This window comes from Labrus bergylta, chromosome 3 (assembly GCF_963930695.1).
Source record: "Labrus bergylta chromosome 3, fLabBer1.1, whole genome shotgun sequence".
Lineage (NCBI taxonomy): Eukaryota > Metazoa > Chordata > Actinopteri > Labriformes > Labridae > Labrus > Labrus bergylta.
Window position 1 is genome coordinate 11,590,379 of NC_089197.1, and position 144,179 is coordinate 11,734,557.

Genomic DNA, 144,179 nt, shown 5'->3' on the forward strand with positions numbered 1-144,179 from the left:
TATGAATGGGATTTAGTTACTTCTGATGGTCTCACTACATAACAACCTCTACCATCAGTGAGTGAATGTGTAGGTGTGACCTGTGGTGTAAAATCACTTTGAGTAGTCAGAAGACTAGAAAAGCACAATACAAGCTCAAGTCCATTCACCACTGACCATATTTCAGTGTTTTATCCAGCTTTTGTACCTCCAACTGGTTCTTGAGAACATTATTTGTGTGTTTTTATTCATTCAGATTCTATATATTTTACATTAAGATTTAGAGGTTATCATAGCATGATATGATGTAGCTTACAAATATTGGATGTGGAGGATGGTGTACGGTGTATGAGCATTGATAGACTTGCACTCTGTATCAGTGGCGAGCTCTCAATTTGAACTATGTCAAAGTGCATGGTCCCTATCAAATATAATAGAAACTGACGTACATTTAAAAGGCCTTGTTATAATACATTACACAGACACATCACACATGCTCTGTGATGCTCAGGGTGTTGTGTATATTAAACACAGGAAAGTTAAGTTGAGGGTTATTTCCAGGGAAAGACTCATCATCACTTCGAGGTTAATCGTTCAGCAGCAAGTCATCCTGTTCTGTTTTCATCTCTATTACTCATACAAGTAATTCATCTTAAGCAGTGGACCCACAACATATAAACCAGGCCTTTTTTTCAAAGTAAAGGTTATAGCTTTTTCCATTTGACAGTGTTGTTGGTGAACATTTTTATAAAGATGAGATTTTATTTTATAGAAAAGCACTGTGTGACCTTTCACCTGTCCGAGAAAGGCCTGACTGCTGGTAATAACGTTCCCTTTGCACACACGTTAAACCTCAGACACAGCTGATGTTGACTTTGACAAGTGACACTCTGTCCAGATGTTAAAGGATTTCTCTGTCTTTTATTGTTATTTTTTCATTATTGTCATTTCCTGTTTTATTGTGTAACTTACCCTCGTCTCTGTCTTCCACATCCTGCTCCTCATGTTTCCCAAGTTACGGACAGAGACACAAAAGGGGGACAAAGTTAAATTAAGAAAACCCTATAAATTTGCATTAAAAGGGAACTATCGTTGAGACAAATCTGGGGTCCGTAGTTTTACTTGTCAAGGTAAATCACATTGACATCCTATAGAATCTGCTTCCATGTCTTTCATTTTAGATAAGTGATTGAACTAACTGAACTGAAGAGAGACAGGAAATGTTGGGAGAGAGAGTGGGGGACAACATGCAGCAAAATGCAGAGGGCAGATTCGAACCCCAACAGCCGCTGCGAAGAGGGCTATAGCCTCTGCACATGGGGCGCGTAACATAGCCGCTAGGCTATCAGCGCTCCAGGAACATTGTGATTTAAAGTGCATTAAGTGAACAAACAATAGTGAAATTGCGAGTCTTTTTGATTTATATACTGAGTTTTTTTTACTCAGCACTGAACAATTGAAATGTGCATTTGCTGACTTATTTTATTTCATTTTTTACTTTTGACTAGTAGTACGATTTTTCATTTTTAACGTAGACCTATCCTGTTCAAATTTGCAAAAAGGTAAAAGTCTACAATTTAAGCCAAACAAAGATCATATCAGCACCATGGGACAAATTCTAGGCTAGTAAGAACCAACTGACAACGTGTGATGTAAATAGAATAGAAATTGAATGAAATGCACTGATGGGAGCGATCTGAATGACAATGGCACAACACTCAAAAAGTGTCCTCATTAAAAATCATTTAAGACTGATTTGAGTTTTTGGAGTTGTGAAGAAGTGAACTCGACCACCATCGTAATCAAAGCGCTCTTCCAGGCATCGTCCTTTACAAATTCACATCTTCAGTAGAACTTCAGAGCCTTCAACATCAAGGGCCACGTGTGCTTTTCCAGGAGCTCTTTGTCAGCCAACACCTTTCTAAGACATTTCAAGTGTTTATTTTGGTACTCATCTGTAGGAACAGGCCGGTAACTTCAGCCGGCTGAGCAGCATGCTGAGGAAGAGTGTGCACGGTGGCTTTGCGTTAGGAGCTGTCCATGGTACCAAAGCGTCAGTGAAGAAAAGCCTGGAGAGAGTTTAGATCAGACTTCAAATGGAGGTTACAGAAGTAAAACTGTAATGCATTAGCAAAGCAACATATAGTTACCAACTACGCAACTGATTCTGAAAGAAAACTTTAGAGTAAAGGCAACAGAGACTTTTTGTTAAATGGCAGTTGTAAATGGTTGACCCCACAGGCCCACTACATTCCTATGAAACCGAGCTTGAGAGGAATGACATAAAAGTCCCTTGTGGATACAGCCTTGCAACACATAATGCATGCTCTACGTTTGCCAGTGAATTTATGTAACCTCCGGGCAAAACATAAAAAGGAAGTGGTGGAGGAAATACACTTTTGTGTGTTCTCTGTTACTGTATGAAAAAAAAAACCCTCAGTGGGTGCTGGATCCAAAAAACACAAATAAGTAAGAAAAGCAAAACAAGATCCACCCACATGTTTGAAGGATTTATGAAGTGACGTTTTCAAGCCAACATGCTCCTCCTCAGGCTTGAAGGTGTATTTTGTGAGCCGCCATCTTAAATACACAAACACATGACCTTACACACTACTTGGCGTGCGGATCTTGTTTTGCTTTCTTCCTTTACCGTGTAAGCTTCAACCCCAAAGATAAAGACCAATGTAAGAAGGTCTGACATTTTGTAGCTACTGTGTTTCTTCATCGATCAGCAATAACATCATGATCACTGACAACACTGATTATCTCTTTACAATGGTACGTCTCAGTGGGCGAGATATGTTCATTTTGTCCTTGAAGTTGACGTGTTGTAGGCAGGGAATATGGGCGATGGATGCGAGCCGCTGCGTCAAGGGCCACACTGTGATGGCTGAACAACTGGGTCAGAGCGTCTCAAAAACTGCTGCTCTAGTGGGGTGTCCCTGATCTGCATTGGTCAGCACCAACCAAAAGTGGTCCAATGAAGGAAAAACTAGTGAACCAGTTACTCTACAGGGTCATGGGCAGTCAAAGCTCAATGATACTGGTGGGGAGGGCGAAGGCTGGTTCTGTGTGGTCAGATCCAACAGGAGAGCTGCTGGAACTTCAACTGCTGAAAAGGTGAATGCACGTTCAAATCAAAAGGTGTCAGAACACCCAGTGCATCTCTGCTGAAAGGGCACACAAATGGGTACACAATGAGCATCAGAACTGGACCCTGAGGAAAGGGAAGAAAGTCACCTGGACGAACAAAACAACTTGACTCTGGCCTCCAAATTCTCAGGACCACAATCCAGCTGAGCATCTTCAGGATGTTAAATCCATGGCGGCCCCAACTACACAATTTAGCAGACTTAAAAGATGTGCTGCTGACGCCTTGGTGCCGGATCCCACGGCACACCTTGAGAGGTCTAGTGGAGTCCATGTCAAGTGAAGTTAGGGCTGTTTTGGCCCTGACCCGACGAGAGGTGAGCCTGCACAGTATCAGGCAGGATGTCATAATGTTATGGCTGATCACTACAGATACCTATGATGACACAAAACTATTGTGTGTACAAATAGACACTCTTGTATAGCATATGTTAATCTGAAAGATAAAAAAAACTAAATGTAGAAATCAAAAAATGTTCAACCTAACATGCTTCTAACATCAATTGCCCCTTTTATGTATTACAATGTTTTATCGGTATTTTATTCCTCTTGATATCTAATTATTATATTCAAAATGTCTTGCAATATCTCGAAAAAATTACCTGTGTTTTAATTACCTAATTTAACGTCAGGTCCAGTACACATTTGCGGCAGTCGCTGTTTTGCAGTGCACTATGCATCAGAGCCAGTCTCATTCATACAAGCCGATGTTTTGTGCAGTGTGTTGATATCTTCATGCACTCTGAGTCCCTGTGACTTTAAAAATAGTCATCTCCTTTCATGCCGACGTAGGATACTCACTATTATTATGTAATATCCTGCTGCAACATCCATTCAGTGTTTCTATATTCGGCCGCGGTGAGCCAAATATATCTGTCACACACTGTGAGGTGCAATAACAAATTTCAACATGGAAATGGGCATTAAAAGTTTTGTTTCCGGAACAAATGAAAACACAACAAACTTGTTCCCATGTTTCTCCACCCATCGTGACTTCACAGGGTCTACTCGCCTGCACATTTGACTATTTGACACAAATCGATGGTTGCAAAATAAATCTCACACACCGAGAGTATTGCATGTACATGTATTGTTGAACTAGTAAAACACTCATTAACAGTATTAGCAGTAGCAGATGTATGTCAATATCTATATTTTCTGCAAAAGGATCAGGTGATTCAACTGCACAGGTGAAAAGCATGAATAATACAAGATATAATAAATGTGGATATAGCTTGTTTAATAAGAAAAATAATGTTTCTTCAATCAATATTAAACATATTGGAGAATATTAAAATGATTATTAGATATTAAAAACATGATTTAAATGTATAAAAGGTGTGTGTAAAGGAGCATCTACCTCATGTAATCGAACATTTAACTGAAACATGCATATAAATGTGCATCAAATAATGTGAACTTATAGCTATTGCAAAAAAACGTATTTACTTATAGATGCACATACATGCATTAAATAAAGTGCATTACTTCCACATATAAAAGGGGCATGTGCGTTTGTGTCTAGCTAATGCAATAACAACATTAGCTGTGTCAGCTGCAGCAGACTTAACAAAGGACTCCCATTGAGTATACTATCACTCTGAAAACACTCAATGGGAACAGCATCACACACACACACACACACACACACACACACACACACACACACACACACACACACACACACACACACACACACACACACACACACACACACACACACGCGCGCGCACACACACACCCATTCAATGCAGAGTCTCTGTGGTGTGCCAACTCACATGCCTATTACATAACAGGGCTCCTACTCCCAGGCCTAACGCCCCTGACAAATCCATGCACGCTTTGCTGCACATGAGCTATTTATACACTGCACCCAAGACAGGGCTGCTCAAAAATACCATTCCAGTCAATTATTCATTGAGAAACATTCCAAAACAGAGCAGGGAGCGGGTTCAGCTGCACAGGAATAGACCACGGGGCCAACAATAAATAATGTCTGTTAGCTTTGCAGCAGCCTGTTTGTCCTCAGTGGTTCAGAATCTGCAGGAACAGGACGGGAAATGTGCAGCAGCAGATTTGCCCTCTCGTGTTGTGCTTGTATTTATAGGAGTCTGTGCATACACTTCAGCTCCTCTGCAACCATCTTGCTCCTTTACAGAATTCTAAAAATAGCAGCAGGCTCGGTGCTTGTGCCATTTTTAGTTCTTGCAATTTAAAGGGGAAAAAAAAGCAGCAGGGGAAAAAAGTGCTGCTCCGCAGGATACTATGTGGAAGCACTTTTTTTTTGGGATGTGAATGGACACAATGTTCCGTCTTTGTTCCAAGATGCCCCATGCTGCATCTGCAACACCGTAGCCAAATATACTGCTTTGAACAAACTGCAAGACTTTAATATATCCCTCCTGTATTTATATTTTTAGACCTAAGTGGCTTAATAAATATATGTTGATGTTAGTATTTATTAAACGTGTTTCCTATAGCACAATGTGATGTAATAGGTTGTAATATGTGTTTAAATAATACAGATGCTTACTTTGTTTTCACATATTCAAAATACATTTTGTCTGAACTAAATATAAGTATAACGTGTGGAGGTTGAGAATGATTATATGAACTGTTGGTCTAATGTTCTGATGGACAGAAAACAGACTAGAAACATTGTAAACTTCACCTTGTGATTGCATTTCTGCGGTTTAAAAATCTTGTCACTGCAGCTAAATGCAAATTTATAGGGTTTTCTTAATTTAACTTTGTCCCCCTTTTGTGTCTCTGTCCGTAACTTGGTAAACATGAGGAGCAGGATGTGGAAGACAGAGACGAGGGTAAGTTACACAATAAAACAGGAAATGACAATAATGAAAATATAGTGACACAAATGTCATGCACTTTTACCAAAATGGTTGGCCATTGGTACACACCAATACATCCGATCAGCTGGTGAAGTCACATATTTGACTCTTATTGTGACTTTACAGATGCAGTATTTCGTCCTACCTGGTGTGAGTTGAGGCCCGTTTTCCAGAAGGATATTTCACATCTTGAAGTCAATGGCTCCAGCTCTCCAAAATCAAGTACACATTAGGCCAGGGAGAAGATTTTAATTGACGTTGTTGAAATCTGTACATTTGTCTTTCAACTGATATGTCAAAACTCAGATTGACCTGTTTTTTGTTCTTTTTTTGTTGTGTCAATAATTTGACATTTTACAATTATCCCATTAGACAGGCTAAACATTTTCACCCCCTCTGTACAAAAAATCCCTTGGTCAAATAATGGGGATTTATCCCGTGGAAGAAAAATGCTCATTTAATTAATTCCTCGTTGTCATTGTTGCTTTACAGAAAATAAATGAATTTTGGATCTTTTATTGGTTTTGTTTTGCCGAGTTTTGTCTGAGTGCGGTTTTTCCATGTAAGCACTTTCTGTTTCTAACTCACCTACACTCATGCTTCTATATTTCCTCTATACACCATGTGTTTTTATATCATTGTGTGAAATATCTTCATCATTGTTTTAAATGGTCTTCTTACACCACGATGTACTGATACTCTTAAGATATTTTTGTTAAGGATAAACAACCACAATAGCTGGTTTGCTTTTAGAATGAGCCCTCGCTGCATTTAAGATTTAAATCACTGCTGTTACAAATACAACCTGCAGTTGATGTAGTTCTAATATACATTGAAACAAACTGATACATGTCTTTAATACTATGTGTATCGCTTGCTGTGCAGTGGAGGACACAAAGCTTTTATTTACTGTCTGAAGGTTAGTTTACTACGACTGCTTCTACTTCAGTATATTCAGTTTTTATGTCGAGGGTATCTGTTGCAGGGGTTAAAAATGTTCATTAATCTGTGACTGGATCTGCAAAGGGCTGAGTTCTGTGAAACTGTAAGAGCACAAATTAAACTGATCCAGTCAGCTGAAATAAAGTTGAGCTCGATTTCAATTTGCAACCAAGAAAGTGATCTGACAACTCTCTATTTGACATCGACATGAAGGTGAAGTGTGTGAGACACATGGGCAGGTGTAATTAAATACATTTATCCTTGTTAAATGGTCAATATTATATACTCTCATGCCCTTAAATGTAGAATCACATAAATAACACACTGACATAAAATTTTGTTTTTTAGTTTGAGCCTGAGATTGTCATTTCATTCTTCTATTCCCATCAAGGAGAGGGTTTAATATAAGAGAGATCGTGGCATGTTTCCATGTCAGATATCCTAAACTGTGAGGGTTCATAACTATTTCTTCAACATGAAATCATCTTTGAAGTTAAAATGAATGCACCATTATAATAATGAAACATTGTAGGAGTTGATGAAACAAGAGTGTGGCTAAAAAAGGTTGGACAGTGCCACCATCAGGCCAGTTATAACATGTCAAGTAGAAAAAGGCTGCATTCATGTTTTTGGTGTCGGTTTTCAAACGATTAGTGTACTGAGGCTCTAAACACTTTATATATATTTTCTGTTTTTCTTTTCAATTTTTTTTATTAGGCATAAAAAGCAGTGATAAGACGGTGGACAGTCAGAAACCAGGGAGAGGGAGGAATGGCATGCAGGAAGGGAAGCCACAGGTGGGATTAGAACCCATGCTGCACGCTCGAGGACCACAGCCTCTGTACATTAGTGCCCGCACTAACCTTTAGGCTACCTGCGCCCCCTGAGGCTGTAAATAGTTGATGATCAAATGCTAAAACGTCTACACTTTTATTTAAGATTCAAGAAGTTCAACACTGTTTTTAATTCCCAAAGAGAAGAATTGACGCAGAGAAAGAAACAGATGAAATCCACACACTGCCTTTAATACTGTACATTTAATACAGATTTCACTTTTTAGAGTTTTTATTTTTTATAGATGGTCACTGGCAAATCCTGTTTCTGCCTTATGATTTCCATAAGTTAAGAAGCAAATATAGTAGCATATTTGAGTTTCTCTCTTTTGTTTTGAAATGACCTCAAACAGTTTGTAGGTCCCATTTAAATAGGAATGATAAAGAAATTAAAAGTGCAAAAAAAAACAAACGGAGATTTGTCATTCATCAGAAGTAGTGAGGGTGTAGATTGTTCTATTAAAACTCCTTTAACCTCCGAGTTTAGAGGCAGATCCCGGACCACCTCTGCTGCTAAAGATTTAAACAAATAATGAGTCCAAGCCTCTCATTTTACATTTCCAATTAAGTCACAGTGAAACAAGGTGCCGTCCTCAGGCTTGAGTGTGCGATTTTTCCAAGGAGTTCAACAAAAATGACAAATTTAAAAAAAATGTAATGAATGTAATCTCTTCCTCAAATGAAGCCCACATTAAATTGAAATACAGCAGAAAACTAAAACGACTCATTTGAGGATCTTACTCAATTTTGACCCACCTCCATTTATTGCAAGTGAAGCTAACATAATAAGAACTGAGTTGGGCCTTTTATAACGTCTTGATCTTTAGATAACAAGAGGTCCTGCATTTGAAAGATGAGATTATGGGTAAAATTATCTACAGTTGTATTTTAAAAGCTAAACCTTTGGGGAGTTGGATCTTAAAAAGAGAAAGAATCCACATTCTCCTGTATAGGAATCTTGATAACTAATCGAGAAACACACTTACGTTTCTCGCACTGCTTTTGTGCGAGTTGTTTGTGGTTTTTAGATGAAGTGTATGTGTCTGTGTGAATGTTCTTTATCTGCTGTGTGCGCATGACTGCTGAGTACTTTAAGGATTAAGTTAGTCGGGTTTAGGGCTGACGGCGTTCCCTCTTGGTGAGCAGGTAACACTGAATGGTTCTTAGTCGATCTTTGGCAGGGGCGAACTCTGGCTGCAGCTTCAAAGTGGACTCGTACCAGCGCATGGCTTTCTCAAACTCCTCCTGTGGAAGAGACGCAACAAACACATCAACATGTGTCCTGCATCGCTGCTGTATTAATGCACCTCCTTTCTATATCAGCAGCTGTTATTTATGTCCCTACAAGGAAACAAACAATGTAAAAAGATCTACAAAGATGTGACAGCAGCCCTTACCATTGCTATGTAGACGTTGGCGAGGGTAAAGTGGTTCACCACAAAGTGTGGGGCGATTTCTACTGCCATACGAGCGACTGTGAGAGCATCCTCCCATAGCCGCGCGTTCTGGAAGATGTTGGCCAGGCTGATAAGAGGCACATCCTGCGTTACGATCCCGGAGGAAAAAACAATTATTAATCTTTTGGATCCCGTTTAAAACCTATATAAAGGGTTATTTCATTCAACAACAGTATAAGGTTGCGAAGCAGTATGTAGTGTGTGTAACTTGCCTTCATCTGATGAGGGGCGTAGTTGAGGGCCTGACGTAGGCAGTCAATGGCTCTCTTGCCTTGACCTTTGACCCTCCAGTAGAGTGCAGCCATGCTGGATAGAACCCAGGATGTCTGATTCTGCAGTTTGAATAAACAGTAAGATTCTCACTGAGTGTAATGTAAAGGTGTTACAATAGATGGGTGTTACTGCTAAGTAATTATGCACAGAGATGGCACTTTCTTACAAGTAATTATTTTCCAGACAGACATGCAATTTGATTTGCATTACTACAATTTACAGCGAGTAAGAACCCTGAACACCCTTATCTTTAGATGTTTTCTAGGAATCACGTTTTACTACAAACTCTGACAGACCAAGATTGAACTAGGTAATAGTAGATTTAATGGCACTCTGCTGGAATCCTCTGCTAGAAAACCCTCTGATAAACCTGTGATCAATAGGTTAGTGTTTGAGTAACTAAGAGAGTACGAGAGTCCTCACCTTCTCCAGGACTTTAGCGATGCGTGTTCCCACCTGCTCAAAGGACTGAGGGGGGAACTTGTCTTTGCCGAGGTTTTGCAGGACCTGAGGGTTTGGAAAGAAAGGGGACACGTGACCATGAACTATAAAGTGAGGCAGTGAGCATGCATTACACCTGTTGCATTTTTTTCCAAGCCGTTATCTCTTGGTGGGTAAATGTTTGCTGATTGTGTTTGCTGTAGAACTTTTAGAGGTACCACCGCAACTTCTTACACCTTGAGAATGTTTCACAGTAACTACATGAAGATTCATATGGCACAAGTTTAATTGAAGTGCATTCACGTAAAAAGGTGAATCCTGTGAGGCTGGAACATTCGATGTTTTTACTTCTCTCTTGACCAATAACCAACTTGTCAGTCCAGACGTTCAGGTATGAGACAGAGCAACACATATGTTCACTCTTGTAATCTTCAGTACGTCTCTTTTTTTTTAAAAATCAGCCTACCTCACGCAGTTGGCTCTCTCCGGTGTAGTGGATGGCGGCTCGATTGGCGACTCCAGACAGGTGGTCCAGGGTGTGCATACTGGCGGCTAGGTTAGCGTTGCATAAAGGCTCAGCGGCTGGCTCCTGGAGCGGAGTGGCAAAGTCTATGTGCTCTGTGATGCTGAAATGAGACAAATAATGAATTTAAATATGAATAATTGTGTTTCTTTTTTAATTTATTTGAACTTTCACAATGTTTTTTTAAATTTTTTTTTTACTGAAAACACTAAACAGTAAAAACGAACACAGCATATATTTCTTGGTTAGTAGTTGGGTCCAGAACCTCAATTCCGTGACCTTTGTCTCGTTAAGATGTTTTGATGATTGATTTGACCTCTATGGACCTAGAAAAAAAAATCAGCCCCCAGGTCCCTCCCAAAAATATCAGGATTTTTCTCCAGAGGGCCAAATCCAAGGAGATAGATCTTCCATGTTTTAGAACGTACATTTTCTAAAATAAGTTGCTCCAGTTTCTCCCACTTAAATCAAAATCCTCAGTGTTTTAGTACCAAATTCATTTACCTGATTTACCATCCGTGAATCATTGTTCTCATACTTTTTGAAGTTAATTTTTAGAATATAGCATTAAAAAAAGGATGCGACCCAGATTAGGACAGTGAGGGACTTACTCAATGTTCTTGGCAGAAACAGCCAGCCAGGTGCTAGCTACAGTGGTGAGGTCTACTCTTCGTGTCCGCTGGCACTCCTCTGGTCCAGGCCAGCCAAGACTTGTGTAATCCCTCCAGCGACCTGTCCCAAAAAACAACAAACACCGATGACACTTCTCTCACTGCTTTGTTCTGTGTTTGTGCTGGTGGGGAAATGCAGGTGAATGCTACCTGAAGGGCCAGGTGATGGGATAGTTGGCCCGCTTATCTCTAAGACGGAGTGTCCTCCAGGCAGTGACTCCATGATCTGACCGTCATCAGAGCCGCTAACACTCTCTGTCCCATCAACCTTCGCCTTTCTGACCCGCTTTACCTGGAAGGTGATCTGATGAACAGAAGGCAACCACACTTCAGGTTCAACCATATCAACTGCAGTCCCATCCAGGACTCTTAACAGTTTGGTGATTATAAAGCGGGATCTGCATGTACAGTATGCTTACCCATTCAGCTCCTTCGTCATCCTCACAGTTTCCAAAACAAGGCCCACCACCCGCACGGGCACCCATGACGCGGTCATTCTTGAGCACGCGGATGCCTCTAAGGTCCCCGCGTTTGCCTCCAACATCCAGCGCTCCCTCAAAAGCTCCCATCAGGTCCTCCTTCAGCTGCCACTCCTCCTCCCCTTCTACTGCTCCACTCCCAAATGGGGAGGCCATTTTAGCTGATGCTGAGGGAGAGGGAGAAGACTGCTGCTGTCCAGCTGCCTCACCCGACCCATTACTGTCCAAGATAACCTCTGAAGAGTGGAGGGGTTACAGGTATGAACACAGGGAGAGGAGAAGTGAATGAGAACGATGCTGGGCTAAAGTAAGACTTCACAAACTGATCATCACAGAGACAACCTTTAGAGTTTAATAAAAAAAAAATTCAGGGAAGTGAATTCAGCCAACTTGCATGTCTTCGTCATATTTCAAGACAATGCATTTCTATTCGAGCATAAAGGACATAAATGATAAAGTAAAATACATTCAACTCAAGGATAACTGCTGCTAATGTTTAAAAAAAAAAAACAGCAACAAGTTGAACTGTGTGCAGTATGTAATAAAGTGATTCTTTAAAGGTATAATTACATAGAATTTGTAAACTAGAACATCTAAATTTATTTAAAATGTACTCAACCTAATTTATTTATTTTTTTGGATGTTGAGTACTTACATCAACTCAAATATTTCCAACAGTTATCAAAGCCAGAAAAATATATAATGTATGGGACGTGTCGCCATGACAGGCATGACATGTTTATCATTGCCATGGAAACAGCTGATGTTACGTCATGGGCCACTGCATAAGGAAGCAGGAGCTGCTACTTACAGCTGCCGTACTGTCGCTGTATGTGCTGCTGTGATACAAATGTCATAAAGTATAAAGTATACTTGGACACATGGTCGGTAAACATATTCTCTTCCTCGGGTCTGTTTCGCTCGTTCGTCTGCACTACCGTCAACGCGGAGTCCATTTTCATCGGGGGTTTGGGTAGAGCAGCAGAGAGAATTTCCCGCCCGCCTTGACGTCATCTTTTTGTTATTGTCCTGATTGACAGCCCCTTGGTGGCGTAATTTACATACTGTGCGTTTAAAATCTGTGTTAACATTGCAGCAGTATGAAGTTTTGCCACACGTGGAGCCGCACAGAACTGAGTCACCTGGTCATGTCTTTAGACCTAGTGCTCCTTAATACAGCACACTGTAAAACAAAATTCTCATTAAAATGCAAGTCGTCTTTGAATCACATTCTTACTTTCAAAGAGCAACGATTCCTCCATGGCAGAAATGGATGGTACATCCTGCTTCTCCTCGCTACCCTCCCATTCCTCCAGCTGTATACCAATGTCCTCTTCGCTCATGCAGGCAGCACCATCTGCATCCAGAAAAGTTATGTTTACATTATAACCCAAATCTTACCATGATCAGAGACTTAAAAAAAGAGACTTGTTAGGTCTTGTAACAAATGCATTCATAATGTGACAAAATAGAAATGTTCAATTCATTTTTTCAAACAGTTTCTGTAAGTTGTAGATATCTTGGTAATATTTCAAATATTCTACAATTGTGCTCAACCTAAGTGGGAGGTTGTGTAATCATTATTTCAAAGAAGGGGTTACTAATGCACCCTTTGAATTAAAGCTATAACCTTGAACTGTTTCTCTATTAACATGGTTCCTCCGTCAGTGAGCTTTACATAGGTTGAAACCAAAGACAGATCATGAAAGCTTTTGCACGAGCTCTTCCCTATTCTCTCCTCGACAGAAAGTGATGCATTTCAAAATTTTCGCAACACAGCAACTGTGTTTGTTTTCTGTGGAAAAAACAAATCAGTGCTTTAAGATGATATCTCTCTGCAGTGTAGAGAGGTGAATGGATTCAGCAGAGTGTGGAGTCCACACAGAATCCATTTACCTTCCTCAATTCACCCGAGAGACCTCAGGAACCCTCACCATGACGTGAAGACATTTGAACTTCTTCCTATGTTACTTGAAGTTTAAATCTTATAGGAATCATGAGAGACACAAAAGACACGATGAAAGGACGGGTTACCACATGTATTCTCATTCTGCAACATTGAACCCTGGTGGATTTGTTTTTTAGGCTGAAGGCTGACTCACCAAGAAATTAAGAAGATGAGGATGTTAAGATGGTAATAATAAACACATGATCTGCTGTGGATTATACCGCCTGACACCACAGTGTTGCATGGATACTGTTACTGCTGCAGTCATACAAGGCGGTTTGTTTGGTTGACATGTTTTATTTTGTTTTTTTAGCTACTGAAGAGGGATCCTGAATATCTTAATGTGGCTTTGGAGCTATTCCATATGTGTGTCTATAAGCTTCAAAATAAGATTCTGAATATATGAATTCTAGGTTGTTTTTTAACAAGCACTCAAAATACAACAAACTTCTAACGATATGTTTTGACTCGAACGAACACAAAGATGTGGGAGTGACGTCAACCCCGATGAAATTTAACGAGAAAAGTTTGGGTATTTTGTTTTTCTGTCATTTGAGCGCTCTGTGACCTGACATAAGGTGGGTGTGTTTTTAAAAGTGCCTCTGTGACCTTTTGTACTTAGTGTGCTTTATGGGAGCAATATTTAGCTTTGGAGAGTAAAATATAGACCCTTCTAAATTTGGCTTCAGCTATTTTCTGCAGCCTAAATTATTGAGTAGCCAAATTTCTCCACTTGAAAGCACTTTTCTCTCCACTCCCACTGATATGAATAAAGAAGGTGCAGTCTTTATTCGTATCCACAGCACAACATACTACTTGTTTTTCCAAGGTACTCTGGCGCTTCAAGGGAAGACTTGAGCGGTTCCTAGGTTTTAGTTAAAAAAAAAAAAAAAAAAGGTTCAGAACCCGTCTGTGCAGAATGAATTTTAGTGCAATGACTAATATACAATGCACGCAGCAAGAACTGGGGAAAAAAAACCAAAAACTTTTTTGTCTGCCTCACTGAAAAGTGTTTCTTTCTGTATGAATATGAAAATAAAAAACAAGATTTACAAAACATTTCCAAAACTTCACAAAGTATTATAAACTTTCTGTCGTGTTCTAAACAAATTGAAACTAAAATAATAAGCTAGGCAGATCCCTCTATCACTATGTTGCCCTTCATTTGAAATGAAAGTATGGACGGGTTTTACTTCACCGTCTCTCTGCTACAGTATGACTATGATGCAGCTCCGACTATGAAAAAAACAAACAAACAGAAAATTGGGTCAAAACAAGGCTTGGAAATAAGCATCGGCCAGCCGCCAAATACGGGTGTTTTTTTGTTGTTGCAGTGACTGGGGAATTAGCTCAACCTACCAGTCAGTATATAAAAGTATTGTAATAAAGTGGTTTGTGACCACAAACGATGCTAATTGAATCCTGTTCTTCTGCTTGTTCCGGTCTGACTTGATCAGCAGTCAGCCAGTTTTAATTCAGGCCCACAGGGCTTACAATGACTGGCTATGAGACTGAGAACCTACACAGTGATAGGCTGTGTGCTCAAATTGCTTTACTTCTTCTTTAATCGAGCAGGAAAATGTTAATTTCCATCCCTGGTCAAAATATTTGGTTCTTACATGTTTATTAAATATAGCAAGTTAAGCAACAAAGAGATTTGTATTGAGAAACTAACAAAAGCTCTAACAGTCCAATGATGCAATGTTGAGCCCTTTACACAAACAGCTGCAATTCCTTTTGCAACAGTTCAAAAAACTTTACCCGAGAAAAATGGTTTTCAGATCTCAACAGTGATTAGGTTAAATCCCTGCTATAACAAATGCAGGGCGTGTTCCATTGTGAGCAGAGACAGAGTGAAATAAGTCTGTGTGTGTTTTCAACCACTAACCTGAACAGGGTGGTTTGTGGGAAAGATTGTAAAGGAAGGGGTAAAACTGCAGACAACGCAGCAGAGGCAGGCTGCTGCGACACTGCTCACAGCCAGCCAGGGAGGAAAAGGAAGAGGAGGAGGAAAGAGCCGTCACCAGGATGTGGCGGAACAAGGCCAGAGCACCTGTCACATTGCCCTGGGCCAACTGCAAGCTCACCAGGCTGAGCTGGGTGTGGGGCTGAGGGAGGAATGCAAAGTAAAACCCAACAGGGGGAACATTAGCTACAGGGAAGCATATGTGAAACTCACACTACATCAAAACAATGGACTGGATTTTTTCCTGACTTCTGTCGTTTTTATTTAACTGAGTGAAGTGAGTCTTGTATGTTCATTTTGCAATCCCCGACATTACTTTTACACCATCAGTTCTTACATTTATTCTACCTTTGTACAAACACTGTATGACTCACTTCTGGTAATTCTGTTTAATACACACCTCCTTATTCTTACAAACCCATGCCTTCTCAGGGTTTGGCTTAACAAGATGTTGGAATATGTTCCCTATCGATTTCACTCTGTACTGATTCAATAGTAACTTGCTTATGTTGCACATTTTTTTTGGCCACTTAAATGACCCAGAGGTCTTCTTTTGGGTTGAAATGCAGAGGGGTTTATAGGCCACTGGAGAGTACTGAATTCAAATGTTCCTGGAATAACTTTGAGATGATGAGTGCTTTGTTGCATGGTTTTTTATACTGCTGCATGTCTAATTGTGAAAAGGTAAAAAATGTGTGGACACTGAAAGTAATTTTAAGGCAGAACATGGCATTCAAATGTTGCTTGACGGGTATAAAAGGCGTGTCTTTTGTGCCAGCTGTGTAGAACTCAAAACTGGTTCTGGGTCTAGTCTCAGAATCAAAAGCATTTATACTCAGTCTTGTCTCGGTCTCAAGACTCTGAGTTTTTTCATTACCTACAATACCTGAAAAAGTGACTAAATATGTCAATGTCTCAGCATTAGTAAGAAAGTAAAACCAAACAATTGTGCTTTTACCTCTGAAGCATTAAGAACCAGTGCTTGCTCCAGCAGAGTTTCTGCGTGGGTGGTCAAGCCATGGTGTAGCAGGAGGTTAGCAGCGTTGGTGAGGGACAAATGGCGGTGGGAGGGCGGAGCTGAGCTCAACACTTGGCGCAGACACTGCAGGGCACGGCTGCCGTTGCCTTTGGCCCGCCAGAATAGAGCTGCCTCATTGTGGATCTGCCAGCGAGGTACAGCGGCCTGAACATGCAAACAAGAATGAAGTATCTGTAAATCTGACGACCTTATTTGGATTCAGAATGCTAAACACAAGGAGTGAATTATCACTAAATTATCAAAACTGAGATGTAAGCATTGCATCACTCATAGGTAGAGCTGTCCTTCAGTTATGACCTTCAGTGTCAGGCTGAAATTTGCATATTTTAACTGACTGAAAGGCTTGAATATGACTCATACTGTCCATTTTTATCTTTAAAATAAAGTAATTGTGTACTTAGTGTTAACATTTTGAACAAGTGTTTTTTTGCTAAATCAGGTATTTCAGAGATAACAAATCTTAAATGACTCTTATTGTAGACCAAAAACTCCATCAGGACATTCTAGGATACAAATAAGAACATATTATGTGCCAGATTTAAACTCTAACACAGTATACATGAGGTGGTTAGAGAGATACTGTATGTTACTGTCTTCTGTGGACAGAGGAGTGAGGGACATTCTTACTTGTTTTACAGCTTGAGCTATTCTGGAGCCGATCTGCTCCAGTGTCCATCCTCCACTGCGTGACTGCAGTATCTGTAACACAGAGTCATATTAATGATTGTTTATGGTTCATTGTAGTTTCATTAAAGGGAGATCACTCAAAGATAAGAAATCAGAGTGATTCTGTAAACTCACTGAAGATGTTCGTGATCTATCGCCATTATTTTCATATTCAAATCACACCATCATATTGAAATAAACACATCGACAGATACCTGGGAGGCATGGGGATCTGGCAGCTCCTTTTCTTCCAGAGGATAGTCTAGTGAGGCAGGCAGGAGGGTTGGATATGGTTGGGGTACGGGACCACAGTTTGGCACTTCTACTGTCTGAGGAGGACTGCTGCTCCCGTAGAGGACTGTTGCAACAGGGCTGTATGAACACAATTGGGCAGATTTCACTCAGAGGTCATACGTAAATGGAAAGTTTTGATATGTAAATCTTAAACCACAAGCTCACTCTTTTACAGACTAGATTCAAATCAGTTTTCTTGGATGCCTACTGCAGTTTTTAAAGACCATTCGGAGGAACTTCAAGCTCAAGTGTAAAGTCGTTATTCAGCAATTCGTACTCACAAAATACCCAAAAGTCAGGATTATGTACTGACCTGAGGCCCTGAGTTTCAGGTGGAAGGTAGAAGGTTGGCAGCAGGTGGGAAGGGGGAACATTTGGGTACTCATGGGCACAGTGACTCCTCTGAGGCCACAACATCCTCTGTATATCCTAAAGCCAAAACATGCACACACTCAGGTTACAAGATTGATATTAGGATGTATTTCTTCCAATAGAGAATTACAAAAAATTGTTCGAAAAAGAATAAAAACATAAAAAATATAGTCGACAACAATGCAACAGCAGAAAGACCACCTCTAAGTGTGTGGAAAGTGAGGCTGATGCAGCAGCTCATTACACCCAACATTTGTGGGAACAATCACCACCAATTTAATGTTAAAAATAACTTCAAAGTTAACACTACTCCTATATTACTAATGCTGACATGCCATTTGTACATCAACTATCAAGAGTGTACAGTGAGCCACATAAATGATGCAGCCTGTCAGTCAATTCCTTCAGGAGTTATGTAAAATAATAGGATCACAATGACTTCTCTAAATAGAGTATGTTCATGACCAAGGTTTGTTTTTTCTTGATACATTTTTGGCTCTCCTTAAATTCATACACAAGAAATGATGTAACAGTCTTTTACTGAAGCAACACTTTGACAAAAGCTTTACAGAGGTCATCATTTGTTCGCTTACTTTCCATTTGATGGTGTACTATGCAGTTGTTCGGATAATCTCAAATAACCCGACCAAAACATTCGACCCCAAACAAAAACAATGAAATTTTAGTTCTCAGTCTTGCCTGTGTGTAATCCTGTTGATTGCCCCACAGGGCCGCAGCAGGGTCCTGGTCTCCGGACACAGAGGGATGGAGATGGGGGCTGGTTGCCGTCTGGTTTGAGTTGCGCTCTGACACAAGTGCCACACTAGATGCAACGGACACCTCCTCACCAAACTATGATCAAAGAGAGAAAAAAAAAAGATATTTGTTCTATATACTTACTCCCACTTATTAATGTGCACTGACATCTGCACAACAGAAGACAGTTTCCTTTTAAAGATGGAATACATTTTAAAATATTGACTTCCATTATGTTTTATAATGCAGGGAAAAAATGAAATTCAGAGGGTCGTTGTCGTCTCTCAAAACACTTACTTGGACGTAGTGAACATGTTCAAACAGATCACCACGATGATAGCGCACAGGCAGGTCAAAGGGACAGTAGAGGTTGCGCTGCTGCTGACCCAGGCGACACATCTGATGATTTCCTAGACCACATAATGACACACAATACTGAGCGCCGCTCTGCACAGGCTCGTCAAGAAATGTGTATGGAGCGTTGTGCACAACAATCATAGCTAGATTAATGTGACGACAAATATTATCATTGCAAAATAGCTCATGTATAATAGCTTTTACTATTCCAAGCAAATGGTAAAGTAGAGTATCAACGTTTTCTTTTGATCATGTAAAGCATTCCCTCCTGAATTAAATGTTGGACATAAAATCCAAAAAGTACAAGAATACTTCAGGTCTGTTCAAACTCTTCTTCTCTCTATGTGCACTGTGTATCATACCGAGCTGGGCTTCCTTGGCCATCTGGGTCTCATGGATAATGTTGCGCAGGATCTGCTCTTCCTGCAGCAGCTTGTGTTTGTCCAGAGCCTCCTGCTGACGAAGGTAGTGGTCATGCTGCTTCTGGTACTCCTTTAGCTCGTTCAGAGTCCGCTGCAGGGATCTACAAATATATTGGGAGAGGGAAGGGAAGTACAGGACTGTAAATGCAAAGTAGGAAAACAGAGAATGTAACATTAGCATTGTGCAACTACATGTCCAATGTTAAAGGCTTAGTATAGAGGGGGTATAGAGTATACTGTGCATCAATCTACACGGTATACTGATTGATACTAATATCCCAAGCCATCCAACAGGATGTAAAATGAAACCTTAGAACATTCAGTCCATGATTATGAAGAAATGTGGTCTTCCTTACTGCTTACAGGTAGGGATACTTGAGATATTAGAACGCCTATTCCAGCAGCCTGACTCAGGATCAGGCTTGTTTTATACTGGTAAGATGTCCTTATATCATAGTTAATACCTGTAATCATTTGACGTTGTTTACAGTATGTAGTAATCCTGTTGAAACAGTCTGAAGGGTGTGTATGTGTACAAGTGCTTGCCTACCTGTGCTGGGCTTCCAGGCGCTGCTCCAGCTTCTGCTGACAGAGCACAGCATGTTTCCTCCTCAGGGCCTGCTCGAAGCCTGGCTGGGCCTGCAGTGCCTGCTCGTAACACAGCACTGAGTGGTTGTATTCCCCAAGCATCTGGTGAGACAGTGATAGAAGAGGAGACAAACAAATATAGATAGAGTACACCGATTTGTTTCATGTCGAAATCAGGCCGTGACAAAAATAAAAGAAGCTGAACAGACTAAAAAAAGTTCCTGCTTTATCGAAGTTCCTGCCTGGTTTTAACACGGCAATATCCTGTCCCTTTTGATTCACAACAGTATCTTAACTTTCAAGATAAGAAATTGATGACAGCTGAAAACTCCCAATTTGTGTAATCTGGGAAACATGAAACTTAACTGCAGACGGTGAGATAACAGAAAAACCCTTATCAAGAACTTTGCAAACACTTTAGGTACACTTTAACCACCCGCCAAACACAGGCGTGTTTATTTTGCAGTGACGAGGGATTTTGCTCAACTTACCAGTCTCAGTGGCTGGTAAATAAAAGTAACAACAAATTGATCATCTTGCCTCTCAGTCGAGGTTCATTTGCAGGTAAATCAGTTAAATGAGTTAGCCTTTGAGGACATGGCTTGAATACAAAACTCTTACCAGCCTCAAAATAATAAACTGAAATAAACTTTTTTTCTGTTCATGAGCGAGACAAAGAACATGTCTGTATTTTCTGTCATAGTTGGAACATTTCCCTTCATAAAATAACCTACTACTTGAATACAGTAAGTTTGATTTGATATTATACATCCTTACATAATGCTGCCAGTAAAAAAAAGTAGCAGGTAAAAAAAAAAAAGAAGAAAAAAAAGTGACTCGTAAATTTTTGAATCCAACAGTCATAGTGGCAGGTAGGCGAGAAAGTTCATTTCCAATACTGAGAAATATTAGCACAGAAATAACTGGACTTACTGGAGCTTAGTTGGCAAGGTTTTAATCAGAAATGTATTTCTTACAAAAACAAATACCTGCTTTGCACTGGAAGTCGAGGACATTGCTCTATATTAAATCAATACTAGAGTTCACTGGATAAATGTACGTTAAAATAGTTTCCTAGGTGAACAACAATGGTCTTGTTTTCTAATATTTTTTCTTTTAAGACACACGTTTAATAGCACACCTCAATAAGAAGTGCATGCAAAAGAGTTGAAGGTGTAAATAGTGCAGTGGAATGCTTTCTGTTTGACTTACAGCGTAAATGTTGCCTAAGGTGTAGTGGCTGGTGAACAGATCTGAGGTAAGGTCCAGGGCAGCATGGGCGAGAATAGCAGCATCTGCTGAGAAGTGGGCACGGTGCAGGATGTTGGCCATGTTGACCAGGGCTACATCCTTGTGCTGCCTACATGTACAACACAAACATGCACGCAGTATGAGAACGTGCACACCTGTGAGCAGTCTCTCAACACAAACAGTGTAGAGCATTGCGGTTTGATCAGCGTGACGGTACCTTGGGGAGAAGTGCAGAGCACGCACCACACAGTCCACTGCCCTCTGAGGCTCATTCTTCATACGCCAGTAAAATGCCGCCATGTTGTACAGCACCCAGGATGATGAGTTCTGAAACACACGATCATGAAGACACACACTTCTTTAAAAACTCTTTAGAAGTTACAATCATTTGTTTGCCTAGACTTTTCATTTGGCTGTCCTGCTTAGACCCTGAATGTGTCTGTGCTGGTACTGACACTGATCTTGGTGTCATTAATCCATCTGCACTACACTGACTTTCAGAAGCGGACAGAAAGAAAGACAGATCAATACACATTTATGAAATCATACATTTTACGTCTGCTCCTCATAAGCAGATTTGCATTTTCCATTCCTACACTAGAAATTGAATACAATAGTGTTTTTACTAAAACACATTTTGTGTCTTCTGTGTAAAATCTGCAGGGAGGGAAACAACAGTCTTAAATATTCAATGAGACAAAGTTGCACAGGCAGGCCTTACCCTGAGTAACTCTTGATGGATGCGATGGCCCACTTCATCAACACTGCGGCCAAGCTTATGAGACAATGAACTAAAAATGGGATCCTCCTTAGAAAGCAGTGGGGAGGTCAAGTTTGCTCTCTCCTGCACACCCTGCAAGAGACAGCAAGGAAGAGTCACTTACTAGATTTTGTTTCTCATAGTCCACTGCACAGCACCCACATTGCACCTTTTGTACATTGTGTTATTTTTTTATAATTTATATTTTTAAATTATATCTTATATATTGTAATAGCTTCTTATACTGTATTATTTAAGTTGTTGCTAGTTCTGCTTTATGTCCCTGTTAATTGTTAAGCACCAATACACCAAGTCAAATTCCTTGTATGTGTAAATGAACTTGGCGATAAACCCCGATTCTGATTCTGACTAGATATTTCAGCTTGCATTGAGTCAGACACAAAAGCTTACAATAAGAGCAGTGTACAGTGTGTTTTATGTGTACCACGTAAAATGCATACCAACCCTCAGAGTAAACATTACGATTGTTTCTGTGACTCTATAAAAATAACTTTGATGTGCTGGTTCACTTGAGTGGCAGAGCGATTGAGGTTTCTACACTCCGACAGTAAACAGAACAGAAACTTTATGAAATGTTGCTTTACCATAAAACTACCCCTGCCCTTTAGTCTGTAGCCAAGGTTAAGACTGAAGATAAGAAAATAAAAAAATGTCTGACTGCAACGCAAACTCAAGATTATATGAAGTTGTTCTTAACATGTTGGATTTCTCCACAGCAACATATTACAGTTCTGAAAAGAGTAACAGAACAAAAAGGCCTTCATATTTTAATATCATACAAAAACCTTATTGATAAACTGAGATAAACATACAATTGATTTTATTGTTAAAGTTTATTGCTGGGCGTTTTGCCTTTCTTTTAAAAATAGGACAGTGGATAGAGTCAGATATCAGGAAGAGAGAGAGAGAGAGTGGAGAACGACGTGCAGGAAAGGAGCCACAGGTCGCATTCGAACCCACGCCGCCTGCTTGGAGGACTACAGCCTCTGTACATGGGGCATGCACACTAACCACTACTCTACTGGCTCCCCTAAAAGCAAACAATTTTAAACTGAAATAAAATCAGATTCTCTCTCAGCTGAACGTTTGCATACTGAAGGTACACCCGAATTGGATAAGGTGCTCTGCTGTCTCTGGATGCTCAACTAGTTGCTATCACTGAAGTTGGCTATACCAATCTGGAACCGGATGGTGTTTACATAATTTTATGGGTCTCATCCTGCTCGGCTGCAGTCCAAGGCGTAGTATGCATTGGGACTGAATAAAAGAATATGACTGTCAAATTCAGTTATTTTCACTTTCACTTTCTCTGACTGTTTGGAATGAGGCGTTTTCTCAAGTCAGACAGATGATGATGAAATAAAGGGAAATAACACAGGACTTCCCAGCTGAGAAGAATAAACGTGAGCTATATGGCATTATTAAACAGTGGAAAATCCCATTTTTTTTGCAGTTGCTTTCAACAAAAACATAAATTATTATCACATGAAGTTGTTTATTTAGAATAGTCCTACTTAATCTGCATCATTTGATGGACAGAAAAAAATACTGTTGTTTCTAAAGAGCTGAGTTAGAATTTTAAAAAGGACCAACTAGGCCCAAAGTTTAGCAGAATAGAGCAAGTAACTCCTACAAGATAGAAGTTATATCGACAATCTTCCAGTGTCGTTGGCTAGACTCTTGTGAATTTGAATCAGAAACAGAAGTCGTGAACTCTGGGCAGGATTCCCCAAATTACATCGAAACCAGCCACATTACTCCATGTCATTACTTAATCACGCATGTCTGGAAAAGGTTAAATACATTCAAACAGGATGTAAGAAGTATGTTAAAATCTAATTCAGAAATATCCGTTTCCTTGTTTTTTTCCTGAAGTGCCTACAGTTTCAAAGTTACATACAATTGGGAATAAAAGCCTCACTACATAATATACATCATATAACTACATTTCATAAGAACTCCAATTCTTTACAAAACGTCGGACAGTTTGGCCTTCACTCACCCTGAGATGCTGGAAAGCATGGATACTATAAGGTAGTTCAAATATTTTTGCACAGTCAGGTTTTTCGAGATCTGGGGGCAGAGCTGTTCGGAAATCCATATATTCTTCAGGGCTACAAGAGAAGAGAATACAAACATGTTTAGACAGAAACTCTGTCATTGTGTGTAAGAACACTAGACACGATCATTCAAGTTTTTTATTTTTTATTTATCAAACAACATCTCCAGAGTTTGGCTTTGGTGCCTTAACCAATTAAAGAAAAAAACACAGTATGGACGACATTTTACTGAAGAGAGCTCACCTGATATCTTTGCTTTCCAAAGAAATATAAGTCCCATCATAAAGGTCAAGGTCTCCCAGGGGTACCTTGGCCATAACGCAGTCTGCATCTTCTTTGTAGTGTCTCTGCTCCAGCCCTGTGTCTCTGTCCTCATTCTCCTCGATGTGAATCTTCTGCGCCACTAGCTGTTTCTATTCAACAATAAACAAGAGGATATTAAAAAAAAAAATCAGTAACAAGCAAAAAAAAAAAAGAACAAAGAAACACCAGCTGACAATAAATACATTAGGCAATCTATCTAATGTATATCTTTACAAAGATTAACGACATTGAGGACCCAAGGTGAAGCACATTTTCGGCACACATGACACAATGATTACTACACACCTCAAGCTTCTTGAGGTAGTTCACACGAGTCTCTTGCCTCATGAATATCACAACATCGTGAGGATGCTTCAGATTCAATGGTGAGTCAACCTGAAAAAAAAAAAACAACAACAGTGTGACACAAACAAAAACAGTCAAGAGATTTAATCTAAACTTGGGACAGGACTGCTGCTGCTGCTGCTGCAGTACGTTGGTGGTGGAGAAACGCTGTCCATGCAAATCTCATATCAGACGTGCAAACTCAGCCTAACACAGTAACACAGCCTTTTCTCTTTAAAACACAAGAAGCAGTGTTGGTGGTAACCCGCACATCATTTCGTTAACAATTCGGCAACAATTTAAGACGCAGTTGCCAACGCGACTGTTGTCATGGGACTGAAACACTTTTGGTCGTGTTGACCTCGAACACCTACAGACAGCGTCAGTTCACAGGTAGCTCGTACAAGCTAACACACTGAAGACAAACAAAGCGAATATCTCCCGTTGTCTTGTCGCTTTATTCGACGTTACAAAAGCTGGCAAACTGCTCGTGTTAGGTTCAAATACATGAACCACGTTCGTAAGTGTCACCGTGTAATGCTGAATAAAAAGCTTTTTTTTTTTACGCGCTTAGCACCCTGACGTTAGCGTTAGCAGGTCGATGAGCTAAACGTTGACTTGTCATACTTGTTGTTGAATCTTTCCGTCCTCCGTGACAACCCAGTGGGTCGTGGCTCCGCCGGAGTCCACTATCAGCACACAGAGAAGGATGAAGAGCTTCCCCTGAAATGACGTTTTGCGCGAATAGTTGACACGACAGGGCAAAAACTCAGGACAGATTTTCCTGAGGTCCGCCATTTTTTTTTCCCTGTCTCAATTTTTTTTTTGCTCTGTGTGTGGTGGTGACTCGTTACCAGCAGCACTCCGGCCCGGCAGGGGGCGCGCACGTCCGGGAGAGGAGGAGGAGGAGGGGGGGCGCGCACGTCCGGCAGGGGGCGCTCACGTCCCGCCGCACCGAGCAACACTCAAACAGGAACATGATGGATGACGTTTGTAAAGTAAAACAGGAAATTATCTGGAGACGTTTTGAAAGCGAAGGCAAGTGTTACATAAAAAGAAAGAAAAGGTACCCGCTTTCTCAGCTGTAATCAGTATTTTAATATCGGTGTTGCCGACGAAGAGGCTTGTTGTCTTACTCGCTGTTTTGGTCAGTATCTTCCTTTTAAGTCCTTTTATTTTCTCTCTGTTGCATAGTCAGGGTTGCAAAGTTGCAGTTCCGCATCAGGTAGCATGACTTCTTCATCAAGAAACACCATTGTCAACCCTGTTTATTGTACTTGCAGGCAAGCTTTAAATTGTATTTTATTATATTGTTGCTCAGTGTTGGCAAAGGTAGCACTTGGTTTGCGAGGACCTTAGTCTTCTAAGCCATGTAAACTAATGGTTGAGAAGTTAGTTCCGACTCCTCAGTTGAACTGAGATATGAGTTATAGATGTGGTTACTCGTTATAAGCTGTGTAATGAATGTAGCCGCACTGTTAACTGTTTTATATAGTTGAATAAGTGTGTTTATTTTTTTAAAGGACCTACCAGAAGGACTCTTAAAAAAAAAAGTATGTCAAACTAAGTGCAAGCGTATGGGAGTGGTCTTAATGGACTTTATATCAAGGTCAAACAAAACCGACACAGAAGCTTTATTTTCCCACTGATCCCATCAAACAAAGAGATCAATTGGCATTCTGCAGGATAACTAGTACATGTGACATTTCTTCTGAAGCTGAAAATGAAGCTATTTTGACCGCCAACTAAGCATTTAAGACACAAAAAAAGGTGTCTGCATTTATTTGTTGTATGTGACAGTAAAAGACAGACAGAGGGGGGACAGCAATTTGAAGACATCACCTTGGCATTAGGATTTTTGTGATCGCAATTTTGACACTTCTGAAAATATTTAAATAGCAAGTGTGTAATCAATTACCCGAGATAATGATTATTCAGTAACCATGAAAACTATTGCCCTTAAGGTATTGCTGTTTGCGCCAACTGTAATGTGTACTCTTGTGTATTGCTGGTGTTTTAGGATAAGTGCTTTTTTTTTGTAGGCTTCTCTTTATGTCTTTTTAAAAGGAGGTAGGAAGTTGACAACATTGTTAGCTGAAGGGAGGAAGTTATAGACTCGATTGGGTGAAATGAGTCCTGTAGATACCTGTGTTTTTTTAATTCCACTTACCAACATGATATTATCACTTTTTTTATACCAACCCAAGACATGGCAAACTTTTTTAGATTTCTTATAGAAAGCACTTGGCTGAGATTTCTTCAGTGTTGACCAACTGCTTTAAGAGAGGGAAAGTATCTCTAATACAGATGCACCGATCCGATTTCTTTCAGTTCCGATCCGATTCTTATACATGTATTATGTGCCGATGTGAATGTCTCTTGATGTTGATGATGATTTTTGGTCACGTCTTACAGTTCAGTCTGAATGCCTTCAAAGCGAGTCCGCAATTTGAGAATGTTTTGAGCACCCAACAATCTTTTCTCAATCAGTGACATGGATTGCCGCCGTCGGCCTGATCTCCGATCCGTAAATGGCGTCAATATCGGACCACGATACCGATATAAGATGGGATCGGTCCCATCTCTAATTGCTAACGACAAATTTGGGGAAATGAATGATTGTTCACCAAACACTTTGTTTTTGCTATAATTGTTTTTGCGACTCTAATCCTTTGAATGCCTGCCGTTATCCCGCCCTGCACAGATGGCTTGCTTTGACAGTAATAAGGGAAGTTTGGAGGAGGTCAGCTATGACGGAGCTGTTGGTGGAGAGGTGTCCAGCTGCGCGTTGGCAATGATGGAAAAAGAACGCGAGTCCCTTCTCAGCCCTTCGGAGAGCCCGGGCACATTTATCAGCAGCAACTCCACCAGTCTTCAGGGTGCTGACCCCGTCCAGGGCTACGACGTGGAGTTTGACCCGCCCCTAGAGAGTAAATATGAGTGCCCTATCTGCCTCATGGCTTTGAGGAATGCCATTCAAACACCCTGTGGTCATCGATTCTGCAAGAACTGCATTGAGAAGTCCATTCGGTAAGCTATCATGCGTTTGCTTGCACCAGTTTCATGGTAGATTCTCATAGGGGTTGTTTGTCCTTCATGCCTAAAGTGCAATCTGTCAAATGACTGAGTAGTAATGGAATCATAAACAAGTATGTTTTGTATCTAAATGATGCAATGTTTACATAGAGCCCCATGCAGAACCTGATAGTCCTAATGCTCAGCCTAAAAGATTGTACTTCCTCTTGTTTTACAGCGATACCGGACAGAGGTGCCCTGTTGACAACGAAGCGTTGTCAGAAGAACAGCTCTTTCCTGATAACTTTGCCAAACGGGAGATCCTATCGCTAACTGTGCGCTGTCCCAACTCTGGCTGTGCTGACAAAATGGAGCTCAGACATTTAGAGGTAAGAATTTTAGAGTGATGGACATCTTTTAATTTTGAATATAGAACAATCAAGATCACGAATACAGGACAGTAATGTTGCTCATTAAGAATTTAGAACGATCTTGGGAAGCGGGACATCTGAATAGTATTTGCAGGAGTGTCATTCCTTAGGCATATTTGTATTGACCTGAAATGTATATGAACATGTAGCTGTGATTATTTGTTGTAAATCAATCACAGCAGAGCATCAAAATCTGAAAATAAGCAAAGAGGTCTGCTATAGCTTAGTGCATATTGAGATTCCTGCAGCAGTTTGTGCTTCATGTTTTTTTTTGTATTAGTTCTGTTTTTACCTAACAATAAAAATAACAGCCTCAGGATAAAGATACTGACAAGTAAAACCTTCCCTGTCTACCTCACCGTACACAGCACAGACTCTTCCTGCTTGCTGTTCCGACATGTCCTCGTACTGTTTGCTGTTGTTATGGATAATGAAGTTGTTACATTTGAACCCATGCTGTCCTACAGAGTGAACTAACTGCACTGACTGGATATATTGTTTTACCCCCAGAATCATTTGGTGCATTGTCAGTTTGCCACCGAGCCGTGCCCACAGTGCCAGCAGTCTGTGAGAAAGAGCCACCTAGAGGAGCACAAAACTGTCGAGTGCCAAAGGAGACCTGTGTCCTGTCCAGATTGTGTTGCAAGCTTTGTTTACGAGGAGAGAGAGGTAATGTTGTCTCAATAATGGAACTGATTCTGCTGCCTTTTTTTCCCCAGAAGACTTGCAGTCATAGAAAACTCCAGCAGCTGCATTGTTTGTAACAATGGGGTTTTGTCTCATTATTTTCTGGTTTTGGTTGCTCCTTCAGCTTCATGAACACCAGTGTCCCTTTGCCATTGTGAAGTGTCAGTACTGTGGGATGGATCTGATCAGAGACCAGGTGAGTGAAGTGATGTCTGCCTCTAGGAAATACATACATTTTTCTCACTGAAAATGGTTTAAGCTAACTTCTGTCAACATGAACTTCTCCTTTAGTTATTAAAAAAAAAAGGGAACAGATTCAAACTGTGCGTGTCACAGTGTGTGTCTGCACAGACCATTTATCCAACAGCGAGTGTTGTATATGTGTCGAATGAGACAGGAAGTTAATTGTGGGAAAACAAGTGAGTTGTTTCCCTGGTTTTGCCAGTCCACAAGTATAACAGTCAAGTCAACTTTATGTCTACAGCACAAGAGAGCTAAGCAAAGTGATTCTGCAGCCATAAACAAAAGGAAACCCAATGGGCTATTTTAAAACTCATGCATGATTTTAAAGAAGTTACAGTAGTCAATGTTGATGTTAATAACAGCATGCATTACTTTGTGGGAATCTTGGGGTGATAAGAAAGGGTTCACACAGTTGGAAAAGCAGCATCTTAGCATGGAGTTTATCTGTCAATCAAATTGAAATGTAGAATCAAAAAACATCCCTTCTTTCTTTTAAATATATGTTTTGATAAAGGATGACAGAACTCTCCAAACAGCGGGCTGCAAAAGAGAAGAAAGCCAAAAAGAAAGGCTTTAAAGATCAAAGCCTGACATCACCCTGCACCGGGGGGAAAAAAAAAGGTGGAAGGCGATGTCAGGCTCCCTAATGTCAGGACCAAGAGCCAGTGGGAGCAGATACAGAGAGAAGAGAATTGGCACAAACGAAGCCCCAGTGCAGCACCAGCAAAACTGACCTGTTGAAATGGTTGTTGATATTCTTTGATTGGACAAAGAAGCGAAGCTGATGTTGTTTGTGTTTTATAGATGGAATCTCATTGTGACACAGATTGTCCCAAAGCACCCATCGCCTGTAACTTCAGCGCCTTTGGATGTAAGGAGCGGGTAGGTGATAAAACGCAAAACTTTTTTTTATAAACACAGGAGAACAATCCTTGAAAACTTGTCTTGTTTCACGATTATGTGTCCCATCAGCTCCGCAGACCGAATGTCACTTAGAATTTTTTTGTTTTTGTTTTTGCCTCCGTAGATGCAGCGCCACAACCTGGCCCAGCACATGCAGGAGTTCACACAGATGCATATGCGCTTCATGGCCGACTTCCTCCGAGGCGTCACCCTCAATGGTACCTCTCCTAAATCCCTGTGGTCGCTAGGACCTTCCGTGTCCCCCGAGGATCAAGGAGCTGCAGCGTCAGTATCGGCCTGTAGTGGTCCAAGAGGAGCCGCGAGCTGCAGCAGCAACAACAGCGCCCCAAGTCAGCCTAGCGAGGAGATGCAGAGGATCAGGGACATGGACGGACGACTGGTGAAGCAGGACCACCAGCTGCGTGAGCTCATCATCTTAAAAGAAACACAGGTAAAGGATGTCTTTGAGCTTCAAAGTATGAGTACTTTAAAGAACGTACAGTATGTGATCATTCTTTTCTCCTTTATAATACATCTCACTACACACCTTTGATGTCTATCATATTTATCAGCCAAAGCAGAAATGTAAGTTTTCATTTTCTACTCACTCGGCACTTCAACGGATTGCATGCAGCAGTTTGTTGCTTTAAAAGGCAAACCAAATAAGCATGCCCAAGGGAATACCTCTATATTTTCTGTCTTTTGTTTGTTAGACCCTGAACAAGATGTAAAATTTGCTCTGTTGAAAAATATAGCTGAAGTACAACCATTCCTCCATCTGATGATAGAGCGACTTTTTGTTCCGCTTAATAGGTCTCAATTTCTTTGCCCAATTCTTCAATGCAGATACCTCAACCTGTTTGAGCACAGGTATTGAACTTTTGCTCTTCAGTTGTGTCAATTTGAGAGGCATCGCAGAAGTGTTTTACAATGGTCTGTTTATCTTCCTTCTGACAAACAGATCCACTTCTATTTTATAGTAACAATAATACATTTTATTTAAAGACGCCTTTCAAAACACTGAAGGTCACCTTACGAAGTAGAGACACTGCTATCTACTCAGACCCTACAGCTCATGTTATACCTGCACTATTCTCTTGATAATACTCCCAGAAGCATTATTCAAGTGACCTCCCCTCACTGCTGTGCCTGAATGGATCCAATTCAAAGAAAGAGCATTGAAGCGGCTGCTGTTCCGCTTGTTTCTGTTATCGCTTCACCTCCTCTAAAGATGTGGTATAAGTAACTGAAAACTATTGTCTCACCTCTTCCACAGGCCGGCCAGTTAGCAGAGCTCAGACGCAGAGTGTCAATGCTGGAGGAGACGGTGAAGGAGCTGGAAGCCCACCAGTGTCATGGCATCTTCATTTGGCGTCTCAAAGGTTTCTCCACCCACCTGCGTAACCAAGAGGCCGGCCAGGCGGTGGTGGAGCACAGCCCCGGCTTCTACACGGGCCGCCCAGGCTACAAGCTGTGCCTGCGACTACACCTGCAGACCCCCAATGCCCCGCGCTGCTCCAATTTTATCTCGCTCTTTGTCCACACCATGCAAGGAGCTTATGACGGGCAGCTGACCTGGCCTTTTCAGGGCACCATCCGCCTTGCCATCCTGGACCAGGGCCCTGAGGGTCAGCACCACACGGAGGTGATGGAAACCAAACCAGACCTGCAAGCCTTCCAGAAGCCCGCCATCCATCGTAACCCCAAAGGCTTTGGCTACGTCACCTTTTTGCACCTGCATCAGCTGAATCAGAGAGCCTTTATCAAAGATGATACTTTACTTATCCGCTGTGAGGTGACACCGCGTTTTGACAATATGCACCGTGAGGGACCAGCGGTGCAGCCGAGAGGCCCTGAGGCCTCAGTGTGAGGGACTAAAATCAAACTCTTATCTACTGGATCATCATACCAAGACGTCAGTACAGTACTGACAAAACACTGGACAGTCAGAGTGATGGACAGTCAGAGTGAGGGACAGTCAGAGTGAGGGACAGTCAGAGTGAGGGACAGTCAGAGTGATGTACAGTCAGAGTGATGGACAGTCAGAGTGATGGACAGTCAGAGTGAGGGACAGTCAGAGTGATGGACAGTCAGAGTGAGGGACAGTCAGAGTGATGTACAGTCAGAGTGATGGACAGTCAGAGTGATGGACAGTCAGAGTGATGTACAGTCAGAGTGATGGACAGTCAGAGTGATGGACAGTCAGAGTGAGGGACAGTCAGAGTGATGGACAGTCAGAGTGATGGACAGTCAGAGTGAGGGACAGTCAGAGTGATGGACAGTCAGAGTGATGGACAGTCAGAGTGATGGACAGTCAGAGTGATGGACGTCTAGTGTAAAACTGCTCATCAGACCCATTTCAAATTGGGACACCACAATTTGTCAGTTATTTATTTGTATACATACTATGAATGTTAATTTGACTTATTTCTATGAATAAATCAATCAGTACATTCCTTTCATTCATTTAGAGATGTATGTAACGACCTGGTACTAACTAGCCTCATATGTTCAAGTAGTGTAAATAGTCAATATTTAATCAGCTTAACATGACAAGTTTAAGATGTGCACCTGCTGCCTGCCAACTGAATATTACTGCAAAAGCTAAAGATACTCTGTGATGTTTTTGACCGTGATAGATAATATTTAGAGACGAGCATAAAAGCAATGAAAGGGGAAACAGATTACGCTAAGCCTTAAGGAAGAAATCCTGATTTGTGGGGGATTTTTTTTTGTGGTGGGCCACAGTTGGAATTTGTGAGTCAGGTGACATGTTGGGTCTGAAAAAGACATCTCATACCTAATAAAATGAACATGTCAAAAAAGTAACAATCTCTGTGGAGTTCTCCTTCTAATCATATTTGAAAGAAGTTTACGGGGGGTGCGCTACCCACCCGGGCGTCTATTTTAGTTATTTCAACCATTGATGTAACCCGGGTCCTGCCCCTCTACGGAGCCTTGCAGGCCCTGACACCACCCTAATTGTCAAGGGAGAAAAGCTGAGAGGGAAATTTACTCACCAGGGAGAGTGTCAGGCTTCTTTAACTGGAACCAGATGTTAATTATTGTTTTATTTCAAACAAAGAAAAATAATGAAAGAAAGACAGAAATGTATATCTTAATTACTCTCCTTTAATGATTTAGTGAATCATTTAGTTTTTTGGGCGCTAACTTCACGTTTAGCTGTGTTGCTCATTCCACAAATGCACGCTCATTAGAAGTTATACCTCGTTATAAAGGTGACTAATCAGGCTTTCCAACGAAATATAATACAACACCAATTAGTATTTGTAAAGGGGCGAATTAATTGACTGAAATAACATTTCCAAACTTTTTTTTGAGGAGTTTATTTACTTATAAATGAATGTATATTATATATCTAGGATTCCACTAAGGTGGTGTTTACCTGCAGAGAGGTTTAACTGATTATTATTTACTAGTAGGAGAAAGCATGTCATGTTTCCGGTTAAGGTTTGGCAGTTAAGAGAGACTCCGCCTCTTCCCAAATGTGAGTTAAGCCTTGCTGTTTCTAATAACCTTACCTAAAGAAGATCTTAAAGATTGTATGATTATTAGTTTCATGCTCAATACTATTTTCACTTTTATTTTTACTAATGTAAGGATTTCATTTTGCTATATCATGTCTTGAGTTTCAGCTACATCATATATATTTATTCACAAGATATCCAGACGGAGTCATTCATATAAGAACTTATAATAATGAAAAAAGACATAGTTATTAGTTATTACAATTCTGGGTTAAAACATCATTTATTTGATCAAGTTTACAAAGGAACATCTAGCTGTCTAATCAGTTATATTGAAGTTAACGTCATGCAGTGTTTAAAGTCCTATTTATTTTAGGCCATTTTGCCGCAACTGGATAGGACAGCTGTAGAGAGACAGGAAATAATGGGAGAAGAGAGTGGGGGAAGACGTCCAGCAAAGGGTCGAGGTCGGACTTGAACCCTCGTACGCTGCGACGTGGACTATTGCCTCCACACATGCTGCACGTGACACAAGCGCCAGGCCATAGGGCGCCCAATGTTATGAATTGTTGAAAGGTTGGTTCATCAGCAGGTTAACAATGTGTCCTTAAATATCTAAGTTAATATTGTGGTTATTATTTCGTAAAGTTTTGTCTAGCTGAAGAAGGAACAGAGGTAATAAACAAGACCGACATCAGCACACAGATTTATAATCATTTAATGAATTTAAAAATTCAAGTCCAAAACAAATCAGTGTCCTTGCTCCTTAAATTAAACCAACATTAAACCTCCAAATAATCTCAATAATTTTCATATTGTATAATCATAAGCTCTCTCAGCATGTTTTTTTATTCATCAATGTATGGGAATTTTTTGTTAGCTCCATATCCTGGGTGACCCGGTCGGACTTCTCTTCCTCCTTCTTGTTTGGCGTCTTTCTCCTGTGGACTTTGTGGAGCATCGTTACCGCCGCTCGCTGTGTAGCCTGTGAGAGACACTGACATTTCAAACCATATTAATATTACATCAGATCAAAAGTAAACACACCAGAGAAAGAGTGTAATCACACTGTACTAATACGGCTCCAAAAAGAATCATCAATTACGAGTCACTCTCTCCTGTAATTCATTTTGTCTCACTTGGAGCTTTTGGAGCGTCCTTCCCGCACTTGAGCGTGCTTTGAGCGAAACACTCTGCCATCCAGGACAACACCTCTCCACAATATTTGACCTGCAGACAAAGCCACAACGAACTGTTTGTCAGACTGTTTCATGTATAACAGGCTTTAAAAATGCAACCCAAATGGTTCCATAAAGAGTCACTATTCCAGATTTACCTGAGACTCCATGGATACCATTCGTTTCTCCTGGTCTTTGAACCCACCAACAATCCTCAGCAAGCTCTGAACCCTTATTCACATAAAACAAAAAAGAATCTATTAAAGCCATACTTACTGACGCAATGCCACGTTTTTACCACAAGGGGGCAGAAAAGGTTCATAGAAAAACTGTAGTGCTTGGCAGGTTGTGTCCAGTGGTTCTGTCAGATCTTTTTTTTTTTTTTTAAGAAAAAATGTGGCTCGTCATTATTCATCAGAATGACAGTTATTATAAAGTTTTAGAGTAACATGTACTTGGAGGAGGTGCTCTTGAGTCTCTCCTCACTGCTCTCCCAGTGCTGCCGCTCGAGTTTGGCCAAGTAGTTCTCTTTCTGAACCGTCTCCCATGTGATCAGCCTCTGGTCGAGCCCTGCCGGCAGCTCCCTCTCTGTTAAAACACACACACACACGCACACACAGAATCGCGCACACACACGCACACACACACAGAGGGAAGCAGTCCAATTACCAATTAACCAGCAGGCAATTTCATGGAGAGAGCAGGTGAAGGACAGAGATAAGCACACAGTCTGTTTTTTTCCCCGTATTTCATTTAATTTTAATTTAGCCCCACTCGCTACAGAAACTAGTTTAATATCTGCTAGACGTCAGGTAGAAGGCCTTAATAACTTTTTAATGAAAATATGCATCAAATTTATACCAAGAAGCTCCTGCTTGGACTCGGGCCGTTTGATCAGGCTGAGGAGGCCTTGAGAGAGGTGGCTGATGATGATGAAGGGTGGGGCCAGTGCTGGACGGCTGTGGTATTCAACAATCAGGTTGTATCTCTGGAACTTCCAGAAGATGTCCGTGTTGCCCTGAACCACCTGAAATGTGTAGCTGTCACGAAGAAAAAAACAACTGGTGTATTTCTTTGTTGAAAAAGCCACACGCCAAATTCATATTTTCAGATGGACAAACATTTAGACACATGTTTCCTGGATTTCTCTAACCTGAACATGGCAATGAGCAAGTTCATCAGCAGCACATTGGTGACAAGAAGGAAGATAACCAGCAGCAGGATGACCAGCCAGTTGGCGTAAACGTTGGGACATGGCGGCCGTAGGCCCAGGATAATCTCTTCAGAGTCATTGGTGCAGTTCATGTCAGGCATGCGAGCAGCTGTGCTCCGTTTAACAAAAGAACAACAACATTAGTTTAGAAGACATCACATTCAGGTCAACAGAGAGCCATCCCTGATTGCACAAATGATCCAAATATAACACAAAAGTGCTTTTTCATGCTTGAACACTCATTTTCAAAAGTTGCCATAAATATAGAATTCTGAAATCTGCTGTAATTTACAGTCTATTTCCTCCAGGGGGATCTGGCCAAAGATGTGCAGGTAAGGACGGTACAAGGCTCTGCGAAACACCCAGTCAATACGAGGGTCATTGGGGTGGAGGAGAGCCTGGGTGGCAACTCCGTATGCAATCATCCAAACAGTCAGGAAGAAGAGGAAGAAGAAAACATCCTTCATCTGTGAAATAGAAACAGAGAAATGTTTAGGCTGCACTGTCTGCATGTATGATCTTGAACATCAATTACATTTTGTCGTAATACAGATAATATTTTGTGTCAGTCACCATTCTTTCCACAATGATGATCTTTGGGCCTAGCTGCTTATTAATCGCAAAGATGTGGATCAGACGCAGAGTAAACACCATGAAGTCTATTGCGAGGACTGTTCTTCCTGCCTCATACGTGCCATCCACCATCCTGCAAATCAAAGAGTATGAACATTATTGAATAGCCTTGATCAATTCTCTAATGCTGTAACCTAGATTATCAGGAAAACAAATCTAGAGAAGTCCCCACTGGTGTTTTTTTTTCAGTGTTTGAGCGTCATTTAATGTAAGTTACCTGCATGAAACCCCAACAACAAAGAGCGAGATGGCCACCATGTCGCACTTGTTCCAGTTGTCCTCCACATAGAGCCTGAACTTCTTTAAGATGCTCATGTCCTCATCTGTGAAGAAGCTCTGGGGATCAAAAAAAGAATTGACGCGTTGCACTATGATTTTATTTTTTCTAAATTGTTTAAGGATATTGAAGATTTAGTTAATTGAGACGCATTCAGACATTTCTCAAGCATCTCTTTTTTTGTTTTCAAAAATCTGACGTGACAATTATTGATGTTGAAAGATTAACAATTTCCAACATTATTTTTTTAACAGATTCTACGTGCTTAGTCGTATCAGGCACTAGTTGAAAGTTATTTTGAAACATTTATAAGTAAAATGCTTTATCTTTCATACATTTTCTTGGAAATGTACATCTCTGCAATTGGCTCAAAGCCTGAGCTTGTTATATAATTTACACTGCAAGCAAAAAAAGTCGGTCTAAATTTAGAATGTGTGCCACAACAAATCTGCCTTTTCATATCTGAATGTTTTCACACCCTGAATAGTTCAAGGTGCTTTATGGATAAATGCGGCTTCAAAAAACTTTTTGAAATGATATGTATGAACACAGTGTGTGTGTGTGTGTGTGTGTGTGTGTGTGTGTGTGTGTGTGTGTGTGTGAGAGAGAGAGAGAGAGAGAGAGGGAGAGAGAGATCTGTGTAATATTTTATACAGGGAGCCCAATTCAGGCACACCTGCAGGGCCAGAAGGGAATAGCTAGTTGGCACTCAGCCTTTGCTGCCTCAGAAGCAGCTGCACTGTCCCCAATTCTCAATCCTGTAAAATGTCTGTCACACTTGGAGTGTAAGGTTGAGCTGTCTCCTGTGGGTTGAACAGTGAACCTTTAAATGCATCAAAAACCAGGGCTCGGTCCCCGGACGGCATAATTGGTTTGAGAACAACCTGAGGGCAGTGTTCTGCTTTCAGAAAGTGATAGACTGGAGTTTAAGCCTTGACTGTCATGCTACAAAGGTCAACATTACAACCAATTACCTTCAACTATAACGTTCAGGCTTCCTAAAAGCCATAGCATCAGCCAAATGGACAGGAAGGTGGACTGGGGAAAAATCCAAATCACATTATTTTGCCTGGGTACCCTGCAACTTCCATTTGGGATCATATAGTTCTCTGAAAGTAGTCTGCAAGGTTGTTACAGCCGCACCGGCACCCCCCCTCTCCTGTTTGTGTGAGCGACCTCTGATCTGTTTTGGAGTGCCTGTGTGTGCGGTTGTTTGTGTGTGTGTTGGCGAGTGCATCCTCTGGCCTGATTTCGTCCACCTTTGCTGCTGCTGCTGCTGCTGCTGCTTATGAAGCTTGATTGGTGCACAGAAGCACTGAAACAATGAACCAATCAGAGGACAGCACCTTCTGACACTGCTTTAAGAAGCTTGGTCTGCCAGCAGTCTGGGCGCAGCTTCTTTCGTTTCCAGCTCACTACTGTGCTTCTCGTTGTCTTCGTCTATGTTTGTAAGATGTTCTTAAAAGAACTTGTCTCTTCTGTGATGGGAGGCACTCGTTTTCTGTTTGGACCGAGTCAGATTTTAGCTTTGTTCAGTAAACAAACACTCACTTTAGAATCTGTTTAGTTTAGAGGCACGGTGCTGTTTGGTTTGGTTGGTAAGTGTAGTTAGGTAGGTTTTATGTTTCTTTCTTATTTCACCCATTAGAAAGTCAGTCATTAAAACTGTAGATGCCCTCTGGTTTACTTTGTTATTGATTTGACTCGCACCCATTGGTTCTTTTAGTTTGCTGCACCTTTTTGTTGTTGTGTCACAATTTTACTTCTTTTGTAATAAATAGCTTTAATTTACCAACACCATCTGGTTTTTATGTTTCCTGCCTTTCCCCACACGAGTGGGGTCGTGACAAAGGCTACTTAAAAAGGTTATTATAAGAACTGCTGCATCTATAAATACCTACTGGAACTTTTCATTTCAGATCTTTTCACTTTCACTGCAAATAGATAAATCTGGGTAGTATATAATATTTCAAATTGATGAGGTATACACCTGTTTAGTTGTCTGTCATAATATTGGTTCTTACAAGACTTTCTCCCAGTTTCATAGTTCATCTCACACCAGAGCACAGCAATCACGTTTTCTATCTTATCAAGAAAAACAAGATCTTTTCCCTTGTTGAAAAAAATCCTTGAAAGTGACTGTTTTGTTTATTTTCTGTAATATTTGATTTCAATCAAAGCAGGATAGGACTTTCTTTTTTTTATCTGAAGCACTGCTGATGGTGTCTGGTCATTTTAGGGCGTAGTTATTTTATCAATAGAGCTGAAACAAAAAACACAATTTAGGTAAAAGGTGGGGGCGCTGGTGCCTAGTGGTTAGAGTGCACTGCCAATGTACAGAGGCTGTAGTCCTCGACATGGGCAGCCCGGGGCAATCCTAAAACGTAAGGTTAACAGATATGAAATATCTGACTTTAAAAGATGAACTGATGTTGGCTTAACAATAGATAGTGAAGCATTCTGTTTATATTAAAGTTAAGGACCTAATAATGTCAAATATCTTATAGGGATACATACAAATGTTCTGCAGTAATATACTCTATGCATCAATGTAAAGGGTTAAAAATAGTCAACCTGCATCTGCAGGGTCTGTTGATGTTAGAGGTGTGTACTCATTGTCAACCAGCCAAAACCAGTTCATGTGAGAGCACATTGACTGTCACAATGTTTCGGGATTGAGCAGACTCACACTTCGATCACATCGATCAGATTTAAAGAGCTCACTAACCCACAGTCTCTAACCTTGTTCTGTGACAAGAATTAACAGGGTTCCCCGTGGCACTGCCTCCCCTCAGGGGGGAGGGATGCACCCCAGGGCTTGGTAGCATGCCAGGGTTGCCTGTAGCAGAGAGGTTCTGTTTTTGGAAACCTGCGCCATAGCTCTGTTCAGCTCGGGGGTCTTTCTGAGATGCACATTGAAAGAAACGAGAGGAGGGAACAGCGGTGAAGGCTCGTCTCATCTGGGGCTTTTGTGCCTAAGGGAGGGAGGCTCAGCGGGATCAGTGAAATAAAGGATCATGCTTGTCTGACCGGGCTCACTAGAAGGGAGTCAGGCAGAGAGGTGAAAGGCTCATGAATCCTTAAAACCTCAGGGAGATTGAGCTCATTGAAGCGATTCACATCCCCTCCTACTCAGAGATGTCTAACTTGTCAGGCCTGGACGCTGTCACGCAAACACATTTCATGGTGATGGCAGTGCTTTAGAATAAGAGCCAAACTGCATATAGATTATAATAACTACATCATGATCCGAGAACTTAACCCGTGTCCATAATTACAGTATAATCTGACTGAATACCTGTCGAAGTTCCTCAAGCACCAAGGTGAACACCCAGAAGTAGAGCATTATTTCGGCAGGTCCAGGTCCATACGGCGGAGGTCGACGGAAATCCAGCAGGAGCACGTAGGTGAAGAGGCAGAGGAAGGCGAAGTACATGATGACGTTACCCAGGAAGACGGTGACAGGAGCGCTCCAGAAGCGACGCCAACGGCGCAGCAAGAAACGCCACCAGACAGAGGCGCAGCTCTGAGCTGCTGGACCGCCGGGGGAAGAGTCCCTGCAAAATAAAGAGACCCTTAAGTTCTCCCTGACCTCCTTTTACAGACAAAACACAATTAACTAGGATATTTATAGCTAAATGGTAGATACAGGTTTTATCTTAAAAACCATGAAATGTTCAGACAATATTAATCATCTTAGTAGGGAAATGATGGCATCATGTTATTTTAATGATGTCCATTATGTGAACTTGTGTGGTGAATTCTAACATGTTTACCTTATCCTGATATATTTTTAATTTGTTTTATTGTATTTTTGTCCAATACTGGTTGTCCTACGTCTCACACTGCTGCAGACAAATTCCCCCTGGGGATAATAACGTTGAAATTAAAATGTAAGTCAGTGCAGTTAAGATGACTTTTATCCTTTAGCTGAATTACAGCTGGATCAAATGCAGCTTCCCTTGTTGATAAACGTAGAGTCATGACATCCTGCTCAATTAAAGAGGGAAATAATGAGAGGAAGAAGAGAAACATCTCGCAGTAAAATAACTAAAGCCATGCCTAAAGTAGTGACTTCAGTTCAGGTTACTTCAGGATGAACTGGACTATTATTTCCCAGAATAAAACTTTGTTTTGAACTCACAAAGCATCGTCGTCATCAGTAAGCAGTAAAGCCTTTTCTGTATCCATGCTGTCCAGCTCTGCAAACTGCTCACGGCCACTACGATTGTCAAGTTCCTCATCGCTACAAAACACACAGACATATACAAGAGGATCAATGCACACAAAAAAGATGCGCACGCACACACACACACACACACACACACACACACACACACACACACACACACACACACACACACACACACACACACACAGACACACACACACACACACACACACACACACACACACACACACACACAGTACTGCTTCAAGGCTAGGTTGAATGATTGGTGGCAACAGCAGATTGATCACCTGAACTTTATGAGGTTGGTCCAGATGAGTGGTGGAAAGAAAAAAGACACCACAAGTTTGGAGATGGCCGTGTCCGTCTTCATCGCCCCCCACCAGATCTTAGTGAGCAGAGCCTGTCACAGTCAAAGTTATGTAAAGTTTATGTCAGACCTGGTTTCATAACAGAGTTCACCACAAGAGGGCACAATAGGTCTTAGGATATTTCTGCCTTACAATTATTTTTGGGATGATATACATTAGAGCTTCATGACCAAAGTCAGTCAAGTTGGTTCATAGAAAAAAAAATGCAAGTTGTCCCTTCTTGTAAATCACTTTTATTTGACATGAGTTATTTCCTTCTCCACAGCTCTCTCAGTGAGTTTCTTATGAGGTCACTTACATGAAGGGGACACCTGATGCTCAGCCGTTCGCTTGTCCAGCCTTTTGTCAGTAAAACTGGCCAATAAAATCCACATCCCCTCCAAACACTGCATGTGCACTGAATTTCAATGAACAGTGTCCCATTAAAAAAAGGATATATTACTCCAACTGTGCGCTTTAAATAAAATATTACTTCACTGTCAAGAGTTTTTTTTTTTTTTTTTTTTGGCGTGCAAACTTTCCCTGCTGACACTGCATACCAATTAACTTTCAATCATGACTTTGTAATGACAAGGACGTTCGGCTGGATGTTTAGGCAAAAAATTGTGCACTGAATTGAGTCCAGTGAGCTGACAAAATAAAAAGTGACTTTGAAAAAAAGCAAAGGCTAAAGTTTGAAATAACCGCAGGGTAAATCAGTATTCCTGTACAGAAGGCAGCAAAATAAATGTTTTAACTTGAATAATTAAATGCATAAAACTCTGATGCTGTTGGGTAAAAGTTAAATACTTTACAAAAGCTAATAGAAAAGGTCAAATTTAAATAAAATGGATGTGTGTGGATGGCGTATGGATGTGTCTACTTGTTACCTGAACTCCATCGTGGGCAAAGAAGGATTTGGCATCCGCCTCTGTTGCCAAGTTTAGCACAGTAGATTTGCTCCAGCAGTGTGTTCTTCTCACTAACAAAGCATAAGCCCTGTCTTCACTGTTGGAGTAACACTCTCCGAAGAGATCTGCCACAATGGGAGCAGTAGGTACACAGTGTCAGACACTCAGCTCCATTGAAAAACTTGCACGTCCGGATTTATATTTTATTCCCTTCCATTGGCATTTGTAAGCATTTGTGTTGTTGCATTGTCGAGCGCACTGAATGTACCTCACGCAATATTTGACCTTTATTTTTCTGATTACGCTGTCAGCTTTTGTTGTTGAACAGTTTGTGTACTCACCAAGGGCAAACTGCTCATACTTGGCCTCCTTCATACTCCGTGCAGACTCAGCCTCTGATTCCAGTCGCGCCATCTCTTTCAGAATCTTACAACCCGCCAGCGCCGCCGCAACCGCCTCAGGGCCCTGAAGGATTAAAAGAAAGATGGATCCAAGATGTGGGTCTGACAGAGGGATCTGAGTATTCTTCTGCTTCTTAATGGGGAGTACTGTGTGTATCAGACTGCAATTATTATCACCTGGAAATCCAACGAGTGTCTCGACGGGCCTCAGTTTGATATTTTTCTCCATGTAATTTACAATTATATTTACATGTGATGAATAATTCAAGTGCTCGATGTTGTAGCTGCTGTCATGTCGACTAAAATGGCTGGCAATTAGTTTGCATGTGATAGAAAGTACAAGCACAATATTTTGCATTTTGGGATTGCATCTCTTTATGCATGTCGACACATAGCACCCATGCAGCCTTGCTTTGGATACAGCATGCGTTGGCATTATATCGAGATAGAGAAAGCTATTCTCAAAGGTTGTACTGTAACAGTGTTTTTGCATTATTTTGTCCATTTACTCTAATTCACTCGTACTTAATTTTCTGCTGAAATGTTCAGAAACATGCCTTTAGTTTTCCTTTCTTCCAGGCTATGATTTCCAGCTAATTTTAATGCTCTATGAATGTTAACTCTATTCATAACAGAGTTGAGATGATTCACAGAGAACATCAAGTCCTTAGTGGCTTCACGCTACGTTACATGATGTGATTGAAAGTGAAGATTGATCTAAAAAATATGCATCACCGTCTATGCTTTTTGGTTTAAATAACAATAAAAAAAGCAATGACTGTCTGAACCTGACATTTAGGTAAATGTGATCACTGGTTTTCTGTGAGAGAGCAATGAGAGAGCTAGCACTCTCATATCAGTGCATGCAATATGATACTGGAGCCAGTTTGTGGTTAGCTTAGCTTTGCATGACTGGGAATGAAATACACAGGTGGCCAAAGACTCTGCACGAAGAAACAGTAACCTCCTAACAAAGAATCAGCTCAGTGAAAACACCCAGTAAAACCTCAACATACTGTTTATAACTTACAGTGTTGTACAGATTAAATAAATGAGATGTGACGTTAACCATGATGTTAGAAGGTAATGAGAGGAGATTTTCTTTAACTTTTGACAAAGGCTGGGCAGCAGTTTTACTATCTTCCTGAACAAATGTTTGAATTATAGATTGTTTTCTTATAAAATGAACATAAATAGAACTAAGGTAACACTATTTATATGGACACAGAATCTAAAATATAGATTTATATATATTTTTTTGCTGATCAAGTCTGATCTATTATATTAAAACTACCTGGACTATGCTGTGTTAGTGCCAAACAAACGTGCATGCCAAAATAGCTGGTGACTTCTATACTTCAGTGTTTTATGCCATCTGATTTATGTGGGACTTCCTCTAGAGGAATCCTCCAGTAACACGCACTGTACATAGGCAAGTATGTCAACATGTATGTATAAGTTTACGACTTAACCGGTTGTGTTTACAAGTATGCGTGGTAGGATTAAGTACATTTGAGCCTTAAGGCTTTAGAATGTTTTATGTGTATGGTAGCGTATGTATTGTAATTTCATCTAAAGTCAGACAGTCAAAAGCAATCATCCCATTCAACATTTCTTCTTCAGGACTAACGTGTGTGTATATATAGGACGATATTAAAATCGCAGGGCTCTTCTTTGAAGTTCCACTCAGTGTTTTGGACTTGATGCCTCTTTATTTATTTAGATGATCGATGATACTTTTACATTGCACTGTTTATGATTATTCCTTGGTTCATATGAATGCACATATCTAATCCGGGCTCTCTCAGCTTTTAGAGAGCCTGCGAGGATAATTATGATGATGCCTTCAACGTGAATGATGCTTCAAACAGTCAAATTACGAACACAGATCTGGCGGCCAGAGTGTGAGTGGTGGAATGATTTGCAGAGGGAGATGTACAAACACTGAATGCAATTAGCATAATTTTAGATAATGTTTGAGATAAGACGCGGTAGTGGAACACATCCGGGTGACCGCTGTGAGAGTACGATAATTGGCTCTCATAGTCTTGGGCAGAGAAATATAGAAATGATAGCGATGTTGAAAAACAGTAATTACATTGATTGGTGTCATTTAAACTATTCATAGAGCGTTTTCATTTATATTCCTCAAGACTTGTACCATCTCAGTGTACTGCCTTTAAATGGGCATAACCTTGATTTGAATAATGTTCTATGAGATAAGATTGCTTTCTAGTTCACCTCAGTGCTTGATAAATATGCCGTTTGCTGTTTTCTTTTTATCTACAGCAACATTTTCATATGGCAGGAGTGACCTGCACCTGCACTGCGCTGGCCCACACCACTCTTACTCACAATGGGTCCAGAATACAAACCCCTCACAGAATAAATTCAGCTTGCTTCTGTTTGGTTTCTCCACTTTTTTTTTTTTTTCCAATTCAAGGCACATTTAGACTTTTATTGATTTGAACCACACAGAGCTGAGGTTGAAGGAGCTGGAGCTGAACTGACAAAAGAAGCTGACAAGACTGACCATAGCCCAGAAGTAGTTGGCCATCTGCTGTCGGTTCTGCAGGACAGCCCAGAGGAACAGATCCCTCCAAGGATGTTCGGAGCTCTCCTCTAACTCTGCCAGGTTCTTCTGCGTGTGGAACAGCCGACCTTTTGGTGGCTTCTCCTGGGAGCATAGAGACAGCACAACACATGTGTTAAAGAAGTAGTGCAAACAGGGTACGAGCTGGTTTTATTCTCTAAAGGGTATCATGACATGGTCTTTAGTTCTTCCTCAACATAATGTATTTTCTGTTGTTATTTTAGCCTCAGATAAAATAAGATATATAACAAATATAGATTGACATTGGAGTCATTTGTTCTCAGACCAACTCATGAAAAACTAACTTAAAAACTACAGCAGAGAAACCATGGACTGTAAATATTAATGGATGAAGCCTGAGTGATGTCACCCTTCTGTTTCTGCAGGGGGCTCTGGAGGCTCATTGGCGGCAGCCGCATTGCGGGAAATCCTGACTCAGCCTTACTTTCAGAGAACCTAACGACAGAATATGAGATGGAGCTGAGGCCGGTTTTAAGCCTCCTGACAAACCTCTACACCTCGTCTCCTGCCCATCGCGCCTGACCATGCACAACTCGTTCATAAAATCAAAACGGATAGGCTATAAAAAAAACTAATCAGAGCAATATCGTTTTCTTTTACTAGGCTGTAAACATGTTAATTTCTCCTGTAAAATGGGCATTTGTGAGTGTATGTGAATTCTCTGTCTCTTGGAGCAACCCTCAAGTGGACAGAGCTGCAGTTTTTTGCACTGAGGCCCATCAAATTGAGCCAATAAGTATGCCCTCTAAAATAGTTTTTTTTTCTTTGCTGAACTATCAAAGGGCCCAATTGAGATCATCAAAGGGCCACATTAGGCCCACGGCCCCACATTTGAAAAGGTACAATCTATTTAATTGCATGTGTCAGGCCTCTAAGAGTTTTAAACGACACTGTCAAAGACATTTAGAAATTAAAATGACTCTCTGGTCAGAACTAATATGCAAACTCTGACAAGGAGTCAGAGACAGACATTTCTTAATTTTAAAGTGTCAGAAGCCAAAAAGATGAGTTCCTGGGAAAAGACACTTTTTAATTATTTTCATTATTCGAAAGGACTTCTTGTTCAGTGAAACATGATCTGCTGAAGACTTTGAGACAAAGTATATTACTTACCGTTGGCATCTTCTGGTAAAAGCCTTTGCAGGAGTCGTGGAGAAAGTCTTTCAGCACTTTGGCGACCTCGAAGAGGGTGAAGCGAGGTTTCCGCTCACCTTGCTCAGGCGGGTGGTGCACAGGTAGACCAGGCGACCTGGCAGCACCCAGAAGAAGCTGCTTCTCCTCGTACTTTTTAAGGAGCAGGTTGTGAAGGAGGCTCTTCTCTGACACCGACCAGTAAAGCTCCTGCAGGCGACCGTAAGTGAGGAACTCGCCCAGGTTCACGCCGTTGTCCACAAATAGACGCACAAAGTCGGGTTTGTCGTTGATCAGCGCATCCATCATCACCTCCTCAAGGTCGCATGCCTGAAATAATCATGTTTATTAGTGACAATGGGTCATAATGCAAAGCTCTGTTGTCCTTAAAAGTTAAGGGTTTTTGAATCTGGCAGGTTCTTTTCTTCTCTGTTAAGTTCTTTTCTGGCTTGCCACTTCTGTTTTTGATACTTAATGTCTAACATGTCAGTGTGTCCCTCATATTTATTGAAAAAAAAAATGTAAGCTAACAAGATCAAAAATTAAAGAATGCAAACACAAAATATATTTTTTCGCAACGCTCTGGAGATGTCAGGCAGTTATTCCATGGGACTGAAATGTCTCTCTTACTGGGTCTATGACAAATTTTACTTGGGGGATCTCCTGTTTTTCACATGAGCAGTTGGACATTTGAAGGTTAAGCTACTTCCCCTCTAAACCAATGGTTCCTTGGAGCCCCCCCCTACTTGAATTTAAAGAAGCTGACCCCTCCCAGGGCCGACAAAAGAAAACAAGTGATACATTACCTTCCAAAAAATATAAAATAAAACATTTTTAAATGTTAAATTGGGTGCGGCACACACATGTTCTTATCAAAAGACCTTTACATAAATGATCCAGTAAGTGTGTTATCAGGACATTAGTTCAGACTTGCAAATCGAACAAGCTAAGAGCAGACAAAGCCTCTGTTATTCGTCTCACCTTCCACTCCACGTCTCCATTAAAGATGTCACTCTTGGCAATGTCCACCCTGTTCCAGGCCACAGCCAGCTTCAATTCATCCAGGAAGTCTTGAGCTTCTTGACTTTGGCTCTTACACGCTGATTTATACACACAAGGGCACAAACAAGCACACACCATACAAAATGTCAAAAGGTCCACAATCTATGAAGAGCTTAAAATGTCAAGACTCTATCGCTCTGTGCAACTGTCAAGCCTCAAAACCTGTAATTGTACAGCCTGAGAAAATTGCAAGTTTTCTTGATAACACACTCTTGAGGTACTTTACCCTTGACTAGAGCTTTGAGGATGACCGTATCCAGCTCGGAGCTCTCCTGCTCCGGGTCGTGGACTGTGAGGAGGTGACCATGATCAAGAATCTTCTGGATCTGATTGGCAGGTTGACAGTCAGTTATTACTCAAACCTCCCTTCCGTTCAGTAATGAGCTGCTTTTATTCTATCGCTAATGCATTGTTTACTGAAATTGCAATCCCCTAACTGTGAATGTCAGCTTGAAAGCAGGATGCATTATTGGTAACTTCCCCTCCTCCTTCATATTCTTAATTAGGTCAAATACAAATTTTAAAGATAAGGATGAAAATCCCACATTAGCTCCCCTCACAACATTTCCCACTGTGCCCCATTTTCCTGGAACCGCTCAAGACTTGTGATGTGCGTATCTGTGTGTGTGTGTATGTGTGTGTGTATGTCCATGACGCCATGCTGTGCACATCTCTCTCACCAGCTTGACCCAGTTACTGATGTCTGTGCGATGGTGGGCATTTGGAAAGGTGTCCAGCAGCAGCTCATGAACACTGTCCGTATCCCAGCAGCCCCTATTCATCAGCGTGACGAGGATGTCAGCCACGCCTCCTGAGCCTGCCAGGATCAGCCATGGTGTCGAATTGCCAATGCCTTTATACATCCTCTGCAGAGAGGGGACACGGTGTTCAGACTGGCAGGCAAACTCACAAACATCCTCATTTTCACTGAATAACTCTGCAGCCAAACCCAAACAGAGATTTATATTGATCAGTGTGAGCTGTATTCTGTGATCATAGTTACGGCTCTGTTTATGCACATAGATTGGTGGCTTTGTCAGCCTTTCCAGCCAAACAGATTAGCTTTGTGAGGACAGAAATGATTTGTTTCTCAGGCTTGTTTTTGGCCCCACAACTTCAGGAGGCAGCAGAACCCAAATTTGATTCGGAGTATAATTCTCAAACCCAAGCTACTCCTCAGAGTCAGATTTTTGCACATTCACTTCCCAGGTTTTAGAAAAGGTCTCTTTGCGGTCATGTCTCCAGAGTTCTTGAGTCACTAACAAAGCAGAGTGAAAGGAAACGTACCTTTAGGATCCTGGGTTCCCCATGGACCAAGAGACACAGCACAGGGATCTCAAAACTGCCTGCGCCTGCAAGCACCAACAGGTTCATTTATAGTAATATTTGCATTTCAGATTGCCTCAAATCAAAGCCACTCTTTGGTATTATCTCATCACACTTTATATTATTAATATTCTTTTATTAAATATTATATAAGTTTTTTTCCCCCACAGGTAGTTGTAAGCAGGTAAGCTGTAGTCATGTTCCCTTCTAAGATTTGTTTTACTTGTTTTGGAGAAGCAACAGGTCAAGCACAGGAAATAATAAGAGTTAAAAAAATAATAAGAATTTACAAAGCATCTTTTCCTCCTATTGATTATCACAACACTTTACATATTTGTCTTGTTATCTCTTAGAAGGTTCCACCACCTTGGTTACAAACATTAACTGTTTACGAGAAGGGTACATAGTGTTCCTGAAGTGTAACTAAAGTGAAGCCAATGCTCAGGTGCTTTAAATATGCATTGTTTTTCATGACCAGCAAGGGGCGACTCAACCGATTCCAAAAATAACCTGATTGTATAATTCACAAAGAAAGTCGACCAAATTCTCATTTGATTTATTTCTTCAGGAAGCATCTTTTTTTAAAGAGTTTTTAGTCTGGATCGCTATAGTTTAAAGTCCTCCACAATGCAGCATGATGTCCATTCTGTAAATAATGGTCTAATTTAGAAATGGCCTTTGCTGTAAAAGTGGCCACTAGTGGTATACATGCTGTTTACACTGTATCAGAATAAGCAAATGGCTTTCCACTATGACTTCCAAATTGCGTCACTCATAGCTCCAAAACTCAAACATTGCAAAAGTGGAATTATCATATTCAAAGCTTTAAAGGGGGCTTCACTGTCCGATGAGTGATGCTTTGAGGGCTAGATCCACTTTAATGATACAGCCTGTGGTTGGGAACCATCATATTATAAATAAATGCTTAATAACCCTTTGCAAATGCGAGAATGGGGATCAAATTTTAATGTTGCATATCCTCCGTGTGTCGAGTCTGTGAACACTATAGCATGCTGATGCATTGTGTTTCTGAATGGATCCCGATACTTTGCCAGTTTCATAGAGTCCTGAGCAATACTCATTTTTGACAATTGCACGTGTGTGATGTTTAAATACGAATTGACAGCAAGCCATTTGGACCACAAACAATCCCACGATAAACATAACTCTTAATGCATCCTGATGCATGATTAAACACCATGAACATGAACATTTCAATTTTTTATATTTATGTACATTTTAAATAACTAACAGTACATTAAGTCTTGCTCCATTTTTGCATCGAGCAGCTTTACCTCCATAACCTGTGCGCTGAAGAGAGATGTGTTTGAGCAGCTTCACCCTCATCTCACTGGTGGCTCCTGGTCGGTTGGGGTCCTCCTCCACCAGCACAAAGTGAGAGTGGTTGTTATCCAGGGAATACACCGACCCATGAGGCAAATCCTGGGGCTTGTATACTGCAGGCTCATCCACCTACAGGGATGCAGAAAGACAAAGCACAGCAGGAAAACATTATTGTGATGTGCTCATGGATGCTTTGCTGCTGTTCTATTAGCTCTATATTGCGTGTTCATGGACAGAAACCTTGGCAGAGAGAAGCGCCTCTCGGTTGTGGATCATGTTCCAGGGTGCGATGCCAATGGCCACGACGCGAACTTTAGACGAGGTGCTGGCCAAGGAGTGATCTCTCACTGCCTGGCCCAAATGCTTGGTGATGCCAAAGCGGAAACCATTAGTCAAAATCCATGCCCCTAGGAGAACAGAGAGGCAGTTTCAAGTGTGTAAATGTGCTAGACGGTTTTATGTGCACTTTGTGATTGGAACTAAGAGGATTCAACATAAACAGCTTGCCTATTGATTATCATAAGTAGGTTATGGCCTTATATAAAGCATTCTGTGGTAGTCATCCTTTTGTGCATTTAAATTCATGAAAATATTTGACTTATCATTCAATTAAAACACATATAGAAAAAAAATGAATAATTCACGACTCTTATTTGGATTCCTTTCATCTATAAAAAGAGCTTTCCTCATATGCTTCTGTTACCAGCCAATATCGGTAAATTCTAAACCCATTCTCTGTAGCTCTTTTCACTTATACACTCCTGAAAATGTCGAGGAAAAATGAAGGGGAGGGGGGGGGGGGTCTCAGGTGGCAGGACGCAGCATTACAAAAAAGGAGATGAAATGGTGGATATGGAACTGACAGAGTCTGACAGTCTGACGCTATGATGACAGTTTTTGCCTTCATGACGTGTTCATGTGTTAATGGACATATTGAGAGTATCAATGAATGAGTTGCAAAGATCATACTTGCAAGTAGCAAGAGTATTTAGTAGCTGCATGCATGACGATCACACCAGTCGCCTGCGTGATTAAAACAATATCACTGCTGCCTGCTTACTCGCAATGAACTTTCCTGAATTCTACAAGCTGTGTTCACACATCAGCTCAGTCGGCTGGTAGGAAAATTCCAGGAAAGGCATGGTAAAAGGTGGCCTTGCAGTTAGTTTTGTACAGAGGCTCAAAGCGGGCAGTCCGGGTTTAAGTCTGACTTGTGGCTCCTTTCCTGCATTTCATTCCAAACTCTCTCTTTCCCCAAATACCTCAGGACATGTGTGAAAACACCATATCACTGTTTATTTCCCAACCTGTACTCTGGGCAGCCTTCACAAGCCCCTTCCTCAGAGTGTCCCTGAGCCAGGGCTTCATCTGAGCCAGCTCGTCTCCTCCCACCAGCGCCACCACCAGGTGAGGAGGAGCAAGGCCCCACTCCTCTGTTAGCATCTGATAGATCAGCACTGGGTCTGTGTTGCTGCGGACCCTCAAAAACTGGATTAAAAAAAAAGACACATTGATGTCAGTGTGAAAAAAAAAAAAGATCTTTCCACAGCCTTCAGCATTATGAGTTTTCATGTTTCACCTTTCCTCTGGTCTTAGGAGAGCCAGTGAAGTCAATGTCACCCACTCTTCCAGCTGCCCAGTGGCTCTTCTCTCTCTTTATCCTGCCGGCCAGGCCTCTGGCGACGTTCTCTAGTGTTTCATCCACTGTGGAGCAGCAGGAGCAGCCCAGCAGGACACTGAGAAAAACATGCATTGAATTGAGATGAGTAATGTATCAAACAGTCCTTTCTACTTACACTAACACTAGACTTAATGAATAAAATATGGTACCATGCAATGTGTTGATATGTCCAAATGTATCTGTAGTCATCCAAGATACAGGCAATGTCCAAACGATTACACACTGAATCTTTGAAGGATAAAGATATATCTGTAAACAGACAAGATTGGACCCTGAGAAATCTAAAATCCAAATTTCCCTCCTTGAAGCCGATCAGTGAAAGGATATAATCTCACTTCTTTGCATCTCTCACTGTATGTAGGTGCCTGAAAATCCAATAATACCCCCTGCCAGATCTGTGATCTTTGTGATATATATATAAATCTGGTTTCGGAATGGAGCCTTTTTGAGATCTTATGTGGAGAACATCACCCAAGGCATCTTTGACAATTGGACCTCTCTGTATCCTCTGAAAATGTTAAAGATAAGTGACAGATCCATACACGTACCATTTGATCACCCAGGATGCAGGTAATGTTTTTTTGCCCAGTGACAAAAAAAATTACTCATAAATATCCTGCAATTCTATTCGCCCCCAATTGCAGAAAGGTGCAACACTGTGTGATTCTCTTAAAACTCTTAAAACTGTTCAACTTTCTAGAGCAAATAGAGGGGTTTGATCTAAATATAGAGGTATAATCTCTCCTGTAAGCATCAACTCAGTGCTTTATTTAACCTACTGCAATAATCTCCTATATTTTACTGCCAAACAGTTTACTGTGGATGTGTTTTTGGGTGGTTTTATGTGGGGTTCAAAAGCTTCTCAAAGTATTATCAAAAAACTTTTTGGATCAACACGTTGGATCAAAACTCCTGAAAATAAAGACACGCAAAGATTCCTCATGGACATGCAAATCCTATTTTGGTCTAAATTACTTCCCAAACATTCGCATTTCTTTCAAAACTTTTTTTAAACCATTTATTCTCACAATTTATATTTTTCATCATGATTGTTGTTCTAATTATCCTAAGATCTTTTTTATTTCTGTGCCATATCCTATATATTCTGTTCCATACATTTTCTACGATACTCATCAAACAACATGGCCTGTCTAACTTTTTCACATCATGGATCTCTAAACTGCTTTCAGTAGCAGTCTTTGATGTAACATCGGGTGTTTCCACGGCAACGATACACATGTTGTGTCTGTCATGGTGGCCCCGTCGACAAGACACGTCCCATTGCAACTATAAAACTACAGATTTCTCTGGCTTTGATAACTCTTGCTTTGGAAATATTTGAGGTAATGCAAGTACTCAACAACAACAAAATATATTTTTTATTAATTGAGATATTTTAGTTTAAAATTCTACATATTGTATAAATTAACCCATGTGGCATCATTCATGTTCATATTTAGCTTCATTTAGAATGCAACTATTTGTTTTTGTTCTGAACATTTAACATCAGACAATTTGTTCTATAGGAAATCCTGATCAACTGTCTTGAATATTTGAATGAGAAAACATCCTGTGACACCTCCCTCTCATCTCTGGGCTGATCTGGCTGCTTTTGATTGTCTATTTCCAGTTGAGCCGATGGAGACTTCTCCATCTCGAATACTGAATGGCATTGCAATTTGTTTGGGATGAGAGCTTCTGCCAGATGTCATGATGACTGTGCTGCCTAAATAACTCAACGTGAAGGGAATAGGCTTGTCTGTTTGTATTGTCTTCGACCTCTAAATACACACACCCCTACATAACCACACACACACACCCACCTGTGCTCATCTGACCACTCCAGCATGTCCCCACATCGCAGACATCGAGTCTGTGGCTGCAGTGTAGCCTGTAAACAAATGAACACACCGATATTAAGTCCATTTTCCTCTAAATCTATTATGCCTCGCCCGCCACTCTTTTTCACTGAGGGAGAGGTTCTTAGAAGTATTTGTGGTCAATACAAAGTCGGCAGAATTTTCATCCTCGCTTCATATGCAAAGCGCTTCCTGAATGGTATTTAAAGGAGAAAATACACAAAACGCTGTCAATCATGTTCAAGAAAACCAACCAAACTAGGCCACAGTACTGCGGGCTCCCACTGGAACCCTTTTGAACATGAAACGCCTTTAATGTCAAATGACAGTAATGTATAGAGATTCCATTACTGTAAGCAGCCTCGTGAGCTGTTATGTATATAATTATTGTTTCCCAGTGAAAACAGCCACAGTCTGTTTATCTCTGAATAAAATAAATGACACTGAGTTCAGAAAGAGAGCTTATTCATAATTGATAAGATTATCCATTTGCCTGAGTAAACACAGACTCTTATCAGGCAGCCTGATTTGCGTGGGCACTTGAGCTGCCTATGAAAGATGATTATAACAGAAATGCAGCACAAGTGCATATTTCATTTGACATATATAAAAAAAAAAAAAACGCAGCAGTCTCCCTGGGTACCTTTCACTAAGGGAAGTGTATTAATAGAACTCTGGTGCAATAATTAACGCACAGACTGGGAGTCGATTTGTGTTAAGCCATCTGTTTTAATGTAAGAGAGCAGCTTGTTGTGGAGGCCTTTATTTGACTGCAGGTCTGGGTCTGGGAGGGAAGGGACTATTGAGCATGCAAACAAGACACTTTGCATGCAAAGGTAGAGGAAAGGATGCCCAACTGAGTGTGTATGCGGGTGTGTGTGTGTTTCACAGACACAAAGAATACCCTTACAGCACGCACACTTTCCATCCAGCTTGGCGTCTGGCATAATAAAGTTCTTTTTTCTCAAGCAAAGGACATGACAATTTTGGCTTTCTCAATCTAGTGATGTACACAGGCAGACAAAAAACACAGCTAGGGAATGAGTTTGTGTAAAACCGGGCTCAAGAAACTTGTATATATTGTTATGAGTTGACGCTATACAAATACAAATTGATTGATTGATATCACTTGCTGTTACCTCCATTTAAGTGTTAACCATTGATTATTGGAAACAAAGCGACATAATAATTAAAAATCCATACCTGTGTTGTACCGACTTTGTTTGAAGACAGTGCTACTGAATGCAGTAATGCAATAGTTCTACTTGAGGCTTCATGTATAAGATTTTAATAAGAAACGATCTGAGGTTGAAAAATTCCACACTGTTGCCTCTTGAGACTTTTTGGTCTGTTTTATCATGGAGAAACAATCATTCACTTTACGAAGAGATGCAAGATATCCCGATTCAAAGCTGGTTATCCCTGCTACACGTTTGTAAAATAGAAGGATTGTTTCACTGGATTAGGGGAGAAATGTTAAAAATGTGTGTATTAAATTGTATCACTTGTTAAGAAAGACTAACAAGTACATCTCATTATGGTTTGATGGCTGAGAAATAGAACAAAAACACTGATCTTCTGCTTGATCTTCAAGGTAAACTCTTCAACTATGTAAAAAAACATCCTCCACATATGAAGCTATTTGCAGATACAAGATGATTTTCTGATATTGCCTAAAGATGCTTGACCTACAATTCAGATGTGAACCTGTGTATAACTAAAAAGACACATTGGGAAATGGGACAACCTGTTCAAAACATATTCTTGCATCTTTTCCCCCAGGCAAAACTCAAGACACCTCCATATATATATATATATATATATATATATATATATATTAAAAATAATAAAACAAATGCTACATTGTAAATACTCACCAGAGGTGTGTCTTGCCTCTCCTGCATGGCTGCCATGAATGAGCCTCTCCTCCTCCCCTTGCAGAACTACACCTGTAAAAGCTGAGGGTTTTCCCTTCAGGTGATCCACCCCGGGCCATCAGGAAGTGGCACAAAGGTGGTGTTCTGCCTCCAGCCAATCCGAGACACTGCCGCGCTTGAGAACTTTGCATGTCGGTCAGGCTCATCAGCATCACATTCTCCTGCTGCCTGGTGGTGACACACTTATAGTTCAAAAAGATCATTCTTACAGTCAACTTTTCCATTCATCTCTGAATGTATTCCTTACATTTACTGACAGCAGAAGAGCTAACCAGGGCCAACATTTTAATTAAATTTAAGAGAATAGATCCAGTGTAGTCTTTCTTGTTTGGTTCTTGATTATAACTCTGCTACTGTGACAGCTTTGCAATATTTAATATGAGGTGAATGGAGAGAAATCTGTTAAATATATCAAAATCATTGCCCATTGAATAACGGATTAGTATACTTCTTGGTAGTAAAATGTTGGTTTAAGTGTCCTCTCGTAATTCTGCTGCTCAGTTTCTCAACTCAGCCATTATTACAGCATTGAGAATACAAAGAGAATCAGTAGTTTATGAGGGTTGTAACAAGCGGGGGACTGAAAAAATGATATCGAAAAAGGGCACCAGTGCGAAGAAAGTCCTGATGCATTAATAGGAGAGAAGTTCTAAACCCTTTACTAGCATGTAGGGACGTCTATACAGCACTGAGTCCCATTTTCTCCTCTGGAAGGACGCCCTAGATGCCACTTAATCACAATATGTTGCACATCGTACCACTAGAGAGCACTTTATCATGTTTTATCTACAATATACAGTAGAGGCATCCAGGAGGGAACTAGGAGGGGGGGGGGGGGGGGTTATTTTCAAAATCTAGAATTGCCACTTTTGCATTTCTCATATAAAGACCCTCTGGATTTGTGAATCCAGTCAGGGGTAAAAGAAGAAAAGGGGGGCTTGAAGGTCACCGCAATCGATCAGGTGATGAAAGTGAACGGCCACAGAGGTGCGATCAGGCAGAGGCCCGTAACCGCCCTGCTCAGTGACCAGCAAATCACACGGGGGTTTTATTGGCCGCCATGAATGTGTTTAAATGAACGAGTGAGAAAGATGTATTTGTTATGTTTTGCAGTGAAGGTTTATCATATTGGTTTAATTAATTAAAAATGGTTACATAATTAACATTCAGCAGCTGACTTGAATCAGGCAAGAGGAAAAACTGGAACATTTCTACGACTCTAACCTGCAGGGAAAACTCTTTAAATAAAGCAATTAAAGCTGTGAAAGCACTTTTTAATTACTGCAGCCTTGACCTATATATGACCTTGAACTACATTGTATATCCTCATTTGAACTTATTTTCATTTTGGATCCTACACTTAGTCGATGCCACACGTTGGCATGAAGACTTAGGCCTCTTTGGCCTGCAGGCAGAGATAGCTATGATGGCCACTCATCACAAACCCCCATGGCAAACACAAACAAACAAACAAACAACCAATCAGAAATGAAACAACAGCAGCAATTTGGATTTTAGAATTACAGTTGGCAGACACTTACCTAGTCTCATACAGAGGCTCATGTTCTCTCCCACTGCATGAGATAGATTTGCCTATAATCTTAAAGGAGACTTTTCAATCCTGCCAGCTACACACAACGGTGTGTTATTTAACAGTGAAACACTTTATATATATATATATACATATAAAGAAAGATACTTGTGACATAATGAGAGAGAAGGCTGTTAAAATGTGTTATCACCAGCCTGGTCTGTGCATCCCATGCTTTGAGTAACAAATCAGCCATTTTCAATACTTAATAAATCTCTTTCCACAAAACTCTGTCATTCAGGACATGTAAACCGATATCTGACGGAGGAATCTTTCACTGATGCCAGAAAAGAAGACAATCGCCAGTTAGATCAGACCTGATTTGCTCTTTCATCCTAGCATGTCAAACAGCCTGCTGATGTTTGGTTTCCGCCCCCTCACACTCCCTATCGGCCTCTCAGGTCTTCTGACCAATATCTATTGCCAGTTCCCCGTTGCTGTTTTTAATCACTGATCATTTGTCATGTGTACTGTCCTTTTATTTCCTCGTCACATTTGCTTTTTATGCATCACTGTACTTGTGTTTCTGCCTCCGCTGTGCTTTTTATTGTTCTCTGCCATTTCCTTTTGTTTCATTGTGTACATGGTTTAATGTGAAGCACTCTGTGATGAGTAACTGTGAAAGGTGAGATACAAGTAAACTTCACTAACTTCATTTCTGTATTCTTTCCAATACTTGGTAAACAATAACCTTATTAAAGCTCCTGTGAAGAACTTTTAGGTTTGAGTTGATTTTTTTGAAACCCCCTACGTCTTTGCTGATTTGTCCTGTGCATGGATAAGTTTTATTTTTTTAAAGATATTTATTTTTGGGCATTTTGTGCCTTTATTGGAGAGATAGGACAGTCGGAAATCAAGGAGAAAGACAGTAGGTAATGACATGCGGGAAAGGAGCCACAGGTCAGATTCAAACCCGGGCCGCCCGCTTGGAGGACTGCAGCCTCCATACATGGGATGCGCGCTCTAAGCACTGCACCACCAGCGCCCGGATAAGTTTTGTTTTTTAACAAACAATCTCAAAAAGCTTTCATTTAACAGCCACCACCAACGGACTGTGTCATCCCTCAACCACCGCTGTCCTCATTCATGCACGACCTGCTCCGACCTCCACCTCAGCGGCAAGGAACTGTGGACAACAGGAACGCGAGGAATACAAAGGAGAAATCCTTTGAGTTTTATAAAAAAAAAAAAGCCTGCATATTATCCCATGCTCTTTTGTAAAGCGCCTTGAGATAAAACTTGTAATGAATTGGTGATTTTAACAGTCAAATATATCACTCATGGTGAATATTTTTATTGAGCATGTTTTTTTAAAAAGGCTGTTTGTTCTGGGTGCTGTTTATCACCTAATTTGATCACTCCCTGGTGGCAGAGGTTACAGGCATTAATAATAACTATTTAGAAATATTCTGTCTTTTTACCGATGTTATTTTCTACTTTTGTAGATCATATAAAGGCATCCGGATTAGTTTTAGTCTAGTTTAGTTTAGTTTTAGTTTCATTTCCAGCAAATAACTTCTCACAGGAGCTTTAAATTTGTTCGGGCAAGAAAAACCAAATGATGTTATAGTAAAACATCATACGGGTGGGTTTACATACAAATTCAGCATTGGTTTTCTTTGGGTTTGACATGGACTGAACCCCCAGAGTAAGAAAAAAACTATAGCTGGGGTAAATGGTACCTTCGGTGTGTGTTTGAAACGCAGAGGGCCGTGATAACGTTAAATTGGGTGTGATTTGGGAATAAGAAAGAGCTGCTCCTCACAGTAACTCCAAAGAGTCTTTTATTCTCAGTGGTCTTCTTCACAAAGGATGGGTTTCACCCCCTCTGTGGTCCATCAATTCAGAGAGCTGCAGCCAATCAGCAGCCTCTGCTCATTGTGTACAAACAGAGCATCGTGCGCGCTGCTGCCTTTAAAATCCCAGTGCAGCTTTGTGAAGACCATAACACAACACAGGGAGAGACCAGCTATACAGCTCCCCTTTAAACTACACCAGGACTTTTTCCTCCCCTATCAAAACTTCACCTCAACATCCTTCAAGATGAACCGCAAAGAGTCCGTGTGCAGAAACCTGTTTGGCTCAGTGGATCACGAGCAGCTGCGCCGGGATTTGAAGCAGAGGCTGAAGGAGATCGCGGAGCAGGACAGCCGCCGATGGAACTTTAACTTCCATACTGACACGCCGCAGTGTGGCAGGTTTCAGTGGGAGGAAATCCCCGCAGACTGCGCTGCTGCTGTGTATCAGGAGTCTGTAGAGCTGAAGGAGGAAGCTGCCTGTTCCCTAAAAACCGAGGAGGCTGACAGGTTGAGCGCCAGCGAGGAGAGCGCAAAGACGGACCAGGAGAACTGCTCCAGCATCTCCAACACGCGCAAGTGTCCCGCTGAAGTGACGCCTGTCCGGAGGAAGAGGATTTACGCAAAGTCTGCACCCAAGTCCAGAAACAACGCGAGAATTACAGGTGAGAAACAAATTAAGAGGTTCATAATCCCTATGCTAATTAACCGTGTGGCATATTGAATAACTCTTATTTCATTAGAATATAATAAGTGAGTTAACATCTTTCTTTGTGCTTTCTTGGCAGATTTCTTCGCAAAGAGAAGGAGGTCCACAGACACAAAGAGCATCGTGAATCCTTTCCACACAAGTTCCAGTGAAGCAGCTCTGTGCAAAACAATAAGATGAGCCTGCTCATAAAACGAACTGTTTGTGTTTCTACACAACATTTTTATGGACTGAGCCTAAGCCTATTCTACTATTCACTGCAACAAAATAATTTGTAATCTTATTTTATTCTATTTTATCTTTTCTGATGTCATTTTATTTTATTTCATTACCTTTTCATTTTGAATGAATTGTGGTAAAATGATACCACTCTGTGATATTTATTTTATTTATGAACTTCTATTTAATTTCTCTGCATTTGTTCATGGATGAAGTCACAAATAAGCTTTTAAATTGTGTCTTTCTTCATCTCCATCAGTGTTATAATTTTTGTTTCTGTATGTTTCTTTGCCTTTTTTTTTTCCAATCTTGTTGGTGAATGTCTGTATGCTGCTTCTGTTGATTATGAAAAGCACTATTTTGTATGAATTTAATATGATGCAGATCAACGACTTTGTAAATGCCTAAATATTGCAATCTCAATAAACTATTTTTCTTGATTATAACTGTCCTTCTGAATCAGTGTTTTGTTTTTGTTTTTCTGACTACTTGGCATCAGATACACAAAATATTCATTTGATTAAACTAGCATTTACCACACACCAGACTAGTTTGTTAAGTACATTCGTAGCATCTATATTTGTTTTATCTAACTATGCTATGGCACAGTAATCCACATCCCCTCTTCATCTAATGCCTCATAAACCAAAGATTCAGGATCATCTTGTCTAAAGCTTCGAGTAAATTGGGCCCTGCAGCACAGACTGGAGACAGTTCAGGATGCAAAACACTTACACACAAATGATGTTTATGTGCATCAGCACGCAGTTTGCCTGAAGCAACGATCCTTGCAGTGGAAAGTCTAAACTGAACAGAAACACTTCTATTCCCACTCTGTCACTTTTGCCTGAACTCTGTTAGTGTTATTAAAATGTTTGAAGTTTTAACTGCAGTAGAAGAACTAAAAGTACAAAAAAACTGTCCTTATTGAAAAGGGGCAAACACTTCATTTAACCTCTGCAGTGATAACACACTGGCATATAAATGGACAGAACATTCAATTATTTGTTTTTTGTTCAGTCTTCCTGCAGTTATGAGAAAGCAAATATTTGGTTTTATGCTGACTTTGTGCTAGTCACGGACGAGTTAACTCTTCATAATCATCCCTCTAGAATTGTAGCTAAAAGTCAATTCAAGTAAAGCCATGAAAAGAAAAGAAAACCATTTTAAGGTGATTGCATTTTCTCTGCTGTTTTATAAGATGTTCCATAATCATCATAAGGACTGCACTGTCAGGCTTAAAATTACATCCGTTGATATGAAATGCCAAATTAGCCCATTAGAGAGGCCAAATCCCTCTGAAAGCCCGTTCACCCCCACAGTGTTGGAGTTTGAGCTCTAAAGGATTTCTAGGGGCCATCTGGACGCAGAGCAGGACAATGGCCACAAAGCAGAGTGTGCCATCTATTTCACCTGCAAATCAGCCTCCTCAACCCCCCTCCCCCCCCCAGGTCTTTCCCCGACTTCTCTGTTTTCACTCCGTTCCTTTTCATAGTCAAAGTAGCTATTATCATTGACATGTGCCCGAACTAATCCTACTAATGTTTATTCTCCCTTTAGCTCGTGTTTACTTGTGTGAGAGAAAAAGAAAGCTTGTTCAAACATGAACATCATATTTACATTTTTAAACGCCTCATTATTACCAAGGACAACAGACGTTAAGTGTGTTATTTTTTCATTAACGGATCAAATGATCGTACATTCTGTTTTAATGGATTTGTGTCTAATTAACAGTCAAGAAAATCAATAATCAAACACTCCCATGGGTCCCGGCAGTCTCATGGGTTCCCAAATTACCACTCCCACTACCTTATTGAATAACTTTTATCACCAACACTACAAGCTGCTCAGCACACCAGCAATAAAAGAGATAAACAGCAATGAGTGAGTGTAGCAATTTAAAATGTTGTAACTTTATGAACCAAAAATACCTTCATGTATGAACTCAAATCAGTGCTGTAAATTTGAATACCCACAAACCGAAAATGTCAAAATTGTCAACATCAGAAAACTAAATGAGAAAACAAAGTCAGTTAAGGATTTGCAATTCCTAAAAAACAATTTTCTTAAAACTATATTTAAGATACATAAGTGTATAAAGATAAAATAGGTTTAAAATATGAAAAGTGATCCAATAACTGTTGTTGAGCCTTTCTACCTTACAGTACATGCACCCATGATGATTCTGTAAATAGCAAGTAGCCTGTAAGGCACCAGATATACTGGGCGAGCAAAGGGGGACTGTGAACACAGGGCCCTTAAGTGAAAAGGTCCTGAAATATAGCAGGGAAGTTAAAAATGAAAGAATACAGTGTCAATCAATTTTTCAAAAAACCTAAGATGACAAAGTCAGATGTCTTGTTGTTGTCCACAAACTAAACATACTAAGTTTATATACTAAGTTTTCTTAAAGAGGAGTAAAGAAACATAAAAATATTCACATTTATAATGCTGAAATCAGATAATTTGACCCCCCCGCCCTCCAAAGATATATTATTTTTCCAAAAATGAAAGTGATTGATTAAATTTTTGTCAATTAATCATTTAACATATCCCCTGCTGTCTCATCCCCAAATGTCCTGTCTCTCTTCAACTGTCCTATCAACAAAGGCAAAAACAAAAGGATGCAGGATTACCAAAAAAGTACTAGAATGAATAGCTGTCGGTGGAGGGCGGGGCCAGTAGAGAAACCTATGTACAGGGACCAGAAATCTGTGCCATAGCCTGTATTCAAATTTAAATTTAGCTGTTTCGTGGATGGATTGATCCACTGCATTGTTTGAGTGTTTATGACTGTTATACTCATTACACTCTTCCTCTTTAAATATCCCAACACTAATCAAACCTCCACCCCCTCTCTGTAATGACTCCCTACATTCGCCCACCTCCTCCTGGTCATCACAAAGGCCATCCACCCTTAGCACACTTTAGGAGGGTGGGGCTCATTGTTCTGGAAACCAGAGGCAGATGGTCACTTGGGCCTTTCTCCACATGGCCACTTGTGTGAAGGAATGCCCGGACACCCCATTGATGGCCAGCAGGCCAAAGGTCACCATCTGCTGCCCAAAGGTCACCTGGGTAAAGATTGAGTTTTAGTCATGCTTTTGGCCATGTCCATAAGTCAGTGTGGACACAACATAGCAACCCCCACACGTAGAACGCAGTTTGTGAAGGAACAAGTACTTTGAATTACCTCCTAAACCGAAAAATAGATCACTCGTTGTGTTGATGACTGAGGAGGAACACAGTTCACTGTTTAAAGTAAAATCAAAACTTTTAGCTTTCCTTCAAACTGCCACTGGCAAGAGGAAAAAAAAAACCCTCACTGAAAGCAAAGTATTCAGCTCATTTGTTTTAGTCAGAGATTCCCCCCTTTAGGCGCCAGACACAATACAAAGACACTTGGAGACAATTACCAAAATATTTTATTGCTAGAAGAATTTTCCTAACATTTACAAAAAAGTGAAGTTGAATAAAAACAGTTTTTTTCCCCTATCAAACTGAGAATTTTCAAGTAAAGTAAGGCCTCATCTCTACAGGGAAGTAAAACAATGTGATATAAAACTTAACATATTGAATCAAAGTACATGATGAGAGCAAGGCAAATGACTTCAAACTGATTATACTTCGAGTACAACACTTGTAGATTATAAAACATGTGCTGTAAAAATACACTGAAATATCAAGGTTGAAATGTCAACAATGATGTTTCTTCATCACTGCCACTGACTTTGAAATCATTTTTGATAATGGGTGGCAGCTATTTCTTGGGCATTCATGTGAAATAGTAGTTTCAATGACCTTTTTTATCAAGGTAATGAACTAACGATACGCCAGTAAATGCTTTCAAGATAGTTTTCCGTTCAAGGTAATAGAAAAATATCCTGATACTGAAATATCCGCATTGAAAAGGTTGTATTTCATAGAAATTTTACATATGCCTATTCTATGACGAGATAATTCACGTTAATATCCCAGCATTCAGAAAAGCAATAAAGTAAGAAAAAAGGCAATTTGCAACCTTCACAACAGGGTCCTAAGACGCTGACTAGACTCTTCTCCTATGTCACTCCCCGGTGGTGGAACGAACTACCAAACTCCATTCGATCTGCAGAGTCCCTCTGCACCTTTAAGAAAAAGCTAAAGACCCAGCTCTTTCATACCTACTAACTTAATGATGATGATGGTCTCAATATTATTGATGATGATGATGACGATGGTTTTGTTGATAATGGCGACTTTTAAGATGGTTTCTAGACTGATTAGAGCTCTCAAGAACTGCCGTAAATGTTGTACTTAGCCTCTGTGCAATGCCTGTCAGCATCTGTGTCTGATCAGACTCAAAGCTGTTCGTTTGCCCTTACTGACATTCTTTCCTTTTTCTAGATCCTTGCTTGTGTTGTACTTACTCTCTGATGTACGTCGCTTTGGATAAAAGCATTTGCTAAGTGAATTGTAGAATTGTAAAAGAGAAGTTATAGGTTTGCTTCCTGTCTAGGGATACAATATTCACTATCTTCCAACCATGTTTTCTTAACCTCGAGTTCCACTTTCATTTGTTTGGCTGAATCTTGATTCCTCCCTAGAGCCTGAGCCCTTAAGGACTTAACTGATGCCATCTGGAGAGTGACTGAGTGCATGAGGCTGCAAGGGGTTTGAGCGACTTCCCTGTAACCCTGACAGCACTACGACATGTTGCTCACTAAAGCGGCATGACAACTTTTTAAATTAGTTGTTTTACTTAACTCACAGCCAAGGCGCTTAAGGAAAAGACTGCCTGGCTTTCAGCATAGTTCTGAATTAACTGTAGTTCCCAAAATACTTTTTTGTAGACCTGTAAAAAGAGTAACATAAACTACAGCCTACTAGAACAACAGGCATGAATTAGCTTCTCAGAATCTTGAGATAAAAACAGATGTACCATGGCAATATTTCCAAAGTGAATTAAGGCTGCAAACCTCCTTTTAGAACCGTCAACTTTGGTTGCACCGTCCATGCTTTCTTATCTTTCTCTCCTTTTTATTTATTTCCGTTTTTTTTTTTACACTCCATGCTTGCACATTTCTGCTGGGAATCCTGTGTTTGAACTCACAATACTATGAACTATAGGTAATTCCCTCACGCTCAATCCGCAGATATGCCGACTTATGGAAAAGGGGCATAAAGGGCTCAAAAAGCCTGCGAGAGATCCCTCAAGCCATTGACAATTTGACAGTGGGACAGCCCTAGGCCCTCACAGACTTAGTGGGGATGTGTATCAAAGTCAGTCACATCACTTTCAGAGTAGATGTCCAGTAGATGTTACACATTGGCACAAGTCTCTCAGACCAAAACAATCTAACTTCCTTGATTCCTCAGCCCACTGCTTCCTCTGCTCCCCAACCCTTACTTAATGTCCCGAGTCTTTTTTTAGGACTGATCTCCATTCAGATATGCAGCAGTAGATTTTTAATTCTTATTCTTTTTAAGCATTTCAGACAAAATAAAGTTTTTTCTTAGGTTTGGAAAGTCAGTTGGCTCTCCTTGAATTGTACTCTTTCAACAATGTTTGGCCATTGTGCCACTACACACAGCATCCCTGAGTGAGTGAGAACATTTCAGCTTAAGGAAGTAGTGTCCTGTCAATGTGAACACCGAGCTGAGTTCAACAAACCCAGAGGGAGTTTGACTTAAGTCTTTTTTTTAATCGAAAGTCAATATTTAACAATAGGCTACGTTTAGTCAGGATATGTTTGTTGTCTGCTATATAAATGTCTTAAATGTTGCATAATACACAGGTCTTCAAAAGTGTAGAATTCACAGCCAAACACACTGGTAATTGAGATGTTTGTTTTGTCTGTCCACTTATTTATAAAGTCCATTCCACTAGAGTAAAAGCTGAAATAACTTCACAAAATCTGCTAAGCGTGTTTGTTAACTTGAGCAGGAGTTAAGATTTATCACTACACGATATACTGCAGCCACTGCGTCCTTTAGTTATATAAAAGATTACAGATTTCCTTTGAAATCATATTTTATAATTAACAAACAACAAATAGGCAAAACATTAATCAGCACCAGCTAATTAGCCACTTCACCAGTTTTCAGTGCAAACATTTTGAGTTAGGGCTCAGTGGTTTTAAGTGAGCTTAGGCCGGGTTTACACCGTGTTAACTGAAGTCGTTCCTTACCCGGTCTTTGAGGGAGAGAGCGAGACAGCAAGAGCATATTTGACTGTTTGTAGCTATTTGAGACGTCCACATGAAACTACTGAAAATATATTACTTCAACTTCCGTCAACTGTGAGCTTTGGTTGTTCATTGTAAACGATTCACTGGAACAATGTGAGTCGACGTTCTACCACTGTCCATTGGTTATCTAGAAATACAAATTACATTGCAGAGACATCAAGTCTTCAAAATACCAAATGCAAAAGGCAAAAATCTGATCAATTAGGTTACATTTTGTTTAAGCTTAAGCTAAAGCTAACTATTGTATATCACATAGCTAGCTAGCTAGCTTTTGCTTAAATGGCTGTGTTGCTTTAGCTTTTTAGTTGTCCACATCTTTGTGTCAAGGTAATAAATGCAAAGCAGTTGGAGCTCATAAATCACAGAATAACAGTAAGCGTGGGGCTCAGCTCTATTAAGTAGTTTATTCAAATTTAGGAAATAAATGTAGGCTACGTAAAGAAATAATGCCTAATATCAAAAGCTTAAGCTAGGGGTGAGTTAAGGCTGTTAGAGTTTAGTGATGTTAAATTAGACAAGCATGAGTTATCATAATACATTTAGCCACCATCTAAGAATTAACGATATGCAAGTTCTTTAAAATTTAGTCGACACCTAAAGGCAGATATATTGACTTAATTTTGCTGTAGCTTTTGTTAAGCTAGCCGAAGTTTTTGCATGACTGTGCAGTCGAAAAGCAGTCAATGCTCAGAGATGGCCATAACATAGTTAGTGTATAGTTATGCATTGGGTGTTAGCTATTTTTAGAGGTTAGTTAGTGTAAAAAATATTTTTTTACAGAAATTATACATTTCTTTGTCATTATAGGCTATGCATGATAGATAAGTATGGATTCTAGGTATTTAGGGAGGTATAGGTAGGTAGGCTACTGCTTTAGACGTATGTTGCAGTTTGTTTTCAGCAGCTCTCATCCTTACTGGTGGCTATGCTGAAGTGAGGTTATGGGAAGGCCGCTGTGCTGGCAGTGTGAGAAGAGATTGATGCTTAGGATAGTTGGTCATAGCGTGGCAAGGCGTCCTGGCTGGGCGGGACATTTAAGGTCTGTCCAAGCTGAGGCTTCTGCCTGCCTCCACCTTCTCCGTCGCGGACGTCCCTTTGGTCCAGCAGTAAGGAGAGGGACCCTGCGATGCGGCTCATCGTCTGGTCTAAGTTTGCAATCTATGAAAGTTGAACCAAATACCCATAAATAAGAGCGAAAACATACTGGCACTCAATTAGATTCACCACTTATGATGCTTTTCAGTCGTTCAAATTAAATTAAGTACTTCTGAGAGTCATATTGTGAGGTTGAAGAGAGGAGCACCAAACAATTATGTACTTAATGTCATATAATTAATTTTAGTTTGTCAAAGAGCATTATGATAACAACAATTGACTTCTGCCAAGTTGTGTTACTGTCTGTACTGTGCATAAATTAATTAATATCAAGAATGTAAATTAGGAAATAACAAGCTTTAAGAGCGAAAATTGATCATCATACAAGTCCACATAATTATTTTTTTCACTTTTGTGAAAAACACTGAAGCCACAGCTCTCCTCCAGCGGCCCACCTCCAACCCCTCCAACAATTAAGGAGTTGTCAAATGGAACGCACCATAATTAAGCACCATTAGGCGCAAGCGGTGGACTAAATTGTCCTCGGCTCGAGCTGCAATTGACTGTGGCCTGCATTGTTGTGTTAGCAGGCGAAAGTTATTACACAGTTAGCTTCACATTTCATGTGAATTGACACAGAATGACCATGATGAAAACCTGGCTCCGACAACAACACAGTCAGCCGGACTCGTGCTTGGTAGGCTGAGCTTAAATCGTGCTTCTCACCCAATGTCCAGTCATAACTCTGAGAGATATTTACAGAGGATATACTTGATTTCTGCTTTATTTCTGTGTGAAATGTTACAAATTCTTCCTTTAAGTTTATTTTGAAAAGTACATGTTTTATGTGTTGTTCTTTTGCAGGTGCACCAAATCCCACCTTGTCCTCTATCCTGTTCAGTCTGGAGCCGACGGAGTTGCCCTTGTCTTTGTCTCTGTCTTCAGTGTGAGACAGAAGTACAGCAAATAAAATAAAGGGTGGAGGATTAAAACTGTGGTTTAATACATATACGTATATATATACTGCAGTGTGCTGTGGAGTGATTGATTACCTGAACTCGTCTGGAACAAAGTTATCTTCCCTAAAGACTGGTCCAGTCTGAGAGAAACAAAGAAGTGAGAAAAATATACGTTTAGCTGCAAACTCACTCACTCACTGTCTCTCGCCATGAAGCTCTTTGTTGTTTTTCAGTTTACCTCCTCTGCAGCTCCTTGATTCGCATCATGAGGCTGAGGTGACCCTGGGTGTATTGTTCAATCACATCTCGCACATCATACGGCTTGCGAGCTTGCTGAATGTAGAAGGAAAAAAATAATATTTTTATCATATATTGCTTGTAGGACATACAACCGCTACTTATCTGTATTACACTGTTCAGCTTTACTCGGGAAAAGCATTTTTACAGTGCACTTCATCTCTCTGGAGAAGGTAATGTTTTTTGGTTTCATTGCTTCCAATTATCTCTGCTGCTGAGCTTGTTGTACGTTGACAACAAATATTTACTCTGTGCAAACGCTGCCTTTTATTTATTTAATTCCATAACAATTTCATGTCAGCAGATGAGCTGAAACAGAACAAAGAGTTTAAAAAGGTTTAAGAAGACTACCTGCAATAAGGCAATAAATTAAAGCTGTCAAGGCATTACCTACTGGGTTTTGTTTGTTTATGCTGATGCTGAAATGCTCAGTTGGAAACTCTGCTGTAAAACTACTTTTTATCATTTAATTATGTCCCATTATTCAGTTGAAATCAAGTACCATGAAAACTGTATTGTTCCATGTAAATATGCAAGAATTATTCTGGATGCTAAACTTTATCTGCAGTCTGAAGCTGGTGGCCTTAAATGCATCTTAAATCCAAATACTACACAATATTTAACTTAAGTAAAAGCAAAACACAAACAAAGGCAGCGATACATCAGAGCAAAAAGCCAGTAGCCACTTATATATTGCCAGATCAAGGCTGGATATTTACGCCCCAGATCTGCCATTGGAGGTAGTACCGGAGGTGTAATTAGGGGAAGGGGGTGGCTGCGTCAGAGCTGACAGGAGCTTTAAATTCAAAGGAAAGTAACAGACGCATCAGCCAATTTTGAGTGCTTTTTATTTTTTTATGACACTTGGAAAAAAAGCTTTCATAATTCAAATACCATGTGCTCAATATGTGTCCTACTTACCTGAAACCTTCTCTTAGCCACTAGATAACGCATTTTCAGGATCACCTGGATGGCCTTTCGGTGTGACTCTGTCAATCTGCATGAAAGAGTTTCACATAAATGTGTTTGAGTGCCTTATGAAAATTCCTTGAGTGAATGTTATGAAACTATTTAAATTGAAGATTCATGAAAATGCGTCTCAAGCAAAAGTGAAAATCAGAGACTCATGAGAAAACAGAAAGTAACCCCTGTGAAACTTTAACATCTGGGTTAATCTTTTGCTTAAGACCCGTGTTTAATTTGTCTCTTATGAAACTGAAAATATGAAAAAGATGGTTGACATGGCCTTCGCACACATTCACTATCAGTTTAAGGAAATATTGTGTGCAGTACAGTTTCATGATTACTTTTCAGTCTCCATCAAAAGTACCTCCCTTATGACTGCACTCCCTTTGAATGTGATCAAGGTGAGCTACAGGGAGAACAAAGGATAGATGAATTGTGTGGCCTGTGTTTTTTACCCTGACATTCATTAATATAAGAAAAGCCCAGAGCGATTGTGGTGCATTTAGCCTCCATTATTATGTTGCGGGAATTATTAAGGTGCTATTACTCACCAGGGTTCATTAGCATAGAAAAGCAGTGAATGAGTCTACATGGGGGAGAGAAGTAAGCTCTTTGTAAAACCAGTTGGGTTAAAGAGTACAGAAACAAGGTCAGCAGGTGTCTCATAATGGACTTTTTCACAGGCAAAGACGTGGCTCCATTTTTCAAATAAACCTTTCATAACATTTTGTCAAATTAGCAGAACATAATGAAACGTAAATACTCTGGTCTGTGAGCTTTTACTGGAATCCATTTTCCACTTCTAATGGTGGTGATAAAGCAGAGAAAGAGGAAGGAAGGCATGATTTCATTCAACTCCAATGACAGATATTGAAATATAGTTAAAGGGAAGCTTGGATAAAAAAAAGGGTTTTACATCATTTTGCAAACATGGAACTATATAAAAAGGATATCTGCATGGAAACACAGAATATATAAAGAGAGTTTGTGGGCTGAGCAATGATCACCCATGTTTGAGTTGGCTTCAGCTGCAGGTAGGAAAAATAATTTACCAAAATGCAACTCCAAAACTCAATGTCTACCTTTTACAATTTATTAAGATTTAATATGTTTTTTTTGTTAAATATATATTTGCACGAATGTGCCAAAAAGAGATGAGCTGGACATATTATCACTCAAATACAACTACATTCTCACATTTCAAGTCACTAATTGGGCTTTAAACAGTCCAGACGAGTCCAGACTTCTTTTACTGAACTTGGCTGAACTTGGGCCCTTACTCCTGGAACCTACTAACATCTGTGTGCGCCCTGTTAGACGCCGGCTCTCCGTCCGACGGTATGTTCCCTACCACACTCGAATCCATTTCTGAAGCTGAGAGGCGTTTTATTTGTAGAGGAAAATAAATAATTTTTAATGCATCATTGTATGAGACTATTGTTTTCAGAGCTTAAAAATTCTGCGTCATTTGGATAATATCAATTAAGTGAAAAACAACAAAGGTCTCTTAATTTCTATCTAGTATTTTCTATAGCTGCTGAGCTAACACACACAAAAAAAGACAATATTCATGTTTAACCAAAGCATTCTTCAATAATAAAAAACCTCCCTCACAATGAAAAACACATAGTTTGGTCTTGGCTCAAAGTCCACAACTTTTGCTGCTTTTGTTTCTCTCCCATGTGACTGCTTCTTGAGATAGAAAAAACCCCCAACTCAAACAAAAAAAAAAGTGTTTCAAGAAGTCTGGAAACGTCTACCCCCTGCCTGCCTAACCGCTACAATCCAGACTCTTTTAGTGTCACTCAAACAGCAATGTCTGCTGTCTTACTAAAGGTGTAATTTGTGTTTGTTTCTGACAAACATTTGGCAGTTTTGTTAAAACTCTCAATTATCTTCAATTTCCCACAACATGCTCCACTGCGATGTCAATAATACAGAAAGCTGCAGAAACATGAAATCCACATCGAGAGTCTGTGCTGCATGTCAGATTTGAACAACAACCTCAATCTGCAATTAAGCTTAAAAGCAAAGATCTTCCCCAGGAATCTAACAAGCTAGAAAGAACATTTTCCAAGCTTTTTAAACACAGCGTTGACTCATCATGGATAAAACAAGCGGTAGTATCTCATAATGGTTCAATTTAGCGTGGGATTTGATGTGGCATTTCTCTATGAGAACAGCTGGTTACGTATTTTGGAGTCAGCGGAGCACAGAGTGATCTTTGCCAACAATGCTGCAGCATGCAATTCCCACTCTGCATCATTACCCCACCGTTTAGAAAGGAAGTCCCACGGGTCAGAACTGTCGCTCCATTTGTTTCACTTACTGTGCACTTACATTACACAGCAGTTACTTAACACTCACATCCTCATACGAGTCTCAGTCTCTCGCTGTGCAAGTGCCAGTAACCACCAGTACTTTTCCCTAACAATGAAACAGTGCACAGCAGACACAGAGGAGCTCTGGGGTTTAAAATGTTGCAAAGGTTAATTACAAAAAGCCCCAAAAAATACATGCAAATGTTTGGTGATGGTCTCATTAGAATAAATTCATCCTGGAAACAGAATCAGTATGATGGCATTACACTGCAATGGTTGTGTTGAACTCACTGTGACACAGAGGCAGCAGGAGCCAGTGCACTGAATCGCTCTGATTCCAGCTCCAGGTCGTCTGCAAAGCTGCTGTTCCTCTGGAGGGGACCGGGGGGAGGGACATCCAAAAACCCAGCACCTGCTTTCACTGCGCCTTCACACACAGATGCAAACAATTGTAAACATCAGAGTTATCACTAAATCTGTGCATCCAGGTCGTAAGCTGATGCAACTGGTTAAATATGGAGTACATAGCCTATGACTCGGGTCAGGTTCACTTTAGGGTTTTTCTGCTGATGTTCTCCCTCGATTAAACTGATTTTGATGCCAACGGTTGAGCATGAGCAATACAGAGAACATTGTATGTGGAAATACATTGACTGCGCACATTTTGCTAGCTGAAGCTAACATCCCACTTTCTGCCTCTTCATTTGCTATTTATATCGATTTCTAATAGTCACAGGTCACACACACACAGTTACTTCCATGGCTTTTAACTGTAAAGGTATGTAACAGTATGGGGTGCTGTTGGGCTGCCTGTGAGCCTTCCTGTTTTAACTGTAACTGTATTGGGTGCTGTTGGGCCGCATGAAAATTGTGCCTACCTATATTTTCTGAGGCCCAGTAATCAATTACTTCCTATGCCACTGACTGGAGGCCTATACCAATACCAATAACTCTACTATAGTCTTGGTGATTTACAATCCAGTTATTGTATTACTCTATTGCTGCATTAATGGTGTGCATCCTATAATGCCCAATGGAAAAACAATAGAATAAAGTAAAACAGCAGCTGTTGCATTAGGGTTGTAATGCTTAATTCACAGGTTTCACATGGTTGAAATATATCAAAAAATACATACTTAACCACGTTTTCCAAACAAGTTGCTCTAAATCTCGGGAGCAAGAGGAATGCTTATAAATTGTGGAAATATTGTCACCATGAGTTGATTTTTGATTTTGTCAAAGCCTCCCTTTTGAGATGGGTAAACTGGATCTGAGTTTACAGTCACATTCTGGGAAAAAATAAGTTAAGTTTCATTTGGACTCATAAGTTATACAGTAGTGACACTACAATGTGTCAGTAGTTGACAAAAAGACTTGAGAGGAATTTAACAATGGTTGTGCTTTTTTTTTTTTTTCAGTATTTTTTTATTGAATTTTCTATTTAATACAACAACTTTTGTTTGTAGCATTTATTGGGAATGATAATGAATTCAAGCATAGAACAGCTGCATTACTAATAAGATTATAATTTGTAAGAATCCCCATTCATCTTCCCACACTACCCCCAGCCCGCCAAAAGCTACTCGTGTTTTTCTTACTGCTGTGCTGCCTTGTCATATTCTGTGGAGATCTATGCAAGTGGCAACATCCAGAATTATACTGAACCAGTGAGGAACCTTACTGTGGGTAAAGCGCAAGTCTTTCTATTTAGGGGAAAAACTTTTGTTTAAATATAGGTCATAAAGTTGGCAACATAAGCTGGTCTCAGTGCGGACTTAAAAACACAAGAAGAAGTCAGGTGTGGGTGTCAGTTTCATTTAAAATGAAACAATAAAGCAATAAACATACTTCTGAGTCACAGATACTTTTCCCACGTTTAGTCTACAGCAAACTGACCGAGCTGTTTGGCAGTGTGGAAACCTGTTAACTACTTAAATCCACAGATGCAATGTTGTTTAAACTGCAGCAGTGAGAGACGTGTGACGCAAATGTTCTGTTATTTTTGATGTGCAAAACTTAAAACATGGTGTGAAATGCTTTAAATTGGACTTTGAATGAAATGGATTTAATTGGTGCTGTCAATCAGGACGGATGTTACATGACAAGCCCCTAAGAGCTGACAGATGTTTCCCTAAAACAGAGAACTAGCCTTTAACCACTTGGTGGGTTTGTGTGATACTCCACCACACACAGAGATCAATTAATGTTGATCTCTGTACAGTGTATTCTATATAGCTTACTCATAGAGGGTTGGTGGGTACCAATGGTACCAATCCCTGTTTACACAGAGAATATGAGGCAGGGTTCCCTCAGGACTGGGAACCAATCAATCACAATGACAACACATACGGACAATCAACTCTTCATCCACCTATGGTATTTTCATACTGCCAAACAGCCAAATGTTTGCCTCTGACTTTATCCAGAGTTTCTCCTGCCAGACCCCAAGTACAATTTCCATGTTAAGTGTCAAGTGAGCTGATGTGAGAATGCAGCAGGATTTAATCAGAAGAATTTATAGTGAGCGAGTGGGGGCTGGTGGGCTGGTGGAGTTTATTGGCGGCAATTGGTGCACGCAACCGTTGCCATTGTCAAACTATATAAAGCATAGTTGTTTTCTTACATCATGTCTTGCCACGGAAACCCCCCCCCAACCACCCCTCCCATCGAACATGCACATGCCGCAATCAGGTGCATGTGTGAACAGCCAGGTCAGGAAGATTTAAGGCTACTTCAGGGTGGGATGAAACATATTCAAGAGAACACTTTTTATGAAAGATACTATCATATTAAACCTTTACACTCTTAGATCCAGCATTGGACATATCAGAAGTTCAAACTCTGGTCAACTCTTCCGCTGAACCATGTGATGCACAACCTACTGACATTCCTATGACGTGATTTTACCTGGAGGCTGTGAGCTGAAGTGAACGGAAGAGAAAGACGGCCAGGACTGCTGGTGATCTGAAGCACAAGTGAAGAGAAACCGATGATCAATGTTTACCACAGAGCAAAAAAAAAAAAAAAGGACAACAACAACAAATACAACAAAGATAAAGTTTTGTATTGATGACTCACAAAACTTTAGTATCATTAAAAGGATCATGCAGTGATCTAAAGAACCATGTTGGTAAAGAAGACGAATAAAGGTGCTGTTTTCGTGGACGGTGAGAGTACAGACGACATGTGCAGGACGTGGACACTAACAGCAGCTCACCACATCCTCCCAAAGTCCGGGATCCTGCGAAACCTGGTACACGAACAACCCACCAAGAGGGGGGAAAAAAGACAAGAGCCCATTATGTTACAGAAAAGAATCAGGTTTAAGGACAGAGAAAAAAAAAGGGCAGAAACCTCAGAGATGTTATGAGTGAAAAAATAAATAAAGGAAACCAAACATTAAAGAGACTTAAAAGAAAGGGGTTAGGTGGCCACAACCTGCCAGAACAGCTTCAATATCCATAATGACTCTACATGTCTCTGGACTTGACTGGAGGAATGGAAACCATTTTTTAAAATGATTTTTTTGATGATGAACCAACTGTTATGATGATGGCGGTTGAGAGTCTGTCTAAAATATGGCCAACTGAACTCTTTGTGACTGAAGCCATCTGCTCCCTGACGATAAACCCTCTTTCAAAGTCACTCAGATCTTTTCTCTTTTGTCACCTTATACAATCAAATAAACAAGGCGGACCTGCTCACTAGTTTTAAACACATCACAGAGGATGTTAAATGCCAAAGAGCTCCCTGTGTAGAAGCATCTGCATTTGTGACGTCGCTTTAATTCTTTCCTCATGTTTTTTTTCTTTAAGTTGTCACCCTGCTGATCATACAGAGACGTGCCATCTATTATTGGCATAATGAGAAAATTCAATATTAAAATATATCAAACATCCTCAAGCAGGAGTCAAACTAAACCTTTATAACACTATAGCACGTTTTTTTACTGTGATGCATGTCATTCCCCGCTCTCTCTCCCAATGTCCACTGCTTATTCTTAATAAAGGCAAAAGCCCCAAAATAAACATTTAAAAATTGCTGTATTCTAGTTGTATAAATTGTACTTGAATATTTAGTGAAAATACACTCAGTATAACATTTTAGTCACTGAAATACATGCCATTATTATACTGTTTATCCCTGGCTGAACTCCCTAGGAAGTAGGGAGTACTAGATGAGTATGTGATATCAGAAACGGCCTTTGTCCCTGGATTCCCACAAAATATTTTCTTGTTTTGAAATTTTTTTTCAGTCCAGCTCATGTGTGGTCGTCTCTCCAATGCCCAATCTTGACTTGGGCTGTGACAGTAGTCCAATTATTTCATTCTTTAAGTACTAGAATCAATGTTTACAATCTAAACAATGTAAGATATAGAGCAGCAGAGCCACATACTATAAAGCTGCAAACTTCCATTTCAAATGGAAAACACTTGGTTTATGCTGTCTGAAAATCCATACAGGACAATTATTTTAGCTGACAGTTTTGTAAGCAGCTCGGCTCCTGAGCCACCATCACTGTGCATCGAGTCAATAACATCACACACCAGATGGCAATGTGGCAATTAAATGAAATGATTCACACTTAAAAGCAGCATGGTAAATTGTAACATGTGCAGTGCGACCTGTAGAATTAATTTAGCCCAAAATCCGAGACACTGATTTTCATCTAACATGAAGCAAACAGACATTCATAAATCCTTGAAACTGGGCAAATTCAATTCTGCTGTTACACACTGAAAAGTGAGTGCAAAGTAGAACTGTTTGCAGATACATGTTGGGGGCAGCACTGCAGTCACGCTTCTAGGCAGCTCTTCAGTTAACCAGCTGGTGTAAAAGAAAAAGGTTATATAACTAAGCACAACAAAGAGAGCGATCCAATTAGTGGTTCACATAATATAGACACGCTAAAAGTACCCATATTTATCTTTTTGGAGAGGAGAGTAAACAGACTGCACCCACTACCTCATTTTGTTCATCCATATTCATCCATTAATGCCCTCCATGCAGCGCTGATCATAAAAAATGATGATGATTCACATGAATCTTGTTGAAAGCTAGGGTTCACAGAAAAACATTGAATACCAAATTAGATGAAGAAAACATTGAGGGGCACAATCAGGGATAAAATGAATAAATTAGAAAACGAAATATATAAAAATATATATAAAAAGAAGCATTTCAAAGATGTTACTGAATAAGTTAGTGTTTGAAACTGTCGAAAAGTTGTAGATCAAATCAAACAACTCTGTCAATTCTTTTCAATACTTTTAGAAAGAAAGGAAGAACACTACGACACAATGACAGCTGGGATCAGCTCAAGACCCGCATCCTGAACGGAAAAAGCAGATAATGGATGGATGGATACTCATTTCTGTGTCTAAAGGTCACATATTATGAAAAATACACTTTACCATGGTTTTCTAACGCTAATATGTGCTCCAAGTCTGTCTACAAATCCCCCAAATATGAGAAAAGTCCACCTCACTGCTCCACTTTTCAGTAAATGTGTGCTCAAAAAGGCTGTTTAGAGATTCATGACATCACAAAGGGCAGAAACCCCTCCCTCAGGTGGGTGACACTCCCACAGCTCGTGTTTTTATTGCCCATTGAGTCTGCATTCTCACTGTGAACAACTAGGAATGGTGGGAGAAAGCCCGAGTCACATGTCCTTCCAGAGGGGCGTGGTCGAACACAGCTAATTTGCATTTAAAGCTACAGACACAGAAACAGCCTGTTTGGAGCAGAGCTGAAATAGAGGGGTTTATAGGCATGATTAAATACAGGATCAGAGTGGATCTTTTTCAAAAAAACTTCACAGACATGTCTTAGGTAGCTCTGAGAATGATTTAAACTGGTTGAAAAGGAGTATAATTTGTGAGCTTTAATATCAGCTGAAAGGTGAATTTAAAAAAAGTACTATTTTTTTGCTGTGCAGACTTTTTCTTGTTGCTATTTGCATAAACTAAGAGATATTTGGATATGTATTGTAACAAGACTGGAAGTCTGCTCTTTGAGGCTTTTCTCACAACCAACAGGAGATGCTGATGCCAATATCAGGATGTTGACACTCTCAGACTGACATTACTGACAAGAGGAAGTTAAGACGGAGGAAGTAAAGAATATTTTAAGTGAGAGAAATGTTTATGTCTATTATCTATTCATGGGTTAGAGAGCTACATAACACCCTCCATAAGCTACTTTGTGGATCTTTCAGTTTGCATTGATTTAGATGCTTTAGTGGAGACAGTGGTCCCTCTAATCGCTTTACTGACCTTGGCTTGTATGTGTGCTATTTGTGTTTCTGATAAAACAACTCATCCTGCTTTCTTAAAATTGTCGAATGTATCACTCAGTCAAAATCTTTCCTGTGGAGAATGTAAATAATGGATGTCTCTGCAGTTTGCTTTTAATCAGTTTGTCTGACACCTACCCTGCAGCATTGGTGACAAGCATTAAAATTAACTTTAGAGAAATGATCCGTCTTGTCTCTGAAGGTCTTGATTGCTTTAGAGGCATCAGTAATAATTCCAGTCTGTTTCAAAAACAGCTAAAAACTCACAGCTAAAAACTCACAAAAACGCTGAAGGGATTAGTTTGGCATTGGTTTTGCAGGCATTTAATCATGAACCCAAGTGTTTGGTGTTCCAGTGCCATAAGCAGGTATACATTTTAATCACCAAAGTAATTAAATGTCTCCTCTGTGAACCTTGAATATCCAAAGCAAAATTAACTTAAAGCCATCAAATGGTCTAGTCATCGCTATCTCGCTCAAGACAACAAAAAGGTCAACCTTGGGCAGCCTTATGAAAAAACCAAGAGATTACCAAGAGAGCATAATATAGTGTCATATGCTTTGATGTTTCTGTATGTTGTTGATTTTTTATGCTGTATTCTCACAGGCCCAACCAGGGTCAAAAGTTAAAAATGAGCGAACTCTCTGTGCAGCACATAGGTTTCATGCTCTGTATTGATACCATATGTCCACATGATACTTAAAGTCATGTGGATGCATCCTCTTGAGCCCATGAACATGTGTTTTGGATTTTTGTGTGTATTGAATTGTTAGATTTAAAGGCTTGCTATGCGCCTGTCAGAGCAGATTTTAAGGCCGTAGAAAATATTGTCTTGGTTTAGAATGTTTGTTCTCCTTCAGTTGTAGCCTCCTCTTGCAATGACACTCTGTTATCACGCTCCTAGACACAGCTTCCCTGAGTGGATGGGGCTGTCTCTCTACCCTCCAAGTGGTGGCAGGGCCAATGGTCGGAGGGGTAAAAAAAGCATTTCTGAAACATGTTTGAGCCTCTGAGTGAAACAAGCAGAAGGAGGTGTCATGCTGTCCATGTGAACACAGTGCATAGAACAACAAACCCAGAGGGAGTTTGACTTTACTCTATTTATAGGAAGTAATTACTCCACAATATATTTACAAAAGGTATATTTGATGTCTGCTTTTAGAACGCTGCATATAATGCCTTTAAGATATTAAACTCTAGTAAGGCATTACTTAACCTGCTGACGAAAGTCAAAGGATAGTGGAAAATTCTTGGAAGTGTATATTAATTAAAGCACTTCATGATTTTGGCTTATTTTTCAGTATATTATTTTAACTGCTGTCATCGACTTGCCTTGTAAGTGACCTCACCCCCTCATCAACTAGTTCACTTATTCCCCATTCTCACATTACTGTAGTTCATCTGCATATATACCAGACCTCTACACAGCAATTTAGTCAGACTACAAGACTTTCAAAATGTTTACACAATTCTGAGATCAAGATTATGAGAGACTGGCTGGAACAAAAGATTGGGAAAAAGCAATTATCATTTTCAGGAAGACGTCAGTTCTAATATCTTTAATGCATGTTTTTTTTGTAGTTGTGGATGCCTGTATGTTTGCACACTTTAAGGTGAAGCATATCTAATTTCATGTACAGTTGTATTATGCCAATAAAGGCTTTCTATTTCTATTGCTTGTGATGTTGGTCCCAGGCACTTGAATGTTAGCAGTTGCCTGGAAATACTGTTAACTGCTGCTGCTTCTTCTCATTAGTTTTCCTGTTATGTGCTTTTCTGTCGCAGCTTTGAAAGTTCTTATACAATCATCCAGATATGAAATCTTAATATGAAACACTTTGGAATAATATGGGTGTCTTCAATAACTCTATTAGCAGTTCAAGGGGTTTTAGACTGGATCTGTAAGCCCCCTCAAACTACAAGATATTCTGGGCCAAACATCAATACTAACCAAGGTACCTGATCAGATTTCTTCCCTCATTGTTTGGAAGGGTGAATCAGGGTAACTTGGCTGACAGAATTCCTGCAGTCTGAGCCTTGACTTTAGTTATACAGCGCTTATTTATAATTTTCCTGCCTCCCTGTTTTTTGATCGCAGCTCGGTTCTGCCTGCTTTGCTCTCGCCTGCTTTGTTGCTGACTGATAGCCTTTTGCCGAACTCTGCCTTGAACTTTTAACCACATAAATCACTGATTGCTTTCAACTGCCTGCGAGTCCTGCTTTTGAGCCTGCTTCTCTGTGTGCAGAACCGTGACTGCACTGAAGGCAAAGACATTCGACAAAATTCAAAAAATTCAAAGTGAATTGACGGGGAAATGTGGAATTGCACAACACACAGGCTGACTTAAATGAAACTGGAAGGATACAAAGGATGTGGTTTGAATTGCCTCTGAATATCACTCTCAGGCCACCACTATTGATCTAGAAGCCCTGAATGTTTTGTAAGTTCGGCCATGCACTGCTGGAGTTGACGCTCATCAATGCAACCTCACGTTTTATCGCTGCAATGTGCTCATCCATCTTTAATGGTCCATCTTTAATGTTTGGACTTTGTCGTCTCCGCCTCATGTGGTTTCAACCCCAAACGGCCGCTCAAATCAAAGATTTTCCTTTTACCGTACCACCACTGACTGTGTGGCTATAGCACAGGAGGCATTAGACATTTATTTTCCATGCTTACTAGTACGTGTACCTTGAATGTCACTCTTGAATGCTTATTCTGATTTTTATTTAACCAATTATATACCTCAGAAACTAACCAGAGAGCATTTTTGCATTTGAAAAGATGTTTAAAAAACATCAGTGTCCAACATTTAAAGTTTGAAAAATATAAAGCCTTTAAAAATGTTCAAAACTGGTTAAAAAGGTTTTTCCCGGCAATTTGAACATGTCAATTAAACTGCTTTGTTTCAACTAGATCTTGATTCTTGATTCTAGATTCTGCTTCTGTCACAAGACTCCTCATTCATTCACATGCGGCCATTTTCGAGCTGTATCTCATATTTATAGTGGCTTAAATGATGGTGTAAGTGACCAGTACATCCCAGTCACCAAAGAAAAACGTGAACACAGGAGTAGAACTAGTTTTTAGCTCATGACTGCCTGCATCCAAGTCTTAACTCTCCAACGTTTGCCATTGACATTTATATAACAGTCACCTCCTGTCCAGTACTGTATTTAAAAACGACATCAGCACCCAGGGGTCTTTATGGAGTCAGAGGTGTACAGCTTAAGTTTTGCATCTTCTTTAGTCACCTTCTGTGGGGGATGTTCATAACTGCTGACTTAAGGATGTCTCTGAACCTTGTTGATTACATCATACAGCTCATGGAAAGGCATATTAAGGTTTGCTTTGTGTGAAAAACCGAATGGGTTGAAATTCTTTCATTGCACAGATGGGATTTCACACCCCACTGCAAAAAGACTTCATGTCTGTTGACTCTTTCAGTGCTAAAATGAACTTCTCAATGTTGTGAAACATAATTGTGTTTGTGACACATTGATGTTATAACCATTTTAGCCAATTGAAATATGCTTGAAAAGAGGCCTTAGCTGGATTGACCTGATTTCACTCACTTTACAACTGAATTTCAATGTTTAAATCCCATTTACAATTCACAGAGTTTAACATTTAATGTAAAATCCAGAATATAAATCGCAACAGTTTACAAGACGCAGTCTGATTTCAGAGCTCTCCCAGAAGGAAAAAAATGTTGAAACTTTCTACCTGAATGATGATTTCTCTTGTGTTCAGCAAAGTCTACAGCATGCATTGTGTACAGCTGTGTCGCTATTTTAGTACCATCTGTTTTCACTTTGTGGAGTTTGCTCTTTTACTAGCTACAGTACGGTAGTTGAGCTCTCAGCCTACGCTGAAAGTTAGTTAGTACCGACAGCCCCGTAGTCACACTGCCTGACTCAGCTGGTCACTCGTTAACTTTAATACAGGAATCTTTCAATCAGAAGAGCACTCCACAAGTTTTATTCACTGAAAAATATACCACTGTTTGCTTTAAATGCATAAGGGAGGGAGAAAAAATGTTATAAAGTAGCGCAGACAGACTGGTCTGAGTCGCTATCTTTCCCAGCGCAGCGTGCAACCAGCCACCATCACACACTGCAAGCCTCACCACGCCTGCAGTGTGTGATGGTGACAGCTGCACTCTCGGTAATGACAGCCTGTGTATCTGCTTTCATACTATTTCACATTGTTATATTGGTCGCACCGATGTATAAGATGCAGCCAACCTTTTAGAGGAAAAAATAGGTATTAAAAGTGTGTTTTTTACACAGGATTTTACGGTACATTTTCTCGTTCAAAGACTTTTTATGATCTTGCTCATTGTAAAATCCAGGCCACTGCACAAGTCTGTTCTTAAATACAGTGTGGTGTTGTAAATAACATCTTTTTTTTTTTTTTGCACTGGTTAAAGTTAACTGGAACACAGTTAGTCTTGTTTTTACCTGTCCCCACAGTGCTGTAAACGTCAGAGCTCAGCTCCCTCCCACTATCGAACGCAGAGTCGTAGGTGATGCTGGGAGCTGTGGCAGCAGGGCCGTTGTTGGTGCTCTTCAACATCTTCCTATTCTTCACCTCCACAAGAAATTGAAAAGTGTTCCTATGAATAAATGTCCTTATTGGCATGGCACCAGAGTGAAAGATAATCAAAATGATGTTCACCTAATGTTTAAGTCAAAATGTGAAGACAGTTGTCATTTTAAACATGCAGACATACAAAGAAATGTCAACCTATCAGCTCTCCTTCAACATGAAGTACTTTGAGTTGCCTTGTTGTGCTAATATAAATAAACTTGCCTTGCCTCGCCTTATATGACCTAAACATCGAAGTTAATAAGCTAACTGTCTGTGGTTGCATATTTAATGTGTTAATAGAGTCAATAACACAATAAAGGAGTTGTGATTGATGTACTTCTCTATTTTTGTTGCCAGATGCATCTATAAGCAATGATTAATGGTTTGATTGAGGGTCTGCGTGCAGCAGTAGAGAAGTTATTATTACTGTGATAGTCATAAGCTCCTTTCAGACATTCACCGCACTCCTGAAAATGTGCAGACATATCTACATGTGAAAATGCAGACATCCAGATCCCCTGACTTGTGCAAAGATCGTCTCATGTCTGGATGAGCTAATCTGTGAATACAGCGGGTAATAGGGCAGCTGTGGCTCAGTTGGTAGAGTCAAGCTTCTCTCAACCGGAAGGCAGGGGGGTTTGATCCCCAGCTCTTGCAGCTACACGTCTGATGTGTCCTTGGGCAAGACACTTGACCCCAAATTGCTTCCGCTGTGTTGATGTTGTATGAATGTGTGTGAATTCTTAACAATGAATGTGTTTGAATTTGTTCATATTGATGGACACTCTTCCATCAGTGTGTGAATGGGTGTGGATGGTGTGACCTGCGCTGTACTAGCATAAGTCAGTTTAGTATTTAAAATTGAGTTTGGGACATTCACAGCTAGTGGGTAGTTGAATGCATGAAGTCATTCATATTACACAGAGTTTTGCTGCTGTAGTGTCTTTTCTGCTCTCCTGAGTTGACTGTACTCATATATTTTGCAGATATGTTGTAGTGATAGCAATACAAAAACATCCCCCTCTTTATGAGGAGTCCCTCCTCTTCCTTCTCCTCCAGCAGACTCTACCCAGACAAGACTTTTAAATAGTTAAGAATGATCTCAAATCTGTGTATGTGAAAGGGCAAGTCTAGACAGTATGCTGACCCGATTGTCTGAAGATTGTTCACACTTTAAATGTGACTTCGCTGTGTGCCTGTTATTTTGCAAAGTCTCCAGGGAGAGCTTCTTCCATGCAAACATTGTATACATGAGTGTTGGCATGGTCTGTTCTGGTCTGTTCAGAAATACTGAATAATTAATATTAATTTTATATTTTTCTGCTGGCTTTTGTTTTGGTTGCATATCTTTACTTTTCTTCAAAAAAAAAAAAAAAAAAAAAATATATATATATATATATATATATATTTTTTTTTTTCTAATCTTATACCGTGATAGAAACATTAAAGAGTAGATTCTAGTCCCTGAAGGGTTTCTCTGCAGGATAGTTCCTGTTCTTTACTGCATCAAACTAAATCAAAACTTCCTTTAAATAAAAGAAGAATGTTGCAACCTTCATGAATGCAGAATTAAAAACAGTGTTGCAGTCCTGTTGCTTCATACAACATTGGTTTTCACCTCGGTGTATACGATAAACTGGAACCTGAATACGAGAAGCAGTCATAGTTAAATCTTTCAAATAATTACTAACCGATTTCTTGGGATTCTGGGTGAACAGAGCGGAGGTGGGGAAGCTGGATTTCTTCCTCAAAAACATCTTGAATGTGGCAGAATCCAAGTTCTCCACAGCAAAACATCTCCACGCTGTCTGGTGGGGCATGAAAAAGCAATATATTGGTTGGACAGGACAAATTTCACACAGACTCGACTGCCATGCAGGGAAGAGAGTAAGGGTTACATGAAAGGATGGGCTCAATAATAAGGCTGGGACTGCCAGACACTTCAGTCCCCCCGGCTGTGTTGCGTTTCTGTTTGTGTGGTTTTTTTTTTGTGGACAAATACCTGAATGAGACAGGCAGCTGCAGGGATCTGCCTATTGAAGTGTTTCTGTCTTTGCTTCTGCTGCACCTTGAGGGCGAAGCCTGAGCCTAAGATTCCCTGTGAAAAACAGCACAGCACAGTTACTGCTCATTAATTCAGTTTTAACGACACACTTAGAGGCGGTGGAGACAGAAATGAACACAAAGTTAACCAAAAATGATGGGAATATGCGCTGCTGAAACATTAAAGTCTATTACTCAGCGTGTTCATTAACTCAAAGTAATACATTTCATGTAATCACTGAGTCTTTTTCACGGCTAAAGATGGGTTTCTTTGTCGGCAACATTTTGTAAAATATGAGGACCTTTGCTTTTCTGAGTTTCATTTCACTTTAAATTGAAAACTGATTGATACACATTTCATTTGTGCCATTATGATTATTTAACATCCATTAATTAACCAGATAGTTGTTATAAGATCTGAAATATGTGAGGAGACTGTCCTCAGACATTCACAGAAGAAATGAGCCGCTGAATGGGAATGTATTTTGCTTTAGTAAAAAACCTTGCAAGAGATCTGTAGTACAAATGCAAACCCATTGTATGTCTTGTCAAGGTCCTTACAGCACTTTATGCACAGGATTAAGAAAGAATGTATGAAACTCTCAGCTCTCTGTTATCTAATCTTAAACCCTTGTAAGTCCTCGCTGTGGCTGGTAGAGCATGTCAAAACCAGCTTTGATAAATACATTTGTGGTTGACACATAAATCATACATACACTTAAGCCTAAATCAGACACTCCCGTGTTTTCTTAGACACTTGAAAGACTTAATTAAATATTCATTACGGTGCAAATTCATCTGAAGGAAATAGTTAGATGTTCAAAACTATTATTCTATCAGGAATTTACTTCTCAATTGGCAATATTCATGTGGAAAGAAGCAATAGAGATGATTTTGAGGATTTGAGGATTTAAAACTGACCCAAACCAAAAATATGTTCTGCATCTTAAATCTCTCGTTCCACTTACTGCAGGCAGAGCAAAGAAGGAAATGGCAAAGACTGAGAAACAGGATGCAATGCTCCTTCCGATCCAGGTCATTGGAATTATGTCTCCATATCCAATGGTAGTCACTGTCACCTTTTGAGAAAACACAAGGAGGAAAACAACAACTATTTCTGGCATGTATAAAGCTCATACTACAACATTAGCTTCATGTATCATGGTGTGCAAACTAACACTTCTGTAAGGAAGCTTCTGACACATGTCAACAGATGATGGCTTTTTGCTTGGTTCTGCCGGTCAAGAGGACGTCTTTTCTTGCCGCTGTTACCAAATGTTGTGTTTGCCCATGTTGGGCTCCAGTTGGGTCTCTTTAAGTAATATAACAAACAGTACAATATAGACCTCGGCGGTATTCCATCAACATAGCTTAAGAAAGCCAGGCTCACCTGAAAAAGTCAGAATGAAAGTAACGTCATCTCCCAATCCAGCCTCAAGTCGTTCCATGAACACAATCCGACTTTATTTAATCAAGGCCGGCTTGCATAGCCTCGCTTTGTGCACGCACCCAAGGTTTATAAGAAGCCCAAATGAATGGACGGATGAAAAGACAATCAAACAGCTGAACGAACGCTGCTGATTGAGTCGGGGAAGAATTTGAAATGTTGAATGCTAAAAGAAGGCAAAACTGCAGACATTAATAAGGCTCTGCTGGTCTTTTTGTGTCCTGAGATAACTTTTGTTACGATTTGTCACTTTATAAATAAAAGTTGATGGATTGATTGATTGATTGATGGTGCTATTACAGAAAGTCAGGAGGCAACCAAAGTAAGCAGACTAGACTTCACCTTTGAGGCAATATAAATGTTATGTACAAGTTTAATGGCAATCCATCAATTGGTTACTTCAGTCGAGACCAAATGATGGATTGACTGAACGGCTGATGTTGCCCTCAGAAAAGTCAAGTCAATAGCGTGGCAAATTAAAAACACTGAAAGGATATTTTGGAACAATAGTCACACAGGTTCAAAAGGAAAAAAAGTTGAAATGCTACTGTAAGAGGGAGGGGGGTAGATTGGGTTGCAAGTCACAATTTCCTTTGAGTCCTCATTTCTGGGGACATAACCCAGAGGCTGAACACCTTCCTTCTGGTGTAGTAGACCCAGCAGCGCCTGTTTTTTTTTTTTTTTTTTTTTTTTTTACCAAGGAGCCTGAGGTGCAACAGACTCCTCCAAAAACTGCTGATGAATTTCTACCGCTGCACTTCAGAGAGTATCAGGACACACTGCTGTACAGTCTGGTCTACTGTAGCTGCAGTGCTGCTGACTGAAAATACTGCACTGATAAGCAACAGCTTAGTATAGATGGAATGCTTCCCTCTCCCAAACCTGAGAGAAATCCATTCCAACAAACAGGCCATAAACATCAAGAAATACCCCAACCCTCCACCCCCTCAACAGCAAATTCCAAACTGGAGCAGCTGTGGCTCCACAGCAGACTGGGTCGGCTTCTAATAGGTTGAGGATGATTGGCGGAACGATGCTGAGCTCCTGCAGCCCGAGTGTTGAAGTGTCCTTGGGCAACACTGAACCCCAAATTGCTCCCGAAGGCATAGCCATCAATGTGTGGCACATAGCAGTCTGCTGTTAGTTAATGAATGTGTGTGTGAGGGTAAATGTTGCAGTGAAGGAAAAAATGATTTTAATTGGTGAAAGTTTATTCACCATTTAATTGCTGTTGCAAATGGAAGTGCAATAACTTTAAGTGTTGACGTACAATCTCATATTTTCATGTTTAATGAACAGTGATTATTTTCTATCTATACCATCTTTAATGTCTACAGCATTTCCACAGAGCGCCCCGGCCACCTGTTTTCAGCAATATGTAACTCTGGCAGAGGGCTAAGGTTCTATCTCAATAAGTGCGTACGGCTTTACTGCACTATTGTTCACACACCAGCCTTCAGCTAGAATGAAGTTGGTCTGTCTAAGTTCTTTTTGTTTCAATGGATGAGGCTAAGATATGGAAGAGGATAATGATAAATAACTAATGGAGAAAAGGAGTGACCGAGCAAGAAGCTGGACTAGAGTAAATATTTTACCTCGAAAGACACTGAGGTTTCCCTCATCTACAGTGACGTCAAGCTCACAGCATAAAAGTGGGGACACAAATAAAAGCGAGTAAGAAAAAAAATGTGCTAAAAAGAAAATATCCAAAACACAGCAAAAAATATTACATGTTACAAATTGATGCACAATGATCTGTTACTATGGTCGTAAAGGCTATAAACCTAATCCCTTCATTATGTTGCTTTAGTTAAGCTGGCTTAACTAAAATATACATTGGTAGAGTGGGCGTGGCCCGACTTTTCAAGAAAATTTTGAATAATAAATTGCCTCTTTCTTTTTGCATTTGTTGGGTCAATAAAAGACTTCTCTTTCAGATTAAGAGTAGTTTCCCAAACATTATTCTACATAATTGCAAATGTGAGTTTGTGATTATTCAACTATCTATATATTTAATGATTCATACATTCTGTTCTGTAGATGCAATTATGTATGCTGCAATAGTGGACAGCTGAACACAATTTCTTGCCTTGTGCAAGCAACAATGACGTACTCAGTCAAGGTGATATTTTTTTGGGGATAATGCTCTGTTAACATGTTTGTGATTTGACTTAGACTTCACCTCAAAGACTTACCAAACAGCTATGGTTAGGTACGATCAATGTACTTTGAGTTTTAACTGTAGAGCTCTTTCCCTTCGACCATTGCATTTCTCTGACCGTCATTTGCATCCTCATGTAGAGGGTTCACAGTACAGGTTGTGACTTTAAGAGTGTGGACCCTGACCTACTAAAACTCAGGGTAAATAATGCTTCAGCACAGTAAGTAATCCTTCACATACGAGAGCAGTTGTAATAACTCTACTGTGTGTGCGTATGGTTTTTTAATATCAGAGTCCCAGAAGTTTCCAAGAAGCAGTGTGGGCGGTGACTTATTGTCTGAAAATAAAATTTCATCCCATATTCTCCACTACTTGTTTTTTTTCTGTTTGTATTAGCGGCCCACTGGATGTGCCCAAGGGTTTTCACACTACTCCTACTGTAACAACAGTAGTACAGATAAAACAGAGTCTATATTCGACCTTTCACTTTCAAAAAACTGTTTGTAAAGAGTCAGTGTATTCTGCAAAACCTGACTTTTGGCAAGCTGGAGAAGTCGGTAAAACAATGTTTAGAGGATGAGTCATTACAACTCTCTTTAAAAGACAATGCAATTAAATTCTTTGTCAATGGTAGCGCTAACGTGTAACAGATCTCTGTGTCTCCGATCAGATGTGATCACAAACATTTCAAGGTGATGGCTATTTAGAACAACAATTAAGAATCTTAGATCAGTTACACAAATTAAATGAATAATTAAAAGATTACATTACTTAAAGGCAGGGTTGGTAATTTTCTTCAGATAGATTACACTTATGAAGATTTTGGTTGAAATTGTCTTTAGGTCCTGACAGAAATGAATAACTCATGTGAAGTCTGAAAAAGGAACGACGAAAATCTGTGATCTGTAGCAGTTGTTAGCCTGTAAAAACTTCGACCAATGTCTGCCACGAGGTACCAATCTGATGAACCAATCACGCCTCCCTGTCTCCCTGCTCGTTCTCTACCCCTTGTGTGCACTAGCCCTCGCTCAAAACGCATCACAGATGACAGAGTTTATACTCTGAGTTTGTCGTTGGTCGTTGTGAGTAGTAAAATAGTCATGTTTTGTTTTTTTACATGCATTATGAAAAAGTTTAGTGTTTACTTACCGCAGAATGAGACATGAGACGACGTAGTTTCTACACAACGAAAGCAATGAGCTGAGGTCCGCTTATGGAGCAACGGCGCTCGTGCATGTAAGTAAGGGGGGCGTGGCTTTTGAAGCAGCACAGAGGGGAGGGGGTGAGTGTAGAAGGAGCCATCAATCTAATGTCAGACCTTCACACTCAGCAGGTGGCTAGCTTAGCTTAGCATAGAGACTAGAAGCAGGAGGATACTTTTGCATGCAAAGGCTTTTTCGCCGCACCATTTGATCACAGGCCCAAATTTTGTTATTATTGGAATTATACAGATTAGTATACATTCAATGAATAATTTCAGTAAAATACAGGCACACATATCAGTCATAGGTTAAAATATTGCCAAATTTGGTTGATTTAATATGGCCAAAATGGTACCAAATGACGAGCCATTTTGGCGCCATTGTTGTGTGTACATCCCTTGGTTTTTGTGTACAACATAGAAATGATGAAAACCGTTCGACCTTTGATCAAGCCACCTTGCACAACCATTACATGATCACACACACACACAAACACACACACACACACACACACACACACACACACACACACACACAGGACCACTTACCACTCCCCACCACAGGGCATCAGCGTAGTTTTCAAAACTCTCATTTGCTTCTTTCTCTGCCAGGTAGACAAAGTACGAGGCAAAGATCAGGCTCAGAAATCCAATGTACAAGGTCGTGATCAGCTCCTGAAATGCACACAAACATTACACATTGAAAATACAAAAACAACCACAACTTATCTTAAAATAAATTGTTAGACAATTTGATTGGAAATGTGTGAATCTATATGGACTTTCTTATACAATCCTTGCTTATTGTCATATTATCAGTCGATCATTTATCTGCCTGGAGTTTAGTGTGGCTGACTTTGCAAATGATAGGACATATGGGTGTGAATATTCATGTAAATCTGCTATGAATGTGATGATTGAAATCTTTTTATGAGTGTTTATCTGTCTTGGCTTGACAGCTTAAAATGGATTCACACAGTTTAAGCTCAGTGGCTACTTATCACTTTATAAAATAAGACATGAATTATTCTGGATTTTTTTCAGTTGTCATTAATTTTCTGTAAAAACTAAAACCTACAATGCCCTTTTGTCCTTTTCTTTAAACTTTCTAACGTCCTGCATGCTGCTCTGAGGCTGAAGTTCAATCTTATATTTTAGGTCAGGTAAATCTTTTCAAATGGGGTCGGATAAATATTGTTTTGTATTCTAAAAAAGGCTCAAAACAAAAAGTAAAGTGAGAATTCTTGCTGTTCTTTTATTTATACCTACATTAATTAATTCTGCCCTATTGAGGCACACTCACATATCCATGCAAGCTAAGGGGTGAATAAAACATTTGCTTCTGGTGGCAAAGGCATATTCACATCTCTGCTTTGCATGGAGTTTAACTTTTAAACTTTTTTTTAACTATGAGCGGTGCCCCAATTCAGGGGCTGCATCCTTCAAAAGACACTTTTTAAAAAAGAGGATTTTAGTGTAAGCCTTATGTGTAGAGAAAGACAGTGGGTAGAGTAGGACACTGGGACGAGAGAGTGGGGAATGACATGTGGCAAAAGTATTCAAGATAGAAGTCAAACCATTAATTGTTATTATTATTGTAATACATTTAAAAATCTAAGTTTTTGATTTTAACTCAATCCAATAGGTAGTGATACAAATATTTAAAAAAAAACAGAAGAGGCCTGAAAACTTCTTATTAGCTTATAAAAACAGGTTGAGTTACATAACGTTTAGTCAGCTGGGCTAGAGCTGGAGCATTTGTCAACCATTTGTATGGAAGGTAGGCTTAGTAAGGAAAGGTTAAGGGCAGTAACAGCTGGTGACACAAACAGAAAATCATCTGTAGACCAGACCGTCTCATATCAGTTTGGCCTGAGTGGTCTACGCAGGCCATGAATGCAAGGTCCTTAGAAGGATGCTTCCCCTGAATTGGGACACAGCTTATAAACAGGATAAGTCGTGTCCTCAACTGAAGGGGAAGAAGTGTGTGTCTGACCTCACTTGGCACTGCTCACATTCAGAACAACAAGGTAAAACTTTAGCCCACAGCAGGCACAGGTCTGCCTCCCTGCATCTGGAAATGTGTGACTGTGTCCTCACTCTCCTGTGGTGACAGACCTCACTCACCCGTTGCACGTCCCCTCTGATTATTATTATTATAGCAGCATTAATACCAGCCCACATCTGACCCCCTGCCACATACTCTTTTATGTTTTGCAAAGCATTTGTTTGTTTTTTTGCTTTTCCTCTTTTTGGTTTCAACCGCCCCTGATTTTAGTTTGAAAAAACAAAAAAATTCTGCCTTGTTCTTGTTTTTGGATTTGAAGTATGTTCTAGCGCCGTTGATAAGAATTTCAAATAACTTTGAAATAGCATTCTCACAACAATGGTAAAAGGCTTTTGAACAGGGGCTTAGTCAAACTTAAAAGTCAGGAGTCTAGATAGCTGAATAGGATAACCGCTCTTACCTCAGATAGGTTTGTCTCATTACAAGGATAAAACATTGGCTCTATGATAAAGCATAAATAATAATGGACATACAGTACATCCAAACATTGTACTTAGTTTTCCCACGATATTAAGTTATTTCCATTTGATCTAAACTTTTCTTTCTTAAGATATCTGACTCTGGTTCTACTGTGATAACAAGCTTACTTCTCAAGAAAAAGACTGAAATTAACTATTTGCAATGGGAGCCAGCTTTGTAATCCCAATACAACCGGACAAATAGGGTGAGCTCTCCAGAAATAACAACAACCACCAAAGCTTACTCATTATCAAGGGAAAACAGAGACAAATCAAATATATTGATGCATGTCCTATAAGGGCTTCCATAGTTTTGAACGCCTCCATACAGATTAAATGTCAAATATCGGCATTTACTTGCTTTAATTTTGGACTTTAAAACATGCAGTCTTTCCCTTCGCTTGGGTGGGATGCAACAATGTCAGACATCATTTAATTCTGAACTCATAGAGTGTGCTTTATTCAAACTGTCACTGACGCTATATATAGTAAAAATCCCGGATGTAGCATAGTGTAGATAAAATAACAACTCAGCCATCCAAAAATTTGCAGTCATAAGTCAACTACTCCCTGATGGGCTGTTCTTGTTGTTTTTTACAGCCTTTATTGTCTCTTTTTAAAGACCATATGCTAAATTCATCTGGGGTTCCCCTTTGTTGAACTGTGTTTAAAACACAAGAATATTATTTATGTTGGGATGTGCTGCTTTAATAAACAAAACCAGATCAGACACCCGCTCTGCAAAGCTGTATCGGTAATCATAAACACTGTCATCGTCAGTATCACTTCCTTTAGCCTTGATTAACATACTTCCTTTTGTCCTTGACTACAATTAGACTGAAATGTTTACAGCTTTTCAAGTGCTGTTTTGATGTCTCCAAAGTCTATTGTTGTTGTTGAATATGTAACGTTTATGGTTTTCTTGTATTAAGACAGGAACGCCATAATTCAAACATTTCCAATTTTCCTTTTCAAACAGCTGATGTGAATGAAACAACAAAACGATTTGTAGCTTAATGCTTTATGAGTCTGGATGCTCTGAAACTGCGCCGGCTCGGTGGATCAAAAAAGTTACATTTGGGAGCGCCTATAGGTTAGCAGTTATGACCCCTGCACCATCTAGCAGGCAATAGTCCTCAGCGCAGTGGCCGTGGGTTCAAATGCGACCTCGACCCTTTGCTGTTTGTCATCCTCCACTCTCTCCTCCCAACATTTCCTGTCTCTCTTCAGCTGTCCAATCTAATAAAGGCAAAAAAGGCCCAAAAAATATATTGGGTTAAATTACACTTGGTTGAATCCGTACGAGTGGAAAAAAAAAAAAAAAAAAGGCAGAGGAGATATTCCTACAGCAGTTCGACTGGGCTAAAATGCCACAAATAAGTCAGCAGGCTGAGATAAATGCAAGAATAGTACAGATTACGAGTGGTCAAAAACATAGGTGCTCATAGTGCAAAAAGGTCAAGAAAAAGAGCAGCAAATATTTCAATCCTTCACTTTCATCAGTGCTACTGTAGCATTGTGAGCACCGATATTTTTGACCACTTGTGTCTTCATTAAAGAGACTATTTTTCCATTTTTTCTCAGTGTGGACTTTTTCCTTAGCCCAGTCCTACTGATCCCCTCTCCTATTTTTTTTTTCAAGTTTACCTTAAAGCTTCATTCATCTGAAAATGAACCATTGGTGCATCTGAGTTTATGCTTAAAACGTTCTCAGAAATAAGCTCTAATCACTAAGGGGACATCGATTGAATTCAGATGAAGACTAAATCATTATGAATCAGTATAAAAAGCCAGAGAGCTGATCTCTCCTGGTGTATTTCAAATATTTATGAAGCATCTTATTGCAGATTGAAGCAGGGACCGTCTGTGGTTTGCTTTGCTCAGGAGGTCTAATTGGGCTCGGCTATAATCCTATCAGGCCGTCATCGCAACCCTTCTTTGTGTATGATCTCTTTTAGTGAAGGATCTCTATGTGCACTCTCCTACTTTGTGATTTTAAACCGTGTTTAGCCACTCAGAGTGCTGGAGAACCCGTTGCACCACACTCAACTGAATTCCTGATGAGTGAAATTCTCATTCATGTCTCGTCCCAAAACTGTCACTCCCAAATTTCTTTTAAGGATGCCACGGAGGAGCAGGAGCAGCAGATTAATGCAGAATACGATCGGGGAATAGTTCACCTCCCTTGAAATATCATAAACATATCCTTACATTACCCCATACTAATAGTTTTTGCATTGATGCTCAGAATCTGTGTCTGTTATACCACTACCCAATTTCTTATGAAAGTTTGAGCATCCAACTTCTGCAGTGAGCACGATAGCATGCAACACCTTTAACTTACATCTTGCACATTTCCTGGATATAACAGCTTAACATGCATTCAAGTACACCTTCCCAGAGCCACTACCAGAGGCTTAGTAGATATAGATGCTGCTGCTGTGACCGGGTAAACACATTCACGAGACGTGTGCTTCCAATCTGCCAGCAAGCCAGCAAGGAGAAACTGTGCAAATTGTGTTTACAAGCCACAATCACTAGACTGCTGTTCAGTGTGTATTTAGATGCAGTTGCAACACAAAAACCGGCTACTGATTGCAGTAAACGATTGACCATTGACTTTAAAAACTCCAGCTGTTAACACAGGAGAGCGTAGGAGAATGGCTGAATAAAGTATTCAGGTCCTGAAACGACATCAACAAAATCACCAAGGAACAAATACTGGAAGTATTGCACACTGATGTCCAGCTGGTTGACGGCTATTTGACCTCTACTGTAATGCTTTCTTGTGTGAAAGCAGATTGTATTTTCCCCGTGCACGGCTGTTAGAGGCGTGGAGGGATTTCACATGTTGCTTTGAAGCCTATAAAGTAGTCTAAAGTGCAAAAAGGACAAAAAAAGGTCAAAGCTCTGAGAAAAGCTACCTTTAACTGACACATCGAAGTCTCTGAAGCCTTTAAAGCCCAAATCAGGACCAAGCCACCTGTCAATGTCAATCTCACTCTGTACCTAACACACTCACCAACTCACCTCAATTTGCTTCAATTTGAGTATTTCTGTGAAGCTCAGCCATATCAAGGTCATTTTTAAACTGACTTGGTTGGACTAGAACTGGCTTCTTTAACCTCCACAGAGTCTATGACATGCTATATTTTCCTTCTCCACTATCCCACTTCTCTGTAAAATAATATTTGGTTTTGTTTGTAGCCTAAACAGCAGGTCCCCAACCTAGTGGTCAACATTAGGAGAGGGTTATGAAGATGATTGCTGGGTGAAGAAAAATACATGTCTCGGCTACAGGCGGCATAGTGGGGCAGCGTTTAGCAGTGTGGCCTCAAAGCAAAGAGGTTAAAACCTGCTGGACCCCTGTGGCCTTTCTGTGTAGAGTTTGCATGTCTCCTTGTGTGTACGTGGCTTTTCACTAGATTGTACACCTCCTCCTTTCCTTCCTCTAGTTAGGTGAAGTGGCAAATCTAAATTGCAAATTGGTTTCCCATTGGAGTGTAAATGGTTGTCTGTCTCTAACCGTCAGCTTTGTGATTGACTGGGTGCATGTTCAGGTCTACCCTGGACAGGCAAAGGGACATTGCCTGTATGGTATTAGCTTCAACCCCACTCTGCCATCTAAGGATACGCATTACAGCTAATGGATTATGTGCCTACCTAATTCATTTTCAATCTTCTGGCTTTGTTCCTTTTTGTGCTTGTTACACCTGAAATAATGAATAGTATCACTGCTTAGGGCCTTTAGCAAGTACATCAATTGAAGCAATCTCAGAAGGGTAAAAGACGCAAGAAAGAGATTCTTTAAAAAATATTCAAACAGCCAACCACAAGCCTTAACATATATTGAGGGGTCAACAGCAGACAAGGAATTGTAAGGGGTCATAGCTAAGGTTGGGCGGACTAGCCAACAATTAAATGCTGTCACCCTTGCTAGGTGACTGCAGAATTACTAATTGGTCTCATTTTATTATATGGTGGCCTTCGCTGTCGGTTCAGTGTTGTGCTCAAGCTGTGTAGCGCCCTGCCACTAAGTGGGGCTGTAGCCAAAGACCAGCTATTTGACCTTCTCTCCTTGCTCTATTACCCAGATGTAAACCAACACACTGGACAGATAGATTCCTGTAGAAGCAGTATGGTTTGGCAGTATTTTGATCAAGAAAATGGAGATAAAGTTGTGTGTAGAATCTGTCAATATACTGGAATATAGACCGTAGCAATGCATGACAGGCATGTGGACACAGGACCTAAGTCTGGTGGTGCTAGCACTGCTAACATTAGTCCCAAACAGCAAATCAACTTGACATTGTTTACCAGCAGATGCTGTGATCCTGATTGGTCTGAAACATGACACAGCTCATCATGACAATAACTCCACAAGATATGCTCCCTCCCAACATACTTAAAAAGTGCTAACCTAAGACAGGTCTGCTAGTCTGAATTAAAACGTCTATTTAACCAATTAAGAAATAAGTCACTCTGTACATCCCTAGTAATAGCAAAAAGGTTGAACACTGCTTCCCACCATGGCTTTGATTGTATCTAAATGTATTTCATAGGTCTTATATTAAACAACATTTTTGTTGACATATTGAGAGTAAATGAATCAACACTTCTTGTGCACATGAGCATGGCTTATGTGACAAACATAACAACAGCATACTGAGCGAACATGGCCTATCAGTATCCATGGTGACAGATGTTTCCTGCTTATTTTCCATCCTCCCTCTGAAGTTGACCTCTGTTGTCATAAGTGTGACTTCATGCAGCGTGATACCCCATAGCTATAGCAGGAAGGAATGAGTTTGGGAAAGGCCTCCATTACCACCCTGCCCTGACAGTCACTTTTCTTACAGCTGAGGTCAATGGGTGTTGATGACCAGCTTCAGCCAGGAGCAATATGGTCATCAGCCAAGGCCGACACAAGGAAGCACAGCGGGCAGTACAGGCTCAGCAACTTCTCTGATGCTCTGTTCACCTTCACTCTCTGTTTTTACACAGACATGGAGGAGAATGACAGGGGCCGGCGGGGGTAATCACGACCACCTGTGTCTCAACTGAATGATACTTCAGAGGGGCTGCAGTGATGAGGTGGGTGTGTACGACCCTAACAAAACTGCACTGCGTCCCTCTCCTTCTAGCTATGCAGAGTATTCTTTGCATTCACATGAGGGGAAACTGTACCATAAAATACTACATGACAAGGGGACGCTCGAAATCCACCGAGAGAAAGCCTCCGGCTTGTTAATAGTAATTATCAGCAGCCCTGATGACTTTTGACCTGTTATGTGATGTTTTTTAAAAAGCTGTGAATGCGTACCTGTCGATGCATGTAGACAACTGAGCCCAGGAGACGCCAGGTTCCTCCCTGCCGGTCCACATGGAGCATCCGCAGAATCTGCAGGAAGCGAATCCCTCTGGAAAATAACAGAAAGGATTCAATGACTTGTACTCACACCAAATGCATACAGTAGGTATTCATCTTAGAATATACTGTACTGAAGAAAGGAAAAGCTAAGTGGGCACCAGAAATGGGAAGTAAAGAAGTATTTAATTTAAGCTTTGGGGTATTTGCACTTTGCCAGGAGGATTACTTTTCCAACAACTTTCTAACGTCACCTCCTACATTTTAAAAGCAAACTGCTAATTTCACTCCTTACATTTTCATGAAGGCCGCGTTACAGTCTGTAATGCATTTCAAGGGGAGTTTATAATATTTCTAATTTGAATCACTCTGCGACCTCTACACAACATTAATTAGTATTTCATCCTACAGAGAGGGGACAATAATACATACAGAAAATGACATTCCTTGGCTTGTTCTTCAAAGCATATCACACAAGGCACATGTAAAATTATGAAAACACCCCAGAAGACATATGAAGATGAAAGGGACTATAGAATGAACATGGCCACAGAGAAAATGTGATATCAGGGTCTGACTCAGAGCAGAAAACATAACTGCAACTGATTTGCAAATAGAAAAAGATTTACTGTTTTGTAGAATATGTGTCTTTTCTCTTATTTAAATTTAATTTATGTTTTAATTTCATTTAAATACAACTGTAGGGTTCGATCAGCTTGCACAGGAACAGTCAGTAAAATGATCTTTAGAGGGTTTCTGTTTACATTTATACTCTGAGTATATGACACAGCCTGTATGTTCCCCTTTTCACTTATGTAAGGATGTTAAATCATTGCTACTACATGTGCCTGTCTTTGTCTACTCATTTTGTATTTCTACGTAAGAAAAGGACACCTGTGCTTTTATGACCACTGCTGGACATCCAAACATTACACTTTATCCAGTCCACAACCATGGGTGTTCAATCTGCCAGTGTTAAGCTTCATAAAGGAGAAATATTGACCCGGTTCAGAATTTGCTCTCATTCAACTACAGGAGTGTTAGTGAGGTCTATCTTTGATGTCAAGGCCTGATTCACAGCTGAAAAATTCATCCCAAAGGTGCTTAGAGGGGTTAAGGTGAGGGATCTGTGCAGGTCAGGCAAACTCTTTCCACACGTTCTAGAAAAAAAAGATTCTTATTTGTGCATGGGAGGTTTAGACTCTTTTGAATTACTAAAGGGCTGAACATGTTGCAACATAAGAAGAGCACTCTAGTCTAAAATAATGTTACATGCCTCCTCTACCTCAACCATGAAAAACAGGTCCCATACCATGCCTACATAGCAAGCGGATCAGTGGTAGAGACGGTCTTCTCTCAACCAGAAAGTTGGGGGCTCAATCCCCAGCTCCTGCAGCCACATGTCTGATGTAGCTTTGGGCAAATCCCCTAGCCCCAAATTGCTCCCGCTGCTTTGTGACTGAATGAATGTGTATGAATGGGATAGATAAGACTGATGGCCATAGTTTTTTCTGATATAATTCCCACCTGTACACCGTCTCTTACCTTATAGCAGAGGTGGCAAAGACCTGGCCTTTGGAGCCTACTAAGAGCACGACAATAGATGCAACAACCACAATCAGATCTGCAAAGACAGAGAGGCAACAACTTTAGCTTTGTGTCAATACTTCAGAATCATGCAGATGTTAAGAAATACTGCAAGTGAAGTCCTCATTATTAGCTTTGGAAAATCCAAGAAGCAATTGCAGATATTAAAAAATTGGGCAGCTGGTGCTTTATCATGACATTTTCATCAGTTTTCATTTCAAAGGTTTCTTATTGTATTGACCCGAGAAGGGCTCCAAATAATATCAAAAGCCAAAAAAACACCTGGATGTTCCAATTTTAACAATAAAAAGCTAAAGTGTAGCAGTGATGGTATTCATGTCATGCTGAATTTGTCTGAGATATTTCATTTTGGAATGAAGCTTACTGATACTGTTTTGAATAATGTGTGTGGGTGGGGAGTGAAACGTGTTTGTCTGCTTTGCCACAGATATGAGTGCGTATGGGCGATGTGTTCCCACCTATTATAGAGATTGGCTTCCTGGCATAGCGTAGCCGGCCACAGATGCCGACGTATTTACTGCGGCAGCCAGCTGACCAGAGGCGGACGAGGTACTCTACACCGAAAAACACCACCAGGAAGATCTCCTGTCAGAGAGAGGGAGGGAAACACAACAGATAAATGTGAGAGAAGAACAGGTGGAGGAAATAAAACCCTGATCAAACATCAGATGTGTTTGCAGGTTATTTAGAGCAACAGTATCCGAACATCTGCTCCGACTTTAGGCTGTGTTTTAAAACTGATATTGTTGAATTATAGATGCAACTGTTCTCTGTACTTCCTCTGCTGAGAGCAGCTTTGCACTTAAACCTGTCACAGGAATTCATTAAGGACTATTGATTGTTACTCAACAGATAGCTCATTTTTCAATTTTTTATTTGTACCATACAATTGATTTATTCTTTGTTTCAGCTGCGACATGTACTTGGCCTGGAGAGTCGAAAAAGTGATTTGTATATCCTTACAAATAGATTGACAATCACTGTGATTACTTCTCCATATCTCTTCTATTAGAGCTACATACCCGACAATTTCACTGTCTGGTACAATGTCAGTATCCTGTTCAATCCTTTGTTTTCCGGTTTGATGCCACAAATAAAACTCCTATATCATGAGCTTCATGTTTTATTGAAAGACTCAAAAATCAGGATTTCTAGTCCCCCAGCTGTTGTACAGAGCAGAAACCCAACCAGACGACTACTTTCTTTGTGTTTCAAGTAACTTATTGTTCTCTAATGTCTCAATCTGATGAAGGATTTCAGTCATTTGACATCTCCATCTTAAATTGGCAGACACGTTGTCACACGTGTTGGTATGGTAAAAAAAATAACACATTGCAACACACTTTTTAACAGAAGAAAAATGGATAAAGCATTGTCCCTAGCCTTCCTCCTGAATCTCCCGCTATCCCTCTTTCCAAGCCCAACACAGTATCAGCAGATGTCTGTTCATCATGAGTCTGGTTCTGCTCGAAGTTTCTGGCTCTTTAAGGAAGTTTTTTCTTGCCACTGTAACTTTGCTAAGTGTTACTCAGTGCTCATGATTAACGTTGGGTCTTTGTAGATAACATAACATAACATAGAGTAAGGTAGGTACCTGCTTTTGGTGTGTCTTCAGATAATAGTTGATATGTATTGATGCTATATAAATTAAGATTGATTAATTGATTATATGTGATGTACAGTGACCATTGCTGTTACAAATGATTTCATTTTGCTCTCAGGGGAAATAAGCCCAACACCAGTGTTGCTCTGGCTCTCTCTCAGTCCACCTGGACTAATCCCAACCATCATCTGCACATTTTGGTCTTTGTTCTGTTTTGCACAACATCCCACACTTCCAATAGGTCACGCATGCACATATAATACGCCACTGACTTTACTGACTGACACACTGCATGTTTGCAATAAGTCTTTATTTTTTTAAAGCTTTAAATCAATCATCGTTTGTGTCAGCGTGTCCCCCCCCCCAACGCTGTAAACCTAGGGGAAACACTGCTCCCTATATTTGTAATGCCCATGAGCCAAATGATGACACCACAGATCAGATAATGAATTGAAGATGAATTGTGAATAGCAGACAAAATAAAGGTAAAACAAACAGATCATTTTGTGTCAAATCATTTTGAAAGAAAAATGCTGGCCAAAAGATTTGAACTATTTTGGCAGACTACTTGGCTCATTGACATAAGCCCTGCTTGAGGGTGTCAAAAAGACACTGATTTATTCACCCTTCTGATCAGCAGGTCATGATGTTGCTCCTTTAATGCTCTGTATAAAATGACACAGCTAAGAAATAAAAAAGCAGCACTACAAGCATAACAAGTTGACATGGGGGGCCAGACGGCAGCTGGTTAGCCTAGCTTAGCACAAAGACTGAAAATATGGGGGGAAACCAGTCAGCCTAAACATTTAATATACAGTCTAGAGGCAACTGCAAAGCCCAATCTTTACAAGTTATATGACACATGTTTAAGCAAATCAAAAACTTCCTGTAAAAATAACTTTTGGGCTTAGATGTTTCTGCCTTGTGGACTATTTGTTGGCAGGAGCTTCTTGGAGCCATTACTGATTTCTGGAGAGCATTACTGTGATGATAAGAATCCAGGAAATCATAAAAATAAACCCTCTAGGTATCAATTTGTAATAAGTAAATGTCAGAGTTGCTGGAAGGCGGTTGTTGTTGTTATGTTTAATGGGATCTATGCTAACACTTCCCAGGTTATTTCCATCCTCTCTTCTAAGCTAAGCTAGCTGCTGGCAGTAGCTTCATCTTATCTTTTTCCTCTTTTTTTTCTCTGTTTCTGATTCATTATTATTTAGATTTCACATGACAATAACTGAAACAGTCCCCCACAACAGCATGTGTTCAATGCTTGACACAATCCTCATCAAAGCTTCACAATTAAAGCCTCTCCATTTCAATTCAACGTTAGTTCCCTCCAGCGCTCCTCAAGGAGAGATGGATTTAAAAAGAAAAAAATCAATTACAGCACACAATTACAACAACATGTGGAAACAAATGAACTGGTGTGAATGAGAACGAAATTACCATCACACCTCTCTTAATCATTGACAAGTGATTTGAAAAGAAGCTGTCTGAAAGTGAATCAATAGCCGTTTATAGATTTTTAATGGCGACACCATCCTTCTGCTGTGAACGATGAGAGGAACTCAGCGGGGGGATTCAGGCAGAAAATGCGCTGCATGTTTTATACAGCAGGGGATTTTTTTTCAGCTCAGATGTATCAGTGGTGTTTATCTCCATCAGCAACAAAGATTACAACGGCAGTGAATGTAACAGAGCATGTCTTTTAAGTCAAAAATTGGATTAATAAGATGTTTAATCGTGTTCTTGGAAGGCAAAATGAAGAAACACTGCGTTCCATTAATTTATTCAGTGAGGATTTGTACTTCAAGGATGAAAAACAAATGGTCCATCCAAAAAAAACAGCATCCATTAACAAACAGGAAGGATGCACAAACAGGCATGGGGGAGAATCACAACTGTTGTTTTTGGATGTGCTTGAAAAGATAACTCTGACCTTGGACACAGCAGTTTCCTCCCATGTCCAGTTTTTCATTTTTCTCAGAGCTTTTGACCGAATAAAACTGAAGAAGAAGACTTTGAGATTGGGCTGAAGAACTCCAGATCAATCAAGAAAGTGCAGCTTGAGTTTAGATTGTGTTGTCAACCACTGTTTCCACAATCATGAATCATCTGTCAAGCTCAACTTTTGAGACGGCGCAGAAGGGAAAACCACAGGGAAAAAGTCTGCAGAATAACAGAATGACATGTGAACAAATTCCAATTCTGCCATGAAGTGCCTGTGATAGACTTCACTAGGTATTCACTCAGGTTTAAGGAAATGAGGCAGGGACAAGGATCAGACTACAGGTCCAGTCCTGAGTATTATGGTTGTGTCAAGTACAGGCGTTCTTTAACTGGTGGCTAATACTTAAGTAGATCTAGTAAGACAGGAGTATATTAGTACCAGCTCTGATCCCCTGTTTTTTCACTGCAGGAGGAACTCTTCTAGAAATTAGTTTCGGGGGATCTGCTCCACAGATAGTCCATTCGTTTTAATGATGAGGGTCTCTGTGAATAAGATAACACAAGGTATGCAGATATGGGCAACCTGGCACTTGAATTTCCTCCAAGAGTGATCAAGTTAAAATATAGAGTAACAAAAAAAAGTAGGAAATCAAGGTGAAAAAAAAAAACAAGGTACCACTGCAAACATGTTTTTTTTTCCCCTTTAGTTTTACTAAAGGTTTGTGTTTGAATAAAATTCACAATTTCTTATTTCTGTATTTTATTTAGGTAAGAGCTTGAGAAAAAAAACTGCTGCAGTATAGTTGTCAGGAAGCGAAAATCAGAAGAAAACAAGTTGATATTCATTTTAAATCACGGAATACTTGGGGGCGATGATAGTGATGTTAGTTCGCACCCCTTTTATGGAGTCTACATCCCTCCAAGCAGGCGGGTTCAATTCTGACCCGTGGCTCCGTTCCCACATGTCATCCCCCCCTCCTGATTTCCTTCTCTATCCTATCTAAATTAAAGGCAAAAGCCCCCCCCCGAAAAACTAATAAATAGATAGTATACTATTGTTTCTACCCAGATTTTTTTTTATTACAGCTTTCATGCATCTTGGCATGCTACCAGTCTTTCACCTTTGCTGTTGATTGACTTCATGCCACTCTAGGAATAAAGATTCAAGCTGCTTTGCTTTGTTTGACAGCTTGTCAAGATCATCAATTCAGTATCTCATTAAGTACAATGGGATGTGCCTGTGTTGAAAGTAAAACCACACTACAATTGAATGGCTTTCCCTGCATGAGATGATGATTCGAAGAAAATTTGGATTGGGCTCTTGATTGTTTTTAGAGAGCACTTCAAGAAATGAGCCCACCAAATATTCATTTCTGAACTCTCCTCAGTTAAAATCATTACAATCCTATTGTATCATCACCCATCTCTACATTAATGCATGTCCATAGGATTGTGTTTATGCATGGGTATTTGTGTATTCCTGGCTGATGTGGATGTAACATGTCACGGAAACAAACAGTAGTAAGGGATTAATATAGTGTCTTCCTCTTCTTCTTCTTCTAGTAATTGTGAAGTCTATGTAATAAAAAGCCATCCTCTAGCTTGTCCAACCTGTGCCTAACCACTTTCTTTTGATCACTTACCTCTCAAATCCCTCAGTCATCTAATCCGCTTCTCTGTGCTTCCTCACCTGCTTCCGTCTCATTACATGAACCACATGGGGGGGCTATAAAACTAGAACACCTCATCAAGTCATCACCCCCACACTGAGTCTCTCTCCCTGAGCTCCCCTGCACAACATCTTTCTACCTCTCTGATCATCGATCCTCATTTGACCCTCATTTTATCTACCTCTTCTCAAACCTCATTACTTCCCACAATCAATCTCCACCCCCCACCCCCCCACCCCCCCATCACTGCTCTATCCCAAACCTCACTAATGCTCCATTTATAATAAATTCTTTGCATTTATAAATGACTTCATAGTCTTCAACCCTTCTTTCACAAATGCAGAGCAGCACTCCTGAACATTTTAGGACACTGTGCATGTTTAATGCATGAACATTAATGTACAAATCCACATCCACACATATCCTGCTGACCTCAGTTTCTATTTTATTTTTTAAGATTCATTTTTGGGCTTTTTGTGCCTTTATTGTAGAGATAGGAGACAATGGATAGAGTTAGAAATCAGGGCAAGAGAGCGGGTAATGACATGCACTAAAGGAGCCAGAAGTCGGATTTGAACATGGGCCGCCCACTTGGACGACTATAGCCTCCATATATGGGGCACGCGCACTGACCACTGCGCCACCAACACCCCCTGACCTCAGTTTTATGTAAAGTTTTCTACAACTACATTTGTTATAGTGGGTAGGGTAGGTACAACATTTTTTTGGTTCGGTACAGTTCCAAGTTTTGAAGCTTCGGTCGGTACATTTTCGGTACAGTCAAGGGACCTGATGCAACACTTTTTTATTTATTTATTAGGAACATTTAAAATTTCCCTTTTACACATTGGGCTAAGTGCAGCATCGACAGTTCACTTGTACACCTGTTCAGGTTACTTTTTAATAACATTTTAAATTAAACATTGCGACGTACCCGATGTCCGCTGAACAACGACGGCACACTACTCTCGTCTTGTCAACATCTCTTTGTCCATTATTGTGGGAATGGGGAGGGAGGGTGTTTATCTATCATGCCATTATGCTCCCACACAGACGCGTCTCCCTCTCCCCTTTTGCGCCGCAGCACTGTTGGAGCGGGATCATCGCTGAAAATGAAAACGAGTAAAGAGTAAGTCCGTAAAAAGAACTCCATCTCGGTTATATACAATTGTCCAAACCGACAGGGCTCGAGGAACTAGTAATCTGCACAGTTTGCACAGTTTATGTTTGAATTTTTTTATAAGTTACTGAGTAAAAGCTGTGTCCTATACCAGCGGCCGCAGCCTTCCTCCACCCTGAGGTGTGCTTCCACTTTGCAGACCCTGCTGACTGGATTCAGCATAGGTCATAAACCCCGCCTCCTCCATGTTAATGATTTACACATTGGAATAATGTTTTTATATTATTATATATATATATTATTATTTATGTTCTTATATTTATTCGTTCTATATTTTGCAAAAAAAAGAAGCTGATGTAACTTCATGATTGACAGCTCAGTGGACAAATGCAACTCCGTGCAGCATTCTTAATGTTTGCAGAGCATAGGCAAGAGACAACATAACAAAACCTAACAATACAGTCATTAAACTTTCCATAACCGTTAGAGTCTGCTTTGAAACAAGGGACATGAAGGATCTGGGGCGCTGGTGGTGCAGTGGTTAGTGCGCGCACCCCATGTATGGAGGCTGTAGTCCTTCAAGTGGGCGGCCCGGGTTCTGTACTATCTCTCCAACAAAGGCACAAAAAGCTCAAAAATAAATCTTTGAGGAAAAATGAAGGATCTCCAATTTTCTATTTCTTTGTTTATTGTGTGCTTCAGTGAAGTTAAGGGCGTAGCATCATTTCTGCGGTTCCACCAGCCAGTTTCCTTCTGTGCATATCTCGTCTCCAAACGACATCACCTGTGCAATGTCAAGCGACCATTTTGGGGTATTTTGACTTCGCATTTGTACAACGGGAGGAGGTGTAGATGCATTGTCCACATACTATATATTAAATGTTTGTGAAACTAAAACAGAAGATAGTCACCATAATGGAAAACTATGCATACGCCTAATGCTGTACGCTGTACCCAGGATCTTCAGGGCCTGAATGTCCTACAATTGTCCACTCATTGTCATGAGTAACAGGGGCTTTGGTTAGTAAAACCAAGATTAAAATGTTACATGTATTTCAATTGGACTTTGCAGATTGACATAACCTGCAGTGATACTTTTCAGTAGTTCACAGCCAACTCACATCCTTGAAGTGCACAAACTCTTCAAAGAACGTGGATCTTTTGGGCAAACCGCCAAGCATCTGGCCCAACGCGCCACTACTACAAACACCATCAGCCAGAGCTGCATCTCCAAGCACAGAACCGAGCGGGCTGTGTTAACCTTGAGTGTGCAAGAAGAAAGAAAGAAGACAAAAGAAGCAGCTTCTGTGATGGGGGAGGAGAGAATGAAAGAGTTGCAGGGTCAGAGCAAATCTCTAAAGCAGCAAGCACAAAGTACAAAAACAGGCCCTTTGGGGATGGAGGCTGCAAAAGATGAACGCTGGAGATTTTTGAGGGTTTAGAAGCACAGCAAAAATTAATTATTCATTATCTGTGTTGGCGAGAAGAATAAGAAGATTAAATATCCACAGGGGGTGAACCTAAAGCTGGGAACCAAAGCACATATTTCAAAATATTTGGGTATTTACCGACTTAATTCTTTTTTTAATCACACATCCGACTCACTCACAGATGCATCAGCTTTCTTAAATCCAACAATGAACCTGTAAGATTCATGTTTCTGCTCTGCCAGCACATGAATCACCATGACCATTTCATCCTATTATCCCCAGTCCAAGGTGAACTTGTCACATGTGGCACGTTCCAGTCCTCCTTAGAAGAAAATCATCGAGCCCTTCGTCATCCTGTCTCGGTAGGTTTACTTTTGTTTGAGCTTGAGTGACTCACCCAGCACCCGAACAGTTCCTCCGCTCAGCAGCTGATGTCTCAGGGTTAAGTTTTTTCCCATTTACTATTGATTTCAGAGGAGGAGCCTTCGACCTCTAACGCCAGTGGGACACCCTGAAATAGTTCGCGGAAAATAGAGGCTTTGTTCTTCCAGCTAAAGTGTCCCTAAATTGTTTTTTTTTGTAAGGCAGCGGGTAGGTCAATAAACCCATGAAATTGCTTTTTCGAACCACAAAATCTGCAGTTTGATATTTTGTTGTTTTAGCAGCGTGTTCATCATGATGCTGATTGCAGCAGAATATAATCAATCAAAAAAGACGATAGAAATGAATTTAACATCTTTGTTTACCTTGAAATTGATTCTGTGCTTTATTAAACAAGCTTATAGGTGTCATTTCAAAGAACTGCACAATGACTCAATGTCCATTAGCTGCATTGTTTTATGAGCACCATCATTTATTTAAATGAGTTGCCTGACACAGGATGGGAACAAAACTCCTCCTTAACTACTTCATATATCAGAATCAGGCCTGTGTGGAGATGTAAGCCAACAAAACAGAGACAAACAGAAGAGCCGAGCAGATGGTGAGAGTCAAAGGAAAGATCAGATCAGGAGAAAAAGCTGCAGGCTGTATCAACAAACATAAACAGTGTTGTTAAAAGAAAAAACAAGGTGTATCTTGCTTTTGAGGTTCTGTTTTCTTTTCTCATCTCAATCACTCCACTCGCATCTCTCAGACACACATGTGGTTCATGGACCAATGGTCAGGATCATTAAAGAAACACTGTGGTGAAGAAACAATATGTGCATCCTTAAGGCCCAACAAATATGTGAATACATCTATAAGGCTGTTTTGAAACCTTTGAGTTTTTTTTTTTTTAAAAGCTGCCTTATTCACTTTGGCTTGCAATGTAACCATCAACCATCGAAAAGAACACTGGGTGTGTAACTGCATGAAATTCAGAGATTCACCTGCTACCATCAACGACATGAAATAGATCTGAGAATATTTGGCAGGTTATGAACAACAAGCCATTTAATAAACAGAAGGGTTTTTTTTTTTTTTTTTTTTAAATTATAAACTCTTCAATACAATATTGACTCTCCCACTTAGATGTCACTATGATTGTTGTGGTTGATGATTTAGATATCATTGTGATTAATGGATGTGTTTGTGGTGGTATTTGGTTTGGAAGTTGTGGTTTTTGTGGTTGTTATTTGTGCTGTTGTCGTGGTTATTGTATTTATTGTTTTTGTCGTGGTTGTTTGTGGTTGTAGTTTTTGTGTTATTTGTTTTTGTTGTGGTTGTTTGTGGTTGTAGTTTTTGTGTTATTTGTTTTTCTTGTTGTTTGTGGTTGTAGTTTTTGTTGTTGTTGTTTGTGGTTGTAGTTTTTGAGTTATTTGTTTTTGTTGTTTGTGGTTGTAATTTTTGTGTTATTTGTTTTTGTTGTGGTTGTTTGTGGTTGTAGTTTTTGTGTTATTTGTTTTTGTTGTGGTTGTAGTTTTTGAGTTATTTGTTTTTGTTGTTTGTGGTTGTAATTTTTGTGTTATTTGTTTTTGTTGTGGTTGTAGTTTTTGTGTTATTTGTTTTTGTTGTTGTTGTTTGTGGTTGTAGTTTTTGTGTTATTTGTTTTTGTTGTTGTTGTTTGTGGTTGTAGTTTTTGTGTTATTTGTTTTTGTTGTTGTTGTTTGTGGTTGTAGTTTTTGAGTTATTTGTTTTTTTGTGGTTGTGGTTGTGGTATTTGTTTTGGTTGCTGAAGGCATCAAGCTTTTACTATGTGATTCTCTTGTCCTGTGGTGTTGTCAGAGCTACACTAAATGCTGCCTGTGTTTTATTTGTACCTTTCAACATCTGCTGGTGCATGCTCAGTGTACATGGATGGGTCTGTGATAAGTGTTTTCAGGGCAGTTATGGGCAACAGTCTGGTCTGAAATGGTTCTACAAAACTCGTCTGAACAACGATATCTTTTGTTTTAAAATTCCCTTTCATAATAAAAGGAACATACCAGTGTGGACTTCTGGTTCCATCTGCTTCCATTGCTCTCGGAAGCAAAAGAAAATAAACCTGGATTTTCTAAGTGGCTCAACAGATGAGAACAGAACACTAACGCTTACTACAGCTGACCTTTTAGAGCAATAAAGACCCGGAGAGTTCAAAAAGGAAGAAGGCTATCAATGTTGGTTGAGTCACTCTGTCCAACTTTATGTAACCTTTGCCTGTTGGAGTCCAACCTGCTCTACGGTATAAGCTTAAGCTTGCAGCTGCATGGAAATGCACACTGCATTTATTTATTTTTTTAACAAGTAAGTCAACCTTTTGACCAACTTTTTAAAACCCTTTCATTTTGAAGGATACCCAAAAAACAATTTCATCTCTGGCATTGCCATAGAAGTTTAAATGTGTTGAACCACATTCCCAGCAGCATAACCTTCATCAATCACACCACAAACCCTACACCCAGTGGGATGTTTGGTGTTTAGACCAACACCTCTTATAGAATTAGATCCAATTACGCTAAGATACAAATTAGAGGTAAAACAATGATATTATTGCTAATCCCTTTTCAATTTCATCAAACGTTACACTCACCACCCAGTAGAGCGTTTTGTGCGCCAGAGCTTCATACTCTTGGATGGTAGACAGAACGCTGAGGATCAGACAGGCCAGAACCATGAGAAACCTGTGGGGGGAACAAAAACACCTATTAATAAAGTGTGATTATTCTCTATGTTTTATTGTCGTCATTCTTATTCATGTTTTACGCGTACAAATATCATCCAATCTAAGGATTTCTCGAGAATTCATATTTCATCAATCAAAGCTTTACGTAACGTTCAGGCAAACACGGGTCACTTCAAATCACTCTTCTGTGTTCCACCTCATATTCATGTCAACATCTCCCACTTTGATTTCAACACCAAAAAAAAAACCACCTCAGACAACTTTGGAGTCTGGCTTGAGTCGGGTTTTCTGAAAAAAATTGAAAGCAGAAATCAAGAAAGCAGAACATTACATTTATATTTCTGTCATGAAAAGCATCTGAGTGAATTCCAGCAAACATTCAAGGACAGCTCTCCGGAGGAAATTCTGTGAACCTTTTAGACTCCACCATGTGAATGCAAAGCGCATAACAAACTTGCCAAATAATGAGCAGACAGGTTCGCGTGCGCGCACACACACACACACACACACTCTAACCACACACATACACAGGCCACACAGACTATCAAGGAAATTTAAATGCTCCTTGACTTCCTCCGTACTTCCCTTCAAGGTCACATATATTTCAAATGCAGAAACAATGAAACGTCTGTGGCTCTTCTACCTACTTAGAGAACACTTTTACCCCTAATATAGCCTTGACATTTTGACTCATGAGTAACTGTTGATGTTAAATGTCATATTAAAGACCTTGAGGGTTTTTATGCGTGTATGTTTAATCATTTAAAAAGAAGGAAGAGCTTGTAGTTTCTGCATAAAGTGCCTGGAAACAATATAAACCTGAGCGATCACTTCTCACAGTGTCCATACAAGTCAGATGCAGAAATCCAGTTTGCCAGCAGTATAGATGATGACATAAGCTTAAACTCACAACACTGTGCAGCCTTTATCCTTGCTACTTGTTTGTTATTGTAATATCGCCTCAGCGATCAGCCTTGAAGTCGCAGTTACGTTTCACCTCATTTCATTATGTTTGTCTGTTAGCAGAACATCTTTGTAAATTAAGAATGAATGTGCATTTGACTTGTCGAAAGCATTGGCATTGTCGAAAGGACAATCTCATTAACTTTTCATTTCCGCTGGCATGAGTCGTAGCGCGTTGAAGGGCAGAACTTCTGAATGGAATCAAGTTAACAGCGTCTGAGTTCATTTGGCGAACAAACTCAGATGAAAGGACAAACTTCAACAACTAACGCGATCAAAAGAAACACAGAGGCTCCGAAAAGCTTGTTTGTCTTTAGATTGAAAATGTGCTGAGAGTATTTATGTCAAAACGTAGGGCAGCACCAGAGGATCAAATATTACATCTCACTGATACAAATGGAGCTGATTGAATGGAATTTCAGAAATCTAATGTGACTTTCAATGGATCTGTTGTATATCTGTATACATATACATATAGGATGCATCTGAAACTGAATACTTCCATACTATTCATACTAAGAATGACTTCACATTGGGTATGTAGTGAGTTCTGAAGTCAAGGTTTGGCAATTTTGCATACACAATAAATCTCTGGATGTGGGTTATGGTACTGCTAGCTAGATGCTAGATAATTCAACATGGCACGGACCTGAAAATACAGGATGGATGATGGTGATATGACGGGACACATGCATATATACAGTATGTTGCTAACAGCATACTAACTGTCAGGTTAGTGTGGTTTGATGTGTGGTTTTGGACAATGCCATTTACACACGGTATAAGTTGTTATGCAGAAGCCACTCAAAACTTTTTTTTTCTGCTTTCCTTTTGTGATCACAGATAATTTCTTTATTTCAAGACAAATGAGTTTGGTTCATTTATGGCATCAATACTAAACTTTTCCACCATGAAGTATTACTTACAAAGTCGATCTTATAGAACAACAACTTCCAACAGGGAGATTAGCGTCCCTTCGAAGTCCGCAAATCACATAATTGCTTGTTTACAGCACTATGTAAGTTTGGCAGCGAGCCGCGGATCTCTCCCAAAAAGTGTGTATGGCTTCATGGCACGAGCAAGTTATCCTGTCTCTCTGTACTGTTTGATACAATGGCTGAGGCTAAGAGACGGAAGAGGACGCTGACGCTGAAGCTAAGAAGAGAAAGAGAGAGAGTGACAGAGCTGGAAGCTGAGTGTACAATCCTGCAGATATGATCAATTACAGATAGAGATATACTGGAGTCATCTTTGTCTCATGTTGAGCAGCTTTACCAGTTGAAAAAGTAACCCTAACCCCAGTTTGGCTCAGACTCGCATAAATATAAATCAGTCAATGTGTTCTACAACAGTGCAGTTGCACTCAGAGGCCTTTAGAGGGCGCCAACTAGTGCTGCACAATTAATCTAATCACAATCGTAAAAGGATAAGGTGCAATCACATAACCGCTCAAAAGGCTTCAATTTGCAATCAAAATAAATGTGAGTGTGTGTGTATGTGAACGTAACAATGAGAGTCCAGAATTACTAGTCAAGCGCCAAAGGCGAGTACATTTCAGAGGGCGTTAATTAATAATTATATTAAATGTACTGAAACAAATGTATTTAGACCAGTAAAAAATATGCTTGGCAGTTGAATTGTTTCATCTAGAGGCTCAAAATACCATTTATTACATCGCAATCCCAATATTGTCCACTATGACCGCAATTGCAAAATTTCACTAAAATGTGCAGCACTTTGGCCAAAGTGCACTTTAAAAAATGTCTACATGAAGTTGCTTAAAATAAATCTGATTACAATCTTCCTGACTAATGTCATGCCTCTTAAAAGTGTATCACAACTAAACAGTAAGTCAGGGCATAATTGCACTTTTGTTGGCTACATTTTTTTTTATTACTACCAGAAATGACCAGCCCTGCAATCTATGCGGTAGCATGCTACTTGTGATCTCTGATAAACATTATAAGCATCAAGTATTAAGTATAAAAAAACGTTTTGTTCTTGCAATAACAGTTTGATGAACTTGTTAGCAAAGCTCATTGTGATCTTGAATTATGACCAATAAGCATTTTGTTTGCTGGCAGAGTCAACTTCTACATTCTCTAGAAATGCACAAGAATTCTTGTTCATTATAATGTATAGAAAGAGAGATTTGCTTGTTTTTCCCAGTCATACAAAATAAAAGATCCATGAAATTGAAATCGGGACACTATAGTATAAGTTAAATTGTCATACCTTACTAATACAGGGCGGTGTAGGTGGATATATTTACTCTACAGTCTTCTTCTCTGTGTTATTTTAAACATTTGTTTGAAAAAACAGTCTTCAAGATTGTCAGTTTTATCTCGTCTATATGAGCACAAGCGATGGAAACTATGTGTGGAGGGAGCTCTAGTTTCCAGTCAGTGTTTGCACCATGGGCACCCTTATCACAACATGCTACAGCCTGAGTTTATTGAACACTGGCCAGGAATCCAAATAACCCCCTTCAGACTAACTCACACACACAAACACGCACACACGCACACACGCACAGGCTTAAACGTGCGCGCGACACGTCAGCACAGATAAAAGATGGTGAGAGAGAGACCTTCTGAGGGGAGATGGACCGGTTTGGAACACGGCTAACAAAGCAGCTCTTCCTGTCTGTCTGACACATCTGAACAAGCAGTCAATGCAGCAGGAATATCTTAGTTTGGGGTCAGAGTCTTCTTTAAAATGATTTCTACAGGGTGTTAAAATTGGTACATTTGTCCATTAATAACAGCAGTGTGCAATCAAAAAACTGCCTACAAGTCGGGATGCAGTCTAATAAATATGCTCAAATATGCAACATAAAGTTAAAAGGAGGATCAAAGACACAAAAACGAACATCAAACCTTTCAAAGCAAACACTCCGGTTATGCTAATGGTTGTAATTTGTCAGAGAATCTCTGCTCAGATGACTTCAGAGCGTTTTGAAATGCCTGTAAACATACACACTCAGTATGCCGAGCATACTCTGCAGCTTCACTTTTAATCCATCTGAGACGATCTGACTCCCCCTGTCCCTCCATACTAACTGCACCATCATATTTCACTGCCTTTTCCTCCAGTGGGCTCAGTGTAGCAACACATAAAATACCACATTGGCTCATCTACAGAGGCCTCACTGAACTCTGAACAAAAGCTCAAAGCATTGCTCCCTATCTATTATTGATGGACAGATTCTCTTGTAGTCTGTTTTGTAGTGTGTGTTGCATGTAAAGACAAAACAGGGAACTGAGTTAGAGTTAAAAGAGACACTGCTGACCATGTCACTGGCTGTTACCATCAAATCTCCCGTTTGGAACAACAAGCACAGTGCTTTAAAGTGACAAAGACAAAATAGTAACTCCAACTAAAGTGATGCAAAGCCACAACAAATCCTTGAGCACAGAATATGTAAGCTTAGTCAGTGGTCCAACACATAACCAGTCGCCTTTAGGCAGAAGTCAAACGAGGGTCTATAGAGGGGCTTAACAAACACAGATGTTCCCAACGACAAATTCCTAACGTGGTTTAGCAAGAGGTTAAAAGCTCAGTTAGGTAGAGGTCAACAATGAGTGACCTTGTCTCTGTGTTCCATTACCAGTCCTGGCTCCTGTGTTTTTTTTGAGAGAGCGGAAAAGACAAAAAGCACAGATGCCTTAACTGCACTTGATAAAATATAAAGCAGAGCGCAAACCAGCTCCAGTCAGATCGTGTTTCTCAAATTGAAAAGAATACCAGAGCATAAACTCAAAAACATGTTTGCTGTATCGTAAAAAATAGTGTCGGAATTGACTTCCTCCAGACTGATACTGTTTGACAGAACATCTAGTTCGGTTTAATGGAGCCAAGGCTGATTTGGATTTTCTCTAAACTCTCCTGATCGACTCATTTATAACCAGCATGTGGGCTGGATACATGCTGCTCTGCACCAAAACACCCCATTTACTCTTCGCACAGACACCCAGTGCGAGCAGAGGCATACTTTACTTACGCATAAAGCTGAATATATAGCATGCTCCTTTCCAGCGAAGAAAACTATTGCTTTCCTTTTAACCCTCGTCTCGGTAAGCATCCTATATCATTATACACACACACACACACACACACTAACACACACACAAGCTGACAAACATTTGCACGTGCAAACACAGTGGGGTTCCTCTGATAAGGCTGACTCTGAGGATGGAGTTCTGGGTCAGTGATAAAGCTAAGCTTGTTCCTAACTATCTTTCTCCACTTCCAACATACAAAAACAACTGACTGGACTGACCTCAGAAAACCCTTTTAGACTTTCAGACATCCAAACATTATGCTCTTACAACAAACAGCTGGCTTTATTTTATTTTGTTTTTCTTAATTTAACCAGGAAAACCTCAGTGGGATTAAAAATCTCTGCTAACTGTGCTGCTGCCCAACTTGGCCCATTCGCTCTTGAAACAAAGTTTCTAACAAACTAGCAGCCATACTTACAAACATAATGTAGAACGTGAAATAATAAGTAGCCTTTAACTGCAATTATTTGTAAAGATAGACTACACTCATGAATATATCAGGCAGAACATCTACAGCCAGATGTGTCCGCCTCCAAGTCTATGCAACGTGATGTCCTTGAATATCCAAAATAAGGACAATATCTGCCTGAAAACCCACAAAGGGCCCTAATTTGGTGGTGTAAAGGGCATTTTATAAAGCGTGTGACGAAAGGTGATTTGGGTTGTGTCTGTCTACATTATGCTAGTTCAAAATGATTTATTTGAATCACTCACATTTTTAGGGGGCGTATTGTGCCTTTTTTAAAGGGACAGGACAGTGGATAGAGAAGGAAATCAGGGAGAGATAGAGACTGGGGAATGACATGCAGGAAAGGAGCCACAGGCGGGATTTGAACCTGAGCCGCTGGCTTTGAGGACTGTATAGCCTCTGTACATGGGGCGAGCAAACTAACCACTCGGCCACCAGAGCCTCGAGTGCTGTTGACTTAAAAGTCTCTCCTGCATGGTCGGCAGTATTTGTGCTGTATGAATCTGGCTTTCTAATGGAAAGTGTTAGTCCCTGTAATTATGGGTTACTGTTGTACATAAATTGCATATAAAAAAAAAACGTTTACAGCATTGGATCGTTTAAACTGCATGTTCCTTTTTTCCAAAGTAGTCAGTTATAGGGGGGCAGCAATCTGAAGTACATCTGTTTACACATTGGAAAAATAGTTTTATTGACTGAAGGTTTATAAAGTTATGTTTTCCAAGTCTGGATTTTGACAGCTCTTTTGACACCGTTGTCAGTTAATTAGATTAAATTTAACTTCTGCTGTGTACATTCTGTCTCTCATTCACTTGACATTCAAGGATGTGCTTCATTACTTAGTGCGACCTCCTGTCTTGAAGTGTGAAGATCATCTTTGTACAACTCTAACAATGTGCCTGTGTAAAGTCAGCGAATACAGAAACGGTTTGAAATGTGGATGTGTGTTATTCTGGCATGTACTATCATCATGTTTAGACAAGTTCGCAATGTAAGATCACAAAAGTGCAGCATCACTCTCACAGAGTGTTTACAAGCTGCGATCACCCACTCAGTATCTGCAAACACCTGACAAATATGAGCGATTGTGATCATCAGTAGTTACATTTGGTATGTTACTAAATATATTAAAACCAAACAAAATGACATGGGGGGGCAAACACGTTCCCACTGAGCAGTGAGTTTGACAGAAACGTTTCAGTCAGAGCTGACACAGTCCCAGATACAGAAGTGATTCTTCCTCAAAAATACCAACAAAGCAGATTTACCAATTATCACGAGTTACCGCCAAGGGAAGTGACATTCACAGCTGACACTTCTTGAAAAAGCATGTTAAGAAACATCCGGTGTTTCTTGTAGTTCTCTGCAGTGTGAGCTTTCTTCGAATCAGCATGTAGTGTGGCCTTTCTCCTGATCTTGCTGGTTAGTACCTGATGCGAAGTCAGATGATATAACGCTTAAAAGGGAACTTTCCTGCTCTCACAGTAGCCACTAGCATCCCTCTTTGCGTGTATCTTGCTGTTATCCTTGGTAATGCTTTAACCTATTTGAGCCGCACTGTGTTGGCTCATGCTCCCTTTGAGTCACAGAGACTCTAACCTGCTGCGACAGGCTGCATTCCCCTGCGTCCCCTCCGACACCGCCGGGTCACAGGGTGACAGCAGCAGACAAGGCCACTGCCCCCTGCACAGCCTCACACATGCTGCCAAGTTTAGCTGCCTGCTATCAGTGCCAGCGAGTGGGGACAGACATCACACATGAAGATCATATCCTACATTCCAAAACCTCTGCAGGAACACCCAGCCTGGATCTACTTGACTGACAAGGCTTACACCAAGTCAGGGAAACAGTGAAATGCATCCTTTGGTTTCACATCAGTTGTATACAGAGAGAAATTTATCATCAGTTACATTTCATTTGTCAAAAGTGACACTCAGGCTAACTGACAGAGCAGTCACATCAGATTTAGCTGGTGAACCTTAAAGGGACATCTTCATGATTTAGGGGATTTAGAAGATGTAGCTGCTATACTTTATTAATTTTATATTTTATGAAACCTGTAAATTGCATTTACATTAACAAAGTGTTTCAAACTATTCACCAGACACTTGTCATCAAGTCTGTGCCACAAGTTCTGGCACAAAAAAAAATGTTAGTCCCCGAAGTCATTTATACATCGCCCTGTATTTGTTTTTAAAGCTCTGTTGTTTTAGCCTCTTGGAATGCAAAACAGTTCACTCCTCTGTCTTGGTGCACTCACACTGTTCTGGCAAATTAAATACCCAACAGAGCTGAGGAAAACACTACCCAAATGAAAGATATTTATAATATCCCTTTAGTACTCCCCGGAGGGCGTATTTTGTCTCAGATTCTCTTGTCTGTGATGAATTATATGGCTTTTTTTTTTTAATCTGCTATGGCCTGACTTAAATATCTTTATAATATTTCTGCAGGGAGCCCTGGTTGTGTTGTGATTTCTGTGCAGCATCTTTCTCAAATTCACAGGATTAACAGTTCTTTGTAGTGAAGGCGTCCAAGGCTCTACATGCGCAATTAACTCCCTGTTTAATTAGCATCTTAGAGTTGCAATTATACCCTTGAATACCCAATGGATGCGGATGATTAGGAAAATTAAATATAAAACACTCACACTGTGAAGTGATACAAGAAGCATTTCCAGCCAGACGGCCTTTCCAGAAAGTTATACACGCGTCCTTGGATGTAGGCGCGGTTGAGGGCTGGACGCACCCCGGTGCTGTACACTGACATCCGCATGGACATGCGAGGATGGGATACGTAAGGGTGGAGGTGTACATGAGGCACCTCCGTGGGAGTGTTGCCTTCCCCAGAACTTTTGTCTCTTTGAAAATACGCGTCGTTGCCCGCAGATCTTCCTGGATCAGGCGCGGAAAACGCCGTTTCTGACAACTCCAAATCCGGTGGTCGTTGTCCTCGTGCCATGCCAGAGGACCTTTGCATGTCCCCCTGATAGAAGCCAGAATTAGACATAGTTTCCTCCTGTTATTCTTCTACTGCTTGGTTAACTTTTTCACACTTGTTTTTTTTCTCAATAACTCACTGAAACGGACAAATGTTCGCCCATGTGCGCGAAGTTACTGCTGCTCTAGATCACCCGGATGGTGTTTCTTCCATTTAACTTTACAGCTCTCTGGGTTGTTGAGAATATGGCGACTCTCATCCCTGACTGAATATCCCCTTCCTCTGCTCACAGTACTTATCAGCCTGGAGTGCTGTGGGCGCCAGGCGGTGCGCTGTGAGTCGCCAGCTGTCCAGACATTTCACTGTTTGGCAAAACAGCCTGGAAGCACTTCGAAGCTCATGAACTCCACCCTCAAATATGTGCAGGAAAACACAGAAGCTCTTACTTTTCCCGCTGATATAGATTTTACAGTTAATGCAAACATTGTTTTTGCATTAACAATTAAGTGCATTCAACAATTTAGATACAAAATCTGAAAGTGGTAAAAAAAAGTTTGGCAATACATTGTTGTCCATCTCAGAGACATTTTACATTTACTACATGAGCTAAAAGAAGAACTTTTATGACTGGTAATAACTATGTAGCATTACTGTTAAAAGATTCAAATCAACCTTATGAATTAACTAAATGCAAGGCTCAATCCAAAATATAAACCAAAGAAATAAAAACACAATCCTGGATCCTGCCATCATACTTCAATGATACACTTTTTGTTTATTAAAGATTATTCTTCTTTTAAAGGGGACATATTATGACACATCCACTTTTACAGTGCTCTTGAACATATATTTAGGTAATATATTTGTTTGTGGTCTGCATAAGTCTTACAACACAGAGGAAAATACTCAGTTCCAAATTTGCTCTCCTTGTGATTTCACAAGTGGGATTCTGATAAAAAAAAAAAAAAAATCCCCTCCCCTCCCCTGGTATCTCCACCCATAGGAAAAGGGGGATAATATGTCCTCTTTAAGATGCAGATAAGAATGTGTGTGTGATACAAAGCTGAAAAGTGTCCAAATGATTACACAAAATACTGAAATTCTTGTGTTTTCAACGTTTAAGTGAGCAGTGTTTATTTAATGTGAATCACCAGGTTTCTTTATGTGACAAACTATGTGTGTGCAGATATTCTTTACAGTCATATACAGAGAGTGAGTGAAAAACCAACGTTTAAGGTCCAATTGTTAGGACTGTATGTGAGGGAACATTTTCAGTCCTTATTGATGATGAGGATTTCTGTTTTCATTGATGGACTTGTGTTATGGTTTGGTGAGTAAAACAACGAGTAGAGGTGGACTTAAGTGCAGAATGAACTAAACGTCTTTAATAAACAAAAAGGCAAATAAATACTACTTTTAAGATTCAACAAAACTCACATGGATCAATAAATAGGTAGCCACAGAGAAGCACGAGCAAACACCGACAGACCAAGGAACGACATACCACCACATCCACATACATGCAACAATGAACTGACACGGAAGAGCAGAAACACAGAGACTAAATAGACATAGGGGAATCAGACACAGGTGAGACTAACAAGACACAGGTGAGGACAATCAGGGCAATCACACAGACAGGAATACAAGAAACACAGAGGACAACTATAAACTAAATCATGAAACACTAAACACTGAAAAACCAAACTAGAAAAAGACCAAAACATAACAGACTTGTGTTGTATTTGTTTGTGTAGAACGTATTGTTGCACTTGAAAAAAACAACAACTAGTGTTTGAACTAAAAAGAGGTTAGCGTCTGGGCTGCCTTACAAATTGAAGATGAATGTGAGATGATAAGTTGGGATGAATTTGTGTTCATTAATAATAATTTCTCTTCAATTTGAATTTATAAAAACATTAAACAAAAAAAAAGAGAGCTGTTATGTCAACACAGTATTTCATTTTCATTCATGCATTGAGTTTATTAGTGATCATATCGTATAGTATATTTTGGGTCAACTTTATTACAAGTTATATCCTTTGATCATGCTCTTATTTTCAACTAAATCTTTTTCTAAATTGGAAATCTTGAAATTATGATACATATAGTTAAATAAATGGACTTGAGTTTGTATAGTGATTTTCTCGTCTTCTGACTCCTCAAAGCACTTTTTACACCGCAGGCCACAACTACACATTCACACACTGATGGTAGAGGCTGCTGTGTAAAGTGTCCATCAGTATTCACTTTTTCATACATATTCACAGATGAAGCAGCAGGAGCAACTTGGGGTTAAGTGTCTTGCCCGAGGACACATCAGACATGTTGCTGCAGGAGCTGGGGATCGAACCCCCGACCTTCCATCAGTTTTGGTTGAGAGATAACTGACTCTACCACTGAGCCACAGCCGACCCACAAGTAGTAGTTGAGATGACATATACACAAATGATTCAGTTATCTCAACATTAACATCAACGCCAACTTCCAACTCCTTTTTTTTTAACATTGCCCATCATTTTTTTAATGTGTAACTCATCACCTAACGTTATTTATACACTCAGATCTAAAAACAATAGCTTTGTATTTTCACCTTATCTTTTAGTTTTCGTTGAATTTTGGGTCTAAATAAGGATTAATAAAGTGGAGGTTCTGAGAAATGTGAATCTAAAGAAAGCGTTTCTGCAGAAGCGTGTAGAGAATGGCCTTCATTGTTCGAGACGACAGTGAGTCACTTCCCCTCATTAAACTGTCAGTAGGATGGAAGTTAGAAGTCATCGTGTGAAGTTTGAAAGCCATGAGCAGCTCTACATGCAGTATTCACATATGTTGGCTCTATAAATTCTCTAAAACGATGAAGCAGCTTTTTAGAGTAGGCATATGGGTTTCCTTAATTTCCAACTGATTTCTCGTACTTTCCTCGACTGTCCTTTTTTTTTTTTTTTTACACGTATAAGCTGTTCCTGATAATAAGAAAAGAAACACCTATAAAAGAAAACAGGTCAAATGTCCTGAGAAGTGCGCCCATTCTCTGACTTTTGTTGTGATTTATTACAGTTTGAAAGCAAAGCCGCCAGCCCAGGTGTTAGAGTAATCCAAAGAAACTCTGTGGACACATGCGGCTTCAGTCTGACAAGGTTACCCTGTGGATTGTTTCTGCTGTGACCTTGGCTCAGAGAGTCCAAGGAGGAGGAAAACAAGTTCACTGCAGCAGACTTTAATAAGAGTTGAGAGGCGTCCTTGTGTTGACAGGGTCTGTTGTCAGGTAGATATTAAACACAACTCTCACTGCTTCTTCCTGTTCTATGCTGCACACTGATTTTGGGTTACTAACACAGAAAGAGCAATTATCTTGAAGGTCAAGCATGCTTCCATAGTTGACTGAGTGAAGTCAATGATATGTTGGATTTTTCAGGGCATTTCTACATCATTAAAAATGTAAATTATAAGCCATGAAATGATCCATTAATTGATCAGACGTCTGACAGAAAAAACATAAGCAGCTGTCTTTATAAATGATCTTTTCTGTCATTTTCAAATCATAATAGTCAAAGATTTACCAGTACAGACTTTTTACATTTTAGAGCATTTGTGGGTTTTTCCGAGTCTCCTATGATAAAAAGAAAAAGCTCATTCTTTATCATTTAAACAAAACAATCGGAATGTTTTCAATGTTTTATGAAAAACATTTGTTTCCAAAACATTAACTTTTCGTTTAAAAGAAAATGGCCTTCTGATCATCTTTGTGACAATATTTTAAAAAATCTAATCAAAAAGGTTTTAAAGCATTTCTTGTGTGAAGAGGTAGGTAATTTTCCACACTCACTAGAAGGAGGATTTATCTCATTACATTTATCTTAAAATATAAACTAATCATCGCAGTTGAAGATGTGGTGTTATAACTTCTCAAGCTCAAGGTGACTGAGTTTACATTTGTGGCATTAATTGGAATTTTCTTCTTTAAACCCTAAATGAATACCTGATTAATCAGGATAACAAATTCAATATGTTGTGATTGTTCCTCAGATGTCTTCTATGAATACATGAGAGAGGAGACCCCTGTCCCTGGCTCGGCTTTTTAGGATTAAAACAGAATTATTAGACATAAAGAAATACAGAAACGACAATGGTATACAAATACAGACATTCTAAACTCAATACAAACTAAAGAAGACCAAATAGGAAGGAAACGGCCAATGCTGACCCTTTGTGATTCCTTTATTTATTTTTAATTGTTGTTAAGTGATTTATGTCTGAAACCCAGTAAATTGTGCGGCTGCCTTTCTTGGCCAGGATGCGCTTGTAAAAGAGATTCTTAATCTCAATGAGACCTTTTCTGCTTAGATAAAGGTTAAATAACAAATATTCCTGTGAAAACCTAAAGCTGGTCACTTGAAGTTGCCGTTGGTGTCAGATTTCTTTTAACATAATGGCAATGAATGCTGGTTGGAGAGCCCCCCCCCATGTTTAGCTTAGGGCCCCACCAGTCTCAATAATCACCCACCACCCTATCATTTATTTCAATGTAAGAAATGTACTTCTCCATGGTAACTGTATCATGTCCAATATAGGATATTATCTTGTACGTGGTCCCTTTACAAATAAAATAATTTAATTCAATCTGTTCTTGTTATTTAATTGTATTGCATATGTCTGTGTTTTTCTTTTACTGTCGAACATATGCTCATATTTAATTCCAAGATGCCAAAGAACATCTGGCAAAGATTGCTGATGAAAAATGTGCCTTTTGACTAACTCAGGTAAATAAAAACATTTCTGAATGTTGGTTAACGGAAGAATATGCAACTTTTTGATCCAGTAGATGTCGTCCTTGAGCACCAGCATGAAACCAAAACAAACTACTGTTTGGCCACGCCTCGGCCACACTGATTCCTCCACTCGCCTCCAGCGACACACCTCGCACCCCTCTCCCTTCACCTTTGCACAAAGGAGTTATCAAATTTGAACGCACTTCTGCTGGATTTGTTTAAAATATTGCACATTCTTCCTTTAATGTACACTGTCCCTTTCCAACTAAAAAATAAAAATGCAGCATTATTGATGATTGAGCATTTAGATTTTATGGGTTTATTTCAAAATATTGATCATCAGAATTCACATTTAGTAAGGAAGTTGTTTAAAAGAAGGCTGTGCTTTATGTCTTCATCAAGAATGATGTGTGCATTTGACTATTCTACTCTCGTCAACACATCATCTGCAAACATTCATGTTGCATCATCTTTACTCGTTCTCCTCTGAGCAAATATAATGCATTTTAACCCATGTCCAATGAGCAAAGCTGACTTCACTTAAAGAAGAAGGAAAAAGCAATTGAAGTTGGTTACAGAGGGCAGTCAGAGAGCTATTGCAGTCTGGTGTCCTTCATTGCAATAGGGCTAAAGACATGTAGAAGCTCATTATCCTATTGTGAGGGCATACAAAGCAAGGTTTTTTTTGTTGAACTGCTATTTACTCAGGTTGAGCCAGATGAGATTAAGGGATTGGTTTCCCAAGATGACACAGTGGCAGCAACGCCTAATTTAGTTTGCAGGCGGAAACAAACAATCACATTTCATAGTAATTAATTGATGAAATGGAAACCAGAGAGAAAAAGAATAACAGAATATTGCAGCATTGCATCCTTAAAATCACAGCTAGAGGTCTGACAGCGTTCAATAGATTCATCCTTCTTGTCATACATGCTCTGAGCTCATAGGCAGTTGCATAAGGTTGAAATCTTTCTGCATGGTACCTCACAGACATCCTTTCCAAAACAGGCTCTGTCCAAGCGTTCAGGCCAGTCAGTTGAAATTAGTCATGGCATCTCAGTCTGTATTGTCCTCCATATTTATGAGAAATATAAACACATAAAGGGACGAGGAAGCTATCCCTCGATGGCCGTATAAACAAATTATCAGTGACTAACCCTTTTCAAGTGAAGACATGGCTGATCAAGTCGCGGCACATATCGTGTAAAGATGGACGAGCGTTTCGTATTTTGGGAGATCGCCCAATTAATGGTGAAATATCTCCAACATGTGCTTCACTGAGCTGAGGATGTTGTATTCACTGTGTCCCAATTCAGCTGTGGCTCGTTTGAAGTCCACGCTTACAGACCAAATATGACAAGGCAATCCCGTTCCAAAGGCCCATCTGAATGCTGCCTGAGAAATGGCTCCCACTTACGCCTTGGCTTTAAGGATGCAATTGGTGTATGTGTGAGCCTCATTTTACAGAAACTTGAAAACAAAACTGAATGCACAACTTTGGCTTGCTGCAACTTGGATGTGCTTGGAATGAGAAATGTCCTATTTATTATGTTATCGTGTTATTTTGTAAATTACTTGCCAATCACATCCTATCAACGGAAAAAAATATATATTTGCAAGTCTAGCTATGGTTGTCAGTGTAGGCTCTCAGTCATCCAGGTCATGGTAAATTGGGAGCTTGATCCAAAGGCAAAGGTCGGTCTAGCTGGTTGTTTAAATGTGAAACACAAAAGCATGTTCTTCTATTTATATTGTAGCATAGGATTTGGCTGGCACAGGTTGTTTTCACTGATATGGGTGTCGAAGTTAAACAAGAAAACTGGTCTTGGATTAAAAAAAACTTGAGTGACTGATCAAAGACATCACACACTAAGTTTACAGTCTTCCAATTTTTATTGTCGTGACACATCCCAGGAGTAAGCGTGTGCAAGAGAGGAAGTAATCCCCATCACCACAGTAGCACACAAAAGAAACACCAGAAAAACAGCCTAATAAATAATAAGGGAAGAAAGCCAAAAGAAGCAGCTAACTCTCAGTAATTAGTGGAACTCAAACAAGCTGAATAAATCTGTCATCTAATATACAGTGTTTACTTCCAACTGGGATTTTCCATTGATTATGAGACTTAACATATTAATATTAGCGTGATTTACAACGAAGTGACAAGACAGCCAGGGATGGATGAACCAAACACAATGTCCTAAACACTATCAGAATCAGAAATACTTTATTTATATGTAACCCAGCAATAAAAATATATCACATTGCAGTTTTATATCGATAATAAATACTGGAGGAGAACAACTCATATAACCAAAGACTACGGATAACAATTTCTTCAGAAGGAATTTTTATGTTTGTCTGCAACAACTTCCAGATAAAAGAAATGCCAACTCCATTAAAAGACAAAGCAGAGCAATCAAAGGCAGGGAGAAATGGGTAAGTCTAATCGTGTAATGATAAACAGCAGAGAAGTGTTGGGTTTGTTATTCTTCATCAGTACAAAACAAATAAATGAGCCAAAAGACAGCTCTGAAATCAAAGTCTGTAAAGGGCAGTTAGGCAGACTTTACTTGATGAGCATTTAGGCTGACTCAGACTATACGACTTTAAAATCAGTTTGTCTGGTTTGAAAGTATTTTGACAGGTCAGTTAGTTTGTTTGGTTAACAATGTTTTAAATTAAAGGTTAAAGATCGTGTTCATGTAAGTTGGACCTGCTGGGAGTGGTCAATGCTGGGTAGATTTGGTTTATTAAGGGTGATAGCAATGAAACAAGATGCATAAAAAAAAGCTTCTTAAGAACTCTAAATGCAGTCCAACTCCGTTGCTGGAAATCCCAAAAGAATGCAGCAGCCTGTACCAACAACAAAGAAGGTTGCCGTCAGTATTGTCCTTTAAACAGGGACATCATATCACGTCCCTTACTTTAGCATACACTCATTAACTTTACTAAATTGATTTTTAACTGGTATGTAATTTCTATCAGCTAAAAACAGGACGCACATTTGAACAGAAGAGAAATACTTCACAAAATAAAAAAACCTTTCACTTGGTACGACCCATGGATGATATCACTAACACCATTAAAAAAACGGGAAATGCTGGACAGGCCTCTTACTAGCAACAGTCCTGCATTGTGGAATATGAACAAAGAAAAAATATGGCCAAACATTTTTTAATTTACTTCTTACACTACAAATTAATAAAAATGGCTTAAACTTACGTCTTGCCGTGTGTTTTATTTACCTTCATAAAGTGCCTTGAATTGAACTCAGACATAATGCTAACACAAACAACCCCAGGATAGTGGGATGCAGTATTTCAACATACACAATGTAAAATAGAAATTGATATGAAAATGAATTTACAAGGGCAAACAGTTGAGCATTCAGTTGAAGAAACAATATGCCATTGATGATTTAGAAGAATTGGGATTTAGCTTTCCTGCATTGCTGGCTAGCTAAAAGACAAAAGTTGAATCCTTAAAAAAAAAAATGGCAGCAAGTGTGAGTAGAAGCTGCAGTAGTGGTTGTTTCAAATGATCCTACAGAAATCAAAGCATGCAATTTGACAGGGTCTTTTTAAGTTAGTGAAAATGTTTAATGGATTCTCGCAAGTGCTACCTAAAGTTGATATAATGGGGCTATGTAATATATTTGGATTGGTTTGAGTTACAAAAAAAAATTAAAAAATTAAAAACTTACCTTCCCTCCAATAAGAAAAGGGGGCGGTAAGTGATTTCATTAGTTTTGCCGAGGGACTGCAGATGTAAAGTAGCTCTAAGCTAACTCTGGTACGATGCATCAAATGGCAACATTTATGTTTCATATTTTACATGGTCCCTTTAAAAATAAAATGGAAAGAGTAAATAAAATAATAAAACTGCATTTTGACAAACGCTGTGGTTCTTAATGTTGCACATCACAGCTTAGCTTACTGAAAATACTGCACAGCTTGAACAAGGAGCTGTAACTATTACATACACTTTTTTTTTGGTCCATCTTGCAGATTCTCCAGTCCGTTGTGACTCACCCCTGAGGTTATCTGTTGGGTTGTAATCCAGCAACTGTAGAGGTCACTGGAGTAAGTATAAGGCACTGTCGCGTTGCATTTTCTTCACAGAAGTATTCATTTAGAAAAGGGTGAGCAGTCGCCACAAGGGGAAATTCCTGGTTAGCAATGATTTTAAGTATATTTGTTTTTGTATGTAACCGTCAAAATGCACTATTCATATGATGAAGATTAACTGATTATATGAAAGATGTTTGGAGGTTTGTTAGAGGTTTGGTTTTGTGGTGAATTCCCTTGGATTATTGCCCTTCTATTAAACACCTGAGCATAAACTTTGAATTCAAAATCATTCAGGATTAATAAAGGAAGTGCATTTACTTATAGGGTGTAACAGGAAGAAACTAGCAATGATCCATGTCATCCAAACATGGTAAGTGGGGCGGCTGTGGCTCAGTTGGTAGAGTTAGTCGTCTCTCAATCGGAAGGTCGGGGGTTTGATCTCCAGCTCCTGCAGACACAATGTCATGTCTGAAGTGTTCTTGGGCAAGGGTTAGGGTTCCCATTACTTCATTGGTGGTGTATCAATGGGATTAATTACTTCTGATGGTAACTATACATACGTAGCGACCTCTGCTATCAGTGTGTGAATGGGTAGGTGATGACCTGCGGTGTAAAAGTGCTTTGAGGAGGCAGAAGACTAGAAAAGCGCTTTCCAAGCCATCATCTGCGTCCCATTTGCATATTTGTCCACCTGCTTCTTTCTATCTTTTCTTACACAGAAAACACTTGTGTCCGACAGTATTTGTTTCTCATCCAGTGTGAACCCTCACATACCTTGAACACATCTTAAATTACTATTTAATATGCTTTTGAGACAAAGCAAAGGAGAAGCCAACCAGCTGGGCAGGAAGTCGGCATTAAGGGGAAACACAGTTAGTGTGACTGGTGGACAGGTGGGAAAATGTCAGCATCTGAAAAAGAGACGTATACAAACAACAAAGAGCGGCAGGGGATGAAACTGACACAGGAGCAGCTGTGCCCAACATAAAACTTGTAACTGAATTTTGGGAACTAAAGAGATTAGTGTTACCTCAGGCTGTATGTGTGCATAAAGACATTTGGCAAGCCTGCATGTACTGTGGGTAGTTTGCAGCATTTGTCTTCTGTCAATGCTGTAGAGCTTACAGTGAGCTTAACTTACAGTAACACTTGAAAGTGACAGATTTACTTCTGAAATGATTTTCAATTTAAACTAATTCTTTTTTTAAACTCTGATATGGCAAAAGCATTGCTTTTTATGTGCGCATTTACCGGTCCCTTGAGTGCTGCAGCTCTGCATGTTTTTGCTCATGTTAATTATAAATATACTGTCAGCTAGAACCCCCACAAAACGGGTTAAGTCTCTGCAGACTCTCCCACAGCCCTAGTTAATAAACACATTTTAAAAAGTGATTTTTCTTTTATAGTAGCAGTTCTCACAATGTTTGTATGCATGCTGTTTGGTCATTAATTTAAACGACACATCTGTCAAACAAGCATTTGCAAAAAAGAGTGCATCAAGGTACTTGAGCCCTAATGAAAGAATGAGTGCTCAGTGAAGAAACCCCTCATCCCAATTGTGCCCCTATGCCCTACTGATAAGCTACATAACATACCATATGACTCCAAATTGCCTCTACAACCAAATTGGGGATGCCAACTTCAACATGACATGACTGGCTGTGTTTATGCGAGTTAACCAGGTAGGAACTGCACCAATACAACCTGTACTCTACCACATGCTGCCTTCTGGCCCCCACAACTCTGCTGTGTAGACAGATGGGCAGCCAGAGCCAGGACAATACCTGGGCTCTCAAGTGGGAACCTCACCAGTAATTTGTCCGATTAGCTACACAACCCTTCAGAGAGCTGGACAGTGAAATCTGGCGTCCCAGAGCTGCCCCTCTCCATGGTACTGTAGCTTTCACTGCTTACCACATCCACTCGCCTAACTTCTATATCTTACCTCACCTACCACATAGAGATCACAGCCATTTCATGGGCAGGACCTTGTGGTGCCAGAAATCTAAATATTGACTTACTGTCCTGACAGTTCAATACTAGCTCCCAAAATAGGCCTTTTAGACACTAATGATACCTTACTTTTCTTCAGCTGTTTCTTTAAGTGGGACTAGATGTGTTTAATCAGTGAATGTATTCATAAAGAACACAACTGTCTTTCCCTTTTAGCACCCTGTGTCCATCCCTGCACATTACTAAGATGTAAAGTGTAAAATTCAAACAAATGGGTTTAACTTTCTGCCCTCGAAATTAAATCACAAGAACTGCCTGTATCTATTTTTCAGCTAAAGACTTAGTAGAGTTTCGACCAAAGTCCGTGCTGATATGTTGTCTCCTCTGGTTAGCAGCCAGTGTCTCAGAAAGCAGATTACCATATTTCTGGTCAAGTGCTCTAAAATGCACAAAAAGAGAGCAGCTCCTCTTCAAAACAGTAACTCTACTTGCTCGTTGTGTTGGCCCTGCTCCCCAATAGCCCCCTCAGGCAAAGATTTTAGCACTTAACACTACTCCGTGCTACAGGTTATTTTTGAATCAGTTTCCTTGTCACTCAAATGCCAAGAGTTAAGTGTAATTGCTGTTGTTGTGTCCTCGGGGTGCTCATGCTCCCTAATGCTGCCCATACTGAGCGGCCTGCAGAGAAGTAGCAAGCGCAGCCAGTGTTTATCATACTGTCACGAAAGAGACAGAAGCTGTGGAGGCTAAATGTTCGACCTGATTCTTTTTTTGTGTAAGACTGCACATACTGCATGCGTGAAAGGCAGATACTAACACTTGAAAGTGATTGAACTTTGACACCTAGCTACCAGACAGGGATACTTTTGGTCATTTTTAAAGGTTAAGGATTCTGTTTTCTTCTTACTTTATACCAATCACCTCAAAACACCGATCCAAAGATGAACTGATTTTACTTAGGTATACCCCAGTGTAACTAAATCTAGATATAACTTTATTCTAAATCTCCATTAAAAAACATATTATTGAGAAAGTATTGACTGAATGCTGAAGCTGGTTTCAATTGAATAAACATGAGCAATTTAGTTTATTTTGGCTCAGTCCCACATACACCATAATGCTGATGTAAATGCTCATTAGAGCACCAGATGTGTATAAATCCACAGGCAAAACTAGACCCCCCAAATGCACTATTTGAGTTAATTGTAAAAAAAAAGCCACTGTGCCCATCTGTTTTCATGGAAATACACCATTTTCTAAAATCAGGACCAATACTGATACTGTATGTTTAAAATGATTTAGCCGGTTTTGTTACTAATGTTTTTTTTAATACTTCTCCATAATGTTAAAACTTTTTCTTGTCGTGCCTCCTCATGAAATCTCACTGGAACATGTCTTACAAGCTGCACGTTGTTGATCTTTCCAAGAGACTCCCACACTGCCTACATGTTCTTTCATGTTTGACCATGAAAACAAATCAGAGTTGATCCAGCAGTTGACTCACTCTGTCCAATAAAAAAAAAAAAAAAACTCTTCTCTGAATCAGCAGTTTGGTGTACTGGCTTACCAGCATTCAATTAATGTAACACAGCTGATACACATCAGCTCCTGAAAGGGGTGGAGCCAGAGCCACCCAAGAAATCTGATCGGCAACTCAAGTGGTCAGTTGGCTTATTTTCCTTGCAGGAGGTGGTACTATCATATAATATCATCTATTTGGGCGTTGTTGCCTCAGGCTGTTAGAAGCTTTTTTGGCACTTCAGTGTGACACATTTCCTTCTGTTAGTACCATGAATTTCTGTTGTGCTGCTAGTTAAAGTTAAGATATGCACAGGAATAGAACCTGTAATATCTGTCTGATGCATTAATGTGATTATGTAGATATGATTAGTAGAGATAGAAAGTGTTAATAAATCTTATTTATTCAGTCTGTGCCCCCGGCCCGGTCAAAAAAATCTGACTCCGCCACTGGCTTCTGACAATGTTTATTTGCAGATGGACCTATGGTATGCAACAGGGCCAATATTGGCTGATAATAATGTTCAACAGACATCATTGCATCCCTAGTTTTCGGTAACATTTCTACCCCACCAACTATTTTTTGATAATTAATTCCCAGGTATACAGTATACATTTGATTGTGCATGTATGTGTAAATCTTAAAGTACAAAATGTGTAGAAACAAGCTCCCATTTTTTAAGGCAATGCAGCTGTAGTGTATCATCACAGACTAACCACTCATGCAGTGCATCAAACATTTACATATTCTCCTTGACAGTTGCTGAAATTTCCAGATATCCCCTCGACTGACCCTGCATTTTCTAACTTGTTTCTCTTCTAGACTACAAAACCCCAAAGATGAATTTGCCTTAAAAAAAAAAAAGCTTGTAGAGGAAAATATCAATGTCTGGATTTCTTCTGAGAATTTGGTTCAAAACACAATTACAATGGATTATATCATATGTGGCTACCCTTTAAGCTCAGGAGAGCTGAGTATTCATATAACTGCAGAATTTCTCCTCTGTTGTCATTGATCGGCTCTACTGTAAAACTGGCACCCTGCAGTAATGATGATAGCACACAGCTGCAGTACAGAATACTGTCATTCCCCTTTTTTTCAAACACCTTCTATATTTAGCTTGGGCCTTGGGTTCTGAAATACTGTTTTATGCAATATGAATCCTGAATAAATGTTGTATAAGACATGGAGGGAGGAAAAGAAAGGGCAGCACTTAACTCTATCTGTTCATACAAGAGAACCTTTTGTTTGTATTTATCTAATCCAAGGGAACACAAAAGTGCAAGTAAATACTGTTTTTTATTCTTCATGCCTTGATCTTGGAGCCTGTCCACTTACATTGTAAAGAAATCTATGTCCTTGTATTACAAAATTCTACAAATGATCTGCTTACTTACCAAGAAACAATCTAAACATGAATGCAATACTTACAATACAACATGATCAACGGTGTGTTATGTGATGAGCCATAGCCAATTACAGAGTACTGTCTGGGGAAATAAGGCTCGGCTCAGGCTCAGCTTTGTCAAGTTCAGAAGCTGAGGAATAAGAAAGCGTATGGAAGATGTAGAAGCCTATCGGTTCAAGCACTAACAGCGATCAGTCAAATGTTAAATCAAATCTAGACCCAACAAGCAGTTATTATCAGTCATATTACCAGTATTGCATTACCTACTTTCTTGGGAGCAGTCAAGATTAATATGATTAAAAGGACATAAGAGCATTAGTCTGTGTCTTTTAAGGACACAGCTGATGTTATTATTGCCAGGTTTCCTGGGCCATCGAATGATCTGCTTGTGAATTATTTTTTGAGTGTATTTGTCAAATCTTAAACATGAACAAAGTGTACTCCGGGGGCCTTGAGAGATGTGAAATGTGAAGGTTTGCATATCATTGTACAAAAAGTCCAATGGTAGGGCACTCTGAGTGGATGGAGTTGTTACTGAAATAAAACATTTTATGGGCTGTGCAGCATTCGTTATACGACATCTTACTGATTCAGCTTGTCAGACTAGCGTGTTCAAAAGTCACACATTATTATGCACATGACTGCTACCCAAATAATCTTTAATGCTTTTTTTCCCATAAGAACATGATTGTGAATTGGACTGTGAGTTTAATCAAAGCCTTCCAGTGGACAGCAGAGCTTTGGCTGAAGGCATCCATTATGGAGATGGACAAAAATGTGCCTGTTTGCTAGAACACTTTCTATAACAGCTTACATATGATGATAATATTTATTTTGTTGTTTAAAGGTTTGATATGTGCCTCTATGTTAACGTGTGTATTGTTGTTGGCTTCTGTTGTTTTTATTTATTGATTCTACTGCAGAGGCAGCTCCATGTGTGCAGCACTCAATGTCCCCAAAGAGACATTAATTGTATAATATCTTATTGCATCGTACCTTATCATATCATATTGTCTCGTATTGTCTCATATCGTACCGTATCTTATCGTATCATATCCCATTGCTGTTGTTAAAGGTCTAGATGATGAGCCCTGGGGACTTGGCATTATGGTAATAAATCAACTACATGTTACTAAATATGTTTATCACCAATCTTAAAGCCCTTTCTCACCACTGCTCCTTGTATGCTCGGGTTGGTTGGTCTGCCTTGTCTGCCCAGAATAAACCACTGGCATATTTTTATTCATAAGGGTATTCTCGGTCTGCTTCCATAAAAGAGCTGCATACTTTTTAAAAAAGTACTGGAAGTTACCATCTTCGCTCGCAGGATTTACACCTTTTAACCATCCCTAAAGCCCGTACTGAATTAGGAATAATGGCTTTCAAGTGTGCTGCTCCCTCTTCTTTGAATCTGTTGCAAGATACTTTAAATCTTCGGGAGCTGGTTTCCTTGAATGTTTTTAAAGGTCTTCTTAATGATCTGGAGGCAGAAATATCTGACTGTAGATGTTTTCACTCACTCGTATTGCCCTTTTTGATCGCCTTGTTGCTGATGACTTGCGACAGATTTTGATGAATGGTTCATTTTGTGATTGCTTTATTTATTCATTATTGTTGTGAAGTGTTTTATGTCTGAAACCCTGTAATTGTGCTGCTGGCTGTCTTGGCCAGGACGCTCTTGTAAAAGAGAGTTTTAATCTCGGTGAGACTTTTTCCTGGTGAAATAAAGGTTTTATAAAAAAGAAAATGAAAGTGAAAAGCATTCATTAGGCAGGTTACAGGTTAAGGAAAGTGTGCTGTGCAGTCACAACCAGCAGCAGTGCATCATGTAGTGAAAGCACTTGAGGCTGGAATAGACAAGCTATTCAGATGTTACTAAGTCACTCTTTAATCAAGGAGTGTTAGGAAGGAGTTGCATCAGCCTGGAAATGATGTCATAATATCACGTTACTGTTTTAATTTTGCTTTAATGTTTCCCTGGTCATAGAGGCAGAAGAAAAAACAGTGGGTCGAAGCAATCCCAAGGATACAACACATTACTCATGTCTGTGAAGTGGAGCATGATCTGCTCAGTTAAGTAAGAGGGGCAATCCTATGATAATGTTTAACTGGAGACAACACTGCCTGAGTTTCCAGCACTTCTTGATGGTTAGCAAAAGCAGGATAACATTATTTTGGCTCATTTCTTTTACATTTTCTGGCAATGTTGCTCTGTGTTCCCACTCATATGGCAACAGATTTGCCTGCCCATATTACTGAGGTCAACAAGGATATCAAATCAATATTCACTGGATGAAGAAGATCCAAGTAATCCATAGGAAATCAGATATTTCCCCGCAGAATGTGTTTGCAGACATCTTGTCCACTCTCAGTGTGGCACAGATTTTATTTTGTTGGACCGTTGGCAAAACTGAAAATGAGGGAAACAATGCCTCAACAGCTTGGCAGAGATATTTGTAAGACTCTGTGCCTCAGCTCTGTGTAAGCCCAGTCAAAATTTTCAGCACTCTCAGATGTGCATTGTGTTGTTTTTTTTTTTTTTTTTTGTCTCGTCTTGTGCTATGGAGCAGAAGCAGTCCCTTCCTATCCTGACATCACCCGGCACGGCCCTGTCTGGAATGGGAGATGAGCGACTGCAGGGAAGAAAAGTGAGAGCCAGAGAGAAAAGGAGCAAGATGACAACAAAGGAATGGGACCGTGATGTATAATGAATAGTGTAAAATAACACATAAAAATGAACCGGGTGTTTTTTAAAGGGAGAAGACAGGGAGACGGCAAGAGCAGCAATTGTTTGTATGAGATTGCCACAGGGAGAAACTGCAGAGAGTGTTGCGGTTCTGAGCACAGAGATGTGGACTCACAAGCAGGACTCGGAGGCAGAGCAGTTGAAAGCAATCAATCATTTACTTGGTGAGAGTTCAAAGCAGAGTTTGGCAACAGGCAATCAGTCAGTGAGGGCGAACTGAGCAGGCACGGGGACAGACAAGAAACAGGGATGAAGGGTGGAAAGGTAGAACTGGGTAGTACTTTAGACGATCAAGCAAACGACTGGGGAGAGAGAGATGTATGCAGGGGATTGACGGGAACTCACAGAGGGCAACCCCGGGGCAAACTATCTAATAAAGAAGTCATTGTGACAATAACTGAACAAGTGTCTTACTGAAGACACTGTGGCTCACTGTGTTTCCATTTATATCATTTCTTGCAAAGCTGCCACAGTAATTAGATCAAGTCTATGAGTGGATCAAAGGCCAGCGCTTGACACAAAATTCTCATGGTTCTGCAGTAACAGCCACCCCATTTTCTCTCACAAGTCGTCCCAAACAGCAGCTGGGTTTTGTGGCCCAACATATAAAAAGGGTCCTGTGGGCACTCCTCTGCATCGTCTCCTGAGACTGTTTTCCAATTATTAACTTGTTATGGTGTAGAAGTCGGGTGATGCAGTATAAAAAATATGCAAGGTCATTTGAGGCAGTTGTTGGGGGCAATGTGTCGATAAACACCAGGGGCCTCTGTTTACGTTCCGTTTACAACGTTACTTGGCCCAGAGGTTGCAGCATGTGGCGCATTTTTAGTAATTTGCATAGTCATCAATGGGAGGAGACAAGGCGGGCCAAGTGACACGTGCAGCTGCGCTCAGTTTCACGTTAATTGGGAAGAAAGTTCCAAAATTGAGGTGCCGCAACCTCAAAAGCACTTTTGTTTTCAGCCTCGCGCGAGGTCAACCAGCAGACACTGGTCAGAGGACCTCAGGGACCACGATGGTGTTATATGGCCTCAGCAGCTCAGTGACGTAAGCCGGAGCTTTACCATGCCCAGCTCTAAACACAAAAACAAGAACTTTAAACTGCATTCTGAAACAGATGGGGAGCCAGTGTAAAGACACAAGGATAGTTATGACATGAGACGGTCTAGATGATTTAGTCAGCAGGTTAGCAGCAGCATTTTTATGTCATGTTGAGGAAAAGTGTTGGTGCTCAACCTTATGAATTCATTTTTGTTTCTATGTATAATTAGTGTGTTTCGCAACCCAAGTCCACGTTAAGTCTAAAAGTCCTGAAATGTGAAAACCTTTTTTTTGGGCTTTCTTTGTCTCTGTTATTATGACAGTGGACAGAGTCAGAAATCTGGGAGAGAAAGAGATGACATGTGGGAAAGGAGCCACAGGTCGGGTTCAAACCCAGGTTGCCTGCTTGAAAGACTATAGCCTCTGTACATGGGGCACACGCACTAACCACTATGCTACCGGCGCCCCGACAAGTGAAATCTTTGTCGACAAGCATTATTTTTAAAATCTTAATAGATTCCACTGAAATATAACAGTTTCGTGTTGGTAACTGAACATTGCATTTTCATTATAACTAACACGATTCCAATCCCTGCATGGGCTGAACTGACAGTGGAGTCGTGCCTAGATCCTCATTTTTGAATAATAGGGGGCACAGAGTGTATAGAGTGTGAGAATAAGTCATAACTATTTAAGATATTTTCAAGCCACTAGGGATCCAAGTGTTCAATGCCTTTACCAACATTTTCATGAAATGTACTAGGTTTTAATGCTGCATGTGTTATGAGTAAAAGTGTTGGTGCTTAACCTTATGAATTCATTTTTGTTTCTATGTATAATTAGTGTGTTTCGCAACCCAAGTCCACATTAAGTCTAAAAGTCCTGAAATGTGAAAGCCTCTACACCTTTAAATGTGAATAAAAATGTATTTAAAAAAAACCCACTTCAGATCGTGAAGCCAAAAAGCAAATTTGCCTGAAGAGTATTTTTGATTTGGCTTAGGGGTTGAGGCACAATCTGATAAACAGCAGTTGAAGATGTGGAGGGACAAAACATACTCATTCACTTTGCTTTTAATGGATGCTGGAAGCGTGAGAGCTCTCCATTTATACTTGGAAAGTTGTGTTGTTTATCGTTTACTTATTGAAAACAAGCACATGGCAAGTGAGGATATGCAAATTGGGAACACAGTTGAGAGGGTTCAACTGAGGCTTAGAGTCTGAGAACAGTAATCTGAGTGAATTTGACTCTGTGGACACATACACATGCAGGAGTGGATAGAAACAACATGAACATGAGCACAGTATATTTCAACAGCCAGCCTTTAAGTAATTCTTTAGCATATACTGATGTACTGTACAGCTCAAATGGTTCAAAGAAGGTGTTAATGGAAATTTTATTTGGAAAAGCCCTCAAGGTTGATTGAACTTCCCAGGTGGTATCCAGAAACACCATAAGAATATTAACTCAAACCATACCAAGGATTATGCCGCCTGGACTGGCTGTTTTACCATATGCCGAGCTTTTTCATCCATCTTCAAAGGCATATCTCAATTTTAAAGCTTATTTTTGTGTTTCATTTAATGAAATTGCCCTTTCTAGTGGATTAAACCACTTCACCCGGAGGCAGGAAAATGTGGAATAGTTTTTCGTTTTGTTTCCCCACACCAAACTTGACATCATTGAGCCAGTCCATTACTGCTTTAAACAATTTGAAGATATATTTTAATCTTAAACTGCAACATGCTTCACTCAGATTAGTGTACACAAGAAAACTAGACCACACCTTTTTGTAAATACTAAAATAGAGACTGATATCTGTACTATAGTGTCCAAAGAACGATTGAACATAAATAGTCACCCAATAATTCATCATTTAGAAAACCAAAAATTCAATTGTAGAATTATCACATAAACATTGCCTTATTTTATTGAAGAGTCGTAAAAGCATTAGCATAGTGTATTGTGCAATACCAGTAGTTTTTATCAGGTGGAGGAAATCTGCAGCATTATCAAGTTTTTACTTAGCAACAGTCTATGATACTTAACGAACAAAACAGCAAAACAAAAAACAGAACAGCATGGATGTGAATAGAGGGGCTTATATATAGATTCTTGCAAACAATTTATTTCTCTACTTCAAAAACCTCCCCTGGCTCTATCGATCTAATATATCATGTTCATCCATCCATCCATCCATACATTAAAAAACATCAAGTATGTGCTTAACTGGGTCTTTCATGGCCTGTAGCTGTCTATAGTGAATCCACTTTTAGAACTACTCTGCACCACTGACTGCAAAAGATGCCCCCAATTTGCAGACTTGTAGTGCTCTTTGAAAAATGTCATTATGTCCAGATAATGAAGGTCTTGTGTTAAGATTCACATAACCCACTATATTGGATTTTGTGAGGATTAAAGGTAGTCGTTGTCAGCTGTCAGTGGCTATTTTAAAAAGGATCCACAGTTCCTTTTGGAAGGAGCTGCTTCAGGGTTGAAAAGGTCAGTCAATGGAAATTAATTTTTTTTTTACTCAAATATGTGTGGGTAGATCGGCTCGAAATTTGAATGTGTTCTGTCCTCTTCCTGTTCTATTTGAGCTATATTGTATGATAAAACATGTTTGACAAAGAATAGGGTTTCTGTGGGTTATTGTGTGCTCATTTTACTACAATATGTTCTCTCTTTTGATGACAAATACAGTGCCAATTTAAAAGCGCAGTATGAAATATGAATGTAACAGAAAAAAAAAAGATTCAGCAACTGCATTTTTGACATGAAAGTCCGGTTCCATGTCTTTCAAGGTTTTTTATTTTTTGATGTTTAATTTTCTATTAAACATTAAACAGAATATCACAAGTATTTTACTTCCAATCGCAGAGAAAAAAAGCTGTTGTTTCAAAGTGACTGTTGACTTCAGAATAAGAAAAATACATTTACTGGGTCATTAAAAAATACATTTATTTAACCTCTGCTTTCTTAGGCAGATAATTCCTGTAGTCTACTATAGAAATGTAAACCTACTATAGGCTATTAACCTGTTGGCTATCTAGGCTAAAAATTGAGAAACCCAAATAGGTGTAATACATTTTGTACATCTTTCAGTTCAAGAAGAGGTTAACAGTGATTGGCTGCGCCTTCAAAGTCAGTGCTGACCAGGTAAAGTCGACACAAGTCTCAATATTGACGCATCACTTTCAGAATATTTGATGTTGGCTTGCAGAAAAAGCTGCTTCACATAAAATTCCTGCGGTAACGTGAACACAACACACAGTCCGTAACTTTACACAGTAGATGCTCCGCCCACCCTCGAGCCCACCCTTTTCTACTGCGTCACATCGCGTTTTGAACTACCTGCGGGAAACACCTGCAGCTCGTGCAGGATTTCCTAAACAAGCTCATGACGCCACCGTTTCACTTGAAGAATTCGGGGCTTTGCATGTGCCCATTTCAACCTGTGTGGCCCTGCCTCTGGGAGTTCTGCTGGATATTGACTTTTCCCTGATATTTTAATCTTTGAGTCTCTGCATCACTAAGGTAAGTGAGCCTGTTGGTACTTTTTACTAGCACGTTTGTGATTTAATTTCTAGACTGTCTTAATTATGTTGAACGATGCTTGTGAGGCTTTTTTGTGCTTTTTTTGTGCTAAAAAATGGCTTTTAAGTTATCTGTGCAGTAGGTTATTAAAATTAGTTTCTGTCTGACTGTAGTGGCGTTTGTATTTGTTTCTGTTGTTCTATTGATTTTTCACCTTGGTGAACTATATAGTAGCCTGTATTAATGTTATGGTCAGGCTATAAAGATGGTTGTTGCCCTGGACAGATATAATTTAGTGAATTGTGTCTCTATTGCTTTAGTCATACACACTACATAGTTATTCTAGTTTCCCTCCACACACTTCAGCTACATAGAAACTTAAAGCAATGTGTTTCAGTGACAGCTTGCTTTACTGCTCATCATATCATAATTACATCTGTGCTGCTGAGCTCCTGTTCTCATCCTGCTGCTGCACTCTGCTGCACTCTTTGTCAACCTGTAGCTTATACCCATGTAGCCTACTGATGGTCATCTGATGCTTATCGCACTACATTACATTTCATATGAAGAGGCTCTCTACTCACTTAGCTGTGGATTGTGGTGAGTTTTTGATATATCTGTTGCATGGCTGGTGTGTCTCAGTCTGCTTCTGCATAGCTTGTGGATTTCAGGCCTTCAGGTTTGATACATCTCTTCTCACTCAATAGTCATATTTTTTCCCCAGAAATGGTTGGACGTTTGTTTATCATTGTCACTTCCCAGTCTAGGCTGTGCTCAGCTTGCTGTTTGCTTGTGGCTGTAGTGACAACGTCAGACTAGATGCCAGATATCAACTCTACTTATTCTGTATTCAGACGACATGCCAGTTCTGTGAGCTGGCTGACTGAACTAAAGCTGAGTTATTGCCATTCAAAGTTACCCCTGGAAAGTGTTAAGAGGAGGCTGTAATTTCTGAACTGCATTAAAACCTCTAAAACAATTTTCACACGCATCACAATGAATGCAAGCCCTGTTAAGTACAATGGAAGTTTGAAAAAGGAATTGTGTTTTCACCAGCGTAAATCGCTCATAATGTTTTTAAAGTTCTAAGCAGTCATTTATCAAAAGCAGTGTCTCAAACTTTACTAGCCTCACAGATGGTCTCATTAAGTGAATTATGGGACTGTGAGGGCTGCAGTTGTTGTTTTTTTTTGTTTTGATGGACCAAGCCGACAAATCTTCCACTGTCTCTTCTCTATCCTTCTTCTCTTCTGTTTGTTCAGCACCACAACAATCTCCACGACCAGCCTGCATGAGTCATAAACTCAACCTGTAAACTGCAGGATTATCAGAGTTTTTAATTAGTGTTGTTGGGATACCTACTGTATATCACTTCACCTGATGGGAAGTTAAGTCATCTGACAACTGAAATTAGCAAGAGAAACAAGTCAGCAGAAGCTCAGCTTGCTGCCTCCGAAGCCCTATAAACTGTACTGAAAAGGAACTAAACATGAAATTGACTTATTCATGTTTTTCTGTTTTTTATTACCAATTTTTGTTTTTTGAGAGATTAAGACCTCTACAGGTGGTGAAATGGCCAAAAACCTCACGAGTCACTTTTTTATATCTTGACCTCAAAAATGCTTCTTTTGTTGCTTTACAAGGCACTATTTCTTTTACATTTAAACCTACAAGTACAAATCCGATAGTGTCAGCTCAGCTTGCAGCCTCTCCAAATGTACCGTATCCACCATAGATAATTGTAAGATATCTATTTTTTAATCCATAAATACATACTGTTTTTAAACCTAGTCAATTTGATTTGCAGAGGTGAAGATAATAAGGCTTGTACATTCAGGTCATGAACAATGACCAAACGAAACCCACAGAAACTGGTGGCAGCTCAGCTCACAGCCCCTCCAAAAAGTCCTGTGTGCTCCCTGTATACAGCTGAGAAACATTTACTTTTAACTTTGAAACTATTTTAGAGTGTTTTACAGTTTTTAATCACCGCATGCATTTGTTTTGGATAACAGGAGACCTTAGTGGATAGACCCTGTAAACAATTAAAACTAAAGGGTAATTCTGAGACTCGATAAAGTTTACAGCCTCCCATTCTGTAAGTGCTGGAATGTTTGTTGCACAATATGCAGCTGAAAAACAAAGTGAAGAGATTCAACTTCGAGATTCACAATAGTTTACCCTGAATCGTCATGTCTTATGATTCGATTCATTGACAATAGAGGGAAGCCCTTGTTGAAAACAATGATTATACACATTTTTGGGGGAATTTTCCAGCCACACACCCACCAGCTAATCTCAAAATGTATCGTACATGACCCATGCACAGCACATTATTATGTTCTTTCTGTTTGTATTTCCAGTGTGACACATTCTACGATTTTATCGACTGCTAGAGACATGCTTTTATTATCTTTACTTTTATAATTTCCATCGATGTAAAGAGCTACTCCTCCTGCTGTTTGTAAGTTTTTCTTGAATTAATCATAAGTATAGTATACACAGTGCTTCTGCATATTGATGTGATGTGTTGTCAGGGTCACCATCATTTCCAATCTCATGTTCTTTGTGCTCAGTGAATTCAAAGGTTCTTAGTCCAAGTGTTTCATATTCTGACATCAGATCTTGTTGTTCAAGAAGACTTTGAAGGAGAATGACTAAATGAATGAACAAGCAAGCACTCACAGTCCAATTAAGGCAGGAAATCTGGGTTTTTGGCTGGTTTGAGTGGTCTGATTGTCTGGCTGAGTGTGTGCCTTGTACAGTGGCCAGCAGTCATGTCTGTAAATGTATAGCATGCTCTGTTAATATGCCTGCTGACTGTGTCTGACAAATTTCAATGAGACTAATTGGTCATCCTGCAATTCATCACTGCGGTAATTGCTGTTATTAAAATTGCATGCAAGCAGCCATTAAATAAGAAGTAAGTAGTTGGAGGTTTTGCATAATAAACTCTTACATTGTCAGTGATCTGAGCATGATGTGATAATTGATTTGATCAGCTTGCTTTGGGGATGTAAACACATTATGGTTTGTTAAAAAGGCAACTCTGCTATACATCAAGCGTGTTAATTTCACTAGAATTAAATAAAAAACAAAAAGTCTCTTGTACCGCTACATGCTAGAGCACACAAGTCCAAACTGTTGTACAAAATAGAAACTTCTATTTTGAGACAGTTTGTTTACTTGAGGCTCGAACTGTTTTTTGACATCTACTTCTCTCCTAATCTCCACATCTAAAATTCTGTTAGAAGAACCCTTTGGTGGCAAACATCCAATAGCCTAAATATGTTTTCAAAAGAGTGAAGAGACACATTAGTATTGAAGTAGTCCTTTAAGCTATCTGTGCTGGGATGAAAAGAGACATGATTGATTGATTTTATTTATGGATTATCAGACACAGAGAGAGAAAAAACAGACAAGATGAAGAACACTCAAAGAAGAACAAGACTTTCAACATAAGAACGATAACAGCACAATCATATAAAAAAACATTAAATTAATAAATAACTTTAAATCCAAGAACAGCCAAAGTGAGAATGTGGTTTTACATTTCATTATAAATACTGATCCATGATGAGACTCTGTTACTACTTGGCTCGTGTGGGCAAAGGGAGGTAACATTAAAACCAGGTGGTGTTGGTAAATTAAAGTTATACATTACAATAGAAGTCAAATTGACACAACAACAAAAAGGTGAGGCAAACAAAAAAGGCCAACAAGTGCTGCTTCAATCTAACAAAGTACCACAGAAGGACTCTCAATTAGGTTCTAGTCTTCTGAGTACTCAAAGCGCTTTAAGACTGCAGGTCACACCTACCCATTCACACACTGATGGCAGTGGTTGTAACTATGTAGTGAGACAATCAGAAGTAACTAATCCCATTCGTACAGCCGACGCTAAAACACAGAAAGGGAGAGAGAAAGAAAAGAATAACTTTCTTTAACTCCATGTCCACCCCAGATGTTCAATAGATACAGAGAAAAAAAGCAAACATGTAAAATCAACACACAAACAAAACCTATGATAAACTGAAGAACATTAAGGAAGGAAGTATTTGATTAAAAAGGAATAGTGTAATCTAGCATCACCCGAAGTTGCTCCCTAGTATGGCTGTCAAACCTTTGTACCCAGCTCAATATTAATAATCTAAGTACAGGATGGCACAGGATGTTCCAAACAGACCGATCAGAAAAGCCTTGTTCTGCAAAGGAACCTGGTTTTGCTGGCACACGTTTGCTTGAGACTGCAAGACCTAATTTATTTTTTGCCGTATCCAGATTGTAGTTTATCTGATCAAGTTAGGACAGCAAGAAATGACATGAAAAGGGACTTTAGCACTGAGCTGTGACTGATCCAAGCCACATTTGGAGGTGGTTTGCACATATGAATTAGATCTGACTATTGCTGGTAGGTTTCAGTCCAGACTCTCCAGCTGCTCAAACATTATTTCAATGTATCATTGGTGTCACCAGCAATGCTACTCACATTGGGAATGTCAAAGCCAGAGTTATGGAAATGCATCCAAGCAGCTGCTGCAGAACAGTCATCTTCTTAAACATCTATCAGCCTCATCAATCACTGACTTTGTCTGGTGTGATGGAGGAGTTCTTCATCCAGACAAAACAGCTCGATTGTTTAGAGAGCAGGACGATGGATGTCCATTTTTCATGCTTTAGCCTCTAAAAGCCTTGTCACCTGCAGTTGCCTTTAATGGGTGTTGCTAACAACTGAACTTCTTTTGCTAAACCTCAACAAAATGCAAGCATTTTTTTTTGTAGTTTACAAACAGCATT

General features: G+C 39.9%; 5 protein-coding genes across 10 annotated transcripts; 2 read left to right on the forward strand and 3 right to left on the reverse strand.

Annotated features, from left to right (window-relative positions):
- Window positions 1–7,924: 7,924 nt before the first annotated feature.
- Window positions 7,925–25,572, reverse strand: ttc17 (tetratricopeptide repeat domain 17). Its single transcript, XM_020643209.3, has 25 exons — window positions 25,373–25,572; window positions 24,707–24,796; window positions 24,341–24,510; window positions 24,040–24,151; window positions 21,978–22,109; window positions 21,474–21,583; window positions 21,218–21,365; window positions 19,968–20,107; window positions 19,358–19,518; window positions 18,936–19,048; window positions 18,582–18,734; window positions 17,824–17,939; window positions 17,432–17,588; window positions 17,178–17,249; window positions 16,470–16,694; window positions 15,434–15,653; window positions 12,835–12,954; window positions 11,538–11,833; window positions 11,269–11,422; window positions 11,059–11,179; window positions 10,391–10,550; window positions 9,907–9,990; window positions 9,423–9,542; window positions 9,151–9,294; window positions 7,925–8,998 (listed from the first exon to the last, which is right to left on the reverse strand). Exons 1-25 carry the CDS (start codon window positions 25,541–25,543, stop codon window positions 8,867–8,869), a joined length of 3,621 nt encoding a protein of 1,206 aa, XP_020498865.2. The 5' UTR covers window positions 25,544–25,572; the 3' UTR covers window positions 7,925–8,866.
- Window positions 25,573–25,647: 75 nt separating this feature from the next.
- Window positions 25,648–32,856, forward strand: traf6 (TNF receptor-associated factor 6). Of its 3 annotated transcripts, none has more exons than XM_029279205.2 (8): window positions 25,648–25,783; window positions 27,450–27,775; window positions 27,999–28,149; window positions 28,702–28,860; window positions 29,003–29,074; window positions 29,926–30,003; window positions 30,149–30,475; window positions 31,301–32,856. In XM_029279205.2, the coding sequence occupies exons 2-8, from the start codon at window positions 27,450–27,452 to the stop codon at window positions 31,892–31,894; spliced, it is 1,707 nt and encodes a 568-aa protein (XP_029135038.2). In that variant the 5' UTR covers window positions 25,648–25,783; the 3' UTR covers window positions 31,895–32,856. The 3 variants fall into 3 exon arrangements, with proteins under 3 accessions (XP_029135038.2, XP_020498856.2, XP_020498855.2); XM_020643200.3 differs by having other exon boundaries at window positions 25,673–25,811; XM_020643199.3 differs by having other exon boundaries at window positions 25,714–25,892.
- Window positions 32,857–34,214: 1,358 nt separating this feature from the next.
- On the reverse strand, window positions 34,215–55,993 carry trpm5 (transient receptor potential cation channel, subfamily M, member 5). Its single transcript, XM_020643212.3, has 26 exons — window positions 55,559–55,993; window positions 53,646–53,713; window positions 51,721–51,877; window positions 51,449–51,629; window positions 50,382–50,548; window positions 50,093–50,270; window positions 48,759–48,823; window positions 48,152–48,337; window positions 47,698–47,797; window positions 47,391–47,509; window positions 46,392–46,739; window positions 45,198–45,341; window positions 42,605–42,728; window positions 42,243–42,388; window positions 41,293–41,405; window positions 40,958–41,059; window positions 40,112–40,370; window positions 36,754–36,872; window positions 36,477–36,609; window positions 36,196–36,370; window positions 35,844–36,012; window positions 35,552–35,730; window positions 35,146–35,278; window positions 34,849–34,921; window positions 34,652–34,742; window positions 34,215–34,509 (listed from the first exon to the last, which is right to left on the reverse strand). Exons 1-26 carry the CDS (start codon window positions 55,592–55,594, stop codon window positions 34,361–34,363), a joined length of 3,714 nt encoding a protein of 1,237 aa, XP_020498868.2. The 5' UTR covers window positions 55,595–55,993; the 3' UTR covers window positions 34,215–34,360.
- Window positions 55,994–59,126: 3,133 nt separating this feature from the next.
- cdkn1ca (cyclin dependent kinase inhibitor 1Ca) lies at window positions 59,127–60,400 on the forward strand. The gene is made up of 2 exons (XM_020643224.3): window positions 59,127–59,670; window positions 59,794–60,400. Exons 1-2 carry the CDS (start codon window positions 59,253–59,255, stop codon window positions 59,892–59,894), a joined length of 519 nt encoding a protein of 172 aa, XP_020498880.2. The 5' UTR covers window positions 59,127–59,252; the 3' UTR covers window positions 59,895–60,400.
- Window positions 60,401–63,340: 2,940 nt separating this feature from the next.
- Window positions 63,341–118,702, reverse strand: kcnq1.1 (potassium voltage-gated channel, KQT-like subfamily, member 1.1). Of its 4 annotated transcripts, none has more exons than XM_065952663.1 (18): window positions 118,047–118,702; window positions 109,808–109,898; window positions 99,504–99,630; window positions 98,983–99,061; window positions 97,393–97,489; window positions 90,093–90,218; window positions 85,703–85,813; window positions 84,694–84,789; window positions 84,383–84,499; window positions 82,562–82,685; window positions 75,019–75,051; window positions 74,709–74,765; window positions 72,093–72,228; window positions 69,436–69,511; window positions 68,456–68,550; window positions 68,311–68,357; window positions 68,139–68,197; window positions 63,341–67,321 (listed from the first exon to the last, which is right to left on the reverse strand). In XM_065952663.1, exons 1-18 carry the CDS (start codon window positions 118,403–118,405, stop codon window positions 67,148–67,150), a joined length of 2,004 nt encoding a protein of 667 aa, XP_065808735.1. In that variant the 5' UTR covers window positions 118,406–118,702; the 3' UTR covers window positions 63,341–67,147. The 4 variants fall into 4 exon arrangements, with proteins under 4 accessions (XP_065808735.1, XP_029135037.2, XP_065808736.1 ...); XM_029279204.2 differs by having other exon boundaries at window positions 82,562–82,691; window positions 118,047–118,701; XM_065952664.1 differs by lacking the exon at window positions 75,019–75,051 and having other exon boundaries at window positions 118,047–118,701.
- Window positions 118,703–144,179: the final 25,477 nt, after the last annotated feature.

Coding starts and splice junctions, on each gene's coding strand:
- cdkn1ca (XM_020643224.3), top strand. CDS start 59,253: ATGAACCGCAAAGAGTCCGTGTGCAGAAACCTGTTTGGCTCAGTGGAT. Junction 59,671..59,793: donor AAACAACGCGAGAATTACAG/GTGAGAAACAAA, acceptor CTTTCTTGGCAG/ATTTCTTCGCAAAGAGAAGG.
- trpm5 (XM_020643212.3), bottom strand. CDS start 55,594: ATGGCAGCCATGCAGGAGAGGCAAGACACACCTCTG. Junction 47,798..48,151: donor TCAGTAACTGGGTCAAGCTG/GTGAGAGAGATG, acceptor CCTGCCAATCAG/ATCCAGAAGATTCTTGATCA. Junction 36,013..36,195: donor CCCCCTGGAGGAAATAGACT/GTAAATTACAGC, acceptor AACGGAGCACAG/CTGCTCGCATGCCTGACATG.
- ttc17 (XM_020643209.3), bottom strand. CDS start 25,543: ATGGCGGACCTCAGGAAAATCTGTCCTGAGTTTTTGCCCTGTCGTGTC. Junction 22,110..24,039: donor ATGCTTTCCAGCATCTCAGG/GTGAGTGAAGGC, acceptor TGTCTCTTGCAG/GGTGTGCAGGAGAGAGCAAA. Junction 9,991..10,390: donor GAGAGAGCCAACTGCGTGAG/GTAGGCTGATTT, acceptor CCAAACCCTCAG/GTCCTGCAAAACCTCGGCAA.
- traf6 (XM_029279205.2), top strand. CDS start 27,450: ATGGCTTGCTTTGACAGTAATAAGGGAAGTTTGGAGGAGGTCAGCTAT. Junction 28,150..28,701: donor TGGAGCTCAGACATTTAGAG/GTAAGAATTTTA, acceptor TTTTACCCCCAG/AATCATTTGGTGCATTGTCA. Junction 29,075..29,925: donor TGGATCTGATCAGAGACCAG/GTGAGTGAAGTG, acceptor TGTGTTTTATAG/ATGGAATCTCATTGTGACAC.
- kcnq1.1 (XM_029279204.2), bottom strand. CDS start 118,405: ATGTCTAATTCTGGCTTCTATCAGGGGGACATGCAAAGGTCCTCTGGC. Junction 69,512..72,092: donor CCTGCTGCCTCTGTGTCACA/GTGAGTTCAACA, acceptor TCTTTCATGCAG/ATTGACAGAGTCACACCGAA. Junction 67,322..68,138: donor TGAACAGGATAGAGGACAAG/GTGGGATTTGGT, acceptor CAACTTTCATAG/ATTGCAAACTTAGACCAGAC.